General features: G+C 45.3%; 1 protein-coding gene across 1 annotated transcript; it reads left to right on the top strand.

Annotated features, from left to right (window-relative positions):
- Positions 1-57,328: 57,328 nt before the first annotated feature.
- ELK3 (ETS transcription factor ELK3) lies at positions 57,329-142,167 on the top strand. The gene is made up of 5 exons (XM_029601561.1): positions 57,329-57,796; positions 110,057-110,265; positions 122,269-123,105; positions 132,570-132,692; positions 141,392-142,167. The coding sequence occupies exons 2-5, from the start codon at positions 110,059-110,061 to the stop codon at positions 141,488-141,490; spliced, it is 1,266 nt and encodes a 421-aa protein (XP_029457421.1). The 5' UTR covers positions 57,329-57,796; positions 110,057-110,058; the 3' UTR covers positions 141,491-142,167.
- The last annotated feature ends 2,012 nt before the right edge of the window (positions 142,168-144,179 follow it).

The raw sequence follows: 144,179 nt of genomic DNA, 5'->3' as shown, positions 1-144,179 counted from the left end.
TGAAGATTAATCTGGATGCAGGCGCCTCCTGCAGGTCGTGGATTCCAGATGGCTGGCGCCTCCAGCAGGTCGAGTCAGTCCAGGAGTAGAAGCCGAAGAGTGGTCAGGAGCATTCCAAGGGTCAAAGCCAGGAGAAGAGTCGTAATCCGGTCCAGAAGCAAAACAGGAGAATGGTCCAAAGCCAGTCCAGGAGCAAGCCAGGAGAAGGGTCTGCAGCCAGTCCAGGGTCAAGCCAAGAGAAGAACGACAGCCGGTCCAAGGGTCAGATGACAAGAATCAGTCCAATGAAAGAGGAGAACAGTAGCGGGACGAAGAGCAGGAACGAGACCAGGAACCAGGAACAACGGCACTGAAACCAACCGACAAGAAGCCTCAATACCAAGGCAAGGAGCAGACCTTGCCTTAAATACAGGAACTCGAGGGAGGAGTCTCAGGAGGAGCCATGACAATTTCCTGTCATGGCTCCTTTAAATTTCCTCTTCAGCTGCATGTGCGGCCCTAAACACTCTGGAGGGGGCGGAGTCAGCCCAGCTGGAAGAAGCCATGCGTCCAGGCCTCAGCAGCAGCAATGGCCGTGAGGGGAATGCTGCGGGAGGCTGTCTGCTCCCGCAGGAACCCCAGAAGAGCTCCGATGCTGCGGGTGAGCAGTCAGCCCCGGTTGCGAACCGCCGCGACCGGCGGCCATGATAGTGGAAGCCCCGCGGGTGGTCCGACGCCCGGGCAAGAGACTGGCCCCGGTCGCGGACCGCCATGACCAGCGACCGTAACACAGAGGTAGAATTACATTCTGGGATTATGTCTAAATTACAAGCTACTTCAATATCAAACAAAAGATAATTTAATGATCCATCAAAAGTATGAAATATTAGAGAACCATATACATTCTAAAAATTTGCGGTTGTTAAATTTCCCAGTGTCTAGATTATTATCAGGAGCCAAGTTGTTTAAAAAGTCTGCTAAGGAGAATCTCCGTTTTTCAGAAGATAAAATATTCTTGTTATCCAATGTCTATTATCTTCCTGTAAAAAAGAGGGGAGGTGTTCAAGTTAATGGATCTTTTGATATATTGACCCCAATAAAGAGCCCTAATTTTTCTTCACTTTTGGAATCAGATGATATATGTACCAGAGCTACCCTGGTTGTTTCTTTTGTATTGAATTCAGATAAAGGTGTATTTTTTCAGGCAATATTTTAAGTTTAAAGATATTTTGTTTTGTGGTCAAAAAAATTCAGATCTTCCCCGATGTTTCTACAGAAACTCAGGTAAGAAGAAAGCATTTTCTTATAAGACTAGAGTTGTAGATTTAGGAACATTATTTTATGCAAAATTTCCTTGTAAATGTATAATTTCCTTTCAAGGAAATAAGTTTATATTTCTGGACCCAAGTGATCTTGAGAGGTTTTTATTTGATAAGTGTAACCAGGGGAAATAAGGGAATGGGAGGTTACCGGCAATTAAAATATTGTTTTTTCTTAAGATACCCCCAAAATGTGGGCTCTTGCATAAGAAATTTTGAGAGTTATTATGTTGTATTTTTTCTATTTCCTCATTTATGCTTTTCTGTAAATTCATATGAAAATTGAATTTTCAAATAATAAAGTGTAAATTAAAAAAAAAAGAAAGCCATGAATAAACGGAATTACCATTACAATATAGAAAGCTTTCCATACCAAAACAACCCTAACAATCTTATCTATGAAAAGGCAACACTGCATATATCACACCAGGTCCTATAACATCAATAAAATTCTTAATAGGAAACCAGGCTGCTATAGATCCCTACACAGAAATTACATGCCAGCAAAATACCTCACCTTGGTCATATGTGCAGAACACAGATAGACCCTCACCAAATACAGAATAAAGAGATCAGAAAGTATAAACAAACATGCTGAGAAGAACTGAACTGGAACCCCCAAACAAGCCAGCCTCTATATGCAGAGCAAAAATGGAAAAACAGAAACATTACCAGTCTTCATAAAAATATTAAATAATAAAATCAAGAAATATAAAACAATCATAATAGTATTTCAAACCAATTAGGGGTAGATTTTAAAAGGTGTGCACACGTGCGCCGGCGCACACATGTTATAAAATACACACAAAAGGGGGGTACAATTTTGCAAATTTGCTTGGTGACGAAATCAGGGCTCTCCCAGTTCCCTTCCAGTCCGCTCCTTGCATGCGCAGCAAGTGGCCACTGTGCCGGGAGCCTCTGACCAGGCCTCGCTCCCTCCCCACTCCTTTTTGCAAACCCCGGGGTTTACACGCATCCCAGGGCTTTACGTGTGTCGCCAGGCCTTTTGAAAATCCGGCCCAATGTGCGCAGAGCCCAGCCATGAGCGAAAGTGACGATTTTTACGTGTGCGGCAGATTTAAAATCTGGCCATTAATGAATAGAATATCCAAAATTTCCCAATCACCATCTGATGAATACAAAAATCCAATAATTAAAAAATGTTCTATTCCCTCCCCCAAAATTAAATATTTCGAAAGAGCAGAATCATCAAATTATACCCAATAATTAAAACTAATAAGGACTTAAAATCTCCTGCTCTCCATATCTGTGATATTCTGATTTCCAGTCACCCTGAGATTGCCATGGATTGGAGGAGGTAGGGATGCCCAAATTTTATCTTCTCTCTTTCACACACGCACAATAACATTAATTCTTTCACACGTTCCCTCTCTCTAACATATACAGGCTCCATCTTCCTCACAGATATATTATGTGTGTGTGTGTGTGCGCCTGTGAGAGCCTGTATATGACACATGGGCTCTCACAGGCAAACAAACAAACACACAAGGTCTCACACAGACAAATTCAAAGGCAGACACAAACAAGCTCACACACATACAAACATAGCCGCTGCTGTCTTCTGGTTGTGATGGGGTGATCTTCACCACAGCCCCACGAGCCTCCTGATGTCTTCGGCCATGGGGAGATGAGCTCCACCATGGCCCACTGACCTTCCTGACTGCGGGGGAGTGGAAGCTGTGCCAGTGAGCTAAGCACCGTCAGCCTGCAGCTTTCTCCTTCCTCAGCCGCCAGCAGGTTGAGCACCAGCAGCCTATCTCCTTCTTTGGCTGCTGGTGGGTTAGGCTCTGCTGGCGGCCCAGCAGCATCTCCTGTTGCTGGCCTACTGCCCCCCTGGTGTGCCGCCCCATGCAAATGCACGGTATGCACACCTGGTTGCCCCGGGACTGAGGACAGATGTTAACGAAAGAAAGAAAAAGCAAGGGAAGATGGCATCCTGTCTTACCACTTTGGTTGGTTTTTTTTGATCCATCAGCCACCAGTAGATCACGGCTGTAGTTATGTTTGTAATCCCTATTCTTTGTCAAATCAGGATTTTTCACTTGCTCATAGTGTAACAATTCAATTTTTGATAAAATTTCTGAAATTCCAGATCATTTATTGGTATGGAAAAGATCAAAATAATATAAAATTATTCAACTTGAAAATTTTGTAAACAATTACTTTGCATGCCATATAGCTAGAAAATCATAATTCTCCACACTGTAAAATGTTTACTCTAAGATGAATCTTTTGGTAGTATTTTTTGTTGTTTTCAAAAAGGTTGGTTTTAAAAATTGCTCTCTGCATAACTGAAAAAAATAATAAAATATATATATATATATATATATATATATATTTAGTTAGTTAGTTAGTTAGTTGTTTTATATACCATTGTGCGTTCAGGTACAGTTTCACCATGGAGACCAGAATAATGTTGCTTCAGGCACAGTATCACCATGGAGATCACGCCTCTAAGCTGATATCAATGGTGATAGTGTGCTTGACACACCACTGAGCTGAGCTCCATGGTGATACTGTGCCGGACACACCACCGAGCTGAGCTCCATGGTGATACTGTGCCGGACACACCACCGAGCTGAGCTCCATGGTGATACTGTGCAGGACACACCACCGAGCTGAGCGCTATGGTGATACTGTGCCTGAAACAGCAGTGTGCTGATCTCCATGGTGATAGTGTGCTGGACACACCACCGAGCTGATCTCCATGGTGATAGTGTGCCAGACACACCACCGAGCTGAGCTCCATGGTGATACTGTGCAGGACACACCACCGAGCTGAGCGCTATGGTGATACTGTGCCTGAAACAGCAGTGTGCTGATCTCCATGGTGATAGTGTGCTGGACACACCACCGAGCTGATCTCCATGGTGATAGTGTGCCAGACACACCACCGAGCTGAGCTCCATGGTGATACTGTGCCGGACACACCACCAGCAGATTTCTATGGTGATACTGTGCCTGAAACAGCAATGTGCTGACCTCCATGGTGACAGTGTGCTGGACATACCATCGAGCTGAGCTCCATGGTGATGCAGTGCTGAACACATCACCAAGTTGATCTCTATGGTGATACTGTGCCAGACACACCACCGAGCTGAGCTCCATGGTGATACTTTGCCGGATACACCACTATGGAGATCAGTATGCCGGTGTTGCAGGAACAGTATGGCAGTGGAGATCAACAAATTGGTTAGTAGAGTCTTTTAATTTTTGGGTCCTTTTACACACTCGAGGTTTGGAAGGTGAGATTAAGGTATATTTGGGTTTGGACCAGAATAAATAACGCAGTTTCTGGATCTGACGGCTATTAAAACAAAGAATCACATTCTAAAATTCTTTTTTGTTTGTACCTTGAACTCTGCGTTTCCTGCGCCTCGTGCGTGTGTGTATAAATATTCGCCTGCCTGTGTGAGACCGTTGAAGAGTGTGTGTACGGTAGCTCAGGAAGCGTTACCAGAGGATAGGGTGCCCCTCCTTTCGGATGCTGTGACAGAAGATTAGCCTTTATTCGCTTCCTCTTCCTGTACAACCTTTAGGTCACCCGGGGTTTGGAAAGTCCTTCTCCACCCCATGAGCAGATGCGATGATGACCGTAGCACATCCTCCAAGCCTCTCCTTCCCACAGCATAACACAGCCACTGCCACGGAGCAGCTTGGAAACAGCTCTACTATCTGGAAGCCGGCAGCTGTATAAGAGGGAAGAGGGTGTGGGAACATTTAACAAAGTTTTGCTGCAGTGCAAAAATTGCTCCAATTGTTCTCTATTTTTGGGGGGGTGGGGGGGGGAGGGGTTTTTCCTCCTACTCTTTTGGGCCTTCAGCTCAATCAGAACCAGTCTCTACTGGGCCCCAGTGCCATAAGCATTCATTCACAACTACCTGGGAATTTTTCCCTGATTTCATATCCCCTTCCAATTCACTTAGGGGCTGATGTATTAAAAGAATGCAAAGGTATGAGCACAAAAAATGTAGTAACTGCATAAAAATGAGGTTTAATACTGTTGTACTAAGCTAATGGTATGCATAGGACCGGATTTTAAGAATTATGCGCAGGTGTAGATTTGGGCACTCAACCCGGCGCGCACAAATCTATGCCCGATTTTATAACATGCGCGCACAGCCGCGCGCATGTTATAAAATCCAGGATCGGCGCCCGCAAGGGGGTGCACACTTGTGCACCAAGCCCTAGAGGAAAGCCACGATGGCTTTTCCCGTTTCCTCCGAAATCAGAGTGGCCTCGGAGGGAACTTTCCTTCCGCCCCCCCCCTCCACCTTCCCCTCCCTTCCCCTATCTAACCTGCCCCCCAGCCCTACCTAAATCCGCCACCTACCTGCACAGGCGTAACCTGCACAGAGCAGCAGTTATTACCCTTAATGGAACATATGGGGGTACCTGAACAGAGAAGCAGTTGCTACCCTTAACAGAACACCTGGGGGTAACCTGCAAAGAGCAGCAGTTGTTACCCTTAATGGAACACCTGGGGTAACCTGCACTGAGCAGCAGTTATTACCCTTAACAGAACACCTGGGGGTAACTTGCACGGAGCAGCAGTTGCTACCCTTAACAGAATACCTGGGGGTAACCTGCACAGAGCAGCAGTTATTACCCTTAATGGAACACCTGGGGTAACCTGCACAGAGCAGCAGTTGTTACCCTTAATGGAACACCTGGGGTAACCTGCACTGAGCAACAGTTATTACCCTTAACAGAACACCTGGGGGTAACTTGCACGGAGCAGCAGTTGCTACCCTTAACAGAACACCTGGGGGTAACCTGCACAGAGCAGCAGTTATTACCCTTAATGGAACACCTGGGGTAACCTGCACAGAGCAGCAGTTGTTACCCTTAATGGAACACCTGGGGTAACCTGCACTGAGCAGCAGTTATTACCCTTAACAGAACACCTGGGGGTAACTTGCACGGAGCAGCAGTTGCTACCCTTAACAGAACACCTGGGGGTAACCTGCACAGAGCAGCAGTTACTACCCTTAATGGAACACCTGGGGAACCTGCACTGAGCAGCAGTTACTACCCTTAATAGAACACATGGGGGTAACCTGCACAGAGCAGCAGTTACTACCCTTAATGGAACACCTGGGGGAACCTGCACTGAGCAGCAGTTACTACCCTTAATAGAACACATGGGGGTAACCTGCACAGAGCAGCAGTTACTACCCTTAATAGAACACATGGGGGTAACCTGCATGGAGCAGCAGTTACTACTCTTAATAGAACACGTGGGGTAACCTGCACGGAGCAGCAGTTACTACCCTTAACGGAACACCTGGGGGTAACTTGCATGGAGCAGCAGTTGCTACCCTTAATGGAACACATGGGGGTAACTTGCACGGAGCAGCAGTTGCTACCCTTAATAGAACACATGGGGGTAACCTGCACAGAGCAGCAGTTACTACCCTTAATAGAACACATGGGGGTAACCTGCACAGAGCAGCAGTTACTACCCTTAAAAGAACACATGGGAGGTAACCTGCATGGAGCAGCAGTTGCTACCCTTAATAGAACACATGGGGGTAACCTGCACGGAGCAGCAGTTACTACCCTTAATATAACACATGGGGTAACCTGCACGGAGCAGCAGTTAGTTACTACCCTTAATAGAACACATGGAAGTAACCTGCACGGAGCAGCAGTTACTACCCTTAATAGAATACATGGGGGTAACCTGCACGGAGCAGCAATTGCTACCCTTAATAGAATACATGGGGGTAAACTTGCACGGAGCAGCAGTTACTACCATAAACAGAACACATGGAGGTAACCTGCACGGAGCAGCAGTTACTACCCTTAATAGAACACATGGGGGTAACCTGCACAGAGCAGCAGTTACTACCCTTAATAGAACACATGGGGGTAACCTGCACAGAGCAGCAGTTACTACCCTTAATAGAACACATGGGGGTAACCTGCACGGAGCAGCAGTTACTACCCTTAATAGAACACATGGGGGTAACCTGCACAGAGCAGCAGTTACTACCCTTAATAGAACACATGGGGGTAACCTGCACAGAGCAGCAGTTACTACCCTTAATAGAACACATGGAGGTAACCTGCACAGAGCAGCAGTTACTACCCTTAATAGAACACATGGGGGTAACCTGCACAGAGCAGCAGTTACTATCATAAACAGAACACATGGAGGTAACCTGCACGGAGCAGCAGTTACTACCCTTAATAGAACACATGGGGGTAACCTGCACAGAGCAGCAGTTACTACCCTTAATAGAACACATGGAGGTAACCTGCACAGAGCAGCAGTTACTACCCTTAATAGAACACATGGGGGTAACCTGCACAGAGCAGCAGTTACTACCCTTAATAGAACACATGGAGGTAACCTGCACGGAGCAGCAGTTACTACCCTTAATAGAACACATGGAGGTAACCTGCACGGAGCAGCAGTTACTACCCTTAATAGAACACATGGAGGTAACCTGCACGGAGCAGCAGTTACTACCCTTAATAGAACACATGGAGGTAACCTGCACGGAGCAGCAGTTACTATCATAAGCAAACTTGTCCTCAGGCACCCCCAGCCAGTTGAGATTTCAGGATATCCACAATGAATATGCATGAGATACATTTGCATATACTAAGTCTCTAATGTATGTAGTTAGATTTCATGCATGGCCATTGTGGATATCCTGAAAGCCCGACCAGCTGGGGGCCCCAAGGATAGATTTTGGAACCAGTGACTTAAAATAACAAGAATAAAAATGCGAATTTGACTCATATCCTTTTTTTCCTTTGGAGAAATAAAATCTGGCTGCATCCAAAGGCAAGTGAAACTCCTCCGTGTCTTTTAAAATCATCTTCAGCAAAGAAAAAGTAATATTTGCAAAACAGAAATCACATAGATTGTAAGCTGGTGGGGAAAGCATTTTTTTTTTTTAATTCTGAACATTAGATTGCCAAGTGATTGGAACACAACCTGAAGTATCCCTTTAACAGGAACACGACATGCTTCCAGTTTTTCTGCCTGCGGAGGATATCCCTGCAGGAAGGAGAAAGGTGGAGCAGTACCCAGAGAACATTTGTGCTTCTCTATTGTACAAAGCGTGGTTGGGACACAGGAAACGGATGGGGAAGTTTCTACAGGAAAAAGGAGGAAAGTTCAAACAAACAGCATCCCGAGCATTTACCAACACTGCTTGTTAGATTTCCTCTCTGCCCTTAAAGTGGTTCAGACCAGTACCACCAGTATACTTTTTCATCCGTGCACGTATGCACTTGCTACAGCGTCTACACTATACACATCATGCAGAGATGAATTGCTCTGCAGCCGAGTTGTCTCATTGTAAATTGTAAATATGAATTCATCCAGTTTGAGGCTGCACGGTTTCTTTCTGCTGTCATTTATTATGTTACTGTGTTTATTACAGTGGTGGGGGGAGAAGCTGACATGCTGTAGCAAGCTGCAGAGGCCAAGGAACTGCAGGTATCAAGAACAGGATGTGTCCAGATGGCAACTTACACCTGCTACCATCAACATATCCTTCACAGAACGTAGAAAAGGACCAAATGATCCACCCAGTCTGCCCAGCAAGCTTGTGCCAGTATCCGCTGCACTGTGCAGGTTACCCCCCTGCTTATCAGTTTCCCAGACCGTAAAAGTCAGGGCCCTCGGACGCTGTTTGAATGCCCCTTTGAATTCCTTTCACTGTTTTCATCCTCACCAACTCTTCTGGAAGGGCACTCCAGGCATTCCCCACCCTCTCCGTGAAGAAATATTTCCTGACATTGGTCCTGAGTCGTCCTCCCTGGAGTTTCATTTCTGTGAGGAAATGGGGATTTAGCCCTGTTTTAACTTGATAATCTTTTAAAGAGATTTGGGCTGGGGAGGTGGGAGAGCGGGGAAAAAAAATCATAGGCTTGTCTGCTCGGGGTCTTGTTTCTATTCAGTAAGCCGGTGAGCGGCAGCGTTGCTCAGATAACTTTATTCAGGTAAGTCCAGTGGAGTATATTCAGCAGGAAACTCGTCCTACTGAATATTCTGTCTAAACTTAACCCAAGTTAACTTTAACCACCATTCACCGGCCTACTGAATATGGACTTAATGTATCACATGGGGAGGGAAACACTATGCACTCGGTTGCCGCCCCGTTCCGCCCCAATAAACACTCAACAACCTGTTGGCTTTAAAATAGGCCGCAGTTTATTAACCAACTAACCCGAGCCCTTACAATAACAAACTATACAACAACCCCTCCCCCAACGTCCCCCTTTCCCCCACCCTTTACCTTGGTTCTCCACCACCTTGACCCCAATGGTGGAGCTGCCCCTCCCCCCTTTCCCACTTGCTCTGCCTCGAACCAGCGAGAGCAAGCTCTACCGTGAACCTTAAGCCCCACGATTCTCCGGTCATCCCGTTTAGCAGCCCCCCCCCCCCCTCCACCAACCAACTCTCCCCTTCCAACATTCAAACATAACATGGGCTCGGGTTTTCCGCCACTAACAAACCAACGCTGTCGGCTTGTTCCCCCACTGCGGCCTTATTACCACTTCCTAATCTCCATTTCCAGTCCCTCCTGCAGCGCGTTATTAAACAAATCCATCCCCACTTCTGAAAGACGGATCCCGTCCCCGCAGAACAGTCCGGCCTCTACCTCCCAAGACCATGAATGTCTTACCCAGAAACCCCCTTCCCATCAAATCCACTTTCCCGTTTGCATATTTAATTTTTTGACCCCCGAGTTCCAAATAACTTCGTCCTTGTTCCTTAACCGGACTATGATGTCCGACCACCCAACCCGCACCCGAGGCCACCTAATCATAACCTGCGCTAAATCCTTTTTAATACACGTGAGAACAGCTCGGCATGTTTTTGAACCGATATCATTGCCCCCCAGGTGGATGAGCAAAATGTTCGGTGTTCCCCACATGTCGATTCTCTCCTGAAGGAATGACAGCAGATCGTCCCACTGCATACCCCTCCGACTGAACCATGCCAGCTGCCATCCCATCCGTTCCAGTTCCAAATTCTCCCCGTAAGGGCGTTTTAAAGCACTTCTTTGGGCTCTGTGGATAGATGAATGGCCCACGATCCAGGCACATCCGGTCCCACGTTTCCTCCCCATAATCTCTGAAAACAGAAAGCACACCAGTTAGTACAGTTCATCCTGATTGCACTGCCCCCCCCACCCCCTTTGCCTGACCCTCCCCCGACTTCGATGCCCTAATTGTCCGCGTTTTCAGCCCTGATGTATTCGCGGAACGCCTTAGATTTCCACCTGCCTATACTTTGAATTCCCGCCGCTGGTAAACCAGCTTCCGCTGCTGATGTCGCCGCTCCAATCCTAAAGGAATGTGAACTATATTGGCGCGCATCCCTACCGTCCTTGATGACTATTCCTGGATTTGGTGACCAACTCACTAATGCGCATGGCCCCGAAGAAAACCCACGAAAACGCCACTCGAAATAACGCCACTTCAAACCCTGACCAACATACTCTTACCAACTGCGTAGAAAACCTTATCAGGTCCTCATATCAAATAGGTAATCTTTTGTCCCTGTGTGGTCCTGAACCTTTTTTCCAACTGCCTAGTACTCGCCTCAGCCTAAAACTACTTGAAGGGTTTCCCCAACCTTTCAACTTTTGGAAAAATGCAAAACTGGACAATTGCGCTCTAAGGGGTAGATTTTCAAAAAGCGTGCCTTAGCGTTCTTTTGTTGGCGCACCAGGCGCAAACAAAAGTACGCTGGATTTTAGTAGATACGCGCGTAGCCGCGCGTATCTGCTAAAATCTTGGATCGGCGCGCGCAAGGTTACCAATTTCGTGTAGCCGGCGCGCGCCGAGCCGCGCAGCCTACCTCCGTTCCCTCCGAGGCCGCTCCGAAATCGGAGCGGCCTCGGAGGGAATTCGCTATCGCCCTCCCCTCACCTTCCCCTCCCTTCCTCTACCTAACCCACCCCCCCCAGCCCTGTCTAAACCACCCCCTACCTTTGTTGGGGGATTTACGCCTCCCGGAGGGAGAAGTAAATCCCCGCGCGCCAGCAGGCTGCTGGTGCGCCTAGACGCGACCCGGGGGCGGTTCCGGAGGGCGCGGCCACGCCCCCGGACCGCCCCTGGCCGAAACCACACACCCCGGGCCCGCCCCCAAAACGCTGCATCCCGCCCCCAAAACGCCGCGCCGATCGGCCCCGCCCCTGACACGCCCCCCTCGGAAAACCCCGGGACTTACGCGAGTCCCGGGGCTCTGCGCGCGCCGGCAGGCCTATGTAAAATAGGCGCACCGGCGAGCAGGGCTCTTAAAATCCGCCCCTAACAGTTGCCATCGAGTATCCGGCATGTTTTGCCCACACCACAAAGCGAACCAAAAATTAATCTGGAACGTGCCCCCTGTTCCACCCCCATTGCTGTAAATAATCCGTCACTGCCGCGCTTCCTTTTAAATAAGCCGACCACGTATTAGGGACTACCGAGCTCTGAATCAGTGCCCACTCCTCTTCATCGTTTGTCTCCCGTAAGTGTCCATCATCATTCCCAAACCTTGTACTCCTCCAACCTTGTATAAAAAGGAAGTCATCAACCTCTTTATTCCTAACTACACTCTGCTATCCTCTTATCACCCTCACTCCCTCTCGAAGAACCCTTAGGTTATTCTCTCTCCTATGATGCCCCCCCCTTTTTTTTTTTGGATTAAGCTACTCCCATGGGTACTTCCCTCACATTCTCCTCCCCCATTCTTAATATCCCTCCCTGGCCCAAACCCAAGCTTACCCACTTATCTACAAAAGACCCTATTGCGGTACCCCAAAGTTTACGTATCCTTGTCCCTCCCCAACGCCCCCGTCCTAAACCACCCGGATCCCCTCTCTGCCCTGGCTTACCTCCCCGCCCCTCGTTACCTGATCCCCTTTTGTGCTCTCTATGGCTTACCACCCACGACTATCCAACGTTTTTTCCTCCTTTTAATGGCACCTTGGCATTAGCCTGGATGCATTTAGAACTGGGGTGCGCGCCATTGCATGTCGAGCAAGCATGTCTAAACTTGCACTCGGGGAAAAGGCATGTGGCTCTGTTGAATCTCCAGCACACATCATTATTTACCCCCACACTTTTATGTTCCCGATTCTCCTGGATGCCCCACTCCCGTCCCCTTGTCTGCTCTTGTGCTGCTGCCCACACCCCCTGATCCTCCCACGAACCCCCCCCTGCCCCCACTCCTACTTTTCCTTGCCTCGCACTCTTGTTGGTCATCTGAATCAACCATAAACCAGGACATGAACCTATTACCCGCCATCTTCTCCCTGAACTTCTCGTCGTAGTTGAGACAAGCCCAACCTTCATAATCTTTGAAAGCTCCGAGTATACTGTCACAATACGCCAAGAGCGCCCCATGTTGTCCTGGCTGGTAATGCCCCACAATGCTAGCTAGGCGTAAGAAACCGCACATCAGTATAGGATATTCTGGTGACCTTTGTCCCAGCCTCTCTCTTGCTCCTCTTCTTGTTTCCCTTCCTCCGCTTTCTCTTGCTTCCCCTCCTACCCTCCAATAATTGGAAAATGTTAACATATCTTCGCCTCTAGATTCTGCTGCGCAATTTACTGGGTACATCTTCCCACAACTCTGTTAAAGAAGCTAGGGCTGGGTGACCCGTGTTCTGACTCAGCCCTAACTCGCTGTTCCTCGCCACCCTGTCCCTGTCACTAGGGTCCGTGGAAGACTCCGTCGATGAACTGCTATCCGTGACTGAGCTAGACGAAGTACCCCTACTTCTTTTTGGTCCTTTTCTTCCGCCCTTTGGTGGTGGTACCCTCCCTCACATTACCTGCTTCCTGGTGGTTAGCCTGCTCATTGCGGCTCCTCTGCCTCCTCCATCCCGAACCCTTCTCGCTGCGACTCCCGTTCTGGAACGAACTCCGGCTGTCTCTCCCGCCACGCTTCACTCCTTGAGGTACCGGAAAAATTCTGCTCCTCTGTGCCTGAACTGACAAAAAGACTGGCCGCAGTACCCCTTCCATGGTGCCTGGATTGTTCCGCTCCACTTCGCGTACTAGCATAAGCCCGACTGTTCTCATAATCACCGGACGCCTTGCCCTCTGCCCCGACCGCTGGCACCTCTTGCCTCAGCCAAGCAGGTAATTGTCCCTCACCCTGACCCAACGACCATTCAGGCCATCCCCCGAAACCCTGCCCCCCAACCTTGTACACTGATGATAACCCTTGAGCCCCATGGCTTATGTGCCTCGTGTGTCCTCTGATCTTTCCCCAGACCGCCTCCCGCACTCACCACACGCCGAAATGCTCATCTCTCCTGCAGGATTCTCTTCCGTTGCTCACACGCGTGCGTTCGCCATGTGAACCTCGGTGCCGGCCCCATCTTTCTGCACCTCTCTCTGGGCTCTCCTCTTCGCCTCTGATCCATTCTCGACGCCTCCACTGCTTGCGCTGGGCCCCTTCCGTCCCGATCGTCTGGTTCCCTGTCGCTCCATCCGCCTTCTGACTTCCTCTCCCCTCAGATCCGCCATTGTGGTCCTTCTCGGCAATGCTCCCTTGACTGGCGCCTCTTATACTCGCACGCGGGCCTCCTCCGTTCCCTTACTACCCTCTCCTGCGCAGGGCCGTCCCTTCACCGTGTCCGGCCTGCACGGTGTGTCCAGGTCCGAGCCGGATGCATGTATGGACAAGTCAATCGGGAAAACTGACTCTTCGCTTGCCTCGCCCTGCTACTCTGGTATCCCTAGGCTCTGCTTCTGGGCCACTTTCGCCCGAGCTGGCGGCATGCCTTAGATCCGGCATCGCTGAAGGGGCAGTGGGGGGTGCCAGCCCTCACCGCCGCCGGTCTGGAGATTCTCGCCGCTACTACACCCCGACGTCCTCGTTTCTTTATAGCCCCCCCTACTGGGTCCCATCCTACCTCCTCTCTCTCCACTTCGCCGCATCTTGTGGAAATTATGTACTATGTCGCTGAAAAGGCAGCGGAACAGCAATTCGCACGCTCCCTTCCTGTCTCGCTGCCTTCAGGCTCTGTTGACTGCCTATCCTCACGTCACGGGCTTTAGGCCAATCACGGTGTAAAGATTCAAAATCACACCAGCAACTGCCTAATTCTTTTTCCCCTCCTCCCGATTCTCCTATCTTCTTTCCCGCCTATCTCCCTGCCCCCTCCCCCTTCCCGCACTCACATCTCGCGTGCTTTCCCCCATGTTCTGGCCGTGGCTTAGGATGAATCCTTGTCACTTGTCTTTTGTGGAACAAGTCTAGTGATGGGTCCCCAGGCCGAAATGTCACTGCATGTCATAGCAGGCAACTTTTCTAAAACATTTGGGGGGTGCTAAACTCAACACAGTGAAGGAGCTTGCTCATTACTGTGGGGGAGGGAGGAGAGGGGGTTCGAGCAGCCTCTGAGCTGCTTCCCGGGCTGCCTGTATGTGGTAGAGGTGTGAGACTGAAGCTGAGGGCGATGCATGAATGCTGGGCGGGACGTGTGTGCTTAGTGAGTGCACTGGGACCATGGCCAGATACTCAGGCACTGTAAAAGCTGCTTTTCCACAGATAAGTGCTGTGGCAATCGAACACTGTCTCCTTGAAAGCAGAGAGGAAAGGCTGCAAAATGAGACTTCTTTCATCCATCTCTTTCCTAATGCTTTTTTTTTTTTTGTTTAAATTCCATTCCAAAGGACTGAGAGAAAGTAAAAGAAATGAGGTGGGGAAAAAAAAAAAGAAAAATTAAATTTTAGGTCCCATAGGAAGACTATGTGGGCAAAAGTGAGCCTTCTAGGTCTGACTTGTACTCCAAGCAGAAGTAACTATGGGATAGCGTCCTCAGGGAGCCCGATAAAAACTATGCAGCTAACAGTGTCTTCAAGGGACTCACCGAATCCCCTGCCCTCGAAGACCTTTTTTTTTTTCTTGTCAGCCACGTGTTTGGAGGCTGTGGCCAGTTAGGAACTGCACTCCTACAAGTGCACAAAGCGGGAGGGCTCAGGCCAGTAATAACTGTCAGGCCAATACAGTAAAGTGCGGCCGCGGTTACCCTGCTTCTAACCCGCTTTCTACTCACAATTTGGCCGCGTTAGTCCAACCCGCGATTCACTATCCCTTTTAACCCATCCTTACCGCCTCTTTAAATCAACGGGTAACCCTTTCCGCCCGCGGCATGTATATGAGATGTAAACGATCGGATGACTATTCCCTCCCATACAGTAACGCGCGGCCCGATTATCGCTTTTCAAACCTGCAGTTTTGCCGCGCGTTTAACCTGCTAATTTACCGCCTACCCCTACCCCTGCGTTAGTGTGGAGCGTCAGGCAAGCCGAGATGAAATTTCGCGGGCCACGGAGCAGCCCCAGCCAGCCCCACTTCACTGCCTGACCCCCTAACTCCCCGGGACAAGACCGAGCAAACTTTCCGCCAGCCCCCGCTCACCTGCCCTGGCCGCGTCCATCTCCCGCGCTGACAGCTCCGGAGCAGCCCCAGCCAGCCCCGCTTCACTGCCTGACCCCCTAACTCCCCGGGACAAGACCGAGCAAACTTTCCGCCAGCCCCCGCTCACCTGCCCTGGCCGCGTCCATCTCCCGCACTGACAGCTCCGGAGCAGCCCCAGTCCTCTCTCCCCTTCTCCAGGGGGCAGCCGGCGGCGGCGAGAGCGGCTTCGGCAACCCGGGGCGGATCGGGTGCTCCCCATGGCTCCCTATTCTCTAAAAGGTAATGAGCGCACGCCGTGACCTCGGACGTCCAGCCTGGCACTCAGGCCACGGCGTGCGCTCATTACCTTTTAGAGAATAGGGAGCCATGGGGAGCGCCCGATCCGCCCCGGGCTGCCGAAGCTGCTCTCGCCGCCGCCGGCTGCCCCTGGGAGGAGGGGAGAGAGGACTGGGGCTGCTCCGGAGCTGTCAGCGCGGGAGATGGACGCGGCCAGGGCAGGTGAGTGGGGGCTGGCGGAAAGTTTGGGGGGAGTTAGGGGGGGAGTCAGGGGGTGGCTGGGGCTCAGGGGGAGGATGGCCTGGCCTGTTGAGAGGAAGGAGTCCTGGAGGGGGAGGAGTTAGGGGGTCAGTTAGGGGGTCAGTCAGCCCTTCTCCTGTATCCACTTCCTGGTACCTGTCATTTCAAATGTCATTTGAAATGACAGGTACCAGCGCACCCAGGATACTGTATAGGTGCTGTATAAGCGCCTATACAGTAAAATGTATTGCGCTTCATGGACGCGCGTTAGACGCGGCTAGTATTTGCATGCAATTGTAATACAGTATCAAGCGGTAGGTGATCCGGACTGTGCATGCGGCAAACGCGGGTGCGCCCGGCACTAACGCATCTCCTCCTACCGCTCCTTACTGTATCGGCCTGTAAGGTGGCAGAGCGCTGGAGCGTGCAGGTAGTGGTGATCCTCAGAGCAATGGGGGCCATGCGACAGTTCAGGCCCTGTTTACAGAGCAGCACAGCACGAGGCGGAAGGTGGGACCTGGTCCGAAGCAAGATCCCGCCTTCTATCCTATGCGAAAAGCAAAGGGCGCTTGCATGTATCGAGTGTAAGACTTGGGACCAGGCGGGACGTTGATTTCGCGTGCAACTCTTGAGCCAGCTCAGGCTATGCTTGTGGCCTCCTGCGGATCTGCGAACAGGAAGAGGTAGAATATTAGTGGCTGTTAAGTGTTAAACGTATTGAGAGGTAGGAGGAAAAGATCGTGCAACTGTTTCTTAGGATTGCAAGGATCGAGACTGCAGGGGGCTGGGAAGGGAGGAGGGGGGCTGGGGAGGAAGGCTTCTGGGAGTAGCAAGGGGCGAGGGGGGTTAAGGGACTGGACGGGTTGGGAAGGCATGAGCTGAAGCTGCTCTTCTGTTTCTCTGAGATAGAAAGTGGGAAGAATTTGGTTTTCTGTCATTGTTGAGAAATGTGCATCCGTGAATATTTCTGTTGTGTACATACAGGAAAAACGTATTTGTGTTTTTATTTCTCTGGTGTTACACTGCTGGCAGAGTCTGGCTTTTTCGGTTTTCACAGTTCAGCTTACTGGTTCTGTTTCTAATGTGTGGTCAGTTCTGTACTTGGTGAGGGTTTTGTCTGCGTTTTGCATATGGGACCAAGGTGAGGTATCTCCTAGCAGGTAGTTTCTGTGTCAGGATCTGTAGCAGTCCAACTTTTTCTGTTTTATGTTCTAGAGCAGAAAGCTGAACCTGAGAGAGAGCATGTGTGTGAGGAGCATGCCTGTGAACCTGAGAGAGAGCATGTGTGTGAGGAACATGCCTGTGAACCTGAGAGAGAGCATGTGTGTGAGGAGCATGCCTGTGAACCTGAGAGAGAGCATGTGTGTGAGGAACATGCCTGTGAACCTGAGAGAGTGCATTTCTATGAGAATGAACATGACTGAGAAGGGAAGGGCCACGTGAGATCCCCGATCGGGAGACCCGCCTCCCCGACGTCACTGATGACAGCGCCGGACCGTTAAACGGCACCAGACCACCGGGCGCCCGCGCACAGGGAGGCCACCCACCACCGGGCACCCTGCAACACCCACAGCCATGAGAAACGAAAAAGAAAAAACAAGAAAAGAATTCACCTGGAACTGAGACGGGAAGGGCCACGCAAGATCCCCGATCAGGAGACCCGCCTCTCCGACATCACTGATGACAGCGCTGGACCGTTAAATGGCGCCAGACCACCAGGAGTCGCGCACCAAAGGGGTGCACCAAAGGGGCACCCCCCTTTGTACACCCCTTCGTGCAATCCGTAGTGCTAACATTCATATTAACATGTTTGTAACCTGCTTATGTTTGTAAACCGTTACGATGGCTTTTATAAGGAAGCCGAATGACGGTATATAAAACCTGATAAATAAATAAATGACAGAGAGTGTGTGGGGTTTTTTAAAATACTTTTATGATCTTTTTATTCTGTATTTGATGAGGGTCTCTATTTTGTATGCGAGACTGAGGTGAGGCATTCTGCAAGTGTGGAGTTTCTGTGTAGGGATCTATATCAGTCTGGCTTGTTCTGTTATCCTAAGAGGAGGTGTACTGGAGATATAGGGCCTGGTGTAATATTTGCAGGGTTGCTTTTTCATCGGTAGGTTTGAGTGCTGGCAGTTAGTGCTGTTTTGGTATGGGAGGTTTACTACACTGTAATTGTAATTCAGTTTATTCATGGCATACCCAACATGTCACAATAGGCTTAATACTATATGGGCTCCAGGTGTCTTTTCTACTTTCTTGCAAGGTTTTCTGGTTGATACCACAGCAGTACATGTAAGTATAATATACGTTGTTGTAAATGATATTTTTACTTCAGAAGGCGGTACCGTGAATGTTGTTTTTCATGTAAAATTTATTAGGAAAAGGCCTAGGATGGAACTGGGGGGAGGATCTAGGATGGTGTTGTGAAAGGGGGGGGGGTGTTTGTGTCAAATTAAATTACAATAAATGAAATTAAAAAGCTAAATATTTTGTGTTGCTTCTTTCATTTGAAAAATATCATACTAAATCTTTCCAGATTTCCAGTACAGACACACCATCACATACATCTCACTCTTTGGCCTTCAGTCTCACTTAATGGGATGTTTAACTTTACTCTTTTGGGATGAAAAGGTGAGAGGAACAGGGAAAGTTAGGCGATTATGTCCGAAAGGGGTGGGGAGGAGGGAAAATTAGGCCATTATGCGGGGGGGGGGGGGGGGGGGGGAAGAAGGGAAGGGGATATTTTGCATTTGCTGAAACCCCTGCTTAGAATGTCACTGCACACCACTGGCAGTAGGGGGGTGATTTATGCCTTTGGGGGTGGAGCCGGAGGCAGGGCTGCCTGAGGCGGGCTCCTCCTCTGCACTCTGAATAACTTTATTGGATCTTTCCAAACAACTTCGGCAGTGTTTCCAACAGTAGATAGTCAGGAAAACCTCCTCCCAGAGCTCCAGTGGTGAATCGTGTACTGGTTTTCAAATCTATAAGTAATGCAATATGCTAGGCTTTCTAAAACTGCAAACTCTATTTAACATTTCAGATGAGTCTTCCTTTTAGTGTGTTTGAGGTGAATTGTAATATAACCGGAGATCAAGGGGGTTTGCTATCCTGCACAGTCTTGTATTTACAGCATTCTTGTAAATAGTGATTGATCAGTTGGTGTTGTGGACAGCGAATGAAAGCACCTTTTCTTCCTCATCAATCACATTCCTTTTCTTCCCTTTAGGCCGACTCCACTGGCATATTCTCTCCATTATCCCTACAGTTAGTCATCATCTATCAGGCCCTGATAAGTCCCTGCCTCCTTCCTCATTATCTACAACTCCTGGCTTTCATTTGACCTTGAATCCTCTTCCTCTTCCCTTATTCTTGGGGACTTTTAACTTCCATGCTGAGGACCCTTCTGACTCTAATGCCTCAAAGTTCATAAGAACATAAGATAAGATCTGTCATTCTGGGTCAGACAAAAGTCCATCCTCTCTCCAACAGTCGCCAAACCAGGTCATTAGGAGTACCTGGCAGAAGGTAGAAATCAATCAGCAGATCCAATTTTTTTGTTGCTCGTTTCTAAGGAGAAGCTCTTGGATTCCCCAACTCTGCCTGGCTAATAATTTTTTTTATGACTTTTCCTCCTGGAACTTGTCTAAACCCCTTTTAAATCCAGCTATGCTAATGCCTTGACCACATCCTCCTCCAACTCATTCCACAGCCTGGGTGCTAAGTGAAAAAATACTTTTCTTCAATTTGTTTTAAACCTGCTTCCCCCTAGTCCTATTACTATTTGAAAGGGTATATAACCATTATCTATATACCTGGACCATTCCACTCATGAATTTATAAATCTCCATCATATCTCCTCTCATCATTTCTTCTGCAGACTAAAGAGCCCTAAACCGTTTAACATTTCTTCATAAGGGAGTCATTCCATTGCCTTTTATCATTTTTGTTGCCTTTTCTAGTTTATCTATAGCAGTGGTTCCCAAACCTGTCCTGGAGGACCCCCAAGCCAGTCGGGATTTCAGGATATCCACAATGAATATGCATGAGCTAAATTTGCATGCACTGCCTTCATAGCATGCAAAGGACCAGATGAATCCAAGGGGAACTGGATTCGTACAGTAACCAATGAGGGCCCCAACTTTTATGGCCTAGGGAAATAAGTATGGGGGTAACTCACTGATGGCAGCAGTTACTACCCTTAACCAAGAAGACTGATATTTTGATGCAACTCAAACATTGTTCTCTGCTTCAACGGCAAGGCATAATAGGGAATTGAATTCAAACTGCAACCAATGAGGACCCTGACTTTTATGGTGGGGGGAAACTGATAAGCATGGGGGAACCTACATAGCACAGCAGATACTACCATAAGCTTACTGGTCAGACTGGATGGACCATTTGAGCCTTTTCTGCAGTTATTTCTATGTTTCTATGATAAGCTTTCTTTGCATCCAAAGAAAGTGACAGAAATTCAGAGATAATATTCTTAAATAATTCAGTCAAGTTCACAGTACACTGAATGTTATCCGATCTCTGCCAGCCTTTTATGAAACCAGTTTGGTCCCTATGAATCAATATTGTTAACATCACCTCTAATCTACTTGCCAAAACTTTGGTGAAAATTTTAATATTGTAATTTGAAAGAGAAATTGGTCTGTAAGAGCTGCATTTTTTTGGGATCTCTGCTATTTTTTGGTATTATTGAGATAAATGTTGACAGTATAGAGTTGGGAAGAAGCAATGTCTTACTGTGTATTTGAAACAGGTTAAAAGATCGTAAACAAAGAGTAGAACTAAATGATCCATTTTCCCAATGGAGAAAGGTCAGTAGTGGTGGGCCCCAGGGATCTGTCCTGGAACCGGTGCTGTTTAACTTATTTATTTATTTATTTATTTATTTAATATACCGCGGCACGTGAAGCACATCACCTCGGTTTACAGCAAACAGTAATTCAGCCAAAGGCTTTACAATAAACATATTAAATAGAGCAAAACACATAGCATGTTTACCAGTTAACTTGAAAAATAAATATCATAAACGTAATAGTAACAAGGATAACCAATAAATTAATCTACATAAAGAAGTATCCAGTAGGGAGCTTTTCTAGGGGAAGGGAGGGGTAAAGGGGGAGGGAATCAGGAAGGAGGTTGCACAGCGACGTATGCGGCTTGAATGTGTCTCAGTCGGTCAATTCATAAATGATCTGGAAAAGGGAGAAGTGAATGAAGTGATCAAATTTTCAGATGACACCAAAATATTCAAAGTAATCAAAATACAAGAAGACTGTAAGGAACTGCAGAAGGACCTTGCAGGACTGGGAAACTGGACATCTAAATGACAGATAACATTTAATATGGACAAATGTAAGAGTGATGCACATAGGGAAAAATAACTATAGCTACACAATGTCTGTAGTAAGAGTATCCTCCCAGGAAAAGGACCTTGGGGTCATTGTGAACATTACGTTGAAATTGTCAGCCCAGGGTGTGGCAGTGGTCAAAAAAAAAAAAAAAAGCAGTCCCAGAGAAAAAAAAAAAAGACTTAACCTCACATCACTACTTCCCATGAAATACAAAGAGAAATAACATGAAAATATATTGAAATTGTGAAAGTCACTAGAGTCCCATTTAGATCTTGCACAGTAAAGGATATGTTGCAATAAGACCTTAGGGGCAATTCAAGTATTCCTGTCAAGAAGTTTATTTTTGTAGAAAACAAACTTTACTCAAATAGTAGTTCAAGGAACAAAAAACAAATTCTGCTGGACAGGGTACAGAGAGTTTAAAATGAGCAAAAATTCTCTCTTGGAAATAACTAGATCCAGCATTTCAATACATAGCAAAGTCTATCACCCATCAGAAACGGAAAAAGTCAGTCAGTGAGTCAAAATGAAGAAAAAACTTCTCACCGCTTCCATTGTGCTTGGACAATCAAGCTCAAACTCCTTTTCAGCAATACAGTTGGCAGATAACTGAATAAATATAATATAATGCACCCCAAAATCTATATCTCGGACATGAACACCTTCATGCTGCAGTCAGGCTTTGATGATGATGATGATGATGTACAGTACCAATTCCACCTTTTCCATAAACCATCAACGTTCTCTCCAGTTTGCACAGAAACAGAAGAGCATAAAATCCTCACCAACATAGTGGATCCATTCCCCTAAGAGGATTCAGCATAGAAAGCCACCACTTTCTGTTACCAAAATTGATGCAACTCACAATCTGGCCTTCGGTAAAGGTGATAATCATGATAAAGCAAGGCATCATCTATGAACCCATTAACGCTCCAAAAAGCAGACAATCACTCAAGAGTTTGCAAAAAGCCTGTCCCTGCTTCCATTGTATCAAATATTAAAGATTTCCCTTGCATTCAAAGTTTTGCTGGGTATTATTGTAAGGTAAGGCACATTTTCTTCTTTGTCAGCTATATGCATGCAGGAGCAGAGAGTTTGTGCCTCATAGCCACCACTGCTCAGCAATTCTGAAATACTAAAATGGTTTTACCTTCATATGAGAGCCTTCCAATTTTCCGAAAGGCTCTACATAATTGCAGTTTTTTTTCTTTGCATAAAGTTTGACATTTTTTTAATTACAACTCACGGTCTGCTTGCATTGGGCATCTTCTGCCACAGCCTGTGAGCACTCTTCACCCTTAAAGGCCCGTGTTTATCAATCAACTTTAATTCTCAGGACAGTCAAGATTCCACAACCTCTCCCATCTCTGTATAAGTAATAGACTCAGGTAAGTCCAACAAACCTCTAATTATTTCCACGAGAGTGGTTTTCCACATCCTCCGTTCCAGAAATCCAGCTTACTGTAACTGTTTTTTTAATGTCAGAGTATTGGCCACCAGCTGCCTCAATCTTTTCATGGACTTTTTCAAATTTTTCTTCTAGTGCCCTAGCGAGGGCGGCTAAGACATCACTTATTCGAGGGTTGCTGTTTGCTAGTGAAAGTCCTTCCTCCGGAGCGGTGGCCATCTTGCCCTCACCGTGTCTGCTTTTTTTTCTCCGCCTTTGCCTTGCAGATTTGGTAGACAACACTCTCGACAATAGACAGGACACGACAATAGATTCCAAATCTCCAGCAATTTCCAGAATAAGGAAGGCAAAAATTTAGGATGTAATTTTCAAAAGGATTTGTATGTGTAAAAATAGCAATTTTCAAAAGCCCATTTATGTGCGTCAAATCTTTTGAAAATTACTTCCAATAAGCTTAGATTAGAAAAAAGGAGAGAGGCCCTGGAGCGAGTAAGAATCACTTCTGTTTCCTCCATGGTCAAAAAAGCAAATCACATTTTAGGAATTATTCAGAAAGAAAAGAGGAATAATACAGTGAATATCATTATGCTCATTTGGAGATCTATGATGGGCAGTTCTGGTCACCACAGGTTCTCAGCCTTTCAGGGAAACAGAGGCAAGTTCAGAACAGTTCCAGGTTCCCAGCTTGGTATGGCCTGGCAGAAAGCCCGTGCTGGTACCTGCAGGCCTGCAATCTAATTTTCTGCCTTGAAGCAGGTGCAAAAGTACAAGCGTGAAAGTTTGCACGAGGATTTCAAAATTACATCTCTGCGTGCACTTTCTGTCATCCCCAGCCCAGCCCAGCCCAGCCCAGCCCTGCTCCTCCCCGCAGATAAAAGTATGGTCTGCTGTTTGCATCACAGGCGCTTTTACCCTCAGTGGTGGTGAAGAGCAATTTTCAAAGGGCCTTTCTGCAGATTGCCCACATGAAAAGTTTTGAAACTTACTCTCCCTGAAAACTGCCCAGAGTGCTGAACAAAGGGACAATCACAATAAAACAGCAAATACCCAAGAAAAGATCAAACGTCAGGCCTCCATCAAAATATCCTGGCTCAGAATCCATAAGTTCAAAGGCTTCCGGACGTCCGGTGGTATCCGATGGTAAATTTGTCAGGGAAAAGCCATCCCAAGCACAAAGGCTTTCAGTTCTTTCGTAAATGACTTTTCACAGGTTGTTAACCTCAGCTCCATAGGTAAAGTGTTCCTTAGTTCGGGGGCAGCCACCTAAAATGAGCGTTCTCATTCTGACAGACACATACAGAAAATGCTAGTCACAACATAATTTAGATTAGAGAAAGCAAAACAGCAGCCTGCTTTTCATGTCTGTCGGTGTGGCCTACTAAATAACTTTTTTTCAATGCAGTGGCGTGCCGAGGGTCAGTGCATTTGTGCGCCTCTCCAGCTTGTACTAATGCTTAAGGTCACAGAAAATCAAGGGCGTCTCTAGACAGAAGAATTGGGGAGGGGGGGCAATACAAAATGGCATTTCCTTATATCATACCCACCTCACAGCATGGCCCCCTGCTTGAAAATTGGCTATAAATAGTCTCAATAAGAAAGTCCAAAGGGTCTTCTGTGTAATTTTAATAAAGCTGGCTAGTTTCACCCTTCTAGTAAAATTACAATTAAAATTATTTGATAACCTCATTTGACCAATTCTATATACATATGAGAGTGAAGTCTGGAATGTATACAGGAAGGGACAGAATGTCAATATAAATCCTGCACCTCCAGTTCTGTAACAAACTGCGCATCCACAGAAATTCCCCCGGCAAAGGAGCTTGGATGTTTCCCCTTACAGCTCGCCATACAAAAAAAATATTTTCAAATTCTGGTGTCACCTCAGTGACACTGCCAGATACATTGTGAAGTAACACAAAATTCAGCAAAAAAGACACATTTTATATAGCAAACCTATCATAACATAACAGCAGTAACACCAAGGACTCAAACAAGAAGAACCCTACCTGTGAAAAAGCAGCATTGCAAATATTACACTGGGTCCCAGAATACCAATACATCACCTACCAGGGAAACAAAGCAAACCCGATTGCTTTAGCTCCCTACACTCACACTTCTCACTAGCAGAATCTCTCACCTTGGTCACATGTGCAGAGCAGAAACATGTCCTCACCAGATACAGAATAAAGGATCACAAATTAAGACCAGCAATATGCAGACAAAAACTGAAATGGAAACCCCAAGGAGCCAGACTCTGTGTGTAACAATAGAAAAACAGAATCACCATGCCTCATAAAACAAACAATAAAATAAAAAAACAAGAAGCATCAATTATAATAGTAAAAACATACTAATAAAAGAATAAGTATTTCAAAACTACTGATGAATAGAACAACATCTATTAATTAGTCATATACATTTTTTTTAAATTCTCAAGCACCAATAACATATTTCAGAACAGCAGACAATCAAATAACACCCAATAATTAAAACTAATAAGGATTAGAAAAAGCCAGTCACCTTGAAACTGTCAAGGATTAGGGGGCTAGGAGAGCACATAAATGTTATCCTCTCTCTCGCTTTCACACATATATGCTGTTATACACTACACACCCACAATCTCTCTCTCTCTCAGACACAGACACACTCTCATGCATAGGCTCTAAGACCCTCATTCTCCCCCCACACACAAGCTCTTACTTCCCTGGATTCCCTCATATACACACACAGACAGACCACCTCTCAGGCTCCCATTCATTCTCACATAGCTCCCCCACCACCACCACCACCACCCAGGCATGCACACATTCATTCTCACACACACACACAAAGACCCCCAGACAGGTACCAATTCATTCTCACACACACACAGGCAGGCACCAATTCATTCTCACACACACAGACCCCCCAGGCAAGCACCAATTCATTCTCACACACACACAGACCCCCAGACAGGTACCAATTCATTCTCACACAGACACAGGCAGGCACCAATTCATTCTCACACACACAGACCCCCCAGGCAGGCATCAATTAATTCTCTCTCACAAACACACACACACCCAGGCAGACTCCCATTCATACACATGCATACACTGAAGGCAGACCTCCCTCTCTTTCTTTTGCCAGCAGCCTCGGAGCCTCTCTCGTTCCTCTGCTGTCGCTTTCACTGCTGCCACATGTCTATTGGGGAGGCGCTGATTGCTACTATTGGCAATGAAGCCGGTTCTGCTGCCTCCTCTGTGCAGGCTCTGCGGTATTAAAATTCACAGGTCTAGCAGCTCCTCCATGCTGATCTCGTACAGAAAGTGCTACTCTAGCAAGTTTTAATACTACGCGCCAGCACCAGTGTTCCCTTTAAGGATTAGGTTGCTGTGTGCGCAAAAGTTTTTGCTCATGAGCAAACATTTTGGTTCCATTACTCTGAGAGCACTACTTTCTGTGATGCAAAAAAATCTATCAATTTTATGCTCACAGCAATGCAATCCTTGGAGGAAACATTGGTAACAGCATACAGATAAGCTTTCTCACATACACACACGCACTTGTATTTTCACTCTCATACTGTCTCACACATACATGCTCATTCTCACAAACACATACACACATTCTCTCATAAGAACATAAGAAATTGCCATGCTGGGTCAGACCGAGGGTCCATCAAGCCCAGGATCCTGTTTCCAAAAGAGGCCAAACCAGGCCACCAGAACCTGGCAATTAACCAAACACCAAGAAGATCCCATGCTACTGATGCAATTAATAGCAGTGGCTATTCCCTAAGTAAACTTGATTAATAGCAGTTAATGGACTTCTCCTCCAAGAACATATCCAAACCTTTTTTGAACCCAGCTACACTAACTGCACTAACCACATCCTCTGGCAACAAGTTCCAGAGCTTTATTGTGCGTTGAGTGAAAAAGAATTTTCTCCGATTAGTCTTAAATGTGCTACTTGCTAACTTCATGGAAATTTTAAATTTCATCATGTTGTGATCACTATTGCCAAGTGGATCCAACATTGTTTCCTCTTGCACCAAATCCTGATGCCACTAAGGACTATTTCCAAAATAGTTTCCCCTATTGTTGGTTCTTGTATTAGATGCTCCATGAAGCAGTCGTATATTTCATCTATGAATTTTACTTCTCTAGCATGCCCTGATGTGACATTCACCTATTCGATTCTGGGGTAATTGAAATTGTCCATAATTACTAATGTTGCTCATTTTGTTAGCTTCCCTAATTTCTTTTAGCATTCCATTGTCTGTTTGTTCATTCTGGCAAGGTGGATGGTAATACACACCCACTGCTATTTTATTTCCCTTTTCAACTGGAATTTCTAGCCATAAAAATTCAACATTGCATTTTGTTTCCTGCAGAACTTTTATCCTGTTTGACTCTATGCCCTCTTTAATATATAGTGCCATACCTCCACCAATTTGATCCAAACTATTATCTACCTTATAAATGGGCCATGACCGACGGCCCGCAAATGCGCAGTAGAGCACAGCTCTACTGCGCATGTGCGGGCAAGGACGTCGGTCTTAGCCAGCGTAAAAAAAAACAAAAAACATGGCGGCGGCGGGTGGCAGTGGCGGCGATGGCGGCGGCGGCGGGTGGCAGCGGCGGCGGTGGGTGGCAGCGACGGCAGCGAACGACGACGAGAAGCAGCGGCGGCCAGTAGCGAGGGAGGGAGGAGAGAGAGAGAGGGAGGGAGGGGCTGAGTGAGAGGGAGGGACTGAGTGGGAGGGAGTGGAAGGGAGTGAGGGGGAGGGAGGGACTGAGGGAGGGGGAGGGACTGAGTGAGAGGGAGGGAGGGGGAGGGAGGGACTGAGTGGGAGGGACTGAGTGAGGGGGAGGGAGGGACTGAGTGAGGGGGGAGGGACTGAGTGGGAGAGGGGGACGGAGGGAGGGGGGAGGGAGGGACTGAGGGAGGGGGAGGGAGGGGGAGGGACTGAGTGGGAGGGAGGGACTGAGTGAGAGGGAGGGAGGGGGAGAAGAGTGAGGGGAGAGGGAGAATGAGGGAGAGGTGAGAGACAGGGATGTGAGTAAGTGGAAGGGTAAGAAGTTGTGAAGCAGAGAAAAAGGGAGTGGAGGAGGGCTGAGGGAGAGGGGATGGGATTGAGACAGGGTGGGGAGTGACTGAGGGAAGGGGAGAGAGGTGGGAGTGACTGAGGGAAGGGGAGGGAGGTGAGAGTGAGGGGAAGGAGGCAGTGGGAGACAGAGAGTGAGTAAGACTGAGGGGTGGGAAGGGGGTGAGTGACTGAGGGGAAGGGGGAATGAGGGTGAAAAAGTGTAGGAGGGTGCTGTTTTCGAAAATGGACCGAAAACAAAAATGTAATGTAGCCCGTTGTGACGGGCTTAACTGCTTGTTTTGATATAATTTGAACCCTCGTTATCCTCCTTTCATCTGGTCTTTGAGATGCCAATTATATCAACCTCTTCATCTAGTGCTATGCACACTCTCTCTCCCATCTTACTTTTTAGACTTCTAGCATTTGTTTACAGACATTTCAAAGTATGATTTTTGTTTGTATTAACAATTGCTTGTCAGTTAGGGGCAAATTGGAATCTTTCTGCTCTGTCTGCTTCTTATTTAAAGATAACACTATATATTATTTTGTTTTATGGGACCATCATATAAACCCCCAACTGTTGATATCTTTTAGAGCATTAATTGTGCTACATCGATAGCTCACAGGGGTGCAGTTTTAATCACAGGTCCAATTTTTTGAGGTTTTTTTTTAAAGCATTTCAAAAAAAAAAATGTTTTAAAAGTGCACTACTTCCCTTAGTCATAGAAATAAATTCATGCCCAACATGGTACCATGTTTCGCAAAGCTGCTGCTTCAGGGGCTGGAATCAAGATGTTTCAGAGTCCACAAATATTCTCTTTGCCTTTCAGTCCCGTATTTATTTTTCTGTAACACAATAAATGCATGTTTCAATGTCTCAAAAAATAAAGCAAAAAGTAGTAATGGGAAAGCAACTTACTTGAGTAAACGCGACTGCTGATTTCTTCAAAAGCGCATTGTTACCCGTCACAAACTCGGCGTTTTCATAGGGTTGAGAAAGCCAGATTTTAAACTTGTTAGGTAATAACGTTACGTGATGACGTAAATTCTACTGCTCCAGAGGGGGAGAATTTAAGGGGCTGCCAGAGCACAATTAATGCTCTAAAAGATATCAAGAGTTGGGGTTTATATGATAGTCCCATAAAACAAGATAATATATAGTGTTATTTTTGATGAATACGTGTTCTCTCTGCAGTATATTCGTTCGTATCATCTATTAAGGCTTTTTTCTATATCATTATATGCTCCTTATTTAAAGGCATCCGGGATACTTTAGCATTTCTTGCAACCTCTCTTCTGGGATGCCCTAATTTCCCTGTTCTCTTAGTATCCTTCAGAGATGCATCATTCCGAACCATGAACTTAACTGTCTACTTTCCCCCTTGTTCTAGTTTAAAAGCCGCGCTATCTCCTTTATACAGGTTCGTGCCAGCAGCCTGGTTCCACTCTGGTTAAGGTAGAGCCCATCCTTCTGGAAAAGGCCCCCCCCCCCTTCCCCAAAATGATGCCCAGTTCCTAACAAACCTAAAACCTCTTCGCTGACCATCATTTCATCCATTGAAACTCTTGGAGCTCTGCCTGCCTCTTGGGTCCTGCATGTGGACTTTATTTATTTTAAATTCTTATATACCGACATTCCTGTGGAGAGTACAGATCATACGTTTACAGTACAACAGAACCGTCGCGAAGGAGCGATACAATGAAACATTTGTAAAATTAGAAAATTTGAGACACAAGTAACATGAATAACTCAAATACATGATGGGGAGCATTTCGGAGAATGCTACCCTGGATGTTCTGGATTTCAACTTTCTACCTAAAATCCGAAATTTGACTTCAAGAACTTCCCTCCTGCACTTTACTTTGTCATTGGTACCCATCTGTACTAAGAGAGCCATTTCCTCCCGAGCACCATCTAAATCTTATCTACTGTACGTGATGCGCGAGGACCACCACCTTCGCACTTGCAGGCAAGTTACCAAGCGATTCTTACATCCACAACCACCCAGCTACCTACATTCTTAATAATCACATTCCTGGGCATGTGACCCTGGAGACAGAGTCTTGGTGTGAGAGAATTCTACATCACCTTGAGGGCAGGTCCCAGCTACAGGATTGCTTTCTGCCTCACCAAGGGTATGCTCTCATTCCAGGGGTCCTTTTTCCTCCAAGGCAGTATGAGGTTGATAGGTGGGACTGCTCTACTATGTCCCTGAAGGTCCCCTCTATATACCTCTCTATCTGTCTTAGCTCCTCCAGGGCTGCCACTCTAGCCTCCAGAGATCGGACTCGTTCTCTGAGAGCCAGGAGCTCTTTGTACTTAGTGCACACATATAACCTCTTGCCAACTGGGAGATAATCATACATGTGGCACTCATTGCAAAAGACTGGATAGCCTCCCTCTCACTAAATTACTAAATGCATCTTAATTTTGTTGATTTGCTATTGAGTTAAAATTTCTAAGGGAGTAGGAATATAAAGCTAATATCAAGTACTTTTGGTCAGTTTATTCTATATTTGTCTATCAGTGACCCTCAAAATCTACAATTAACCTACTTATAACTACCTAGTTACCCACCATATTGGCTCTTATTTTGAATTACATTTCTTCTGTATCAAACCTGTAGTAATTTTATAGTAAGCAGTTTTGAAGCACACGTTTTGGTCATTTTCTGCTGCAAGAAATGCGGGGCCTCTGGAAGCTGGGGCTGTGGAGACTGAAGCCTGGATAGCTTGCGGCAACCCCTGGAGTCCTCTCCTAGGGCTGCTGGGTAAGGTATGCAGAGTTGCAGACAAGCCTTCTGGTCTTTTTCTGCTGTAAGGGACGTGTGGCCTCTGGAAGCTGAGGCTGTGGAGACTGAAGCCTGGATAGCTCGCGGCGACTTCTCCCAGGGCTGCTGGGTAAGGTATACAGATGAGCCTTCTGCTCTTCTTCTGCTGTAAGGGACGCGGGGCCTCTGGAAGCTGGGGCTGTGGAGACTGAAGCCTGGATAGCTCGCGGCGACCTCTGGAGTCCTTTCCTAGGGCTGCTGGGTAAGATATGCAGATGAGCCTTCTGGTCTTCTTCTCCTGCCTGCTGGGCTGACTGCGCCACACTGCAGCCAGGATAATGGTGTGGTAAACCATTTTTTTTGGGAGGGAGGGGCAATGTACTTACTTCCTCCTTCCCTTTCATAGCTGGAGTCAGGCAGCATCTTCTGGTTCCTTGACGCCACTCACTGGATTTATGTGAACGCCCCTCCCCGGGTGTACCGCCCTATGTAACTGCGCAGTTTATACACCCATTAGTGCTGGGCCTGCACACCCCTAGGAATTTTATTTTTTTTTAAATCCAGCTAAAAAGCTGGTGCATACTTTTAGCTGCTATGAGGGGGATTATTCTCACCCAGGGCAATCTAGCCAGGTAACTCCATTATTAACGAACTAAATTGCTCTGAAAATTGCCCTCCCATTTCAAGCATCTCCTACTCACCTTCAGGTGTTTTCACTCTGCAGCACCTCATTAAGCCTCCTTTCTTATTTCCCCCTGCTTGCCTACTCGTGACCTCTGTTCTGATCCGTACCCTTATCCTCCACTGCCAACTTCCAACCCTGTGCTTTCCATCTTGCCACACTGCATGCCTGGAATAACTTTCCTGAGTTAGTATGTCATGCTCCCACACTGGCCACATGTATGTAAAAACACACCTTGTTGAGGTTGCTTTTAAATCTTAAACCCTAGCTGTCCCTGGTCATAGCTTTGTTGATTTTGACCATGTTTTTGACAATAAATTTCCTGAAGTCTTTTATTTCTCTTCTCTGTGTGTTGTCACTAGATTGTAAGTTCCACCAGAGCAGGGATGGTCTCTTATGTGTATCTGTACAGCACTATATATATATATATATATATATATATATATATATATATATATATATATATATATATATATATATATGTAAATAAATGTAAATGTTCGTTTGTTCAAAATCTTAAATCTCCAAAAGTTCTTCACCGATTGCTTTGAAATTTTGACACAACGTTGCATTTGAATACACGTGTGTTTTTATATTCCTATATTATATAGATGTCACATCTGTGACAGGTAAAAACATGCTTTTTTGGAAAAACAGAGCCATCTGTTGGACGTAAAAGCAACACAATATAAATGGGCTCTGACCGATGGACCACAAATGCGCAGTGCAGACCACAGAGCTCTGCGCTACGTGCTGGGTGTCACAGAGGGGAGGAGGAAAGGGCAGACGAGTCGCCGCTCCGAGAAACGGCTCAGCCCGTTCCTCCGACGCTGGGAAAGGGAGTAGGGAGTAGGGACTGCCGGACAGTTACACACAGGAGGAGGAAAGGGTAGAAGAGTCGCCGAGAAAGTCCGTCCACCACCGGGGAGGGAGTTGGGACGGCTGGAGCAGAGCAAATGCAGTAGAAAGCAGCTGTGAAGAGATCACAAGCAGCTGCAGCCAAAGCAGCCAAAGCACAAAGAGCTGAACAGAGAACAGCTCGCCCTCCTCCCCTGCCCCCTGAGTCCCGCAGATAAGGAGAAACCAAGTTAATATCCCGCAACTCCGGGGGGGGGGGGGGAGGGGGAAGACACTGCTGTCAAGCCGCCCGTGGGTCTCAGCCACCACGGGAAGAGTTTACATGGGCATCGCTCCACCGCCACTCCCAGCAAAGCACCGTCACGAAAGTGAAAGCCAGAGCCCTGCTCCCTCCTCCCTCTCAAGCCCCCGATCGGATTTCTTAAAGGCACAGGTCTCCCAGAAAGAGCAAAGTAAGTTAGGCAACGTGTCCCAAATCTGTTGCAGTGCCTGCCGCCTGCCCTTTGCGAGGGAGGGGGGGACGGAGTGTTTTCCTCACTCTCCAAGACACAACAGGCGTGGGAACTTTGCAAGCTCTTGTGAGTGCAGAGCAAAGGCTTAGGTGGAGAGGGGACAAAAATATCGCCCGTTTTAATTGTGTGAGGGTGAAGTGTGCTAATGTGCGCTGAAGTCAAGTGTGAGTGCCAGAGCGAGAGGGAGACTACGTGAGGGATTGTGTATGTGTGTGAGAGGGATTGGGCGTGCATGTGTGAGGGACAGAGAGAGAGAGAGAGAGAGAGGAAGCCTATGTAGGGGGCTGTATGAGAGAGAGAGTCTCTAACCCCCCCCAACTCTCCACTTATAGGTTAGAGTGGAAGGGGTTGAGTGTAGAGGGGAATGGGAGAGCAAAGGAGTTGGGGCCTGTAAGGATAGAGTGAAAGGGTCACCGGGGAAGGGGGGAGGGAGTTGGGATGGCAGGACCATTACGTCTCGCGAGATCCCCCTCAGCCACCACTGCAGCTCCTACCACCGCCGCCGCCGCCTCTGGCCCTTCGTGGTGCTGGGGGGGGGGGTGGGGAGGAATGGAGCAGAGCAAAGACATAGGAGGAGAGGGGACAAAAATCTCGCCCGTTTTAACGGGCTTAACGGCTTGTACTAAATATTTTACGATTCCATTTCAATGTTTCCAATTGCATTGTTAAATTGAATTTTCATAGATTTCGATTTATTTTCATTTTGATTTAATTATTTCATGAGACATTGCATTGGAATTGAGCTGTGTCGTTTACCATTCCGTTCATTTACTGAGTATAGTTTATTTTTTTTCTTTTTTCATTCTTTCAATTCTAGAATTATGCAGTTTACATCTAGACACGGATTGCTTCTCACATGGACAATTATATGTTGCGTGTTCTAGAGTCGGCAAACCAGACAATCTCTATATCTGCACAGACAATGGAACAACAAAAATATTGTATACCCACATGCATTGTGAAATTAAACATATTAGAAATGTGCGCTTTCTCTTTTCTTTCTTTTCCATTTAACCAGACTAAGCCACAGCAACGCGTGGCCGGGTACAGCTAGTATATATATATATATATATATATATATATATATATACTAGAGGTGGCCCTCCACGCGTTGCAGTGGCAGAGTCTGGACGGAGCGCACTGTTAACCTGCCATTGGACGCGCATTTTCCCTTACCCCTTATTCAGTAAGGGGCGGAAAACGCGCGTCCAACCCGCCGAACCTAATAGCGCCCTCAACATGCAAATGCATGTTGATGGCCCTATTAGGTATTCGCGCACAATTCAGAAAGTAAAATGTGCAGCCAAGCTGCACATTTTACTTTCAGAAATTAGCGCCTACCCAAAGGTAGGCGCTAATTTCTTCCAGCACCGGGAAAGTGCACAGAAAAGCAGTAAAAACTGCTTTTCTGTACACCCTCCGACTTAATATCATGGCGATATTAGGTAGGAGGTCCCGAAGAGTAAAAAAAGTAAAAAAAAAAAAAATTGGAAGTCAGCCGGCAGCTGTCGGGTCGAAAACCGGACGCTCAATTTTGCTGGCGTCCGGTTTCCGAGCCCATGGCTGTCAGCGGGCTCGAGAACAGACGCCGGCAAAATTGAGCGTCGGCTGTCAAACCCACTGACAGCCGCCGCTCCTTTTGCCCATTTCTACCACCGGGCCTCATTTGAATACTGTATCGCGCGCACAGGCGAGTGGCTCTCCCGTGGACTTTACTGAATCGGCCTGTATGTGATGTGCTATTTTAAGCTGTTCAGTTTCTCCCTTTATACTTTATTCAAATAATCATTGTTAGCCGTTTGTATTTATTATTTAAACAACCACTATGCTAGCAGTTTGTATTTATTACCCCGATCCCAGTTTGATGTTACCCCTGTTCTATGTAATGGTTTTCCAAATAAGTTGTTTCACTGTAAACCGATGTGATATGTATTTTACATGAATGTCGGTATAAAAAAGTTCTAAATAAAATAAATAAATGTTTCAAAACAGCAGATGAAGAAAATAACATCTAACAATTAAAAGCAATTAAAAACTGGAGAATTTTTAATAATTTTTAACACACCAATAAAATATTTCAAAACAGCAGACACATCACATAATACCCAATAATAAAAACGGCAGTCAATCAAGAAAAATGAACTTAAAAAGCCATCTTTACTTACCCTCTCCAGCAGTTCTCCTACTCCTTTCCCTGGCAGGCCACACCAGAAGTAGCAGTAGCTGCTGAAGCTGTCCACACGGTTCCCTTCCTTAGGGACCACAACCAGTTTCTTCTGTCTCACACACACACCAGTTACACCCTCAGGACCAGTTTCTGTCTCTCACACACCAATCATCTCCCCGACCACTGTCTCTCTCTCTTTCACACACACAAACACGTCACCTCCCTGATCAGTCTCTCACACACATACACACGTCGCCTCTCCGGTCTTCGGCGGCAGCCAGTGGCATCAGTCTTCGGCCCCGCCGGCTGCAGGTAGCATGTGACACACCTGCCAGTGCTTGGCAACACACTGGTTGAGAATCGCTGCTCTAGGATATACATATTTAGATCTTTAAGTCTATCCCTATATGCTTTAGAACAAAGACCATTGTCCATTTTAGTAGGTACCTTCTGGACTGACTCCATCCTGTTTATAATCTTCTGAAGGTGCGGTCTCCAGAATTGTGCACAGTATTCCAAGTGAGGTCTCACCAGGGATCTATACAGCGGCAATATCCCCTCCCTTTTTCTGCTGACCATTCCTCTTCCTATGCAGCTAAGCATCTTTCTGGCTTTTACCATTGCTTTATCCACTTGTTTGGCCACCTTAAGATAATCAGATACAATTACCCCTGGAACACGCTCTTCCTTTGAGCTTAGAAGAATTTCACCTCCAATCCTGTACCTTTCCTAAATGCATTACTCTGTATATTTTAGCAATAAATCTTAGCTGCCAGACCCTAGACCACTCCTCGACCTTCGTTAGATCCCTCCAAATGTTTTCCACTCTTTCATGGCTGTCCACCCTGTTACAGATTTTGGTATCATAGGCAATAAGACAAACCTTGCCCGACAACACTTCCATTATGTCACTCACAAAAATGTTGAAAAGACCCGGTCCAAGGACCGATCCCTGAGTCATATTGCTAGTATCAAACCCCTCCTCAGAGAAAACTCCATTTACCACTATGCTTTGTCACCTCCCACTCAGCCAGTTTATAACTCAGTCAGTCACTCTAGGATCCATACCAAGAGCGCACAATTTATTTTGTAAGTCTTCTGTGCAGATCTGTGTCAAAGGCCTTGCTGAAAGCCAAGCACACTATGCCTAGCGCTCTCCCTAGATCCAGCTCTCTGGGGACCCATCAAAGAAATCAATCAGGTTTGTCTGACAAGATTTACCTCTAGTAAAACCATGTTGCCTTGGATCTTGCAATTCATTGGATTCCAAAAATTGCACAATCCTCTTTTAGCAACTATTCTATTAATTTGCTCACCACAGAGGTCAGCCTCCTTCTTACTTCCACTTGTATGAATAGGAACCACATCTGCCCTTTTCCAGTCCTCTGGGACTAGTCCAGACTCTAAAGAAGCATTGAAAAGCTCAGCCAGAGGAACTGCCAGAACATCTCTAAGTTCCCTTAGTACCCTTGGTTATATCCCATCCGGCCCTATCGCCTTATCTACTTGAAGTTTAGTTAGCTCTTCACGAACACACGGTTCTGAAAATCAGTTGATATTTGCCTCCCTTTCAGTCTTATTTGTGTTTGTTTTATGTGGTCCTGCTCTAGGCCCTTCCACACTGAACACCGAACAGAAATATTTGTTAGGCAATTTTGCTTTTTCCTCATCAGCCTCTACATATTTCTCCCTTTCACCTTTGAGTCTCAGAATGCCCCTTTTGTATTTCCTTCTATCACTAACATATCTAAAAAAAAGCTTTGTCCTCCCATTTTACCGTATTTGCTATTTTTTCCTCTATTTTAATTTTCGCATTCCTGAATACTTTGCCAGTTTCTCTTAATTTTTCAGACATTGTCCCCTGTCTTCCTCTTTCTGCGATCTCTTGTAGTTTATGAATGCTAACCTTCACCTTTTCAGCTACTTCTTTAGAAAGCCATATCGGTCTCTTTTTCCTTTTCCTTTTATTTACTCCTACACTTGGTTTATGGTTTATTTATCTATTTATCTATATGCCTCCAATGCACGAGGCCCTAGGTAGCTAACAATAAAACTTACATAATTAAAATACAATCTATATAAATAAAAATGTTAAATAGTTTGGACAAAATTGCTAATCTCAGAAACCACTGAACCGATTGCTTTCAAATTTGGACACAACCTTCATTTCGCATACAGGAAGGTTCTTCTGTACTTACATTTCAGATATGTCACACCTGTGACAGGTAAAATAGGTTTAAAAATTTTTCGAGAAAACAGCGACATCTGCTGGACGTAAGCGCCATCTGTTACATCTTACACTAACACACACTACACTAATCATTTCGCCAGTCCAGGTCCACGTTTCACTTCCATTTTAACACATTTGCGCACTTTTTTCGCCGGAAGATAACTATTTCCTTTACAGATAAAATACACCCACCACCCTCCTCACACCCCCCACACACATGCCAAATTGATTTACTTCCCACAGCCTCCCAACACACACAAAACCACCCCCCTCACACCCCCCACACACATGCCAAATTGATTTACTTCCCACAGCCTCCCAACACACACAAAACCTGACAGAAGTCCGGGAAGCTCCAGCGGGGGGCCAGGACTGGTCCGGGACACATCTCCTGCACTACGGCCGTCGGTTGCCAGCAATCAACATGGCGCCGACGGCCCTTTCCCTTACTATGCTACTCGGGGACACCAATGACGGCAGTAGCCCATGTGACATAGTAAGGGCGAGGACCCCTCTGTGCCATTTTCAGGACTGGCAGCCGGCGGACCTTTGCCCTTACTATGTCAGAGGACCTACCGCTGCCATTGCTCCACCCCACTGACATAGTAAGGGCAAAGGGCCATCGGAACCCGTTTCAGTGCTCGCAGCCGACGGCTCCCGGACCGCTCCTGAACGCCTGCTCCACCAACTGACATTTTTATCAGGTCTCGGGGGGGTCTTGAGGGTGGGGGGTGGTAATGAATTTATTGCGAACATCTTGGGGAGGGGTAGGTTTCATTCATTCAGCAACTCTAGGGGGGGCAGGGGAGTGGGCTACTGTTTTTTGCGGGGCTGGGGAGGGGGGGCAGGAGAGTGTGGGGTGGTTAGTTTAAGAGAACTTTTCTCATAGGGTTGTTTTTTGGGGGGAAGGGGGAGGTTCACACACAAATGCATACACTAAACTTGCACGATCTCAGAAACGCACCAAAATAGCCCTCCCCAGACCACAAAACAAATTTGGAAGTGCAAATTTGGTTAGGCACTCCCTTATTTGGCTACATAACGCGCACAGACGCCCAGGGACAGACCACATGTAGCACCAACAATTTTAATTTCCCAGGTCTTGGGAGGGGGCAGGAGGGTGGGGGGTTAATTATTTGATTTAAAAGGTTGGGATTGGGGGGGGGTTGGGGTGGGGGGGTTCCCACAGAAATAGAAAGACAAAGGTTTTCTGATCTGAAGGGTAGGCAGTAGGCGGGGGAGGTGACAGTGAGGGGAGGGAGAATGAGGGGGGAGGTGAGTGTCAGGGGAGAGAGTTGGAGTGGGGACAGGGGAGGGAAGGGGGGGGGTGAGTGACCAAGGGGGAGGAGGATGAGTGACTGAGGTAAATGAGCAAGGGGAAGGGGAAGGGAGGGTAAAGAACCTGACTCTGCCACTGCAACGCGTGGCCGGGTACCACTAGTAAAATAATAAAAACATAAAAATGGAAAATCATTGAAAAACATAAGAAGGCATCGAACAGTAAACCTAAAAAAAAAAGGTATTGAAGTCAATATATTATACTAATAAGCTTGTTCAAATACAGCAGTTTTCAACAGTTTTTTTTTAAGTTTTAGTGCATTGTAAAGCTCTTAAATCTTGAGGTAATTGGTTCCAAAGGTCAGAGGCCACTACAGAAAAAGTTGACTTGCGAATCCCAGATAGGCGAATTGGATGAAAGGAGGGAACCTCAATTAATGCCATTTTTTAAGAGTGCAGTGCTCTAGTAGACAATACAGTTTCAACAATGACGTAATCCAAAGAGCAGTTGATAACTTTAATAGGTTATGGCCTAGCAGAGATGTTTTGTACATAATTCGAGCCTGAATTGTTAGCCAATGAAGGCTTGACAGAACATGGGTAATTTTTTTTTTTAACAATCCACCATGATTAACCCTTCTACGAACTAACCCCATCCACCCTCACCCAACATCCAAAATAGCTACTCAAGCCCCACAACCCCCAGTCTGCTGATCGCTCCTGAAGGCTCATCCCTGTGGGAGCAACCTAAGAGCGACTTACAGTACCCCCGCAGAGGAGTTGCCTAAAAGGCTTCCTGGGATGACATCAGTGGGAAGGGGGCATGGCCAGCAGAACACCTGGAGCCACTGCTCAGACCCAGGGCTTGGAAACAGCTTCTCCCGTCAGCTAGGCCAAGACACTAAGTGGCAAACATTGCACCCATAAGTAATATAAGCAGGACAAGCTTTTGTTTTTATTTCTTTGACATGGCAATTTCCTCCTGCTCCTTTGGGCTTCCAGCTGAGATAGAACCAGGTTTGGGAGCTAGTGCCATAAGGCACATCTCACACCCCCAAGGAGTTTAAAAAACTGGGACCTTCAGGAGAGAGCACCAGAGAAGAGAAAATGTCTCTTCTACTTCAATTAACTGGCTGATGGGATCTCCGCTTCTCTCCCCTTACATCTCCCCATCTCTTCCTGCCCCCCAGCCACCAACAATTAGCTGCTTTTGAAGCAACCAGAACTGATTTCTGCAACAAATGTGCTTTTCCAGTTCTTCCTTTTTCCATAGCTTCGTAGAATCCGTCCTCATTATGTATCCTCACATTTTAATTCTGCAGCACATACGAGGCACTCGTGCCTGAAAAGTAATGCTAAAGTGGTTTTCTGCAAAGTTGTAATCTCAGAATGCTGAATCTGGCAAGCACAGAGCATTTCACATTGTGCATTCAAGTGGGAGCTGGAATGCAGATAACCTGAAATATGCATCTGAACGACTGGCCCTTGCAAAGTTATTTTCAAAGGGTGCAGTGATGCGTCAGTAGCAAGCTACACGCCATGTAACAAGAACCAGTATTTTAGAAACACTCCTGGCCATATCTGTGCATGAGCTTTCAGAAATGTGGAAGTGAAATGAGTTTTGTAATCATCTTGGGGAATTCCTTGACCATTTTCCCCTCCTTTATTTCCTGGTTCAAGGAAAAGCAAAAAAGTGTAAAATCTTACAGTATACAGGTGAACATGTACTCAGTCAGGTGATATAATGAAGCATGTCCCATCCTCCTTCCTTGGACTTCTATTCCACAAACTTCTTGAGCCATGTAAATAGCAGAATACCTGACTGATTTGGGGGATATTTGGCAGTGGCCAACCTTATCCCTAAGAATATAAGAAGTTGGGTCAGAATGAGGGTCCATCAAGCCCAGCATCCTGACTCCAACAGTGGCCAATCCAGGCTACAAGTACCTGGCAAGTACCCAAACATTAAATAGATCCCATGTTATTAACGTGAGTAATAAGCAGTGGCTATTTCCTAAGTCAACTTGATTAATAGCAGTTTATGGACTTCTCCAGGAACTTAATTCAAATTTTTTTCAATCCAGCTACACTAACTGCCCTAACCACATCCACTGGCAATGAATTCCAGAGCTTAATTTTGTATCGAGTGCTACTTGCTAACTTCATGGAGAGCCCCCTAGTCCTTCTATTATCTGAAAGAGTAAATAACTGATTCACATTTACCCATTCTAGTCCTCTCATGATTTTGTAGACCTCTATCATATCCCCTCTGAGCTCTCTCTTCTCCAAGCTGGCAGGAATCCAACCCGCGGCCCAGGATGATGACATCACCGGGCCCTGCTATTTAAGGCAGGGCCCGCCACTAATTCCTTGCCTTGGCGACAGGTCTCCACGCTTGTCATGTGCTCGTTGCTTGTTCCTAACTTCGTTCCCGGTTCCTGTTCCCTTCCTAGCCTTGTTTGGACTGACCTCTGGCTTTGACCCTTGCTTTGCTTCGGACCACGCTCAGGACTGACTGGCTTCGACCCTCGCTCTGTTGACCCCAGTACCTCGCCTAACTTACTGCCTGCCCTGACGTCAGCCTGTCCTCCATTTGTCTCCTCGTATCTTCCTGGCCTTTTCAGGTTCCGGCCTACTACTACCTGGGTGCCACCAATTCTCGTTCCTGGCCCTCTTTTATTGCAGTCTTCCTATTACCTCTGCTAGTCCCTGGCTATCTACCACTTCTCCAACTGGGAGTCATCTGACGGAGGCCCACCTTAGACCAGCCGGCCCCGGTTCCCAAGGGCTCAAACCTGCGGGGAACGAGGGTTGGTATTGGCAAAGCTCCAGTCGGCCTCCGTCTCCCAACCAGCTCCACCTCCCGACTGTGGGGACCCATAGGGCTTGCCCTGCGGGTAGCGTCAACTCCACCTCGGGCCAAGGGTCTATCTCCAACGCAACACCTTCACTCTTTTCTGTCTTTTAACCAGTTTGTAATCCACGAAAGGTCATCAACTCCTATCCCATGACTTTTTAGTTTTCTTAGAAGCCTCTCATGAGGGACTTTGTCAAATGCCTTGTGTGTATGGTTTTGTTTTTTGTTCACCGCTGAATTTCTCCAAATAGCAGCCTTCCCTAAAACTTTGGCAGCCACCTCCAATCAGGAGTGGGTGAGGAGTCCTAAGGCTTAGCAACCTTGATTGCTGAATACTGTTCTGGGATACCTCCAGCACCGTAGAATTTAAAGGTACCTAGGGTGCAAAATATTGGGAGGAGGAGGAAAGAGTACAGATGAGCTGGAGGGAAGACACAATCCAGCTAGTACTGGAATGCCTATATATATTTTGCTGGTCACTCTTGTCAGTCATGTTCCAAAAACCATAGTTCCACTGACATTTTTGAATATTTTTATACCTATGTTCTTTGCAGGTAATTTTTCAAGTAATTTTTTTTCGAGTAAAACAATGTATGTAGTTTTGATTACACAAAACTATATGCATTATTTGATTCCTTGCCATCCTTGAACAGCGCTTCTTATCCAGCTAAAACAGATGGCTGGATAAGTAGTGCTTTAAGACTTAGCCAGATAAATCAGATCTTATCCTGATAAGTGCCGCTAGTTAGCCAGATAACTGAATATATCCAGATAAGTACAGTAAAGTTATTGCTTAGCCGGATAAATCAGAATTTAACCGGATAATTGTGCGCAACTGGAATATCCAGGTCCATATTTAGGAATAAGCAACTGCCTAGGGTGTCAGATTTTGAGGGCACAAAATATCCAGGCCAACCTGCTTCTGCTTTCTTTAGGACCATGTCTTGGCATAGCCTCAAAGGGGCACTGCTGTGGTACTCTGCCTATGAGTGCCAAAGTGTTAGATTTGGCCCTGGGTATACTGCTGTATTTTTACTTCTGATTTTAACATTGGGGGGGGGGGGGGCGGGGGACTTCAGGCTGAAGAGTCAAGAGGGTTTCAACGACCTGCAGATTAGACTGGGCAAACTGGTACATTAATTGGTAAAACTGGTTATTTCATTGCCGTGCGCATGTTAGAAAACCCCCTGACTTACATCTGTAAAAGCCAACTTTCCGGGGGGGGGGGGGGGGGAGCAGGGGTAAATGCGTCTGATTTACACATTTCACCCAGATCCTCCACCCAGTCAGTATTTCACTTTTAAGAAGTTTATGATCACTTACTCCAGATATTCGTATTTGAAGACCATTCGTAAAATATTTAATCTGTAGTAAGGGACCTAGGTATAATCCTGGAATGAGATCCGTGAAAGAGCAGGTAAAAACAGTTGCCAGATGTGCATTTAACAAATTACGGTTATGATGCCCTCTGAAGCCTTACTTAACTGAATCTGATGTGCACACTGCTGTGCCACCATTAGTTATTTCAAACTGGACTATTGCAACTTCCTTTACGATTGGGCTACCTGGCTATATGTTGAGATGTCTCCAGGTGGTCCAAAAAAGCAGTGGGGCGGCTTGATACCGGATATTTAACCAATCACATCACCCCTGTTTTAAAGGTGCTGCATTGGTTACCGATACAATGGTGAATATATTTTAAAATAGTAAGGATTGAACATTGTGCATTCTGTTAAAAATATACACACCTCACAGGACACTGTGATTGGCAGGTCGAAATTTGCTTGTGATACCATCTGTACGACAGGCATGACTAGAAGAGACCCGGAAATGAACTTCCAGATGAGATTTTAAAAATTCAATGTTATCTAACATTTCGAAAACAGGTGAAAGTGCACATGTTTAAGCAGGCCTTTGATCACATCAGAAAGTGATCAGACTTTTTAATCAAAGCTCTGTAGGTTGAGCACTGATTATTATTTTTTTTAAACTTTTTTTGCAGTCATTTATGTATTTTATGTTTTATTTGTTTTTATCATTATTATCCCATTTTATTTATTATTCCTGATCATGTTTTCAATTTTTTTATTTTTATTTTTTTTATTGTAAATGTCTTTTGTAACCTGCCAAGAAAATGGGATTGTGCAGGATGGAAATCTACTAAATAAATATCGAGCAGGAATAAAATATATATGTGTAAGCCGCCAAATTTACATGTGTACATTGCTTATAAAATAGCAACTTACACGCATTAATGGTGTCCCCATCCTGTAATGCCCCTAGCCCGCCCCTTTTTTTATTCATGTGCAAATTTACTTGCAGACACTGATTTACACGTGCATGTTGAGGTTTCTAAAATAGCATATACTCGCCGATCAGAATGCTGCGTGTTCTGCTTTTAATTGGCTCCAGCAAATCTCACAACCTGCACACCCCATGATAGTAACTTTAAAACAAGTGCACGGGCGCCCAAACACGTGTTTATGGGAGCACGAGTGAACGTATGCTGAAATCTCAAATCATGTACGCAGTTACGTGCATATGATTTAAAATACGCCTGGTGCACGAATGTGTGCTCCTAATTTTAAGCCATTACTCGTGTAAACATACTATGCGTATCTTCCTTAGGACTTTGTCAGCTTTAACACGTGCAGATAACTGCAATATTGCTCCCCGCTTAGATGGCAGGGGGAAAATAGGAATTGGATTCAGATGACAATCGAAGGCCCCGACTTCCATGGACTGGGATACTGATATGCAGACGTAAGAAGAAAAAGCACAGGACTGCTTCTACAGCCAGGTCCTAAAGGAAAGGGGGAAAGCGTGCATGGGAGTACCTTGCTGGTGTGGCGGTTACTAACCTTAACCAATGAGCCTTGATAATTTTGATGCAACTTCAACATTGCTCTCTACTTCAACAGCAGGGAAAAGGGAATTGGATTTAGATAGCAACCAACAAGGGCCCTGACTTTTACAGTCTGGGGAACTGATGAACATGGGGGTAACCTGCACAGAGCAGCAGGTTACCCCCTTAAGAGAAGGCATGAGATTACTACCCTTAACCAATAAGTCTTGTTGCTTTTGATGCAACTGCAACATCATTCTCTGCTTCAAAGGAGGGGAGTGGGGGGTGGAAGGAAAGAGGGATTTGGATTCAGAGACAACCAACACGAGCCATGACTTTTTAACAGTCTGGAGTACGGATGGGCAGACATTAAGGAAAAAATACACAGGACTGCTTCTACGGCCAAGTCCATAAGCAAAGCACGTCAAGCAGCATTGACAGACACAGGGGGGGTAACCTGCACGGTGCGGCAGATATTACCATGGGAAGCTTGCTGGGCAGACTGGATGGACCATTGGTTCTTTTCTGCTGCCATTTCTATGTTTGCAGATTTTACAACATGCTCACATGAAGGACATTGCCAGTTCCCCCAGTTGGTCCATCAGTTTGCCCAGTCTCTCTCAAGGTTCTTCAGACAGCACTGGTTCCTCAGCCTGCACTCCCCCCAGCTGACCCGGACCCCTCACCCTGTCGTGTTGGGCCTATAAAGCAATTTCTGCAGACTTATACTTCATCAGGAGCAGCAGGAAATATACGTGGCTAACAAGTCGCCCAGTGCTATGGCTGCTGGATTTAAAATACGGATTTATGCGCATAACTGGAACACCCCGACACACTCCAGTTCTGCCTTTTTTTTTTTTTTTTACTTGCACGCACATACATATGTGCGTAATTTCCGGCTTTTAAAATACGTGTTGCTTGCGCGTGGCCCAGATAATGCGCATGTATGGGCTTTTTAGCACGAGCAACGCTTTTAAAATTGACCCTCGTAGGTAGTACAAAACTTTCCATAAGTATCCTCAAGCATGACCTACAAGTTAGCCTTTGTGGTTTTTCCTTGCACTATTTAGGGTTACAGCCTGGGCTGGGAACCTTGGATCTCTAGGCCCTAGTAAATTATACTCATCTCCCCCCCCCCCCCCCCAATGCTTGGACCCCGAGCTAGTCCACAGGATTTGGAGAAAGCGAGGAAAACATGGTACTCTTGAGGGGAATGGGAGAATAAGCAGGGATTTGGGAATGGGAGAAAAGCTAGAAGACACACTGTCAGGCCAATACAGAAAAACGCGCGGGAGAGCGGGTGAGCGCCCGCTCTCCCGGCACGCGCACAGGCCACTCTCCTGGGTGCGCGATTCAGGAGGTTGGCCTATGCAAATTAGGGCCCGCGGTAAAAGGAGGCGCTAGGGACACTAGCGCATCCCTAGCGCCTTCTTTTTGACAGGAGCAGTGGCTGTCAGCGGGTTTGACAGCCGATGCTCAATTTTGCCGGTGTCGGTTCTCAAACCCGCTGACAGCCACGGGTTCGGAAAACGGATGCTGGCAAAATTTAGCATCCGTCTTCCGACCCGCAGGCCGCTTTTTAATTTAATTTTTTTTAATTTTTACTTTTTTTTTTTTTTTTTCTTTTGGGGCCTCAGACTTAATATCGCCATGATATTAAGTCGGAGGGTGCACAGAAAAGCAGTTTTTACTGCTTTTCTGTGCACTTCCCTGCGCCGGCAGAAATTAACGCCAGCCTTTGCGTAGGTGTTAATTTCTGAAAGTAAAATGTGCGGCTTGGCTGCACATTTTACTTTCTGTATCGCGCGGGAATAACTAATAGGGCCATCAACATGCCTTTGCATGTTGCAGGCGCTATCAGTTTCGGGGGGTTTGGACGCGCGTTTTCGACGCGCTATTACCCCTTAGTAATAGCGCGTCGAAAACGCGCGTCCAAACCTGGGCTAACAGTGCGCTCCACCAGAGAGACAGGACAGGGTTAAAAAAAAAAAAAAAGGAGACGGCCTTAGGTAAAAGGAAAAAGAGTGAGAGAAAAAATGAAAAGCAGCGATGGGAAACATTGTGGCCTTGCCTAAATGGGAAGCCACTCTCTCGGGGGGGGGGGGGGGGGGGTGTGAAGGATCCACCTGGAAGCAGTAGTTAAGAAGTTGGGGGGGGGGGGGGGGTGGAGTTACCCCTCAAGATAGCGGGCATGGGGAAGGAGGCCTACTTTCCAGCCTGGCCTGCAACAGTAACGTCACTCATGCCAGCCTGCAGATGTCACTTCCTCCTGCAGGCTGGATGCCCAGAAGCCAAACGTGACCTTTCAGCCTTAATTTTCCCACCCCTGACGCAGAGAGAGCTATTAGGCAACCAGTAGAAAGTTGGACTCAATGGACCCTCTAGTTTTCTTGCAACTTAAACCAAATATGAACTATATTAAACCCATCCATTGGAATGGTTTCATGCCTGTGGATTGTCAGGTTATTTATTTATTTATTTAAAATTTTTATATACCGACGTTCATCCGGGATATCACATCGGTTTACAGTGTAACTGAAACAGGCGCCTGGGATGGCGGTTTACATCGAACAGATATAACAAATTTAACATAAGAACAAATGAGGAGGGGGAAAAGAGGAGGGAAATAATTAAACAAAACTTATGAGCAAAATTTACAAATATATATATAGAGTATCACTATGTACAAAGTATTCATAAATACAGCAATGCCATGGAAATACAATTGTGTAGAGTTATACGGGAGGAGGGGGGGGGGGGGGGGGGGGGGGGGGGTGTAGGAGGGGAGGAGGGGTGGATGGGGTAAAAGGAGAAGGCGAGCTGAGAAATCAGGAGAAGGTAAGAGGACTGAACAGGAAGGGGGCGAAGGAGGAATTTAGAGGTGGGAGTGAGGAATGGGGGAGAGGGAAGGAGAGTATGGGTGTGAGTGTGAAAGTGGGGGAATTAGGTGTATGCTTTGGTGAAGAGCCAGGTCTTTAGCTTACGTTTGAATGTTTTTGTGCATTCTTCTTGTCGTAGTTCGACAGGCATTGCGTTCCAAAGGGTGGGCCCGGCGATAGAGAGCGCTCGGGCTCTCGTGGAGGTAAGTTTGTAATGTTTGGGAGAAGGTGTAGGCATGGAGGCGAGGTGTTGGTGTCTGATGGGCCTGTTGGATTGGTGTAGGCGGAAGGATTCGTTGAACCAGTTCATTTCAGGGTTGTATAAAGCCTTGTGGACAAGGGAGAGAGTCTTATATTGGATGCGTGATGCAATTGGGAGCCAGGTGTAGGTCTTTTAATACCGGTGTGATATGGTCATTTCTGCGTGAGTTAGTCAGGATCCGGGCTGTTGTGTTTTGTAATATTTGAATGGGTTGAATGGCATTGTTCGGTAGGCCAAGGAGAAGAGCATTACAATAGTCGGTTTTGGCAAAGATGGTGGTTTGAAGAACTGTGCGGAAGTTGGGGGGATGTAGTAGGGGTTTTAGTTTTTTTAGGGAGTGTAGTTTAAAAAAGCCCTCTTTTAGTATATTGCTGATGAATTTCTTAAGCGTGAGATGGTCGTCAAGGATGACACCCAGATCACGGACTTGCTGGGCGAATGGTGTATGAATAGGAGGGGGGTTAGGATGATTTTGGGGTGAGATGAGCATGATTTCAGTTTTAGTAGTGTTAAGAGCTAAATGGATGGAAGCTAAAAGCTTGTTTATGGATTGGAGCGTATCATTCCAGATATCCATAGCTTTTGGTAGGGAGTCAGTGATGGGTATGAGCAGCTGAACATCATCAGCGTAGACAAAGTGAGGCAGCTTGAGACTAGAGAGGAGGTCACAGAGGGGTAGCATGTAAATATTGAAGAGAGTTGAGGACAGAGCTGAGCCTTGTGGTACACCCTGATTGAGGTGGATAGTTTTGGATTCGTGATTTCCTAGTTGGATTTTGAAGTTTCTGTTACTGAGGTAGGAATTGAACCAGTTATGGGCAATACCTGTGACGCCAATTTCAGTTAAGCGTTGTAGGAGAATTGAGTGGCTGATGGTATCAAAAGCGGAGGAGATGTCAAGGAAGGCGAGAATAAAGGATTGCCCTTTGTCAAATCCTTTAAGAATATGGTCTGACAGGGAAAGTAGAAGTGTCTCAGTGCTGTGGGATTTCCGGAAACCGTATTGAGCAGGTGCAAGGATACGGTTAACTTCGAGGTATTCTGAGAGTTGTTTGTTGACAGTTTTTTCGAGGAGTTTGGAGATGAAGGGGAGATTAGAGATGGGGCGGTAGTTGGAGAGGTCAGAGGGGTCAAGTTTAGGTTTTTTTAGGATAGGTTTGACGATTGCCTGTTTAAGGGGAACAGGTACTTGCCCCGAGTTGATGGACAGATTAATGATGTTTGTTAAGGGTTTAGCGATAAGGTTAGGCATGGAAAGTAGATGTTTGGTAGGGATTGTGTCCGAGGGATGGGAAGAGGGCTTGGCTTTCTTGATGAATGATTCTATTTCAAGTACTGAGGTGCAGTCTAATGAGGAGAGAAGTTTAGTGTTGTTACTAGTGATGGTGTGGTTGAGGTTATGATTGGAGAGGCTGAGGGGAGTGGTAGGTGTAGTATAGAAGGTGGACAGCAATTTGTCTATTTTGGTTTGGAAGAACGTGGCAAGTTCTTCACATTTGGATGTGGCTACTTCATCTGGAATGTCGGGAGCTGCTGGCTTGGTGAGTGAAGCTACGTAATCAAAAAGTACTCTAGGGTTGAATTGGAATTGATGTATTTTATTAGCGAAAAAGTCGCGTTTTGTCTTGTTGATTTTTTCGCTGTACAGATGTAAGGAGGACTTAAATTGGGCAAGGTGTGTAGGAGAGGGATCGTTACGCCAGATCTTTCAGATTTTCGAAGGCATTGTTTTAGGTTCTTTAATTCTTGGGAATACCAAGGTTTCCTTTTTTCATTGTGTAGAGGAGAGATGAGTTTTGATTGCAAGGGGCAGATAGTGTTGGCTATATTAAGGAAGGCGGTACGGGCTTGTCCCGGCCCGACGCAGATAACATGGGCTTGAGCAGCTGTGAGTAAGGGATAGGATTAGCAAAGGCAGGTGGGGGTGGGGGAAAAAAGGGGAGTTAGGTAACCAATAGCAGCATCAGCAATTTGAATGCTGTTATGCTATTGGTCAGTAGTTAAACAATAGGCTGGAGCAGAGCTCAGAACGGCAGTTGGGAATTCAACAGCAAGCAGAGGGCAGGTTTTTGCTTTGCTGCGCTGGGGATTTTCCAACTGTCATTTGTGCGGTTTCGCTGTCTTTTAGTTAGTTATTTAGCAAAATGAAGAGAGCCAAAAACAAACCGGAGGTGGCTGCAGTGGGTGGAATTTCATCCCGTTCCTCAGCGAGGTCGTCAGGGGTTGGCAGGTGACGGTCTCTACAGATCTGCAGGCCTCATTTGGTGAGTGGCTTCGTCTTCACTAACTGACGTTCCCCCCCCCCCCCCCCTAATTCCCCTTTGCCCTGCTGCCCCGCCTCCCCCACTGATTCAGGTGTAAGCGGCCCAGAACCTGCTGTTCCCCCCCCCCCCCCCCCCCGGCAAAGCCCTGCCCTTAGGAGACAGCCTCGTGTCAGAGTTCCTGCTGCTTACGGTTTCCACAACCTTGTACTTGTTTTTTCTCCTCAGCCAGCTCGTGCAACATTTTGTGAGAGAGGCAGTCAGCGCTGAGGTCACTGGGAAAGAATTATTGGTTTCGGGTTACAGAGTGATTTACATTTAAATGTGAATCCGATAAAGGCTAAGAAACATAAGGAGCGTGCCTGCTCTAGTGGCAGTGGAGCCCCCTTTCTCTAGCCAGTGACTGCCTGCTATGTCTCCTGTTATGATGGGATATTCTTTTAAGGGCAGTGTTTTACGGGAGCTGCTGGAACGGGCAAGCAGTGGAGTAAGGGGCGAGTTAGTGGATTCTTCCCAGAGCAAGTTCCCAGCAGGGGATGGTGAATGTGGTGGCAGACTTCCCAGTCGGCCAGTTGCCCCTTCGGTGCCCGTCGGTGCTAGGCCAAGGCTACAGCTGCATTTATTGTCAATATTTTAGGTCTCATGGCTAAAGCAGGATTTGTTAATTTTCAGCAGGTGTGGTGGGTGAGGGGAAAGGTGCAGAAGGTATAGGAGGTTGGCCCTCAGATTTAGGAGCATCTTTAGGCAATCAGATTTATCCTCAGGATGTTGGAATAAAAGGGCGGCCCCTTGTGGGCAAGCAAAACGGGGCCCCTTTACAAAAGATCCCTTTACATTCAGGGGCGCTAAAGGGGGATTTGGTGGCGGGGGAGGGGGAGGATTGTTGCGGATACAGGTGGTTTTGCAGATGAAGCCGATGATTCGGTGCCTGGACCTTCCAGTCGTGAGGCCTGGAGGGAGTTGGATACGGCAGCGCATGCCTTTACTGCTCAGGGCGATCAGGAAGGACTGAAGAGGAATGTTGCGGACGACAGGAGTGGCTTGGCATCGGGAACACACGGCAGCAGTGTTTGGGAGCTGAGCAAGGTAAGACTTCCAAAGGTAGTGCTCGGGAGGGTAAGAAAGATAATAAGAGGAGAAAGAGGGCTCATTCTAGTAGTAGTTTAAGCTCTTCTTCGTTTTCCTCGAGTACTAGCGACACGGGGCCAGGTCAGCATACGGCTTTATCTGTAGGGCCATAGTATGATACGGGTCCTCCGGCTTTAGCTTCTTTAATGGAGCTTTGGGAGGAGGTCCTATCCGGTTAGTTACAAGGCTTAAAAAAAAAAAAAAAAATTCTGTTAATATTTTGATTGTAGAGGGAAGAAAAGGGGGAGGAAAACATCCATAAGTCTAACAGGCAGAATAAGAAAGGTAGTGCGGGCCCAAAAATGTCTAAGAATATAGTCTATTGGGTAAAGGGGTTTTTTGCGTTTAGTAAGTGTTGGTAGTCATTTTGATCCTACTCAGTACGGAGCACGTCTGTCCTCCGCTGATAGTATTCTAGGAGCCTTTAAGGATTATGAGGGTTGGGCATGGCCCAATTATGCTGAAAAGTTCTGGGATAAAATGGCTGGGAACAAATTTGTCATGGGGTTCTCAGGACATTCATTTATGGTTAACTCAGATGACCAACAATGGAACCAATTTAGTAAAGTGGGACAGGGAGTGCTGGCTTTAGTGCTAGTTCCGGTACTTTATCCTCCAGTATTGGTACGAATACTTCCTTTTGTGGTCCTGGAACTGTTCGCAAAATCGAGTCTGGTACGAACAGTAAGGGACGCGAATCTGACATCTGTTGGAGGTTTAATAAGCTCACTTGCCTGTTCCCCGAAGGTAACTCCAGGTACGCATGTGCCACTTGCGGGGGGGTGGGGCGCATTCGGCTGTCAAAGGTTAGCAAGGTCAAGGTGCTAATGTTATCAAAAGCGCTAAGTGAATCTCCATGGTAGAGCAAGGCTGACTCTCCCATAGTTTATTGCAGCTTTAGTGGAAGGTTCGAAATCGTATCCCAACAGAGATGCTGTTGCTATGTTGTCTGGGGCTTTAGATGCGACTTCCATATCCGTTAAGAAGGTCCCGGGGTAGGGAGAGGGCTGAGAATTCTAAATCTGTTTATCGGATGGCTGAGGGCGCACGAGATAAAATACAGGTGGAACTTCAGTGTGGAAGAGTAGCCGGGTCATTTCCTTGTAAACATTTTGAGCATAGGCTTCTCACCATTAGCAGTGATTAAAAAAAAAAAAAAAAAATGCCGGGAAAATTTAAGTTAATTTTTAATTTGTCACACCCTGAGAGATCTTCAGTTAATGATTTCATCCCTAAACAAGTGAGTCGCAGTCAAGTATGCATCATTCGATTAAGCCATAGACTTGGTCCGTAAGGCGGGTCCTGGGGGTCTTGGTTAGCCAAAGCTGATATTGAATCAGCTTTTCGGTTATTATTAATTGGTGTGTATTTTAGGGGCAAGCGGTGTGCAGCGCAGTGGCCAGGGCTATGGGTTTCAGATGTTTTAGTATTGAATATAACTTTCTTGGAGCTTTTTCCTATCCTCGTTGCCTTAACTATATGGGGCAAGGAGTGGTCTAACAAGAAAGTAGTTTGGTGGTGTGACAATATGTGCGTGGTCCAAGTGGTTCATAAGCAAGCAGCAAAGTGTCTGAGAGTTTTGCTTTGTTGGGAGTAATGATATATTATGTTTAAAATTGCATGTAACATATGGCAGGACATGTCCCGGGGAATTTGAATATGATTGCTGATGCTCTTTCGCGTTTTAAATGGGATGTCTTTGGGCCGAAGCTCCTCATGCCAGTGGGTTGGGAGAGAGCATGCCGGAACACCTTTGGCATCTTTGCACGTAGTAACGCGGAATTTGATCAGACAATCCCTGGCTCCTGCTATATGGAGCTCTTACTTAGCAATGGGGGAGAAGATGAAAGAGCGGTGGTGTTGTTAAAGCGTATGGTTATATGTATTTGTTGCATTGGTGGCGGTAAGCCCGAGCCCAAATATTGTTGATTTATTGTATTGTTAAAAGGTATGCAAAAGGAGGGGGGGTGAGTCTTGTGCAGTGCGGGGGGGCTGCTGCACGGGATGGCCAATGAGCAAAAAGGGGGCCGATGCTCAGAGGCGATATCCCTGACCCACGCTCGGACGAGGTGGGGTTATAGGTCTAGAGGATACAGGTGGAGCTCTACCACTGGGATGCGGTGGGGGGCCAGTTAAGAAGGATGTTACAAGGCGGGGGGGGTCATGTTTTAGCTTGTTATAAAGTTATGGGGCTCGGGTCTGGTGTAAATAAACTGCGGCCTTTATTTGACCAAATAAAGGTGTTTGTCTTTTTTCAGTGAAGCAAGGAAAAAGGGGAATGTGTTTGGGGAGGGGGGGGGGGGTAAAAGGAAAGCGAATCTTGCCTCTACCAGTTATTGGTTTGGGGTTGGAAGTGGGGCACTATTCGGCACCTTCATTTAGGAGGGGCACAGCAACTACAGCCGCGGAATTGGGGTGGTCGGCCCGGAGAATTCAAGCGCTGGGACAATGGAAGTCGGAGGTTTATCGTAGTTATGTAAGAAAATAGCTTTTCTTGGAAGATGAGAAGACGATGTTCTGCATGAAAATAATTGAAAAAATTTGTTTTGCAGACATAAAAAGGGGGAGTGGATCCGTGAATGAGCTTGGTCGTGGGCCATTCTTTTGCATCGGGCTCTGCGAAGGGCGGAGGAGAGGCCTTATGGTGAACACCCGGATCTGAATCATACAGAATGGATTGTTCGCTGGTTTGGCAATGGGGGAATGCGTCGGGGGAATCTGCTTATCTTTCTCCAGAATAGAATGCTAAGATGGGGAATCCCGGAGATTGTTATCGATTATCTGGGGGGGTAATGATTTTGGTAACGTAACACGTCGCGAATTAGCAGCGATCATACGCAAAGATTTGGCTACCATACTGAATTACCTGCATAATACTAAAATTGGCGGGTCTAATATTATAGTTCGTATCACACACTACACGGAGCCTTTATGGCGAAAGGGTTTTGGAAAATGAATTGAATAGGCAAGTTGGTAAATGGGTAGTTCAACACGGTGGTTTTTTGGGTTCGCCACACAGGGTCATGGGTAACCTTAGGTGGTTTTTTCTTGGGAGATGGGGTGCATCTTTCTGACGTGGGCATTGATTTATTTAATAATGCTTTGGAGAAAGTTTTCAAGCAGCAGCTTTTAGGTTAAGTGGCCGCAGTGGGGGAACAAAGGCAAATATTTTGCCTTTGTTTGTGGCGGAAAAACCCGAGCCATATGTTTAATGTATTATTTGGAATTGTAAAGGACATTGGAGGGGGGGGGGAAATGCTCGTGTAGTTTGGGGCTGCTACACGGGAAGGCCTAAAGAGCAAGAGGGGGCCGATGCTCAGGCCGCATGCTTACCCTCGCTGGTGCCATGGCGGGGTGAGTGATGGGGGGGTGCCTAAAGGCGGCGGGGGGGGGGGGAAATGCTCGTGTAGTTTGGGGCTGCTACACGGGAAGGCCTAAAGAGCAAGAGGGGGCCGATGCTCAGGCCGCAGGCTTACCCTCGCTGGTGCCATGGCGGGGTGAGTGATGGGGGGGGTACCTAAAGTCGGCTTACCATTGAGACGCGGTGGTAAGCGAAAGAGGGGCATGGGGGCGGTGGAGGTTTGGGGGAATTAACTTTGGAATTTTGTATAATTTGCTGGCTCGGGTTATGTTTTAATAAACTGCGGCCATTATTTAATGCCACATTGTTGTTATGTGCATTTTGTTCAGGGAGAGAGGGGCAAGTATGTGTATGTATGCACGAACAGCTAGTATCAAGTCCCTATGTTAAGGAAGGCGGTACGGGCTTGTCCCGGCCCGACGCAGATAACATGGGCTTGAGCAGCTGTGAGTAAGGGATAGGATTAGCAAAGGCAGGTGGGGGTGGGGGAAAAAAGGGGAGTTAGGTAACCAATAGCAGCATCAGCAATTTGAATGCTGTTATGCTATTGGTCAGTAGTTAAACAATAGGCTGGAGCAGAGCTCAGAACGGCAGTTGGGAATTCAACAGCAAGCAGAGGGCAGGTTTTTGCTTCCCTCCCTCCCTCCCGAAATTTTATATTGCTGTTAATCATCTTATGAGTGTTTGTATTATATATGTCGCAGTGGAGGCGGAAAAACCCGAGCCATATGTTTAATGTATTATTTGGAATTGTAAAGGACATTGGAGGGGGGGGGGAAATGCTCGTGTAGTTTGGGGCTGCTACACGGGAAGGCCTAAAGAGCAAGAGGGGGCCGATGCTCAGGCCGCATGCTTACCCTCGCTGGTGCCATGGCGGGGTGAGTGATGGGGGGGTGCCTAAAGTCGGCGGGGGGGGGGGAAATGCTCGTGTAGTTTGGGGCTGCTACACGGGAAGGCCTAAAGAGCAAGAGGGGGCCGATGCTCAGGCCGCAGGCTTACCCTCGCTGGTGCCATGGCGGGGTGAGTGATGGGGGGGGGTACCTAAAGTCGGCTTACCATTGAGACGCGGTGGTAAGCGAAAGAGGGGCATGGGGGCGGTGGAGGTTTGGGGGAATTAACTTTGGAATTTTGTATAATTTGCTGGCTCGGGTTATGTTTTAATAAACTGCGGCCATTATTTAATGCCACATTGTTGTTATGTGCATTTTGTTCAGGGAGAGAGGGGCAAGTATGTGTATGTATGCACGAACAGCTAGTATCAAGTCCCTATGTTATTGGTAATATCGTGCCAGGAAGCGAGTGCTGTGTCTGCATTGGTGAGATCTAGTTGGTCGAGTTTGTTAGAGATAGCTGAGATGAGGTCATCTCTAGTGCAGTTTTTCCTGTAGTGGATAGTTTTGTTAGTGTTATTATGTCGGGAGGGTGTCTTGTATGAGAGAGAGGCTTCGATGAGGTAGTGGTCTGACCAGGGAATAGGTGTGTGGGAGGGGGGGTCAACCTGAATGAGAGCATTAGTGAAGAGGAGGTCAAGGGTGTGACCCGCCTTGTGAGTGGGGAAGTGGATGGTCTGTCTGTATCCTAGTGCGTTCAGTGAATCTAGGAATGCGTCACAAGTGGGGGAACGGGGAGAAATGTCGACGTGGAGATTAAAATCTCCTAGAATGATTGCTGGTGTGTCAATGGATAAGTTCTTTGCAATGTATTCTATGAGGGTTGAAGGGTTACTGTGGAGGGTTCCTGGGGGGGGCATAGATAAGACATATTTGCAGAGTGGGAGATTTGAAAAGGCCTATTTCAATTTTTGGGGGGGAGGGGATAGGGTAGAGAATCATGTTAAATTTTTTCTTTATGGCTAAGAGTAAACCTCCTCCTTTCTTTTTTGGTCTGGGGATAGTGAAGATATCATATGTTTTGGATGGTAACTGGTTTATGAGCACGGAATCGGAATCCTTAAGCCAGGTCTCTGTTATAGCACAGATGTCTGGGTCTTGGTCTGTAAGGAGGTCAGTGAGTAGAGGGATTTTTTTGTTTAATGATTGTGCATTAAGGCACAATCATTAAACAAAAAAGCAAGGTTACTTATGCGGTAGGTGCTTGTCATTTTTTCGGGAAGTGTTTTAGAATAGGTTATCCCAAATTAGAGTAGAAATGCCATCAGTTTAGGAATTCTGATAGTTTTGTATCTCTTTTTATATGACTTTTTGAGATGATGTAAGCATATCCTTTTGTTTCTACCTTCACTCAAACCGTTTACTTATGATAAAGTAATTTACACTAAGCAGGATGTCTACAAGAGCAATTTCATTCCATTTTTTTTTGAAGCATGCATCTGTTATAAACAAAAATTGTGACTACATTAATCTATGCACAGCATTGGTTTCTATTTATGGTTCTCTTTGATGGTAGAGCCGCATCGTATGTGCAGTTGGCGAAGAGACTTGATGAGGATGCTGAGAGTGTGGACAAAGGAACACATCTCCAAAATGCTTGGAGGATCAGGTGTGTGCAGGTAAGTATGCTTCTTGCGGTGCCACGGATTTTATTCCCGTAAATTAAGATAGCAAGATTAGCAGCGCTTTGTGGCCATGGAATGAGTGCAGGGAAGGAGCAGCAGTGAGGCTGAGGAGTTCCTCTAGTACTACATACTAACAGCAGGTTCTCCTGGGTTGCACCAAAAGCTTGTAGTGAGTATTCTCTGGGCAGAGAGCTGGAAGGGACCCAAGTTCTGGAGAGAGATTGTCGTCCAGTCCTGGGTTTTGTACATTCATTATTATTATTTTCTTTTTATTAGATTTATAAATTGCATATACAATGTAAGTTCCATGCTCTGTCCCACTGCGTTCTGTTTTTTTCTGAGTGCTCCCACTTGTAATCAGCATGGTAGTTGCTAATACCAGGGGTGTAAAAAATGCCAGGACTGCCTGAAGTTTCCCCTCCTGAAACTGGGTCACTTGGCGAGGCTGCATGGATCACAATAGTGATTCATATTTGCTCTTTGGGGCTTGCAGTTCTTGAAAGAGCAACTTTGGATTTTGGGAGGGGTAGTAAACCAATGCCACACTACAGGCAGAGGCGAAAGGCACCACAGGGTGAGTGCAATTGGCTGTGGCCAACACAGCCACCTCGAGCTGTTATGTGAAAGCTGTTGTTGGGCCGAGAGGGGGTCTGAGCTCCTCCCCACAGGAAGAGGTGCAGAGCAGACAGATGAAGCTGCTGGGGCTCCTTCGGAGTGTATGTGTGCATGGTTACGGATTCCATTTTACTATGTGTGTGTGTGTCTTATATTACAAGCCATCAGCGGCCAGAGAGAGCGAGCAGGAGGAAAAGCCTGTTTACACAGACTGCAAACCGCCTGGGGAATAATGCAGGAAAGGAAGTGAGCCGGCTTTCTGTCTGACTGCTCCAACTTCCTGCTCTCACACACACCACCAGCAAAAAAAAAAAAAAAAAAAAAAGAAAGAAAGAAAGAAAAAAAAAGAAAAAAATCAGGATCTCATTACAAGAGAAACAGAAACGTTTGCAGACGGCTGTCAGCATGGAAAACGAGGGGATTTTACCTGTTTAATTTCTAGCATTCACAAAGAAGAAGAAACTTTGGTTTTAAAAAAGAGTGCATCAGACGCCTGGGTATGTAGAAGGTGTATCGTCTGTATTTCAAAGCGACTGAGTTTTGTGTTCTGTTGGCAAAGGGCAGGCTTGTGAATTCTGTTGTGTTCAGTGCTGGAGCGGGTGATCTCTGAGGCTACGGGGCAAGGTGGGGGTTGGGGTGGGGGGTTCCCTGTATATTTTCAGGGGACGGGATTTTATATCATAAGGGTTAAGAAAGGATACATTATTATTATTTTTTTTTAAAGGGCTGCATGTCCCGATTTGGGAGCTAAGACTAAAAGTTTTGACATTCCGAATATGCCAAGTTCGCTAGAGACAGGGCTAAGAAAAAGAGCATTAAAATACCTTCGCATGGGAGCGTGGCGTGTCAGCTAGGGGACTAACTGCAAAAGCCATGCGAGCGGATCATTAGCATCTCTCTCTCTCGGAAGCTTTTAACACTTTATCTCCAGGCCGATCTGGGGGGTTTTGTTGTATTTTATGGTCTTTCAGCGGCCTTGAAGTTGCACCGTACTTACGGTAGCTTAGATGGGAGCACTCAGCCAACAATCCCGTTTTAAAAACCACGATTAGTAGATGTGATGTTTTTATTTTTATTTTAAATGTCTTGTTATCAGAACAGAAAACATAGGATGAACATTTGTTTAGTTAAGAAAAAAAAACCCCTATTAAGTATATATAAAAAAAACTTTCCAAGTTGCACAGGATCTTTGTATTCTTTTCTTTTTTTTTTTGTATTTTTGAAGCACTGTTTGCAGACTTTCTAGCTCGTCTGGAAACAGCAGGACTAATTGCCATGCGCTTCCGGTTTGAAACTGGCAGCAGACAACATCTTGAATATGAGTCATTGGAGCAACACAAAGAGAGTCTGTGGTTTCCTCCTTCTCAGGTTTATGTATGTGTGCCTGTACCGTTTCCCCTTTGTAGTCTTCGGATTTTTATTATTTTTTTTTTGTAATTCTGATTTCTGTTTTTTTCCCAGGCCATTTATTTTACAGTAGCAGCCAGAAAAATAAAAACAAGGAAAATGGAGAGTTGTTTTTTTTGGATCTAGGGTGTTTTATTTTTAAAGCTTCTAAAGTATCTGTTGCTGCAGGGGGAAAAAGTTCCCCAAATTTTCCACTGACTGCAGGAAGAGAGCGCGTTTAGTCATGGCTAAGTAATGTCTGCACACACCAAGTAATCTCATTAGGCGTTTCCGTTCCCTTAGCACAGGAGAGTTTTGTGCAGCTCTTAGAGCCGAAGTTGAAAGGGAAATGACTTTATGCCTTTATTTACTTATATTTTCTATATCTGCTGCTCCTGCACTGTACCGGTAGTATGAGATCTTCGCATGATGATTCCCCTCCCCCCCCCTACCTTGCTCATCTCAACTTGCTCCTTTCTTTTAAATCTCTGACCCTGTCCGCAACCGGAAATAAACATCAACTTTAGATTCTTGGAAACAAAGATTAAGGAAAAAGTGCAGTGGCAGGGAATAGTTGAAGACTTCCATGGTGGAGTAGTTTATGTCAATCTAGTTTTTTGGGTTTTTTTTTTTTTAATGTGAACTTCATTAAAGTTACAAGGATCTCACACTCTAGGGTCAACAACCAGATTGATTTCTTTTCTTTTTCAGAATCACCAAATTATTTACATTAACCATAAAATCTGAGCCAATGTTTATGAGTAGGTCTCATCTATACTCATTATGGATGGCGTGGAAGTCAGACCTGCTTGACCCCCATGAAAGTTCTCACTTCTGTAGATGAGGTTAATTAAGTTCACAGTAAAAGCTGGAATGTCTTATAGTGCTATTCAATAGGAAACATAAAATATTCCCTCCTGTTTTTGTGTCTATGGGGAAAAATTGTTTAGTAGAACTGCCATGTATTCAGCAGTGCTCTCTTCTTCCTCCATCTCAGTTTTTTGGTCAGAATAGGTTGTATAGGTTTGAGCTTAAAACATCATGTTCCATTCCATAAAACTTGTTTTGTACTATTTGCTTTCCAACTCCAGGCTCAAGGCAAATTACAAATTTATGTATTGTTGGTGAATCCCACAATAATGACAGCAGAAAAGGACCAAATGGTTCATCCCGTTTCCCCAGCAAGCTTCTTATGGTAGTAGTATCAGCTATGCCATGCTGGTTACGCCCATGTTTCTCTCAAGGATAGTCCCTGCCCAAGAGAACCTATAATCTTAGGTGCCTATTTACTAAGCATTTTTCTCATAGACACAAAATAGGAGAAAACCTTTAGTAAATTAACCTCTAAATTTATACCTGAGGCACTAGAGAGTAGAGTGACTTGTCCAAGGCTGCAAAGAGCATTAGTGGTAGAAGTGGGATTTGAACCTTGCATTCCCCGATTCTCAGCCCATTGCGCCTACCCCCTGGGCTACTCTTCCATACCTTCCCATACACTTTCAGACGAGGATACTAAACTAAAAATTGTGTAAGGAATGAGAAAGGCTGACTGCGAGGGCAAATGTAGGAAAAATATGTTGTGCTTGACCCTGCTGACAATATGATGGACAGAAAACAAGTTATTCAGTATATGGGAGACTCTAGTATGAGTTCCCATAAAAGCAAAAAGACATGGACTGCAGTCATGGGAGAGCAATGGAATTCTTTTATTTCATCTGTCCTGATGGTTTAAGTCAGGTGTTTCCAAAGCCATGTTGCTCTCTAAGGAATTCTTTCATATGCATATTTTTGGATCATCTCACCAGAGAGGCAACCTGAGTGGTAACATCCATCATCTTCCTCCATAGCTTTTACTGTTGGCCACGCACCCACAGAAAGGCCTAGTACGTACCTGACCCCTCAGACTGTGCAGTATAGACTTGTGATGGCTCTATTTGAAATGCCACTGTATCATGTCATATTTGGTCACCAGTTTTTCCTTTCCCCCTTTTTTGTAGAGATTGCATGGGCTTTGGTGATTGAAGGCCAAGCGGCCTTTCCATGCTACAGTACTGGTCTTACCCAGCTAGCAGGGTTTACTGGCAATCAGTGGGGCTTGCACCAAACTCTCCTCTGCAGCTGCCTCACCTCTGTCTGATATGTTACTTAAAGCTGATACAGTCAACCAAAATGCTGACTGTGTTGAAATACATCCATGCTAGCAGTGTAGCACTATTTATTTATTTATTTATTTATTTAAAATATTTATATCCTGCACCCTCCAAAGCTCAGCACTAAAAAAAACAGCACTGCTCTGAGGAGAAAATAGTAAAGAGTCATGTGCTTCCAGTTTGAAACTGGCAGCAGACATCTTAAAAAAAAAAAAAAGAGTCACAGGAACACATGAGAATCCAGCACAGAAACATGTCTCGCTCTGATTGGACGTTGCTCTAGCCAACAGTGGGCATCCAATCAGAAAGCCAAAATTTACAAGCAGGTCTGTGATAGGCAGAAGTAGTGGTACATAAGAAACATCATGGCACCAGAGTTAGGCCTAAAATGCAGTTCCATAATAAGCAGTGCATAAAGCACGGTGGTAGCCATGTTAGTCCAGTTAAATATACAGAAATAAAAATCAACAAATAAAAAAAATAGATAAGGTGATATCGTTTTCTTGACTATTGTTTGAGAGGTAACACTCCCTTAGATCCAAACAGATGAGCAGGTCAGAATAAGAGATGGCACTGCTAGGATATGCCACGTGAATCATAGATTACATTACAGTGGGAGGTAACTATGGGCTGGAGGGGCCTTGATTTCTTAGACTGTTAAAAGATGACAGAAGAGCAGTAGAATTAAATGCTCCCCACCACCCCATATATCTCTATTTTTATTATTGTCATTTGTATAACACTTTACAAAGACACCTAAGCGACAGTCCTTGCTCCTCAGAGCTTACAATCTAGTCAAGACAGATAGACAGACAGAAAACAAATAGAAAGATTTGAATTATAACAGTGAAGCCATAATTGAGAAGAACTAAGCCAGGTGGGCTGTAGGCGGGTTTAATTGAAGAGGGAGCACCTTCAATTGAGTAAATCTGCAAAGGGAGAGGCCTCTTAGAGTGGGACTCAAGTCCTTCCTGAAATGTTTTATTTAATTGGTTAAAGCTTCAGGAATCGACCCTCTGTGCCACTAGCAATCTGTATAGAAAAGCAGCAGTAGGTTGGGTGAGGAGCCGGAGGGTTGGAAGCCACTAACATGCCAGAGAGTAAGGCGCCTTCTGCAGACGTTTTTGCCTATATCTTGCCTTATTAAATGCTTTCATAAGAGTCTGGGAGCATTGGCACCCAGAAATGGTTAAAGTCAAGAAGGCAATGTGAAGGAGAAGTTGAGGCTTAAATTCTAAAGGTGACCTTAAAGAGGTCAGTTCTTAGGCTGGACCTGAATCGGGCAAGATTCAAATCCAGCATGCGCTGTGCTCCCTAAGTCAGTTCTGAAGAGTTGGCTAATTTTAACTTCAAATGCCTTGCGATGTGAATTTTCCTTTTAGTATCCTGATCATAAAGTCATCGATGTAATGTTCTGGTCCTGAAAAATGTTTCCCTAAGGGGGTGTTGCCTAACTCTTTCTTGTGTCTGTGTATGTTTGTGCTTGGCTTCAGCTTATGACCTGTTTTAAGACTATAGCACCCCCTCTCTTCACATTTCCTGCATTGAATAACGTAATCTACATTAGAAGAGGAGCAGGAATAGGGTCCTCTCACGTTGAATGCCTTTCCCATGTGGGTTAACTGTGGGGGTCCTGTGATACAGCGCAGACCCCTGTAATATAAACTCTGCAAACTATGCTAGCACATATCCCAGGGAAAGGCATTCAATGTGAGAGGGACCTTATTCCTGCACCTCGTTTAATGTAGAGTACGTTATTCAATGCAGGAAATGTGATGAGGGATGCTGGGCTCGTAAAAGCGGCCAGAAGCTGAAGACGAGCATAAACCTACAGACACAATTATTCATCAGAAAAGAGAATTCAGCAAAATTCCTCCATGAGGAAGCATTTTTTCAGAACAGAGCATTGCATCATGGACCTTGTGATCAGGATAGTAAAAGGTAAATTCAGAACAATACAGGAGCTTAAGATATTTGAAGTTAACACTTCAGAACTGACTTAGAAAGGCTTAACAGAAACTTGCAATTGGCTATTTTCACCAACTTTCCATATTTAATCAGTACATGCTGTTGGAGAACAGATCAGCTTTCAGGATGATTATTATTGTTTTCCTAGCGTGTAGCAGTTGGACTCAGGACCAATGGGTATAGTGTACTCCTGCTAGCAGTTGGAGACGGATCAGATTTCAATCTGACGTCAGCCCCTAGTACATATACCCCTGCAGGAAGTGCAGCTCTTCAGTATTTTCCGTCTCCATAGCAGTTAGGGACTATCCGCATGCTCTCAAGCATTAGATCAAATTTAAAGAAGAAAACCCAAAATTGAAAGAAGAAAACCTACCTGAAGACGAGCCCTGCTCTCCTGCCGTGATACCCTCGGGTCCCTCCCCCAGTTGAGATTCCCGAGGTGATTTCCATGGTCCCTCGGAGGTGAGTCTCGGTCCGGCAGCCGAATCGCGGCAAGGACCTAGCCCCCGAACCTTCGGGCGCGGCTGAGAGGCAGCAGGTGCACCCTTGAGCGCGGTGGTGAAGGCATTTGCCCTCTCCCCCCGCAGCCGGAGACCGCCCGGGACGAAACCGGGAAGCGCCGAAGACAAGGTAAGGTAGAAATCTTCTACTCGAATCCGGTCTCGAGGGTTGAGGACAAGCACAGGTCACAGACCGGTACCAGTGCCACTGGGTTGATCCGCCCTAGCAGGGCCAGGCCCCGGCTATTCCAAGAGTCTGCCCACATGGAGACTGTCCGAGGGGGTCGCCATATTGCCTGCATGCTCGCCGTTGCCATCTGGGCCTACTCGCCGCGCCGTTCGCCTCCGAGCGCACATCTCCAAGCCAGGCGCACAAAGCACTCATGCGCATAGACTTACGCGCATATAAATCCTTGCGCGCATAACTTGCACGCACATAGCCGAGCGCATATCTACAGCACAGCCGCACGCACAACTTACACGCTCAATCTAAGCGCACCGGAGCGCATAAGATTTATGCGCTGACAACCATGGCACCCCCAGGAACAGAAATTAAAGCGCAAGGCCTCTGCCCAGCATGCCACATCAGAGCTGCACAAAGCGAGGAGGCCAACACCCTGTGCACGCAGTGCGAGGAGGCCCTGGGAGATCCAGCCCAGGGCCAGTCCCAGCTCCTCAGGGGGCACCCCGGACCTAGCCAGGGGGACCCCCCCCCCCACAGACGGGGACCCCCAAGGAACCAGCGCCCCTCGGCTTTGATCCAGCGTCCATATCATGGGTGGAGTTTTTCAAGGGGATTCACGCCTTTGTTCAAATGCAAACTGAACCTCTGGCTGTCCAGCCACATGCTCCACCGGAGGTCCCACATGCTCCAGGCCCCTCAAGACCTAGGCACAGGCTCCCATTACCCAGAAGCCCCACCTACGGGGACTCGGACACCTCTGAGGAAGAAGCCGAACCCCTAGAAGAAGGGGAGCTACCCCCGCGGACAGAGCCTCACCGAACCATGAGACGCTTCTTCACAAAGGACGAGCTCCTGGACCTGGTCAATCAATGTCTGACGGAGCTCGCTATCCCGGGCCCAGGTACTTCGGGGGAACCGAAACCGAACCCCCTGCTGGAGGGTCTTCGACAGACTTCTTGCCATTTCCCTCTGTTACAAGCAGCACAACAGCTGATTGACCTGGAATGGAATGCTCCGGAGTCCGCATTCAAAGGGGGACGAGCCTTGGCAGCCCTGTACCCCCTGGACCCAGCAACTAAAGATCTTCTTGCATGCCCAAGAGTGGATGCTATGGTCTGCGTGGTCTCTAGGCGCACCACTATCCTAGTGGAGGGAGGAGCTGCGCTCAAAGATGCACATGACCGATGTCTGGAGTCCATCCTCAAACAATCATTTGAAGTCGCCGCTATGTCTCTACAAATTGCGGCCTGCTGCACCGTGGTGACAAGTGCCTGCCTATCACAAACCAGGAACAACACCCCGGGAGAAGACATGGAACCAGCGGTATCATTCCTAATGGACGCTGCCTCTGACCTAGTGCGCACAGCGGCCAGAGGAGTGTCATCTGCGGTGGCTGCCAGGAGACAACTCTGGCTCCGAAGCTGGTCGGCCGACACATCTTCCAAAATGCGCCTCACAAGGATGGCCTTCTAAGGATCCCTCCTGTTCGGAGCGAACTAGAGAAACTGGCCGACAAATGGGGCGAGTCCCCATTGCCGCGACTGCCGGAAGATAAGACAAAGAGAAATCAGCGTCCCTTCCCCAGGTCCTCCAGGGGCAGAAGTTCGCAGCGCTTCAATCCTTACAGGAACAATTATCAAGCGCCCCGCCCTACAGGCAGGAACCAGTCCTTTCGGACCAAGCACAACAAGAGGGGAGCCAGCTCAGGTACGGGCCCCAACCGCACCACAATGAGATTCAGCCGACCCATCCAAGGGAAGAAGCCATAGGGGGAAGATTAGCCCTATTCTACCACAGATGGGTCGAGATAACCTCGGACAAGTGGGTCCTAGCCATCATTTGGGAGGGGTACTACCTGGACTTCCTACGAACCCCTCCGGACGAGTACATGGAGTTCCCTTGCCATGACCCCTCCCCAAGAGGGCGGCAGTGGAAGCTACACTGTCCAGGCTACTGGCCCTCGAGGCCATAACCCCAGTACCTCCACAGGAAATAAATACTGGCCATTATTCCATTCATTTTATCATTCCCAAGAAAGAGGGAACATTCAGGCCCATCCTGGATCTCAAGTCTGTCAACCGCCACCTCAGGATCCCTCGCTTCCACATGGAAACCCTACAATCAGTTATAAGGGTGATACAACCAGGAGAGTTTCTCATATCCCTGGATCTTTCGGAGGCCTATCTGCACATCCCCATTCATCAGGAACATCAGCGCTACCTACGGTTCAAAGTCCTGAACCGTCACTACCAGTTCCGGGTACTACCCTTCGGGTTAGCCACAGCACCCCGGACGTTCACCAAGGTAATATAGTGATGGTGGCGGCAACACTGAGGAAGGAAGGAATCCTTGTTCACCCCTACCTGGACGATTGGCTGATCAGAGCAAAGTCACTGGAGGAAAGCCGCCAAGCAACCAGCAGAGTCATAACTCTACTGGAAAGCCTAGGATGGGTAGTCAACACAAACAAGAGTTCCCTACAGCCCTCACAGTCGCTGGAATACCTAGGAGTCCAATTCGACACCAAAGAGGACAAGGTCAGCCTGACCCCCACGAGGAGATCAAAATTGTGGAACCGGCTACAAATCTTGCTGGACGATCCTCGTCCCACAGCATGGGATTACCTGCAAGTCCTCGGGCTGATGGCATCCACACTGGAAGTTGTGCCATGGGCGCGAGCCCACATGAAGCCCCTACAGCGCTCACTCCTATCACGGTGGAGCCCACGGTCCCAGAACTACACCGTACGTCTTATCACTCCCGGGCAGAGTTCGGACCCAGCTATGGTGGTGGCTGCAGGCCAACCACATGAGCCGGGGATCAAAACTATCCTCCCCAACCTGGACTCTACTCACCACAGATGCCAGTCTACGAGGATGGGGAGAACACTGCGAGGAGCTAACCGCCCAAGAGCAGTGAAACGCAGAAGAGGCGGGATGGAACATCAACCGCCTAGAAGCGCGAGCAGTCAGACTAGCCTGCCTGCGGTTCGTCCACAGACTTTGAAATAAAGCAGTCAGAGTAATGTCGGACAACGCAACGACAGTGGCCTACATCAACTGGCAGGGGGGAACCAGAAGCCAACAGGTGTCCCTAGAAATAGACCCCCTGATGGCGTGGGCGGAAGCAAACCTCCAGGAGATCTCCGCCGTCCACATTGCCGGGAAAGACAACATCACGGCAGACTTCCTCAGCAGGGAAAGTCTAGAGCCAGGAGAATGGAGTCTATCACCCACAGCCTTCAAGATAATAGTGGATCGGTGAGGGATACCGGACATGGACCTTCTAGCAAACAGATCCAACGCCCAAGTATCCAGATACTTCAGCCACAGGCGGGAACCGCAATCCCAAGGGATCGATGCCCTGGTACAGCCCTGGCCCCCGGGGACTCTACTATACGCCTTCCCGCCGTGGCCCTTACTGAGCGCAATCATTCATAGGATACACCTACACAAGGGACTAGTTCTTCTGGTGGCTCCGGACTGGCCAAGAAGACCCTGGTATGCAGACATGAGAAGACTGCTGGCAGGGAACCCCTTACCCCTGCCCCCACACAGGGACCTACTACAACAAGGTCCGATCCTCCACGAGGACCCAGCTCAATTCTCTCTTATGGTCTGGCCATTGAGAGGGCTCGCCTGAGAAAGAGTGGATACTCAGGGGCGGTAATCGACACCCTCCTCCGAGCACGCAAGCTCTCCACATCACTAACGTACATAAGGATCTGGAGAGTATTTGAAGCCTGGTGCGAAGACCACAACATCAAGCCACGCTCATTCACAGTTCCCGTGATCCTGGAATTCTTACAGAACGGACTACAGAAGGGCTTGTCCCTCAACTCCATCAAGGTTCAGGTGGCTGCCCTGTCATGCTACGGCTCCAAGAGCGAAAGCGACAGCATAGCCTCTCACCCAAACGTGTCACACTTCCTGAAAGGAGTCAAACACATTCGCCCACCACTAAAGTGGCCGGTACTGCTGTGGAATCTCAATCTCGTTTTGAATTCCTAGCAGGAACCGCCTTCAGACCCCTACGAGGCCTGTCCCTTCGCCTGTTAACCTTGAAGACGGTGTTTTTGCTGGCGGTGTGTTCGCCCGCCGCATATCGGAACTACAAGCACTGTCCTGCCATGAGCCATTCCTCAGGCTCACCCCGGGGTCCATCCAACTACTCACGGTCCCCTCCTTCCTCCCCAAAGTGGTCTCACACTTCCACGTTAACCAGACCATCTCGCTACCAACGACGGATGGCCGGAAGAATTAGGAAGAAGCCCGTAGTCTCCGCCACCTCAACATCGGCAGATTCCTATCCAGATACCTGGAAATGTCCGAGCCAGTTCTAAAAACGGACTACCTTTTCGTCCTTCACAGCGGAAAGAGAAAAGGGGAAGCAGCCTCACAGGCAACCATCGCCCGCTGGATCAAGGAAGTCATCAAGGCGGCCTACATAGAAGCTGGCAAGCCACCACCTCTACAGGTCAAGGCCCATTCTACCAGAGCCCAGGCAGTATCATGGGCAGAAACTAGAATGCTGTCACCTGCCGAGATCTGCAGGGCGGCTACATGGTCCTCTATCCATACCTTCTCCAGATCCTACCATCTGGATGTTCAGGCTCGGGAGGTCACAGCATTTGCAAGGGCAATACTAAGTGGGTCACGGGCAGCCTCCCACCCGGATCGGGAGTAGCTTTTATACATCCCATTGGTCCTGAGTCCATCTGCTACATGCTAGGAAATGGAGAAATTACTTACCTGATAATTTCGTTTTCCTTAGTGTAGACAGATGGACTCAGCATCCCACCCTTGGCTGCTGTCACGCAGGGCCTTCAAATGTTCAAGGGTAAGCCATGTTTTTCATTTACCTATGTCGAACAGGTTGAAAATCTGCTTCAGGCATTCAAATTGAAGTGCAACATGTCATTAAAGATACATTTTCTTCATTCTCACTTGGACTTCTTCCCAGACAACCTTGGCACTGTGAGTGACGAACATGGTGAAAGGTTTCAAGACATTGTCAAAATGGAGAAACGGTCTCAAGGCAAGTGGAACCCCTCCATGCTAGGTGACTATTGTTGGACTCTCATCCGCGAAGTGTCGGACAGTGATTACAAATGAAAATCTGTGGCAAAACATTTTTAGTTTTGTTTTCTGGTGCCAACATTGCCATTATAGCTTATGCTGCTACAGACACGTAACAATGCTTAATGTATATCACATTTTTCTGGCAAATGGTATGTGATACAGACATAATAAATAGAGATGCTTCGGGTTGCTTTATCGTGCCAGGCTTCATTTCGGGCCCCCCACCACGGGAATTTCGTTTTTCTCGTGGTTCGGGGTTTTTGTTTTTCAGGGGCCCCAATTTTCGGTTTAGTGCGTGCTAACTCTGCCACGTTAGTGCGCACTACCGGGAGTTAGCGTGCACTAATAAGAAAATGAATTTTTGCAGAAATTTCAGAAAAAATTAAATCGTTTTTCAGTTCTCCCGAACCATTCTGAATTAGGCAATTTGGTTGAAATTACCTAATTCGGGAAAAATGATTGCACATCCGTAATAATAAATGCATATTTGTGTTCAGCTTGTTAAAATCTACTTGTTTCACTGAAGGTTGTGGAGGAAACAAAATGTTCCCAGAAATTTGTTTACCAGTGTAATCTCTTCAGATGCTGCAGCTTCCTGTTTTCTCGGTGTTCAGTTTCCATAGTCATCTCGCTTTAGCATTCAAGTCCACACACTCAGGATGTGACGCCCAATGGTTATCTCCTATCCCGGATCGTGCGATGTTCTGAATTGGTAAAAATCTCTGCCTTATCTCCGGTGGACATTTCTTCTGTGCATTCAGGATGCAATGCCCAGTGACTATCTCCCAACCTATTTAGTGTGGCTGATGGGGTGACAGTTCCACTCACAAAAGAGGCTTCCCAAAAATGTTTATTTCCTGTGGATCCTGTACAAGGTCATCATCATCTTCCAGCTTCTCTCTTTTTGCAGGAAGGCAGGAGCTCCTGGTGTCACAACCTGTGGTTTCAACTGAACCACTTCTTCTATAAGACAGGAACATAAGAAAATGCCATACTAGGTCAGACCAAGGGTCCATCAAGCCCAGCATCCTGTTTCCAACAGTGGCCAATCCAGGCCATAAGAACCTGGCAAGTTCCCAAAAACTAAGTCTATTTCATGTTACCATTGCTAAGGGCAGTGGCTATTCTCTAAGTGAACTTAATAGCAGGTAATGGACTTCTCCTCCAAGAACTTATCCAATCCTTTTTTTAAACACAGCTATACTAACTGCACTAACCACGTCCTCTGGCAACAAATTCCAGAGTTTAATTGTGCGTTGGGTAAAAAAGAACTTTCTCCGATTAGTTTTAAATGTGCCCCATGCTAACTTCATGGAGTGCCCCTAGTCTTTCTACTATCTGAAAGAGTAAATAACCGATTCACATCTACCCGTTCTAGACCTCGCATGATTTTAAACACCTCTATCATATCCCCCCTCAGTCGTCTTGAGGAATTCCAGAAGTCGTACCACCCTCCTTACCAGTCATCTCTGTGACTACAGTGGCAAAAAGGCTCTTCAGTGGGCTGCTGGTTAAATTGAAAATTACCCCTTTAAGAAAAATTGCCATTCAAATCAGGAGCTGCTGGTTTCAGAGAGTCTCCTCTTTGTCAGTAGTGTTCCCAGCTGCAGTCAGCATGGCCCCAATGTCTCAGTCGTCTTTTTTTTTTTTAATTATTATTTTAATTTCTTTTGCTGCCTTTATTCCTGCAGCGGGAAAAGAACCAGTGGCTGGGGTCATATGCTGCAGAGGCTGTTTCCAGTACTGTGGGGTCATTTTCAGGCCTGCATCGATGCCCTTACCGCTGGGGCTTTCATGGTTTGCCGGCACACCCGCAACTCTCTCTTCCTGTCCACCCCTCCGTTTTTCCCCTCGCTGTCGCTTTCTTCGGTCCCAGACGCAGCGAGGAGCATGCTGGAGCAGAAGAGCAGTGAAGACAGCATTGGTTCCTCCCCCCTTCTGTGGCGGGCCTTGCACCAGTCTTGCAGCAGAAAAACTGCTGCCAAGGGAGAAAGACACCAGCAGCAGCTCTGTCTCCTCGGGTACCGCCCACAACGCACCAGCTCTCTCTTCCTGCCAGCCTTGCTCTTCTAAGACCCCCACAGAAGTCGCAGCAGAGACAGCTGGGCAGCTCCACTATCCGATTGGTAGCAGTAAGCTCCTCTAAACTGCTGCGGTGATCCAGCTCACTAACTGCAAAGGCAAATGAGGCAGCGGCCATGCGCTTCTCCCCACACATAGTGGTCACGTTGCATTTATTTTTTACTGGCAGTAAGTGATTCCGGCTCCGTTTCTGCGGAAGGCAGCACTGGCTGCTCCAGTGGCCCAGTTTTTCTCACTTGGATGACATCATCAGGACCTCCAGGCTCCTCCTAGGCAGACATCACTGGCTCTACCCCCTGGTGAGTAGCGCGAGGTTCCCTCCTCACTTTTCTCCTCCCACACCAGCAGGGACAGTGGACACCTTTAGCCCATTCAAGTCTATGAGATCAGTTTTTCCAAAGTTTCCAAAAATCACAGAAATTGGTATTTTGACTTAGAAACACTTGTAATCACTTTCCCCCCAACACCACTGGGTCCCTGTTCTGGCACTAAATGTATGTAACACCTGGTCTAGTGTCCCCCTTCAGGGCCCCAAAAATCACATCTCAAGTTATGGGCTTAAGTGTTAAGTTTGCTCCTGATGGCAGGCTCCGTCTGTTGGGGATTACTTCCTGGGCCCTGAGCCTTATTCTGTCGTCAATCCAGTATTACAGTCTCGTGTAAACAACAAATATAATCACACTGCAGACTGGTTTGGTTTCTAACTTAACACTTGCCGATTAAATCTGGAAAGTTGGTGAAAATAGCCAATTACAAGTGTTTGTTATCTACAGTCCTTACTACAGCTTTAGCTCTTCTAATAAATCTGTGACTTTAATCTTCCAATTTAATGTATTCTGTTACTAATGCCAGTGGATGATTCTTATTCCTGATCCATTCCAGTAAAGGTAGTTTTGGAGCTTCATTGCAGAATTAGGTAGCTAGGATAATCTTTACCCAGTTTAAGCGTGCTTAACAAAAGTCCCATTTTTTCACACCTTAGACCAGTTGTCCAGTCGTTAGCCTTCTGTTCCCAACAAGGAAAGTACGGAGATCTCCACACTGTTTCCTTCAGTATCTCAATGCGATGGTTGTGGCAAACACTGGACAGGGCCACAGATCATCTCTCCTCTCTCCTCAGGAATGAATCCAGATCCGTCCCTCTACCGGCACTTACGATGGCCCCCCCCGTGCGCTCTCTGGTCGAGAGACAGCACTCCTCTTAGCTGAACCACACCGAGGCCCTGGGGTACTCGGGGCAGGTAGTAAAAATGCACCTTGGAAACCAAAACCAGAGGAAGGAAGGGTGGAAAAGCTTCCCTCTCAGGAAATACAAAAGATCCCAAAAAGACAATTTAAGGTTAGGCAAAGGCACCCTGTCTGCTTTTCCATACCCAGCCTGCATTCTTAGAGGCCCAAAGGTTCTTTCCTAAGAAAATTAAAGAAAACAGAATAGGAGCAAGCACGGTGACTATAAGGGAGAACTGAAAAGTCCACACCCTAAAATGATGGCATGAGTTTCTAATCTATACTCTGGGAACTTTAACCCTATAATCTCCCACCTGGGGGAGCTAAAAACCAACAGGAATACTGCTTCTATTCCCCCGTGCAACGGGACATGCCTCTTTAGTAGAGATCCTTTAGGCTGTAGACATTTATTTCCGCACAATAATCAGTGACAGTGAACTTCAGGGGCAAGTAACAAGAATGAGAAACAGGGGATACAGGAGTCCATCATTTTTGAGCAGCAGAGATAAAACATTCGGGAGAAGAGGGAGGCTCTGATATTACAAATGGTTTTGCTTTTTCTGTTTTTTTTTTACATCAGGCAGTCCTTCGCAGGAGATAGTAAGAATTTCAGTAGCAAATGTCACAGTTGCTTTTCTGGGTGATTGAAGTACTTCAGACTTAAAAATTGTTCTTACCTTAGAAAAGTGCATAGTACTAATGGGGCCCGAATAGAGCACAGAGGCAAGATGGAAGTGGCATTACCACTGGTCTCCTCTGGCACTCATGGCCTCAGCAGTAGGGAGGCCTGTAGCTCCGTGTCCAGGGGAACAAGCTGAGCCAGTCCTGGTTTCATGCCTTGCGATAACACGGAGATGCAGTTCTGCTTTTCGTGATGCGTTCCCCAAGAAAAGCAGGACAAGCTCATCTTGCTCTCTTGGGCATGGAGCTTAGAGTCACCCTTACTTAGAAGGGGCCAGGTGTGCCCCAGGTGAGGAGTTATCCAAAAGTAGCCAATGCTTTGCCTGTTCTTACAGTAATTATATATATATATATATATATATATATATATATATATCTTTTTTTTTTTTTAAACTAGCCAGCTATCAGGGATGTGGTACAGTAATGGATGGGTACTAGAAGGCTCTAGAGTTCAATCCTGTCAGCATGGTTAGGTCCTTTCTCTCCCTGTGCCTGCGGTGCCCACTTAGATTGTAAGCTGTTTGTGGTAGGAATTCACTGTCCCTTGTGCCAATATGAATCCTCTCTCTTTTTATACATTCTGTATATCTAATTCAGTATAAAGATAATTAACAAGAGGTTCCATGCAGCACTATTGTGGAGCCTACTTTCCAGGACACATGCAGTAATCCACACATATACAGTACATGGATAAAAAAAAAACAAAACCCCAATCAGGATCCTCTTGAACCTTTGAGAAACGCTGAAAAATAGGATTGGCTAGGACAGCAAACACGAACATACGGGAGGGATGACACATGGTCATCTTGAGAATAATAAGGTGAGCCAGCTTAGGGAAGTCGTGAAGTTTAATTATTGGTAAGTATTGGAGATCAATATTCATTCTGTAGCCAGCCAGCCTCTTGACCAGTGATAAGAGATTTTGAAGGTGCTGGTTAAACCACACTTTCATTTGGGAACGGGATTTATTAATGCTTATTGTCCTGGGTTAGATTGGAATAGTTATGAATTATGAGGCTGTAGTTATTGGAAAGTATAGATATGTCTTTTGATACTGTATTTTCTCTAAAGGATGATAGGTGTATTTGGCAGTTTATAGATGTCATTTTATTTAGCAGGGATTTATTTGTTCCATAAATCATCTTGGGCTTCATGAGATAAAATAAAGCAGAGAGCACGAGGAGGGAGGTAGTGTGGAGCTACAGTGCAAAGGCACTTGTAGGCAAGAAGAAGGTTGAACCAAACGTGGAAGCAGATAGGGTATTCTAAAGTGCGCTATTACAGGTACATTTATTTATTTATTTATATTTGACTTTTTCAGTGCGCTATTACAGGTACATTTATTTATTTATATTTGGCTTTTCAGGCACAGATTACATTCAGGTTCTGTACATATTTCCCTATCCCCAGAGGGCTTACAGGCTAAGGGGCTCATTTGCAAAGTCGCGTTAGGCCATTTATCACACGATAAATGGACCTAATGCAGGGATAACGTGAGGAATTTGAAATAGGTTGAATTATTTCAGCCCTGACACCAGGCGTTTTATAATGAGCTAATTAATCCACCCTTTTGGACCTCCCCCTCACAAAGTCAGCCTTGGTGGTCCAGTGGGGGCCTGGACTGTTCCCTAGGCTCTAGGCCTGGTGGTGGGGATCTTGGCCTCCAGGGGCTGGATTTTTTTATTGCAGGGTAGGGGGGCAGGATTTGAACTGGTCTTTAAAAATTATTTTAATTTTAACTTTTAAAAAAATATGGCCATCTCCAGGAGTGGAGGGTGGGGGGGCGGGTGGGACCTGTGGAGACCCCGGAAGTTTTGGCTACTTTTGAGGGGGGCTGTTGGCCCCTTTAAACAGAGGTGGTCCCACTGTCCTATGACTAGCACATTGCATATTGTAAGAGGGCATTTACTACCGTGGTATTTGAACTCATGGTATTTTACCATAGGGAAAAATACCACGTGAGTCAAAAAGCAGCATGTTCTTTTACTGCAGCTCAGTGAATGAGCCCCTACATTTGTACCTGAGTGAGTGGAGGGTGAAATGTCGTGCCCGAGGTCACAGGGAGTGTCAGCAGGATTTGAAACCAGGCTTCCCTGGCTTGCTGTCCACTGCTCTAACCACTAGGCTACTCCTACTGAATGCTTTAGGTGTGCTGTACATCAGTGTTACCCAACCGTCTCCTGGACGCACACATACCCTGTCGGGTTTTCAGGATTAGCACAAAGAACATGCATGAGATATATTTGCATAGACTGGGTCCCCAATGTATGCAAATCTATCCCATTCATATTTATTACAGATATGCCAAAAACTCACCTCGTTAGGGGTGCCTCCAGGAGGGAGTTGGGGAATGCTGCTGTAAATTAATAGCCAGGTAAACTGTGCTGCACTGACAGACAGTGTTCATTTTGCCATACAAAACGGTGCCCTGCAGGCCGGTCCCATTTTCTATGGAAGAAACTAAAAATGGTGCTGGCATTGGTTCACGACGGCCATTTTTAATTGCAGTAGAGTGACTGGGGATGGCTCGTTCCCTGCAAAGAGCATCAGCATGGTGCGAGTGTTCAGGGAGCTAGAATCAAAAGAGTGGGGCCCGGGAGTGCTGGGGTTTTTTTCTTTGCCGCGTACTTATTTAAAATTAAAGGATCAAAAACGAACAAAATTTGGTTATTCTTTTGTTTCATTTAAAAAACAAATTGAAACAAACTGGGATATTTTATTAAACTTTCCCGTTTCATTTCAAATGAATGCCCATTCCTAATATTTTCAGAGAACCAAGCCTGCAAAAAAAAAAAAAAAAATCCCTTTTGCTTTTTATAGGAAATGTTAGAATGCTGACCCATGCTCCATTCTAAATGCCCCCCCCCCCCCCTACCCTCCACCCTCTGCAACCTTCCAGGACTTTGCCACAGAACAACACAGGCAGAGAGAGGCAAAGACGGGGAAAATAACTTAAAACTGGCAAAGGATGCCACAAAAAAGCACATCCAAAGTATAAACACATAAACACACCACACACACACCCCTGCTCCCAGCATACCCACACAGACATCCTCTACAAAGATGGAAAATAAATGATTCATCTTAATTCACCCCCCCCCCACCCGCTCGTACAGGAACAACTCCCCACATGCCCAACCCAGGACCCCACCTACACCCAGTCACATCTCCAAAAAAAACGCACAGTCCACAACTCCCCTTACGCACACAATTCTGCCATAATTTACCCCTCCCCCCCCAAGGATGCCTTCCCACAGACAAATCTACCCAAACACATCCATCCTCCAACGCACAACCTAATACCTACACATTCCTACTTGTACCCCCACACATGTACACATGTACCCATACCCCCCAGATAGCCCCATGCACATAACCCCTCTATACACATCTAACCTACACACACCCACAGACAACCACACACACACCCACAGACAAGCATATCCTCTACCTAAAAACACCCCATATCACCCCCCAAAAACAAACCACACACCCATTCCTCCACAAACCCCTCTCACACAGCCCTCCACCCAGAATCATGCACGCTACACATATCCTTCCCTGAGATATCCCTCAGCCACACACACCAACACTACAAAAAGTTCTGTACCTCCTGCATATACATCTCCACCACTCACATCCACCTATCCATGCACACAGCCATCCTCCCCACAGACAACCCTCATACACCCAACACTATCCGTCCCTCCCAAACACACACACACCTCTTTCACAAATCTATGTTGGAAAGCATTCTCGAAGCTATGCCACGGCTCCGTATGGAGCCTGGTGACTTGGGGTAGGAAGGAAGAAAAAAGCTGTACATGTTTTCTTTTCATATAAAACATCTTTTCTATTTCATCAAGGCAGCAAATAAAAAGCCAGCAAATAAGTTAGATGACACCGTTTTATGATTTTTCTTTGTATATCTTTGATGGATGGAACTAACTTCCTTTCCTCGCTCTTTTCCTTCGCTCTTTTCAGCGTTGTTAGAAACTTAGCGTTGTTATAATATCCTAATGGTCTTTTCTTAAGTTGAACATTAATTGTAAAGCACTGCTGCTAATTGCTACCTGTTCTAGCGCTGCTGCTAAAATATTGTTAAATGTGAACAGACATGATGTTACTAAATGAATGGCGGTATATAAAGAACCTCAAATAAATAAATAAAATAAATATATTTATATCATCAGAGAAACAGTGCTCCTTTAAGAAAAAAATGCTTAAATTGAAGCAGTGAATGAAAATACTATATAAAGGCGTTACATATGAGAAATGGTTTTCTTCACGAGTCATGTACAACTCTCACTCCCATGTGGTGGTACCATGAGTCAGCTGCTTAGTCATTCAGAAGAAAATGAAACACATAGATGCCTATAACTTGATCTTTTTCTCTTATAGTAACACTAGTAGTAAAAGCCCATCCAAGCACAGGGAAATATTGTGAAGCGGAGGACGTGCGTAATTGAGATGTATGGTAGTAGAGAGTGCATGCTGAGCTCCAGTGTACTGTGAGGCAGTAGAGAGTGGATTGACTATTCAGAGAGAGAAAGAGGGGCAGAGCTGGAGAATACAACCAGAGAGAGGAGCAGAGCTCAGTTTCCATATCTGGTAGTAGAGAGTGGATTGGACAATACAGGGAGAGAGAGAGAGGGGTAGAGCTGGAGAGTACAGGGAGAGAGAGGGGCGGAGCCCAGCTTGTATCCTGGCTAGGTTGGTGCAGGGCAGCTTTCCTCTATAGTTAGATAGTGAATGACGACAGATAAAAACCAGAATGGCCCATGCAGTCTGCTCAGGCTGAGATTCGTCCACTTTGGATGACGTGCATACAAATTCCCATATGCAAGCAACATCAACTCCCTCCCTTCCCCATGTCTTTTACCTGACCTCTCAGTTCTTTTCCTACCATCACCCTTTATATCTACCCCAATCATGCCCCAGATCTGCCTCAGTGATGACCTCCACTACTTCTGCTGGTAGGCCCTTGCCATCTTCAGCTTTACTTACTGTAGCTGGGTGGATGGTGTCTATTGTCATCACAGACTCCATTAACTAGCAGATTCTATCAAAGAAGGAACTGGTGTCTTTGACATCCCTGCAGTAAACCAACAGGCAGATAAATATTTGTGCTGTACATCACGTATCATGTTAATGTGTTTGGTTGGCTAGAAATTTGAGCTTTAAGATGACAAATGAATTAACATATTTATATTTCATATTTATTTATTTATGTACCGTCAATCTGGATTAACAATCATGGCGGTTTACAATAAAACACTGTTTAAAACATAAGATCAATTACAATCAGAAACAAAATCAATCACATTTCAGAACAATATTAATACAATAAGGGATATCATCGGTTATTTATGCGACCCAGCATATGCTAATCTGAATAGCCAGAATATGGCCAGGCAAACCCATGATTTACTGCACTGCACGGCCACTCAAGGCCATTTCATTAGAGTAACAGGAGGGGGCTAACTGTTAGGCTGCAAGAACACTGTCTAGTTCCTCCCATAATTTTCAGAAAATTAAGCAGAAGCAAAGGCCAGCAAACAAGTTGAAGGCGATACCGTTTTCATTGAATTAACTTCATCCATTTGTGACTTGATTTTGAGAAGTACAGCCCCATCGTCAGCTCAATACAACGTGAGCTCTGAAAATTGATGGAGATATTTGCAAGAAAACTGGTAAATGCATTTCTAAAGTGGGGGGGAGGGGGGGGGGCTGATATTGGCGCTACCTAACGGACGTCTTCCAGAATGCATGAGGGAGGTGGGCATTGTGAGATTGTGCAGCTGGTCATCTGTCCATAGGGGGAGCTTCCAGTTCTGACCAAAACTAGTGATGGGCACCCTCAAGAAAAACGTGCTCATAGATGGCGTCGGTCATGTACAGTGGCAGTAAGTATCTGTTGACACGTGTGTAGCGTGCAAATCATCTTTTAATTCACTTGTATTGTATCACAGTTGTCATCATTTGTAACCTCCTCCTAGCCCCTTTGCAGGAAGAGATCTTGATGCCACTCTTCATTCACTACGTGGATATAAGCAGAGTAGCACCTAGGAAGGGCCTAGTGCGGTATCGCTTGGCATTGGTTCACTGGTACATACCAGCCCCATCTGCTGTACCTATGGCAACTGATGAACCCTCTGATGTACTGAGCATTCGTTCCGTAGGCACAAAATAGGAAAAACCCTTCAGTACCGCCGGCCCCCAAGGCGAGTGCCAGTGATGGCAGCAAAGGTTTTTTTTCTTAAGGAGAAGCAGGAAGCCGAAAGCAGCACAGGCTCTGCGAGCTGGAGCCAGATGTGCTCTCCCTAGTGCAGAGTTCAGAAGCGTCATCCAAGGTTAGTCATTGCTGAAGATCTCTGCTTTTTATTTATTGCACTTACGCGGCCAGCACTTGTTTCTAATCTGAAAAGACGTTTGTGGAGGGCCTGGCAAGCTTAGCACAGTGACTTTATCCTGGAATATTTATTTTCAGTATACAGCTTATCGGGCATTCAGAGGTTCTGTCTTGTTTTATTGGCTGCCCTGGCATCTTTATAGCTGACAGGTTTGTTTTTTCTTTTTTATTGGATGTTATTAAAATTACTCTTAAAGTCAAATGCAGGGATGTCCTGGCGTTTACCAGCCCAGGCACATAACTACGGTTCCGCACAATTTTCTAGGGCCGCAGCCAGGTCCTGGACTGTGGGTCGGTGGCAGCGACCCAAAATGAAGGCATCCAACTCAGTGTTTACAGAATCACCAAAGCGCACACACACTAAAGATATCATCACTTCAGAATCATCCAGATAAAGCTGTTCAGACCTTTGCTAGGTTCAGATTCATTTCTTTGCTGTTTATTTATTATGGGAGTCATTTTAAAGAGTTACGTGGGGGGGGTTGCGTGCCAAAGTATCGTGCATGTGCTGTTTTATAAACCTCGCAGGCACCTGCACACTTACTGTGTCGCGTGCAAATTTTAGCAGGGGGCAAAAAGGGGCGGTTAGAGGCGTTTTGGCGTTGGGTTCAGAAGTACCCGTAGAAGTTGCTATTTTATAAGCAGTATTCGGATAAATTTACCAAACTTGTCCATACATTTTTGAATCTATGACTCGCAGAATTGAAATCGCACTGGGCTTATGGCTGTAGTTTGTGGATAGGAGGTCTGGGTTAAGGGGAGGGGGGAGGGGGGAGGGGGGAGGTGTCGGCGACCTGGTCCTGGGCTTGGCAGAGTGGACCCCAGGACCGCTGACTGACAGGACCAAGGCACAGTACAGGATTGTGAAGCAGAGACTTGGTCGGACAGAAAAAGTCAAGGCAGGTGGAGTCCATTCAGGATCGGGGCAGGCAGCAGACGGAAGCAAGGTCAGGAACCAGGCCGGGTCTCAGCTGGAAGTCAGAATCGGGAACAGCCGGATGCAGAGGCGCGAGGAATCGGGTCCTGTTGCTAAGGCACCTGCCCAGAGGAGTGAGCTTCCTTTTATGTTAGAGCAGTGCTGATGTCGTCAGTCCTTGCCACAGGAAATCCTGGGTCGCTGGCCCTGTAAAACCGGGGCATAGCTGTGGGCCCTTATTCGGAGCAGCAGGATGCAGCAGAGGAGCAGGACGCCGGGAGCCGAGCTGGGAGGCCCTAGCAGGTCACAGGACTCAGCACTGGGCCCAGGACCACGAGGTACAGGATGCCAACCACGGTGCAGCACCCTGTGGTCAGTGGCATGATACACGCACGCAAGAAAGCATTTTTATAAGCAGATTATGCTTATAGTTTATGACAGTGGTTCTCAACCTTTTTTCGGCCGGGACACACCTGACAGATGGTTCTCACATGCGTGACACACTGAACATGTGACCATCACGGGGCTAAATGTAAACATACACTCTGCATCCATGGGAACCCCCTTGACCCCTAACAATGGATGCAGAGCAGAACTAGGGCATTACCCATAGAACTCACCATGCAAAAAAAAGATATTCTGGTTCTGATGACAAACTCCCTTTACTACCAGGCACAATAGCCCTCCTTATGAAAAGACAGTAATTTACCAGAAATGCATATCCTATTGAGAAAACACAACAAATAAGATTGATACCAATGCCTACATGCTAGTAAAATACCTCACCTCGGTCTCACACCCAGAACTGACTTCACCAAGTACAGAAAGACCACACAATATAAATATGGAGACAAACTGGAATGGAAAAACCCAAAAAAAAGCCACTCTGCATGCAGTGCAAACCTGGAGAAATGGAAAGAGAAATATAGCACCTAACACAGTCCCAGAATCTACAATAATGCACAGAAACTAATCTGCATAAAGTTACACCTGCATTATGGAACACATAACAACCCTATCTATGAAAAGGTAACACTGCAAATATTAAATCAGGCCCTAAACACTAATACACCTCCTATTAGGAAAACAGAACAAGCCGAGCTGCTATAGATTCCCACACAGAAATAATTGTAAATCTATACTAATAAATGTTTCAAAACAGCTGATGAGCAGAATAACGTCAAACAATTAAAAACTCATAAAAATTATTAAAAATTGTCCAAATATCAATAAAATATTTCAAAACAGCAGACACATCACATAATACTCAATAATTAAAATGGCAATCAAGAAAAATAAACTTAAAATGCCACCTTTACTTACCCTCTCCAGCAGCTCTCCTACTCCTTTCCCTTGAAAGTACACACCAGGAGCAGCAGCGGCTGCTGAAGCTCTGTCCTTACAGTCCTCTTCTTTAGGGCCCACAAGTCACTCTCACACATACACACACACCAATTAAACTCTACGACCAGTCTCTGTCTCACACACAGACACCAGTCACCTCCCTAACCAGTCTCTGTCTCACACACACACCCCAGTCACCTCCCTACCCAATCGCTCTCTCACACACACCCCAGTCACCTCCCTACCCAGTCTCTGTCTCTCACACTCACCCCAGTCACCTCTCTGCCCAGTCTCTGTCTCTCACACTCACCCCAGTCACCTCCCTGCCCAGTCTCTCTCACACACACACCCCCAGTCACCTCCCTGCCCAGTCTCTGTCTCTTACACTCACCCCAGTCACCTTCCTGCCCAGTCGCTCTCTCACACACACCCCATCACCTCCCTGCCCAGTCTCTCTCACACATACCCGTCACCTCCCTGCCCAGTCTCTCTCACACACACACCCCCAGTCACCTCCCTGCCCAGTCTCTGTCTCTTACACTCACCCCAGTCACCTACCTGCCCAGTCGCTCTCTCACACATACCCGTCACCTCCCTGCCCAGTCTCTCTCACACATACCCGTCACCTCCCTGCCCAGTCTCTGTCTCTCACACACACACTTTGCTTAGAGCCCCAATGCTGTGTTTCCCCTTTAATTTCACAGTGGCAGATTTCCCAGTGCTGCTGCTGCCTTCTCAGCCGCACTGAAGCAGCAAACGTTTATTTCATAAAAATATGCCACAGCACTCAAGCCTCTCTTCTGGCTGTCGGGATATCCCTAGGCTCCCGCGGCCCCCCATCTGCTTGCTTTTACGGCCGCTGGAAGCTCCAATTGCCCCATCTGTAATCAGTATGGCTGAGTGCCACTTTTACTTTAAATGTGGTTCTGCCGCGCTCACTGTTGCATTGGGGGGGGTGGGGGGAAGAATCCCCGGAGCAACCGCCTTTTCATGCTTGCGACTCGCTGCCGCTTTGGGGACTCCCTACTCTATCGCGGTTCCTGGCGCGGCTGGCCTCTTTTCTTTGTGGCTCGCCGCTGTTTAATTTCAGCACTTCCAGCCCGTGGCGGCCACAGAGTCGGGCTTCTTCACTGCCACGGGCCTGGACACTACCACTCCTCCCAGCCCCCCTCAAACTACCCCAACCCCCGGGCTATGAGATGCCCCACCGGCCAATCAGAGGCTTCCTCCTCCCACTGGCAGGAAGAACGGAGGCGGCTTCCGATTGGCCCGCAGGGGCAGGAAGAAGGGAGGAGGCTTCCAATTGGCCCACGGGGGCAGGAAGAAGGGAGGTGGTTTCCCATTGACCCGCAGGGGCAGGAAAAAGGTAAAGGGAAGTATAACTGGGGCTGTGGGACACCGGAGCCGTGACCCACCAGCTGGTGCTTGGCGACACATTGGTGCTTGGCGACACACCGGTTGAGAGGCGCTGGTTTACGAAATGGCTGTAGGTTATTACAGACACACACATGCAAAACCTCACTCATAATTGTCACAAACATGCACACATAACATTTTCTTTATTATAGGCTCCAACACACACATGCAGCCACTACCTACTTCACACAGTCTTAGAGTCACATAGAAAACCACAACCTCCATCACACCCATGCATAACCACAGCCTGTCTCACATACCCAGCTAGCTGCACAGCCTCAGATACCCCCCATGCTTGTGCCAATATGTCATCAAAGGGATTGATTTCCACTGAGCTGCAATTGTAAAGCTGGCTGCATGGAGCAGCTGCTGAGCCAGTTTACAGGGAGAGGACAGGAGGGGAGCTTCTTCCCAGTATCCTAGCAAACAAAAAGGAGGGGTCCAAGGGGTGGGCCTTTCAAAGATAACAGCAATTTTGGATTGAGCAAGGCTGTATGCACCCCACAGGACCTCCAAACAGGAATGTAACATCGTAGGTGTCGGCAGAAAAAGAGCCAAGCGGCCCATCCAGTCTGCCAAGCAAACTTTGTTGTTGTTGTTATTGTTTTATTCTTAAGGTAATTGCTGCTCTGTGCAGGCTTCCCCAGTTAGCATTGATTGACCCTTTTTCTTTATTTCCATCCTTTAGCACTGGGATCCTCTGTGTTTATTCCATGCATCCACCAGCCTTTCTGTGAATAAAATGCTTCCTGACATTGGTCCTGACCCTACCTCTTGCAGCTGCATATTAAGTGCCCTTGCTCTACAGTTTGCTTTCTATAGAAAAAGGTTTGATACCTGTGTGCTATTAATATTAATACCTTTCAGGTATTTAAAAGCCTGCATCACATCTTCCCCCCCCTCCCCCCCCCCCACAGAATATACATATTTAAGGTCCTTCAGTCTCATCTCATAACTCTCTTGATGCAAACCCGACCTCATTTTGGTCGCTCTTTTCTGGACCGTTTCCATCCCGTCCCTATCCTTTTTGAGATCCGACCTCCAGAACTGAACTCGGACTGCACGATCCCCCTCCCTTTCCACATGCCTAGAGGAGGCAACAGAGAGCTCAGACTACAACTCAGGGTATCTGTATGAATGAATAGTGCAATAATCACTTAATCACCAGCTCAGTCCAACAAATAGATCCCCTGTGTGCCAGCCACCAAATCACACTCCAGTCTCTCATCTACATCTATTCTTTATCTATTTATGAACATTTGATATTCTAACCTTATACCCAAAAAAAAAAAAATGGCCTCAAGGTGGGTTACAATCAAATTTAAATCAGTTACAGTAACATTAATAGGTCATTTCTAGCCAGGAAAGAAAAAAAAAATGAATCAAATTGCACGTAGTTCTGCCAGGTCTGTAAGACAGAGAGAGCCTCTGTGAGGAATCTAGGTAAAGGCCTGTTCAAACAGTCATGCCTTAGCCTTTTTCCGAAAAGTGAGGGAACACAGCTCGAGGCATAAGGAAGGGATCTTGGAAGCTTGCCCCAGGGTATTGGTGCAGAGCAGCTGAGAGCACAAAGTCTTGCAGAGGTGGCGAGAAGAGCCTCATTGCTTTTAACCATTCTCTTAATAAATGAAATTCCCCCACTTGTTTTTCTGGATGAGCTTACAAGCTGAACTGAGAAGGGACTGCTTTGTATATGCTGTTGTACAGCGCTGTGTATGGGGAGTAGTGCTACGGAAGTGATAAATAGTAATAGCAAATGCCATTTGGGAGGATCAAAGTTCTCTTGTTGGAGAGTAGGAGAAAAGAAGCTGGGAGAGATGATCAGGGGTCTGCTTGCTTATGCATTCGAAGACAAAACGGAGGATTTTGAATTTAATTCTGCTTCCAACTGGGAGGCAGTGTAGTTGATATAGGATTGGGCTTATGTGGTCGGTTGCTTTTGGCCCTTACCAAAATTCTAGCGCTCATATTCTTCAGGAGTTGGAGACAGTTTAGACTGCATTGGGCAAAGCTGTTAAAAAGAGGATTGCAGTAGGCAGTCTAATTGGAGATTAATGCATGTATCACAGTGGCAAGGTTATGTTTATTGCAATAGTTACAAATTGGCGAATCTGGAGTAGGTGCATCAAGGAGGTCTTTGCAGAGAAAGATGGAAATAAGGACTCAAAATCCAAATTGTAAGAGTGGTATCAGAAAATCTTGTGCCGGGATTCAAATATACAACATTGTGCCTTTTAATGGGCTTTAGGCGGAATCCTAAAAGGCACATAGATCTAATCACGTGCCATCTTACATAATAAACTGCATTACAACATTTTATTTAAACCTCAACCTAAAACCTTCACTTTAAGATAGACATAAAAAAAACCACATTCAAAAAATCATCACCAGTGTGCTTAGAAACCTAGCAATGGTGAAACCTCAACTTATCTTTAAAAGTCAGTGCGGCAATCAGCATTTTCAAAGGAAGTCTTTAACACTTGAGATGTAGGTTTCCATGGTGAGGCTTTAAATAAGCAGAACTGAAAGGTGACCACAGGGAAACGACTGTATGGTCTATCTAGTCCATCCATCCGCCCAACTAATTTAGCTTTGCTATTCCCATCACTCCATCAGAGAGCTCTGTATTTGTCCCATGCTTTCTTGCCTTCAGATACCATTTTTATCTCTACCATCTCTATTGGGAAGCCATTCCATGCATTTACTACTCTCCCTGTAAAACTATACTTCCTAAGATTACTCCTTAGTCTACACCATTTCACCCTCATCCCATGACCCTTGTGTTCTAGGGCCTGCTTTCCTTGGAAAGAGGCTAGTCTCTTGTTCATGGAAAGCTTGGAGATATTTAAATGTCTCTGTCATATCTCCCCCTATGTCGCCTTTCCTTTAGGGTATACATGTTTAGATTTTTAAGTCTGTTCCCATATGCCTTAGAACAAAGGCCACTGACCATTGGAGGAGCCACCTGTTGGACTGACTCCAACTGATTTATACCTTTTGAAGGTTAGGACTCCATAACTGTACACAGTATTCCAAATGAGGTCTCACCAGAGACCTATATGGGGCAATATCACCTCCTTTTTTCTGCTGACCATTCCTCTCCCTGTGCAGCCAAGCATCTTTCTGGCTTTTGTCATCACTTTATCTACCTGTTTGGCCACCTTAAGATCATCAGATAAGATGACCCCCAGATCCCGCTCTTCTTTCATGCTTAGAAGAACTTCACCTCCAATACTATACCTCTCCCTTGGGTTTTTGCACCCTAAATGCATTTTGCTGCATTTTTTAACATTAAATCTTAGCTGCCAGACCTTAGACCATTTTCACGCTCTGCTAGATCATCAGATAAGGGATAAAGATAAGATAAGGGAAAAACTTTGAAGACTCAGACCGTCCGAAGGGACGCCGCGGTAATATTTGTCTGAGTCTTCAAAGTTTTTCCCTTACAAGTCTTTGTTTTTTTGAAGATGCCGGGTGCTACTGCCTAATTTAATTGACGGTTTGCTGACCGCATATGCACTTTGTACATATCCGAGAGACCCCCGGTTCTGTATGTTGATTTACTGCCGCGGTGATCCCCGGACATTCATTTTTTCGAGGTTCTCTTTACTCCTTTAAAGGGTTTACCCGGATCCCTCCTGACCCGAAGCTTTGTTGATGTACCGACGTTCCTGCCGTGCCTTGAGCCACAGCTTCAGCCTGTTCAAGACTTTTGGAATCATCCCCCTGACGCAGCCTGACGCGAAACACGGCCGTGTCGGGGCTTTGTGTAACTACTTATCCTAAATGCTAATATTTAAATTCGATGCACTATTGTTGTGTGCACCTATTAAAACTTAACAGTTTGGTTTAAAGTGGTATTGTTCAGTTTAAGTTATTGCCGCACATTATTTTCTTGTTGCGAAATTTGGATTACTCCATTGCCAGAGCTGTTAGGCAATCAGAAAAAGGTTGAACTCCATGGACCCTGTGTGTCTTCTTTCCATCCAAACCTGCCATGCAATTCTGTGGCTATGGATTCTTTGCAGGTTGGAATATATTTCATTGACTTTCAAGACCATAGTGATCTTTTGTCAGGTACTATCAGAGATAAAGGAAACTGGACATACATTCAAGATATATGACACATTTCAGGATTCAGTTGCTGAACTTGCCTGTATACACACTTTCTATGTTGATGTGCACTGAGCAGCATTTCTTGTTAACTATATCTTGATGCTTGACTGAAAACCATGATTCATTCCTAAATCATATAAATGTGACCAAAATAACTTATCCTCATTCACCCTGCAAACACACTTTCAAGAGCTTTCAGCCTTCTCTGCAGGATCAGATGATTCATTAAAAGTGCCTTGTACTCTGTGTACCGTACGCAGAATTTCAGAAGTCCACACAGTAGGCACTAATACGTGCCTTGTATTAAACACCTTACCATTAAGTCATTGTCCTGAACCCCTGGGAGCAGTCACATTTGGAGTAATGTTGCAAATTGTCTCTTATAAAAAAGAATCTGATTGATTTGTGCACTGTTAGATCTGTTCTCATTTGTGACCTGACGGAACCACGGAGCATCATGGAGTTTCTGAAGCTCTTTCTGATGTGACTGGTCTGTCTTGGGTGTTTCTTCCTCCTGTGACCGTGATATACATCTCTAACAGAGCATCCTTCTTTTGGCACTTACCAGGGTTCTCTACTGATTGTGCAGAGCACTTGATCTGACCATCACATGCCAGTTTTGTGGGAGAAGGGGCTTAAGGTTAGTACTCTGTCATCAAATGGGACTAGCAGGAAGGCATTTGAGATACGTTGTATCAGGTGCTTTAACTGGAGCCCCAAGTGGGAAGGAAACCTTGGTAGACTGGTTTGAATCAAGCCTGGATTTACACATGTGCATGCTAGGCCTCTGCCTATAGGGACAAAATTCTGGGGGTGCCAAATTTCCTGAACCTGCTGCCATCACCGCCACCTCCAATTCCGTCTGCTGCTCCCGTTCGTCATGGCATCACATGGGCTACCAGTCCTGATATCCTCCCCAACCTCAGAGCTCCGGCTCCAGTGCCTGTGCTGCTATCACAAGAAAGCAAGCAGGCAATGAAGCCTCCCCTGTCCTCCTCAGGCTTCTGTGGGAGGGGTGGGGGCTTGTGAAGGCGGAGCCATGGAATTACTCAGTCCCTGCTTGCTTTCTTGTGGTATCATTTAACACGGTCACAATTCCTGAAGACTGGAAAGTGGCCAATGTGCTGCCAATTTTTATAAAGGACTTCAGGGGTGATCTGGGAAACTATGGCTTATTGTTGGTGCTGGGCAAAATGGTAGAAGCCATTCCTACAAACAAAATCATTGGCCATGTAGAGAAACTTGGCTTCATGGAGAAGAATCAACATGGTTTTCGCAAGGGGAGGTCGTGTCTTACTAGTCTCTTAGAATTTTTTGAAGGTGTAAAAAAACATGTAGATAAGGGTGAGCTGGTTGATATAACTTATGTGGATTTTTAGAAAGCATTTGACAAAGTCCCTCCTGAGAGACTCCTCAGGAAATTACAAAGTCATGGGATAGGAGACAGTGTCCTACTGTGGATTGGTAACTGATTAAAAGGCCAGAAACAGAGGGTGGGACTGAATGGTAACATTTTCAAATGGAGAAAAGGCATTAGTAGAGTACCCCAGCGATTGGTACTGGGACCTGTGCTGTTTAACATATTCATTCTATAAATGATCTGGAAAAGGGAGCGATGAGTGAGGTGATCAGATTTGCAGATGACACAAAATTATTCAAACTGCAGAAGGATCATGTGAGAATAGGAGACTGGGCAACTGAATGGCAGATGAAATCTAATGTGGAAAAATGCAACGTGATGCACGTAGGGAAAAATAATGCCAGCTACAGATACATGACGCTGAGTTCTGTATTGGGAGTCACTACCCAAGAAAGGGACCTTGGAGTCCTTGTGGATAGTACATTTAAATCTTCAGCTCAGTGTGCAGTGATATTGGTCAAAAAAGCAAATAGAATGTGAAGAATGATCCAAAAAGGAACGGAGAATAAAATGGAAAATATATTGCCTCTGTATCGAGTATTCTGTGCAGTTCTGATTGCCCCATCTCAAGAAAGACATAGCAGAACTAGAAAAGGTGCATTGGAGTGTGACTAAAATGATAAAGGGGATGGAACATCTCTCCTATGATGAGGCTATGCAGGCTAGGACTCTTCAGCTTGGAAAAGAGACGGCTGAGAGGGGACATGATTGAAGTTTATAAAGTCATGAGCAGGGTGGAACAGATAAATAAAGGATGGTTATTTACCCTTTCGAATAATACTAAAACAAGGGAACACTCCATGAAGCTAAAACCAGCAGATTCAAAACAAATCAGTTCCTTTTCACTCAGCGCACTATCAAACTGTGGAATCTGTTGCCGGAGGATGTGATCAAGGCGACTATCATAGCGGGGTTTAAAAGATGTTTGGACAAGTTCCTGGAGGCAAAGTTCATAACGCATTATTAGCCAAGGTAGACTAAAAAAACTATTGCTGTCCCTGGCGTGAGCAAAAAGAATTAGATCTACTCTCGAGAGTATTTACCACGTACTTGTGATCTGGATTGGCCACTGTCAGAAACAAGATGCTGGATGTGATGGCCCTTGGTTTGACCCAACATGATAATTCTTATGTTCTTATAATAGCAGTGCCAGCTCATAAGCCAGAGCTCTGAGATTTGCTGCTGAAGGGTGTATTAAGGACCAGCAGGGTGAGGAGATTGTGGGTTACGGGGGAAGGGAAGAGGAGGAGGTAGGGAGGAGAGCTCTACAACCAAAGGCTGGAGGGTGGGAAGGCGGCACAGCCCTCAGCACTGAGAGTGCCTAGAAGCAGCAGAAGATCAAATCTGTCATTGGTTTGGTTCACAGCAAAAATTAGAAAGATCATTCTTTGTGATGCATGAGGACCACCTATGATGATTTCAATCACAGCCATTTTGTTTCTATGGTGGAATAGAAATTAGTTAAATAAAGTGTAAAATTTCCTTGCAATAAATCACTAGGTTGAAACGCAGTAACATAGTATTGATGGCAGAAAAAAAGACCAAATGGTACATCCACAGTCAGCCCAGCAAGTTTCTTAAGATAGAAACTGCCGCTCCGTGCAGGTTACCCCCCATGTTTCTGTTAAGGGTAGTAACTGCCGCTCCGTGCGGGTTACTCCCATGTTTCTGTTAAGGGTAGTAACTGCTGCTCCGTGCGGGTTACTCCCATGTTTCTGTTAAGGGTAGTAACTGCCGCTCCATGCGGGTTACTCCCATGTTTCTGTTAAGGGTAGTAACTGCCGCTCCGTGCGGGTTACTCCCATGTTTCTGTTAAGGGTAGTATCTGCCGCTTCGTGCGGGTTACCCCCATGTTTCTGTTAAGGGTAGTAACTGCCGCTCCGTGCGGGTTACCCCCATGTTTCTGTTAAGGGTAGTAACTGCCGCTCCGTGCGGGTTACTCCCATGTTTCTGTTAAGGGTAGTAACTGCCGCTCCGTGCGGGTTACTCCCATGTTTCTGTTAAGGGTAGTAACTGCCGCTCCGTGCGGGTTACTCCCATGTTTCTGTTAAGGGTAGTAACTGCCGCTCCGTGCGGGTTACTCCCATGTTTCTGTTAAGGGTAGTAACTGCCGCTCCGTGCGGGTTACTCCCATGTTTCTGTTAAGGGTAGTAACTGCCGCTCCGTGCGGGTTACTCCCATGTTTCTGTTAAGGGTAGTAACTGCCGCTTCGTGCGGGTTACCCCCATGTTTCTGTTAAGGGTAGTAACTGCCGCTCCGTGCGGGTTACTCCCATGTTTCTGTTAAGGGTAGTAACTGCTGCTCCGTGCGGGTTACTCCCATGTTTCTGTTAAGGGTAGTAACTGCCGCTCCGTGCGGGTTACTCCCATGTTTCTGTTAAGGGTAGTATCTGCCGCTTCGTGCGGGTTACCCCCATGTTTCTGTTAAGGGTAGTAACTGCCGCTCCGTGCGGGTTACTCCCATGTTTCTGTTAAGGGTAGTAACTGCCGCTCCGTGCGGGTTACTCCCATGTTTCTGTTAAGGGTAGTAACTGCCGCTCCGTGCGGGTTACTCCCATGTTTCTGTTAAGGGTAGTAACTGCCGCTCCGTGAGGGTTACTCCCATGTTTCTGTTAAGGGTAGTAACTGCCGCTCCGTGCGGGTTACTCCCATGTTTCTGTTAAGGGTAGTAACTGCCGCTCCATGCAGGTTACCTCCATGTTTCTGTTAAGGGTAGTAACTGCCGCTCCGTGCGGGTTACTCCCATGTTTCTGTTAAGGGTAGTAACTGCCGCTCCGTGCGGGTTACTCCCATGTTTCTGTTAAGGGCAGTAACTGCCGCTCCGTGCGGGTTACTCCCATGTTTCTGTTAAGGGTAGTAACTGCCGCTCCGTGCGGGTTACTCCCATGTTTCTGTTAAGGGTAGTATCTGCCGCTTCATGCGGGTTACCCCCAAGTCTTATATATTAACAAAGTGACATTTTTACCGGTTGAGGAGCCTTCTTGAAAATTCAGACAATGCTGTTTAACAAGTTTTGCTTTTGAACTTGGCTGTAGAAGCAGTCCTGTGCTTTTTGTTTTCTTACGTCTGCGTATTAGTACCTCAGACCATAAAAGTTGGGGCCCGAGTAGGTTGTCCTCTGAATCCAATTTCCCTCCCCTCCTCACGCCTTCAAAGCAGAGAGCAATGTCAAAGTGGAGAGCAGTTGCGTCGAAAGCATCAACGCTTATTGGTTAAGGGCAGTAACCGCCACCAAGCAGGTTACCCCCCTGCTCCCTGTTCTTCATTTCCGTCCTTCAACCTTTAGGGATCCACAGTGTTTATCCCATGCCCCTTTGAAATCTTTCACCATTTTTGTCTTCGCCACCTCCTCCGGAAGGGCATTCCAGGCACCCACCACCCTTTCCGTGAAGAAATATTTCCTGATGTTGGTTCTGACTCGTCCCCTGTCCAGTATGTTATTTTGGGCTCTTCTTTAAATTAGTCTTAAACTATCACATTTTGATGTTGACCTCTGTTACTGCGTTTTCTTTTAAGTACTAAACATCCTTCGAGTGAACATGTATCCAAATAATGACCAAGTGCAAGTTCAGTTTAGCAGCTCTTTTAGGGTCATTATTTTAGTGTGCAGATGACCCATCCCAGGGGGGGTTTATTGTAAAAATCATTGATAAGTCTCATATGAAGTTGAATGAGATTGAACACCATATGGCCAGCTTGCTGGCTCACTGGAAAGTGCTATAAGTCTGCCTTGTGAAAGTCCTGGGTTTTGACTCGTGACCATGACTTCTGCATCGCAGAGGGGTTGCGGCTGGAGACGCTATGGAGGTAGTCTTCACAGTCTCTAGGGCAGTGGTATTCATCTTTCAGTTCTCGAGGGGCAACACGTGGTTTGGGTTTCCAGGATATCCCTAATGAATATGCATGAGAGAATTGCATGCATATTCATCTCAGTTGTATGCAGATCTACCGCATGCATAGTTATTAGGGATATCCTGAAAACCTGATATATTTGCAATCCTCGAGAACAGAAAATGAATATCACTGTCCTAGGTAGGGGGAGGGGATCTTAACCATTATTCAACAATGACATCTAGTGGTCGGGGTTTAGGGTTCACATTACCTGGGTTCAGAGGGTGCTGTAATTTGTCGGAGGACTTCTAGTACGGTGGAAGGCAGAGTTGGAAAGGGGAAATATTCCACAGAGTTGCAAATGAAGGCTCATGGTGCTGTAGCCAATAGAGGCTGGCTCTGATTAAGCTGGAAGCCCACATAAACCGGAGAAAACTGCCAGCCCGAACCAACAATAAAATTGAACATTATACTTAAGCATGACCGTGGTTGAAACGCCATAGTGATGTAACAGTCCGCTTGTTGCAGAATCTGTGGTCTGATTGGTGGGATCCTGATATTTCTGTTCACCTTATAAGCAGCAATCAGGGTCCCCATGTCTTCTGCAGTTCTGTGGCCAGAGCGAGGGCTGCAGATTGGTGTGATCCCCATGGAATTGCAGGAGAACAGCGCAGGTCCGGGGAGCAGCAGTGAGCTGGGCCAACTGCGCACAGGTATGCCCCCTCCCTGCACCGGTCAGCCAACAGTAGGAGGAGAACGATGATGCCTTGGGCTGCAGCCTCCTCCTCTGCCACCCAGGGCCAAAGAGTGGCAGAGGAGGAGGCTGCCACAGGGTCCCCCCCCAAGGTTCGATTTTCAAACCACAAGTGGAGTTTCCAGCTCAGTTGGATTCGAGGCTGGGATCTGGCGCCATGAGCCTTCATTTGCGACCATCTAGGTATTTCTCCCCAGTGTAGTTTCTTTTGCCAGCTTGCTTTAATCCATCCATTGCAGCCTCAGTCCTTGGTTAGGTGCCTTGCAATTTGGGACCCTAAACCTAGCCACTAGGTGTCACCATCGCTCGATGGCTATAGGTTCCTCCACCCCCTAATCCACATCCCAGGTATTGTAAACTCTGCCTCCACGGCATCTGCACCCCTAGTCAGCCCGAGGAGCAGAAGTCTGGAGCTGGGAAGTGAATCCAGGTCCTCTGCAGAGCACTGCCACTGAGCCACTGGCCTAGCTCCATAATTTTCTAACTCTTACTGCAAAATCTTCCCCAAGCTTCTGCAGGAAATGAGGGAGACTGGGCATGTAATACATGAATAATATAGTGAAACAAACATGCTTCTTTTAAACTATTAATATCGCTCTTCATTTCACCTTGATCTTAAATTTTCTATATAAAAGAGCTTAGAGGTCTTCTTCACTGAGAACCAGATATACAAAAGTTTTTTTTTCCCCCCATGTTGTGCCTATGGGGAAAACGTGGTTTGAAACAGACTATAACTGCAGCTAACAATCATAAGTTGCATAGGTTGTAAGACGACCAGAGATCTTTTGAGTTCAACCTTATTGTGATTGCCTAACAGCTCTCTCTCGGGCCGATGCAGTAAAGTAGCGCCCGCAACATGCAAATGCATGTTGATGGGCCTATTAGTCCCGCGTGATCCAGAAAGTAAAATTTGCAGCCAAGCCATACAATTTTACTTTCTGAAATTTACGCCTGCCAAAGGCCGTTAAAATTAAGTGTCGGCTGTCAAATCCGCTGACAGCCACCGCTTCTGTCAAAAAGGAGGTGCTAGGGACGTGCTAGGTCCCTAGCGCCTCCTTTTTACCATGGGCCCTAATTTGCATACCTGGGCTTCCTGAATCGCGCGCCCAGGAGAGTGGCCTGGGCGTACGTCAGGAGAGCTGGCGCTCGCCGGCTCTCCTGCAAAGTTTTCTGTATCGGTCTGTCTATGTGGTAACCCAATGGAGGACCAATGGAGCTACCAGAAATCTGCGCTATTTTTCTCTTTGGTTAAAAAGCTACATCACTGTAGCATTTGATCAAGTGCGAGCATTGTACATGTGTTAGATGTTTCTTGGAAATATCAAAGTTTTACAGTGTCATCTTAAAATATATTGCTCAGGTCAGCTCCCTGGCTTTGTAGACCCTACAAGGGGTATTTTATCAAGAGCTGAAGTGAGCTGGAGAGGTACAGGTGTATCGAAAATTTATTTCATGTCATCTCTGGCATTAAGCTTGCTACAGTACTCAATAAACTGAACCAAAATGGATGGAACAAGTGTATAAGTCCACCCACTGCCAAAATGTTTGATCTTATATTAAAAAAAAAGTGGTAGGGCATCATAATGGGGCGACACCCATTGTGCAGAAAATATTACTGCACAACTGTCCTTTAATCTCATTATATGGTCTGTTTTATTGGTTTTTCAAAGCTTTAAATTATCATAGCCCACATCCACACACCTAATGAGAATCTTTAAACACTATATATTCACAAAGACTTATCTTGTGTTACACGGTCCCGATGTTCCAGTGGTCATCCACAGTCCCGACATGGCAGCATGTTTGAGCAAGCTCTGCATCAGTGTAGTTCAGGTTCACAAGGCTCTGCATAGACAAGAAAACACGTTTTGACAGTGGGTGGATTTGTACCCTTTGTGTCTAACCTTGTTACTCCATAACTTAAAGATCTGCTGTACTTGTCCTGTGCTTGATCCTTTCCTCTGTAAAGCCACGCGGGAAATTCCAAAACATTAATATAAAGCAGAGTAATGGTATCACTCTGGGAAGTGAAGACAATGATGGTGGTGGTAGCCAAACACGCTGTTACGCATTCTTGGCTGCTGTTGGCTCAAGATGGATGCTCCCTGTAACAGTAGGAGCCTTATATCCAAGGTGGATGAACTCAGGATACCTCTTGTCATCTGTCAGCCTAAACCAATTATTTAGGTAAGATTGCTGGAGAATGGCTTGGGCCTTCAAATTATCATGAAACTAAGCAAAACCTTTCATCTGCCTGGACAATAAAGCTTCCTGTATTTTGGCATGAAGAGTGCCTGTTACCACTGGGGTGAAAGTTGAAAAGGCCTAACCGGTGAATATCAAGAATTAGCCAGTCAAATGTTTACTTTGCAGTTTTCCCTCACTAACCGGCTGAATTTGCCAGAAAAATTTAGCCAGGCAAAAGAAAGGGGCAACTTCAGGGGCTTATAACTTAACTGATCATTGCTGATTTTCAGGCACAAACAGTGGGGTCTGTTATCAAGGTGGCTACATTTTGACCAGCTCAATTTAGGGACATTTTCAGCTAAAAACTTTCCAGGTTAACTTCGGCTGAAAAATGGACCAAAAATAACCAGATAAAATTCACCGTTATCTTCACTACTCCAGCAGTTCTTTGAAAAAACTGACCCCCTTTGTAAATCTGCATGCCTTTTTTTTATCTTTCTTGATAGGGGTTAAAATTAGGCCTGATTAGATCAAGAACGTGTGTAGGCTTGCATCTTTGTCCTCTGAGCAGAGCCCCGTGGAAGCTGCTTTCTTTTCCAACAATGACCTCTTTTTGATCGCTGCTGTGCATCTGCTAGTGCCGCCAAGGAAAGAAAAGAAAGCAGCTGCGGTCTGACTGACAAGAAAAGGAAGATTCTGAGCAGCCTGGCTCACTCCTGCCAAGAGTGACGTCAGAAGGCGCTGCCAGGTTACTCGCCAGGCTAAGGGGCTTGTTGCACCTCAGCTGTGCGCACTGCTTCCCACAGCCAAGAGTCCTGGCCCTCGCAGCTGCCAGGGCATCACTTTATTTATTTATTTTTTTGAATCTTTAATCAGTTAATGAGGAGCAATAATTTTTCCATCGATGGGAAGAGACAAATATATTGTGTGTGTCCTATAATACTGTAAGCAGCTGGCTGCAGAAGGTGCCCTGAAACTTTTTTTTAGTTTTGCAAGTTGAAAAATGACCTCTAGCTAAATCTGAACGTATTCTGACATGTCTAGAAGTCAAAATTTATAAGAGCCTGATTATTAAAGGGAAAAATCAATCTTTTTTTGTTTTTTTTTGGGGGGAGGGGGGGTAAAGAATCAATTATTTCCACCCTCTAGATTAAAAATATTTCGTTTTTACATATTTTTGGAAGTAAAATACTTCCAGGTGAAACTTAACTGATTCTATTGTTTATTTTCTGTAAACATAAATCTTTGTTTACTTGAATAAATAAAACCTCAATAATGGAAACACGATAAATACAATGTAATGCAAAAAAAATCACATAGTTTTGAAGCAGTAGACTTAAAATGCCCCTCTGCTTCATGCATAGTAAACAGAACACAATAAAGATGATGGCTCCCATTCAGATATTGGCAGCCAGGAGGAATCTCCCGTGAAGACGAGGTACATTCCGAAAAGACCAAACCAGTCAAGCCGATTGGTCGAGTTGACTTTTCCCGGGTGTGTATCTTCTCCCTCTTGCCGTAAATATTTGAATCCATGATACTTTTGTCAAAGAGGGGGGAGAAGTGGTACAGAGGATGGGAGCCTGGGGTGGGAGGGCTAGGGAAATGGAGGGAACGGAAGTGGTCTTTTCAAATGTTTCCACTGGGTGGTGCTGCAGGAATTCCTACTTCTGCCTTTCGGTCTGTTTTTCCCAGCAAGACGCCCCTAGAACATAATAGGAGGAAGTCCTGGTTTAGAAGGTTTTTTACAGTTTCAGCACAATAGCAGAACTCAGAGGATGCTCTGGCAGGAAGCATATCAGCGGCTGGATATGGAAAACTTGGCATCACTCTGTTCCCCTGAAAGACATATTCCCTGAAGTGCAGTGTGGATGGAAGTACACTTCTGTAAATCGCCAGCGAGAGAAAGGGAAAGTGAATTTTGAATCAGGCCTGGTGAAGCACACACACACGTGGGTTATTGCTTTTAGATGGAGCAAACCCAGTGGGATTGCTGGCTCCCTCTTGTTTCCAAATAACCTCTTGCTCTGAGTGAAAAAGGATCCATCATATTTGAGAGAGATACGCTAGGGTAAATGCTGTAGACCTTCAGCAGATTTTATAAAATATCCCACACACGCGAAACCTCCATCAGTCCCATTTTGTGCAGATGTTAAATTGTGAAGCGTTTATCTTACCATTTCCTCAATTTGTCTTACTTAACACCACCGGATAAAATGAATGAGACTGATTCACCCAAATTCAGGACTTAAGAGTATATCAGGGATTTCAGGATTTCCCTTGAAATTTTTTTTTTTAATTCTATTTTATCTATCACATTTAATTAGTCGCCATACCAAAATATGCCCATGGTGATCTACAATAAAGCATATAAATACAGTACAATAACTATTTAGCAATCATCAAAACAGGAAAACAATGTAAAGCAAATTAAATACATTAGCACCAAATTACAGACAATGTGAATTAATTTTAAAGAGCTCAACTTTTAAAATGGTCTGCGGTGCACCATTAGCCTATATGAGTGGGCCTATGGAGATTTATGTAGTGTTTTATAAACTATGTGGTCGCACCATGGATCGATGCAGGGGCATCATCATATACTCCATTTTATTCTCCAGTCCCTTCTGAATAATTCCTAACATTCTATTTGCTTTTTTGACTACCACACACGAAGCTGAGGAGTTCAACATATTGTCCACAATGACTCCCAGATCCTTTTCCTGGGTGGTGACTCCAAACACGGAACCCAGCATTGTGTACCTGTAGTTAGGATTATTTTTCCCTATGTGCATCACTTTGCACTTGTTCACATTAAATTCCACCTGCCATCTAGATGTTCAGTTCCCCAAAGGTGCTTCTTCAGTTCATCACAATCTGTTCATGTTTTAACAACTTTGAATAATTTTGCATCATCTGCAAATTTGATTACCTCACTCATGGTTCCCTTTTCCAGATCATTTATGAATATGTTAAATAGCCGGCCCCTGTCACATGGAAGGAGCACTGGATGGCCGGCGCCATCTTTAAAAATGGCGCGGGCCATCCAGTGGTCCTACCATGTGACAGGGGCCAGCCAATGGCACGGATACCCTGTCACATGGTAAGGGCAAAGGGCCATCGGTGCCATTTTGATTAGTGGCAGCCGACGGCCCAGGAGCGGGAGATCGCTCCCGGGACCCCCCACTGGACCACCAGGTACCTGTAAAATGTTTTTTGGGGGGGGTTGGGAGCGTGGGGGAAGCAAAGGGATTAGTTTTAAAGGGTCAGGGTGGGTTTAGGGGTTATTTTTGTGTGCCTTTTTCCCGCCCTCCCCCAAAACGATAAGAGAACCCCTACGATCAATATCGTGGGGTTTTCCTATCATTTCAGGGGAGCCCCCGATTTCTGACGATTTTGAAAATATCGACGATATTTTCAATCGTCCGAAGCCCGATTCACATCCCTACGTGGTCTCGGTACAGATCCCTGAGGCACTCCACTGTTTACCTTTCTCCACTGAGAACTTACCATGTAGTCTTACTCTTTGTTTTCTATTTTTTAACCAGTTTTCAATTCATAATAGGACATTGCCTCATTTCCCATGACTTTTTCTCAGGAGTCTCTCATGGGGAACTTTGTCAAATGCTCTTTGAAAATCCAAATACACTGTATCGACTGGCTCCCCTTTATCCACATGTTTATTAACCCCTTCAAAGAATTGTAGCAGATTACTGAGACAAGACTTCCCTTGTGTAAAGCCATGCTGGCTGTGTCCCACTATGTGTTCTGTGATTTTGTTCTTTAGAATAGTTTCTACAATTTTTCGTGGAACTGACACTCACTGGTCTACAGTTTACCGGATCACCCATGGAGCCTTTTTTAATGATCAGCTTTACCTTAGCCACCCTCCAATCCCCAGGTACACAAGATGATTTTAATGATAGGTTACAAATTACCTGGAATAGACCTGCAGTTTCATTTTTTTAGTTCTTTCAGAACTCTGGGGTCCAGGCAATTTGTTACTCTTTAGTTTGTCAACCTGCCTTATAACATCTTCTAGGTTCACCGTGATTCGTTTCACTTCTTTCAAATCATTGCCGTTAAATATGGTTTCTGACATTCATATCTCCTCAACAGTCTCTTCAGTAAACACTGAAGCAAAGAATTAATTTAGTCTTTCTGCTAGGGCCTGCTTTCTCTAAGTACCCTTGACCCCTCAAGTCATCTAATGGTTCAACCCACACAGGCTTCCTGTTTCGGATATATTTAAAAAAAAGATTTTATTATTTTTTTGCCTGCCTTATCAATATTTTACATTTAGCTTGACAATGTTTATTCTTTTTCCTATTTTCTTCAGATGGATCCTTTTTCCAATTTTTTAAAAATTTCTTTTGGCTATAATAGCCTGTTTCACCTCACCTTTTAAACATGCTGGCAGTTGTTTGGCCTTCCTCCCACCTTTTTTAATGTACAGAATACACTGGTCTAGGCTTCCAAGATAGTATTTTTTTTTTAAATGTTGATGCCTGAAGTAAACTCTTAACCTTTGTGGCTGGAGGCTGGCTGGGTAGGGGGAGGGGCTCGGAGGCTGGCTGTAGGAGATGGGTCAAAGCTGGCTAGGAAGAGGCTGACTGGCTGTAGGAGGGAGTCGGGACTGGCTAACTGATGTTTACAGGGGAAGGATGGGAATCGGGGTATACTGGTGCTGAGCTGGTGTGGAGGAAGGGACCACAAAGTCGTGGGGAAGTGTTATGTTGGGGTCACCAAGCCCCTGTTGTTCATGTGGATGGTGGGGTATTCTGTAACAGAAAGCCCCCCCTATTCTCAAGAATAATGATGGGAGCTCCACAGCTTCGACATAACGCTTCATGCTGCCCACAAGAATGACAATGGGGGCTTGGCTTAAGCATAGGAAAAAATGTGCTTCTATTTCTAGTTTTCCAGTTTTGGATTACATACAGAGTCTTGCTTATTGGGGTTTTCATTTCAGTTCTTGTCTGCATATTTATAATTTTTGGCCAACTTCTGTATGTGGTGAAGGTCTTTCTGTGTTCTTGCAAGTGTGACCAAGCCGACGTATTCTGTTAGTATTTAGAGATCTGTAGCATGTCTTGTTCCTTGTGTTTTCCCAACAGGAAGTGTATTGGTATTATAGGGCCCAGAGTAGTATTTGCAGTGCAACCTTTTTATACGTAGGGTTGTTACTGTTGGAGTCCTGCGAGTTAGTACTGCTCTGATATGGCACATTTGCTATATATGCTGAATGGGGTTTTTGTTTTATTTTTATTATTTCACAGTATGCCTGCTACTGGAGTGCTTTTGTGGTATTGTTATTTAGATAACACCAGAATTTGAATTTTGTTTGTATGGTGAGGTGTATGGGCAAATGTCCTGCTCTGTCTCCATTTTTGGAAGCGTGTGTCTCTGGGAGAGGGGAGGCAAGGCAGGAGGGTTCTATGGATATAAAACATGGGGTAGATTTTCAAAGGGATATGCGCATAACCCCTGAAAAGCTACCCCAAGCTGCCCCTGCGCACGCCGAGCCTATCTTGCATAGGCTCGGCGGCGCGTGCAAGCCCCGAAACGCGCGTATGTCCCGGGGCTTTCAGAAATGGGTGCCGGGGCGTGGCGGTGGTCCGGGGGCAGGGCCGGGGGTGTTCGAGTCCTCCAGCACTGCGGCTGTGCCGGAGGTTTGTGTGCTGGCAGCCCGCCGGCAGGCGTAACTTTTGAAACAAAGGTAGGCAGGGGGATTTAGTTAGGGCTGGGGGGGTGGGTGCGGTTGAAATGTTCCCTCCGAGGCCGCTCCGATTTCGGAGCGGCCTCGGAGGGAACGGAGGCAGCCTGTGCGGCTCGGCACGCACAAGTTGCACAATTGTGCATCCCTTTGCGTGCGCCAATCCGGCATAGATTTGTTCGCGCTGGGTTGCGCGAACAAATCTGCGCCCACATGCAGGTTTTAAAATCTGCCCCTATATGTTTACGGAACTAGAGGTATAAGATTTATAATGGGTTTGTTTTGCACATACAGTGACAAGAATGAGCCTTACTCTTAAGCCAGGGGATGATCTCACTCTCTCAAATCTACTGCTAATTCTCTTTTTAATACTTGTATTGTGCAAAACAGGTTCTTTCTGAAGCTTGTATGGTGCACTATATACAGGCAACATAGTGAGAACATAAGAACATGCCATACTGGGTCAGACCAAGGGTCCATCAAGCCCAGCATCCTGTTTCCAACAGTGGCCAATCCAGGCCATAAGAACCTGGCAAGTACCCAAAAACTAAGTCTATTCCATGCTACTGTTGCCAGTAATAGCAGTGGCTATTTTCTAAATCAACTTAATTAATAGCAGGTAATGGACTTCTCCTCCAAGAACATATCCAATCCTTTTTTAAACACAGCTATATTAACTGCACTAACCACATCTTCTGGCAACAAATTCCAGAGTTTAATTGTGCATTGAGTGAAGAAGAACTTTCTCCGATTAGTTTTCAATGTGCCCCATGCTAACATCATGGAGTGCCCCCTAGTCTTTCTATTATCTGAAAGACTAAATAACCGATTCACATCTACCCGTTCTCGACCTCTCATGATTTTAAACATCTCTATCATATCCCCCCCTCAGCCGTCTCTTCTCCAAGCTTAAAAGTCCTAACCTCTTCAGCCTTTCCTCATAGGGGAACTGTTCCATTCTCCTTATCATTTTGGTCGCCCTTCTCTGTACCTTCTCCATCGCAATTATATCTTTTTTAGATGCGGCGACCAGAATTGTACACAGTATTCAAGGTGCAGTCTCACCATGGAGCGATACAGAGGCATTATGACATTTTCTGTTTTATTCACCATTCCCTTCCTAATAATTCCCAACATATTGTTTGCTTTTTTGACTGCTGCAGCACACTGAACTGACGATTTCAATGTGTTATCCACTATGACGCCTAGATCTCTTTCTTGGGTGGTAGCACCTAATATGGAACCCAACATTGTGTAACTATAGCATGGGTTATTTTTCCCTATATGCATCACTTTGCACTTATCCACATTAAATTTCATCTGCCATTTCAATGCCCAATTTTCCGGTCTCACAAGGTCTTCCTGCAATTTATCACAATCTGCTTGTGAATTAACTACTCTGAACAATTTTTTATCATCTGCAAATTTGATTACCTCACTCGTATTTCTTTCCAGATCATTTATAAATATATTGAACAGTAAGGGTCCCAATACAGATCCCTGAGGCACTCCACTGTCCACTCCCTTCCACTGAGAAAATTGTCCATTTAATCCTACTCTCTGTTTCCCTTCTTTTAGCCAGTTTGCAATCCACGAAAGGACATCGCCACCTATCCCATGACTTTTTACTTTCCTAGAAGCCTCTCATGAGGAACTTTATCAAATGCCTTCTGAAAATCCAAGTACGCTACATCTACAGGTTCACCTTTATCCACATGGTTATTAACTTGAAAGTCCTTTTTAATCAGGCGAGTGGTGCCCAAAGAAGTGGGACTATTTCTGTATCTTTAGGCCACAGTTTCTTGGTCCTTAATGATCTTATCTCTTTCTACATGTAACCTGCTGGCTCACTAGATGGCGTACTATCTCCATAATCCACAAGGGCTTTGCTTTAAATGGCTTTATGTTTGCTGTGCAAGGTTAAATGGTTTGTACTATACTTTACAGTGGAGAACATTCTGGCCTGGGCAATGTCAGGAAAAAGGACACTTGGGGGAATGGTAAGTGTGGGGGGAGTATTTGGAAGCCCTTGTCTCCTGGGAGGGCGCATTATAGGGAGGTCAAACGTTTGTCCTGTGTGTTAACATTGGGAAAATTCTGGAGTGTGGGGCCAAGGACAGGCCCAGTAGATAGTGTCGGAGGTTATGTGCGACAAGTGTGACTCTGAGCCAGTGACATCGTACGGGTGGAGTGGTATAAAAGGGTGCGTTTCCTGTGTGGAATGGCTGGTTGTCTGAGGAAGGGGATCCGAGTGGAGTCCTGGAGGAGCATCTAATACCTTACCTTCTGGTATTATTTATTTATTTATTCATTTATTTATTTATTTAAGGGTTTCTTATATACCGAGGCACATTTGCAAAACATCACCTCGGTTCACAATGTAACATAACTTAGCAACAAGCTTTACAATAATAATAATAATAATAATAACTTAGCAACAAGCTTTACAATAATAACATTAACAGGTAGCGGTTAATAGGGCAGGGGATGATAATACGAGAAATATATACAAATGTACATGTTAGTTTTAACAATAAAGTTATATAAAGCAATCAGGATAATTAGCAGGGTGAAGTAATAGATGAAGTAATAGATGAAGTAATAGATGAATTGCTGAGAGAGTTTGGAGAGTGGTGAAGTGGAGAAGGAGAACCAGGGTTTTCCCAAAAGTCCCTGAAGAGCAGCTTTCAGTTGGAATGTGTGAAGACACAAGAGAAGAGAGTTGTGGAGAACAAATAGGTGCTGAGTGAGAAGTCTGGAGTTGAAATTTGGACACAGGAGTTGTGGTGGTGGTGGACCTGGGAAGAGAGGTACTGGACTGGTTTATTTCACTGCAGAGCTCGGGACCAGCACTTGCCAGAGCTGCTTATGGTGTGTGAGGACTGAATGTGAGCTGCTTCAGTTCTGTGAGTATAGAATCATTATTTATTTATTTATTTTTAGTTTTTATATACCGATGTTCCTGTATAATATACATATCACACCGGTTTACATGGAAATAAAACTGATGCCTCGGAGAGGCAGTTTACATCGAAACATTTTTAACATTTTTAACAGCATAACCAAAGGGGCAGGGGAAAAGGATTATGATTTCTTTGGAGGGAAGAGATATACCAGGGACTTTCCAAGGATCCCAGGAGTGGGAGAAGTGAGAGAAATTGCCCCAAGGAGAAGTTGTGGAGAGAGCCTGTGGGAAAAGTTAGCTAGAGTTGCAGAGGTTCTGGGGAATAGTGAAGAAGAGTAAAAATGTAATAGCTGGGAAAAGGAAGCTATTGGACTGTGGTGTTTTGTGATCTGACCAGGATGGCAAATAAAGTGACTATGGATATGGACTCTGATTTGAACAGGATGCTTTTCTCCACTGCTGGTTTTTTGTAAGTTTTAAAATAAATGTTTTAAGTTTTGGAGCACAAGTGACGTATGGGACATTGGGATGGTTGGACTTTAAGTGAGAGTCCCTTCAGCCCCCACCAGCTCACGATGCCCTGAGAGACTGTCATACCCCACCCTGTTTGAGCCCAATTAGTGCTGGGAAGGTGGCCCCTGGGGAAGATGGGGTCACACATATATAGTACAGAATAGTCGCTTAGTACTGACACTTCTGTTAGAAATGCTTCATTTTTTCCTGGTTTTCTAGCTGGTTGTCATTTTTTCCTGGTTGTCTTTTTTCCTGGTTTTCTAGCTGGTTGTCATTTTTTCCTGGTTTTCTAGCATCAAGCTTTTAATTGGTTGGTTTGGGAAGGAATAATTGTACTCTCTGATTTATGTGAAGACTGTATGTAAGAAGGAATGACTAACTGTAAGCTTAAAGTGAGTAGAGGGAGCTGGGAGCAGAGTTGGGAGTGGAGCTTGGTTAATTTCCGTGGCCGCCTCATAATCAAAAAGGCAATTCTACTTTCCTTGCCCGCACAAGCTACTCGGCGTGTTTTTTTTAATTTGCCATACTGGGTCAGACCAAAGGTCCCTCAGTCCCAGGATCCTGTTTCCAACATTGGCCAGTCCAGCTCACTAGTACCTAGCAGGATCCCAAAAGGTCGATAGATTCCTTCCTGCTCAACCCAGGGATAAGCAGAGGATTTTCCCAACTCTAACTTAATAATGATGAATGGACCTTTCTTCCAGGAATTTGTCTAAACCTTTTTTTTTTTTAACCCAGCTACATTAACAGCTTTTACCACATCCCAAATGACTTCCAGAGTTTAATTATGCATTCAGTAAAAAAAAAAGGTTCTTCTGTTTCATATGTGCAATTTAGTAACTTCATTGTGCGCCCCTAGGCTTTGCATATTTTGAAAGAGTACACAACCGATTGGCATTTATCCATTCTACTCCACTGTAATTTGGGGTGCTCTTCCCTACGAGCATCACTTTGAACTCCACATTAAATTTAACCTGGCATTTGGATACCCAGTCTCCCAGTCTTCTTGCTTTGTATGCACTTGATAAGATTTATCATCATTTTTTTGCCTCTACAAGCTTGTCATCAAATTCTCTCTTGGCCTCCTCATTAATGTTTTACATCTAACTTGCCAGTGCTTATTCTCTTTCCTATTTTCCTCATCTGGAACTGCTTTCCATTTCTTTTCGCTCTTATTTCCAATTAGCATCCCCATTTTGTACATTTCAGTTATCAGCCCTTTTTACTGTGTCCTCCCCAAAATTGTTTTTCTTGGCAATACCCTTCCATATCTAGCATTGCAGGACTGTAGGGTCTTCCTATCCCATCCAGTAAGATGTCACAATATCCGTTTAATAATGAAAGACCAAGAAAGAGATGCATCCCATGATGCAGTGCTTCAGCTGGACTTCCTTGATTCATACACATGCAAGCCTAGTGCCTTTGAGATCTTTAAAATGTATTCGGCCTTCTTCTTTCCTGAATCCTTGGAAGTGTCGACCTAAAAGTACACTCATTAAGATTTTATTTTCCTGGTATTTTTCTGTCCTTAGGTGTTCTTGTTGGATAGGTCTTTACCGTTCTATTTTTCAAGAGAATGTGGGACAACTAAAAGCACTTTTGTTTGGCACAGATGCTTCGTTATTCCGGGTTGTCAGCATAGTATTGTATATCTTCTCTGCTGTGCTTCCTCGAAATCAAACACTGAATGAAAGAGCAAGAAATAAAGAATAAGAGTAAAATCGAAGTGTAGTCATTGTGCTCTTGTTGTTTTCTGCGTGTTCTGCTAGTTTCTTTGAAATTCACACTGAATTTTTGCTAGATTTCCTTTATTGTATGAAATCTATATTGGAAGAAAGAGTATTTTTTTGTTTTCAAACATCTTTTATAAGATAGGGAATAAAGCTACCAGCGCCACTCCAGATTCTCAGTGGTCTTTCAGGCTGAGGATATCGTTCGCTTGGAAATGGATCAGGACCTTTGCTGCTTCCATCCAGAAATTTGCTTTTTATTCAACAAAAAGTGAAAAATATAAGTAATAAAATATATTAGGACAAGAAAGGAAGCCAAAGAATAAGAGTGAATGAGGACATATGTGGAGTCCAGAAACAACCAAGCAGCCTGCAGGAGCTCATAATGCTGCTTTTAAAGCCTAGTTTTGTAGGGAACTTCATTAATGAAGGCCATGCAGGCTGTGTTAAGGACATTATTAGAGTAATACTTTAATTTATTTTTTTTTAATGAAATACACTGCTCAGCCTTTCTTTAAGGCAGATGTTATGGAAACTGAACTGTACACCTTGTTCTTTCATTTATTTGGGAACTATAATCGTGGTAAAATATTTGGATGTAACTCGTGTATCCACCTGCCTCGTTTATTGTAGTTTGGTCCACTCATTGGCTTCAGCTCATTAAGAGGTTCACTAAAATTTAGTAGGCGCATCTCCTGAGCAGAAGTCCTGAGCAGAAGTCCTGAGCAGAAGTCCTATTTGGCAGTGATAATGTGCTGGTCAGCTAAAACTGGTCATTCAACCAGAGCCAGTTTGTCAGCATTAAAACTTTGGGCAGTCTTTTTAGATTGGAAAGTTGGCATATACATGAAAAAATTAAATAAAAATGTTTAATGAAGCAAAGAGATTGCAGTATGTGCTAGCCACACCACAGTGTAACGTACAAAAAAACTAGCAAGATTTTCTCCGTTTCAGTAGCGGGATTACCAGGGAGGAACTTAAGAGTAAAGCTTACCAGACTTGTCCTGGGAACCTCAGGGTCGGCTGGGTTTACAGGACATCCATTATGAATATGCATGAGATAAATTAGCATGGAGTGGGTTGCCAATGTATGCAAATTTAGCTCACGCATATTCATTGTGCATAACCTGAAAGCCTCACTGACTGCAGGGTCCCCTGGACAGGTTTGGGAAGCCCTGTGTTAGCTGAAGAGTTAAGATGATTTTCTTCCCTTATTTCCCCTTCCATTTCTCCCTGTCTCTCTTTCTTCTTTTCCCTACCTCTTCCTGCTTATTCGTCTGCGGCTCCCCCCATCTCTCCACTTACTTTCTTCCCTGCCCTCATTTCTCTGTTCTTCTCTCGCCTCATCTTCCTGCTTCTTCTTCTCTCTCTTTGCTACTCCCCCTCCCCCGTCACTTTCCACTCTGTCTCCCTCTTTGCCCCAATCTTCTCCCGTCTTCTTCTGTCCTTTCCTTGGTTCATCCAACCTTTCGTTAAAAAGTTCTGCTCTCCTTTTGGAGGATGTGGTGCTCACTTTGAGTCGGTGGGGTTGAATGGTCTCTGATACTTTGAAAAAAACAATGGCAACCTCTTATTTTCCACCATGCAAGTCTTTTGCTCTTCACTTTTGTCTTTGCTACGCTGCAGCCTTTTGTATTCTAATTCACTGTGAGCTGGGTCAGTTTCTTAGAATTCCACTGTGTTATGTAATTTCCCAGTATTCGTATTGATCTTTTATACTAGGCAATGCTTTCTCCTGAAGAATTAGCCTTGAAAGTGCTTGCACTCAGTACAGTAAGTGAGATTACTCTTCATTTAGTCTGAAACTAGCACTTCCGAATCACTAGCCGGGCTGTGATTCGGAAGTGAGTCAGATGTAGGCGACTCGTTTTCCTGCGTCAAATTTTCCTATATTCGGCTTGCAACCTGCAGCGATACAAGGACAGTGGTGGAAATCGAGAACTAAGATGTAGATGAGCAGAATGTAAGAGGATTGTACACAGGCAGAGGATGCATCCTTGTAAGAGATCTGCATAAGTGCAGGACATAAGAGAATTGCACAGGGGGAGCCTATGCGTCCTTACTGAGAGATCTGTATACGTGGAGGACATGAGGATTGTATACTTGCTGCTGGAAGCAATGAATTAGTGAAGACGTTAAAGACTTTCTTATCCATTTGTGTTGCTGTTTGAAATTTTTAGTGTGTGTTACTTACTCAGTGAGCCACCTAGAGCTTAGGTTTAAGCGGCATATAAAAACTTTGAAATACATAAAATTAAATAAAGTCCACAGCCTTGCTGTCAGAGATCTCTGTATGAGTCGGACATAGGAGAACTGTACGGAGATAGAGTACACATCCTTACTATTAGATCTGCACATGGGCAGGACATTCAAGGAATGTACATCAGAGAGTCTGCATCCTTACAGTGTAAGAGGGCTGTATATGTGCAGGACATGAGCATTATATATATGGGCTGAGTCTGCAGCCTTACCGTAAGAGATCTGTACCTGGGCAGAGCATAGGAGGATTGTCCATAGGCAGAGTACACATCCTCGCTGTAAGAGATCTCTGCATGTGTTGGAAAGTGAGGCTGTACTTTTTACTACAAACTGTCAGTGATATTTGATGCTTCCTGCCTCTACTAGTAACACATTCCCTCTGTAAGCTGTTAAATAGATCAGCCCCAGAACTGGTAGCCAGCCCTTCCATCTCAGAGTTAGCTACATGTATGCAACCGATGTATTACATTAATTTATAAAGCACATGAGGATCCAGTTTAAGTGAAAGGTACAATATAAATCTTGTTCCTTCATTCTCTCAGAGAGTATACCTGTATGAAGGAGGTCTGCTGAACAGCTTAGTATTCCAAGTGCTCATTTCTAACTAAAAAGAAAGCATGCCCAGGCGCAGAGTTAGAAATAACTGTGAATAAAAGTGTTTTACTCTTGCATCAAGTAACAATGCTAGAAAAGGATAGTCTGTCTCCTTGTAAGCTTGCAACAGCTTTCCAATAGCTGTAGCAATGGCAGCTAAAGAGAGACTGTGCCGACCCTCAGAGAGGATCCCATGCGCCACCTTGTGGCGGACACCGAAACGGAATGCGCAGTAGGGCCTCATTGCTGCTTTCCCTTGGAATGCGATGATGTAACTGTGAGAGAGTAAATGCTGTGCATCGCACAGGCAAGCATCCCTGACGGAGCACCACGGGAAAGGATTTCAGTGCATGCCCCAAGTACATTGTGAGGGCCAAGGCCAAAGGCCAGGTGTCTTCAGCATTAAAGGAGCACCACGGGAAAGGATTTCAGTGCATGCCCCAAGTACATTGTGAGGGCCAAGGCCAAAGGCCAGGTGTCTTCAGCATTAAAGGAGTGGGGAGAGGGGGTGTTTCAGAATCCTTGAACGCAGCTGTGCCTCAACCTGTCTTAGTGACCCTAAAGGCAGTCTGGTTTTCAAGATATCCACAATGAATACCCATGAGATGAATTTGCATATATTGGAGACCTAGTATATGCAAATTCATTGTAATTTTTACATATCACCATTGCTGATAAGTTGCTGAAATACAGTATAATATGAAAAATTCACAGCCTAGGGTGGGAGGGGAACGGGGGGAGGGAGTCCCATCTATTGTACAACAGTGACACCTACTGTCTAGACTAGGGGTGCATGCAGACCAGGGTTTGGAAGGAACAATGATCTAGCCCATGACAATACTGCCACTGCAGTGGCTGGGCTCAACAGGAGTATTAAAAATGGGGCAAATCCCCAGATAGTTGCAAATGAAGGTTTATGGTACTGTAGCCCAACAGAGGCCACTTCTGATTGTGCTGGAAGCCTAAAAATGCATGAGGAAACTGCTAGGCCCAAAAATATATATAATATGAATTCCTCCCTACCAGAGTGGAAGTCAAATAGACCCTACCGTAAGATATGACATTTCTCGGCACTCAGAGCCATGGTGATGTTTTTCTTTTACTGCTGAGTTATTTTTAACATGTACATTATACTCTCACCCATGTGTACAGCTGCTAAGTAAACACAGCTGGCTATTGGACCTTGTCTTCCAAATTCATTTTATCCCTTTATAATTCTCCTCTATAGCAGCACCTTGTCACATGCCTCAGCTTGATTGACTCCTAATAAACGGCTGTAGAAAGTGTCCGGCATGGACAACGATTGCCTGTGATTGCATCGCCGATGCCAAAACTCCTTTACCTCTGATGTCCAGTAACATCCGCTTTTTCCTTGGGCCCCTGCAGGCATGGAGAGTGCAATCACGCTCTGGCAGTTCCTGCTGCAGCTACTACTCGACCAGAAGCACGAACATCTCATCTGCTGGACGTCCAGTGACGGCGAGTTCAAACTACTCAAGGCCGAGGAGGTGGCCAAGCTCTGGGGCCTGCGGAAGAACAAGACAAACATGAACTATGACAAACTGAGCCGGGCGCTCAGATACTACTATGACAAGGTAAGTGTGGTCCCGGGCAATGAGGCCAGGATACCGAGCTGGGGCTTGAGATTCCTGACCAACGTGCAGGTTTTAGCATTGGCCACTAAACAGTAGAAACTGTCAGGCTTACCTTTACAATGCAGCTTCCAAAGCACCAAAACAGGAAAAAAGACTTTTACTTTAAAAAATATAGACTTTTTTTGTACTAGTAAATTTAAACTCTTAAGTGGGGCATTTCTTATACTAGACTGTTAAGACCTTCTGCTCGGTTTCCCTTTCAGATTTGGATAGAAAGTGCCAGCAACACTTTTATTCTTGCACCCGCAGAACTAATAGAGCAGTTCTGATTTCATGAAAGGAAGGAACCAGCAAGTTAGCATGTGAGATCGCGGTTATCAGCCATGGTTGAGCACTGCTAACAATGGACTGGGGGTAAAAGTGACTGGCTGGGGCAGTTTTCTTTGTGCTTCTGTGAGTAACCAATTGAAAAAAAAAAAACAAAACCCACCTTTGGTCTTAGGCCTATATACTACTGCTACCTAATCCATGCCAATTGTAACATGTTGCTCCAGTCCTGATTTTGCCCCTTTCCATCTATTCACTTGTAGCCCTGTGTTTATTACAGCAATTGGAGCTACAGGTTCATAGGTGTGCTGTGGCAAAACGCAGAAATGGCTAAACAGGTCAAGACTGACCAGGGTCAGTTGGAAATCCTGGTCACAAAAGCAGCAGAAATCAAGGTGGCAATTGGAAACTACTGTCAGTGGAAACTCCAGACCAGTTAGTAACTCACCCTGCAGTTATCTGTGCCCCATCACCTCCTGGTCCTATTGTTTTGCTTGCTAACAGCTATCATCGTGTAGAACAATGCAGGTTGTAGCACTCACTGTGCCACTGCTGTCACGTGAGGGAGCAGATCCAGTGTTGTTTCAAGACCACAGATGGATTGTTATGGTTGAGTGGGGTTACATACGCACGGCGATCAGACAGATATTTCATTTCTGTTTAGATATATCAACTGCATGGGGAAGGCACGAAGAATCCAGAGGACGATTATTACTTGCTAGTGTCTGACACTTTATAAACACAAACTGGGAGAAACCTTTTAGTTTTTCTGGCCCTACCTATCCCATATCAAGGGGATGGGGTCTAGTAGGTAGTACACGTGGAATCAGAAGAGGTCATACTCAACGTGAAGCTAGAAATAGGTGCAATGACATCATGCCACAGACAGTACTGTCTTGTTACATTGCTATGGATGAAACGTGCTCTGTGCCTACTTGGTAGAAAAGTTCTGGCCACTAGAAGCTGTGTCCAAGCGCACTGTAGCAAAATAGTTCTGTATCTCTAGAGTAACACAGACCCGTTTAGTGTACAATACTACCAATGAACTACAAGGTGAATTGGGCCGTTTAAAGATATCGACGTTATCTTTCTATTTCTACTACCACTACTTATCATTTCTATAGCACCGTAGAGAGCCTTTCACTTGTAGGTTCCTGTTTCAAAATTGGCTCTGGTTGCTTGTGTCAAAGTCATTGCCATCTGAAAGCTGTTTGGTGTCTTCTCGGAAATGAGTTGGAATTTGCAATCTAGTTCCTGGTGGCTACATCACAACCACTTCCACCACAGTTTGGCAATAATTAACGCCAGTGTTGACAGTCTCAGTAAAGAGGCCAATGACTGCACGGGCATGGAGACTGGATTGTCTTCGGACCCCTAGATTCATTGGCAAGGCAGAGTGAGGAATCTTATACTGTTACTGGCTATAGTTTTCTGTGAATAAATTTCACTTCCCAGTGCTGTAAATTTGACACCATTCACAAATACTAAATTCTGGAGGGAAAAAATCTACCAGATCAAAATGAGCTAACAAAAGAAAAATCATTGTATAAAAATGCTTTAGAACTGAGTAGCGCTTTCAAAAAGCACCATTCCTTGTTTTGGGAGCACAGTGAGCAAGCACATATCTACCAGAGCCCATTTAGTGATCCAACAAGAATCACTAACTATAGTAGAACAGTCCCCATGCTGAAAGCTGCTGCCGGAGGAGATGGCCTTGGCTGGCATATGAAAACAGCTCTGGGCACAGAAGCAACTCTGAAAGCTGAGTTTTACAGAATGGTCATTGGGCATCCCATGAGTAACTACTGATATGCAAAGAGACCATTTCCCACAGTGAAATGGAAACAGGGTTTTCTTTCTTTTTAATTACAATACAAATGCATATGTGACCCCTGTCTGGGTTCACTAGAAAGGTGCCATTCAGAACTTTCCAGTGGTAGGAGGTGCATAGAGTTGTGTATCGAGTGTTGAGTGATGGTTGGTGCCTTTCCCCCAAAGGGGAAGGCCTTGATCTGAGGACATAAAAAGTGTGTCCACAAGTACTGGGAGGGCGTTGTGAGATGGATCTTACAGTATATGGGAGGCTAGTCCCTGAGGCCTTCACGGTTAGTTAAGGGCTGAGGAAGTTTGCTGAAGGAACAGTAGAGAGCTCCCTCCAATATGGTTGCAGGTCAACAAGAGTAAGGACCCCAAATCCATGGGGCCCCTGGTTCTGTCTGGGGAAGCCTACAGTTGCAGAAGGGTTGTAAGAAACAAAGGTTTCCCATTTGGGTTCTTCCATGGGTCTCAAGGAAGAGAGAGAGACCTTGGTAAGGAGCTTCAGAGATAAAACTATCTAGGTAGGGGATTTTCTCCTGCAGTGATTGGGGCTAAACTGAGTAACATCTGAGAAAGTTTTTGTGATTTGACTGAGAAGCTGCCTTTTATATTAAGTGTTGGACTGTATTTCTCAATTTTTTCTCGCTTTCTGGACTTTGATCTCTAAAATAAATTCTTCTGTCTGTTTGGAACACCCTCTGATTGTGGACAGTTGTAGTTTGCACATAAGTCTCCCCTTGGGCTTCCCAGCTTTTGTTAGTCCTCAACTGATGTGAATTCTAGTTTGAGGGGCTGCAGAAAGGTCATTCACCACCTCTGCAGCCACTGGTGACCTCTGACAAAAGGGGAGGAGGGGTTACATATCTTTAAAGCAGCACTAGAGGCTGGGTTCCTCAGAAAAGCGACTGACGTCATGCCTAGCTTCTTTGAGTCTATTTCTAGGTTCTCTTTCTATTTTTGTCTGGTTCCTCCTTGTATCTTTTTTTTTTTTTTTGCAGCAAAAAGGAAAATACCACAGGCAGAGTTACCTATTCATGTGACTCATGGATTTTTCTGACATGAGGCCTGTGTGTTTATAGAAAGGATGTGGGACTTCTGGCGATGACATTAGACTGAGTGGAGGTCCCACTCCGGGCTCCTTGAGAGTCCGCAATAAAATTCATATTTTTCTGCTATTCCCCCCTCTGGAAACGGCCCCTCTCCCGGATAAGTCGAGGCGCTAAAGTCTGCTGATCGATTTGAACTTAAGTCATGGTTGGGAAAAACCCCGGGATGATGAGTCGGCTATGAAAACCTCCACCGGACAAGACCGCTGGGACTGAAGACAAGATGGCGGCGGAGACCATGCTTTCCCCTGAGGGGGTGTCGCTCACGCTGATTAGGGAAATCATCCGCGCAGTCTCCGCCGTATTGAATGACCAGCTGCAGAAATTACAGTCATCTTTAGATGAACTACATGATAAGTGGGCCAATGATCAGATTTGACTGGCTGCCATAGAAGCCCGGGTTACACGTCAAGAAGAACGGCAAGAGGAGACCAAGAATAACGTGGCGGTCCTGCGTGCAGAAAAATCAAGACCTGGAGGACAAAGTAGATGAACTCGAAAATCGAGCTCGGCGGAATAATGTACGAGTGGTGGGCCTACCAGAGTCCTTACAGTCGGATGCCCTGCACCACTGGTTCGAAAGCTGGTTACCCACTGCGCTTGAAGTCGAGGTGACGGGCAGGCCTATTCTGGTGGAAAGGGCCCACCGGTTAGGCCCACAGGCTGAGCCGAACCGGAGACCATGCCAAGCCATAGCACTATATCTACATTACATGGATAAACATAACATATTCCAAGCCTATAGGAAAAAAAAAAAAAAGAGCTGCAATATGAAGGACATAAAATTTTGATATTCCCGGATTTCTCAGCTAGGGTACTAGCGGCACGTAGGGAAATGACCCCCTACTGCACGCAATTGTTCCAGAAGGGGATTCGCTTTCCCCTACAGTTCCCTGCAAACCTGCGGGTGTTCCATCGGGGAGAAGCCAGGATTTTCAACACTAAGGAGGCGGCACGCAGTTTCGTGGACGGCCTGTAACTGGAGCAGCGAGATAAAAGTTTTCGGAGACTTCAACGGCCAGAATTTTCTAAGAGGGCGTTGACCGGAAAAAGGCCTGCAGCAACCTTTTCAATCAAGAGGAAACTGTTTCTAGGTGACAGTCACGGGACTCTCCGGAGCCCCAGAGTTCTTGGTTCATCCTGATACCCGTGGTCTTATATTACGGGTGGCAGAAACCATATAAGCGGGGTAGACCTGGGACTTTGGGTATAGAGGTTGATCTGAATATGGGAAATGGGGTTTGTATGTTGGGGTGTGAGAGTGTATGCGCGTGTGCCCAACTTGTGGGTGGGATAGAGAGGTCTTGGACCATTGACCTACAGCATGATTGTTTCTTTTTTGGATTTTTTTCCATACACAGTTGGTACAGCACTATGGGAGGGCCTCTGCTGGGAGCCCTTCCTGCTGTAAGGGGAGAACAGAGCAGCATCGGTAACTGTTGGTCCTTTTTTTTTATGGCTAATATTGTCGTGGGTACCTTAAACATAGCGGGACTTAATTCCCCCATAAAGAGAAAAAAAATGCTCCAAGAACTTAAACGAAAAGTCTACAAGAGACTTATTTAACCGATGTCGAACATCAAAAGCTGAGAAGGGAATGGGTGGGCCAGGTCTTTTATTTGTTTTTTTCTACTAGCCAACGTGGGGTGGCGGTGTTAATTGCCAAATCCCTGTCCTTCCAAGTGGAGGATACTGTGGTTGATCCAGAGGGCAGATATCTCATAGTGTGCGGACTGTTGCAGGGTCTGAAGGTCTTATTGGTCAATGTTTATGCCCCGAACCAATATTCTCATCGCTTTTTTACCTGTCTGGTCTCTAAGCTGACGGAGTGGGAGGAGTATAGTATCCTCATGGGATACATCGGCAAAAACCCCTCGTAAAAACCTGGGGGATATGGGTATTAGCTTTCTATGTAAAGATTTGCAACTAATTGACATCTGCATTTAGACAAGGCAGGATTTACGCATTTCTCCCATCCTCACAACTTGAATGCCCGTCTGGACTATTTGCTCCTCACAGAATCGCTGTATGCCAGGGTGGAGAAGAGTTCTATAGAACCCACCCCCCTCTCTGACCATGATTTGGTGGTATGTCATCTGGGCCTGAGTTCAGAGGGTAGAATTCCCCGGATTTGGAAATGCCTCCTTGGCTGTATGAAGACCCTAAATTTGCCCCCTTTTTAAAAGCTAAGTGGGAAGCATACTGTACTCTAAATGGGGGGTGAGGTGGACGATATTGTCTTCTGGAATGCAGCCAAGGCAGTTTTACGGGGGCATATTTTAGCATATCAGGTTAGTCAAAGGAAAAAACTCAATTCCAAATTGCTGGCGTTAACCAAGAAGTTGATTGCCCTGAAGCGTTCCCATACCCAAATCCTGGATGACATTACAAAAAGAGAGCTAATGTTAACCCGCAAGGAATTTAATGCTCAAATTTACCCTTAAGGCCCAGCGTAATCTTTTATTTTATAAATTTAGACTACCAGTGGGGGAAAAAACCAGGGACATTATTGGCCAAGCTGATCAAGGGTAATAGAGGCCCTCGGGGAGTGGGGGGGGGAGGGTGTCATTAAGTGTTTAAGGGGTGACTGGCACGGGTACCGGAACCGCAGATACTTTACAGGCTTTCACCCATACACGCCCGAATTCAGTACAAATGTTTGACTCTCATAATGGCTGAACGCATCTCTTCATATTCACACTCCTTCACATAATTTAAGGTCTTTGGGCAAGGCATTACTCACAGTTCCATCACCAAAATCAGCACACTTAAATGCAGTCAGGAAAAGGGCTCTCTCTTTGGCTGGGCCAAATCTCTGGTACCCTCTTCCACTCAACATTCGATTAGGGAGGCTAGTATACAACCATTTAAGAAACAGCTAAAAACATGGTTGTTTGAGCAGGCCTACAACAAGCCGGACTAACTTTCTTTTACTGACTCTCCCATGGAATTTTGATTTAAATAAATTCTTCTAAGAAATTTATTAAATTTAGTTTTTAAATTATATTAACACTAGTGATGGTATTTTAATAGCAGCAATGTATTTTATTATTTTGTAATGCATAATATAGAACTTTAATGAGATTTCAGTAATTCCAATGGGCACTATCTAGTGTAATTTAAATTTTTAAACTTTTAATTTTAATTTAATTTAATTTTTATTTATAAAAATGACTGTTTTTTTTTACTTTACATCAGTTATGTTTTTGGGACAAAGTAAGAATGTTTTGCCCCCAACATATCTGTAAACCGACGTGAAGTGTAAACAATATGTTCGGTATATAAAAAAATGTTTAAATAAATATACACGGCCCAACCTTTTTCTTTGGAGCGTAGAGAGGCTTTTTTTCAGGACATGGTAATCCCCCAAATTTCTGACAGCGCAAAACAAAAACTAGAAGTGCCTATTCAGCCTGAGGAGGTGATGCTGGTCATAAAACAACTGACCCTTGCCAAAACTCCCAGTCAGGATGGACTCGGCCCTGAATTTTATCGTATCCTGGGACCGCAGGTAGTGGCCCCAATGGTGGCAATGTACCGGGCTGCACGACATAGGGGTTATTTGGACATGGACCAGAATATCGCCACTATGGTACTGCTCCCCAAGCCTGGCAAGGCCCATGACAGCTCAGAAGGGTACAGGCCTACCTCCTTACTTAACCAAGACGTTAAAATCCTAGCCGCCGTCTTGGCTGCCCGCTTGAGCGGGGTGCTCCGTGACATAGTGCATAGAGATCAGACAGGCTTAGTTAAGGGGCGCCTACCTACCTTGAATATCTTAAAGGCCATAATGGCGTTGCAATCCCCCCTCAGCTGGAATCCGAATGCGTCCTTATAAGCCTGGATGCAGCCAAGGCTTTAGACTGTGTGGAGTGGCCGAATTTTCTGTGGTCCCTGGGGAAGTTCGGGCTGGGTGGGGACTTCATCATTTGGGTACAGCTATTGTATACCGGCCTGCATACCCAAGTAATGGTTAATGGGGTTCTTTATCAGCCATTTTCCCTGGGGAGGGGGACCCATCAGGGCTGCCCCCTGTCCCACTTACTTTTTGTACTGGCCTTAGAACCATTGGCGATCAAGCTTCGCATGTCACCCAGGTACCAAGGTATACAAGTTAAATTGGGTTTATATGCAGATGATATGATGCTATTTGGATGGAACCCGAGAGAGATTTTGGAGGGTATTCTGTAGTCCATAGACCATTTTGGCTCCTTTGCAGGCCTCCGCCTTAATTTGGACAAATCTGAGGTTTTGCCACTGGACGCGGCTCTGCCACAGCGCTGGGTCGATTTATTCTCGCTAAGTTGGGCGAACGTATCCATAAAATATGTGGGGCTCCACCTTGATGCGCAGAATAAGAAAGTGTATGAGGCTAACCTCCTCCCAATCCTGGAAAAAACTAAATGTCCACCGGTGGCATGACCTTCCATTGTCTCTCCTGGGAAGGTGTGCCGTCGTTAAAATGGCAATTTTACCCAAATTTTTATATTGTCTTCAAATGTTGTCTCTGTGGGTAAGAGAAAAAGATCTGTGTAGCTTTAAATCTATGATAGGGAGTTCTGTTTGGGGTGGGAGGGATGCCCCTATTAAATATGACATTCTGTGTTTGGACAAGGGACTGGGAGGCACTGCCTTACCGGACTTGCGCCTCTATAATGTTGCCTGCCTACTATGCCACATACAGGATTGGGACCCAGAGGAGTTGCTAGCAGAATGGACTGCGCCTCTTTCCCCGCTTAACCTTCTACACATACCGAGCCTCAAAGTTGACACTCTGATCTCGTCCTCCTTCTGGATGAAGGCACACCGCAAGGCCTGGAAGTGGTGGCGGATGTCTATTCATCGCAGCTGTCATGTTTCCCCCTTTTTATCTCTGGTGGGAAACAGCAACTTTCTCCCGGGCCAAGGAGGGAGTATTTTTACACAATGGGCCTCCAGGGGCTTTCGTTTGCTTCGGCAATGTGTGGATGAGGACAACTTCACTATTTACTCGTTTCAACAGTTGCAAACACGGTGGGCAATCCCCTCAACACAGTCTTTTGCTTATCTTCAAGCTCGCCATTATTGTTTTCAAATATGCAAGGGAGATTGGAGCCAACTAATATTATCTAATGAGGAAGATTCTTTGTTTGATACGCCCTCTGCATTTCAACAAAATCAAGGTGTGGATGTTTCAGTTGAAAGCCGCTTTACCCACCACCCATCTACCCTACTTGGCGACTAAATGGCAGGAGGATCTGGGGGAGTCCATAACAGTGGACATTCTGAAAAGAGCCTTCTCCGGCATAGGGAGGCAACTGCCCTCTGCGGCGCTTCGGGAGACTCCGTTCAAGCTCCTACACCACACATTTCTCTCAAGAGCAAGGGGAGCCTCCAGACGTCTATGGCCTTCTGAGCTATGTCTTAAATATGGCAAAGATTTCCCACCTGTGTGCCACATGTTCTCTGGATGCACAAAACCGGGACATTTCTGGTCACAAGTCAAGGGATTGATGGAGAAAGTCCTAGGGTGTGTGGTCGGGGACATTGTTCTACTTACACCTGTTGAAGGAAAAAGAAGTACTCCCCAGAGAGGGATTAAAATATGTATGCATTGCCCTGGTACTGGCGAAAAAAACAAGTTTTACTGACCTGTCACCCACCCCACAAGCATGAAAGAGTTCAATGCAACAAACGGCACGAATGGAACTCTTGCAGAAAAATTCTATTTCCCACCCAAAAACTCTCATTGCTTTACGTAGTTACTTTTGGTTGTGGGAACGTACACTTCATTTTCTATAAGACATGCAGGTTTCGCTCCTGCGGGTTTGGGCACCTGGGTGTGTGATGTATGAATGTGTGCGTGAGTGCATGTTATGCGTTTGCTGGGAGGGGAGGGAGGGCGTTGCTACAAAAATGTGAAAATTGGATCTTTAGGAAAACCTTTGTCTACTGTTATACCGACAATTTTGGTAATATTGTAATCTTTATGTCAGCTGGTTGGCTATATATTTTGCCCATGTTTGTTCTTCCTTTGATCCTAATAAAAGATATCATTTAAAAAAAAAAAAAAAAAAGAAAGGATGTGGAATTTATTTCAATTGATAGGTTTGTCCATTTGGAGCCTATGAAGACTGATATGGCACCTCCAAACATGCATTTTGAGAAAAGATTTACAGAGCCCTATTCAGACTCCTTATTCAGCAGGCTTGTTTCAGTGTTCCCAGGGGGAGCAGGAGTAGTGACATCGAGAGTTGTACCTTCCCCCATATGGTTGAGTCCGCAGAGGAAATATAAACCCTTGCCACCATCTTAGAGTGTGGACTTTTTAGTGTCCCTGGAAGGGACAAAATATCACTATGCCGTCTCCTGTTTGTTCACTTTATTTAGGGAAGGCTGAAGCTTTGGTAAAGAAATGTGAAAAAGGAACCTTTAGCTAGTCTTAAGATGATTCCTTGGAAACCTTTTGCTTTTGGAGGAGGAAGTTATTCTACCTTTCCTTTCTCTATATTTGGTGTCCCTGCCTGAATACCCCCAGGGTCTAGGGGCTCGGAATATGCCATCTAGAGGAGCGGGGTCTCTCAACCAGAGAGCACGGGTGGGCTATAACTAGTCCTAGTAGAGGAATAGATCCGGGTCTATTCCTGGGGGAGAGAAGGAAACAGAGATGATCTGTGGCACCCCTCCAGTGTCAACCACATCTGCATCTCTAAGATGTTGAAGAGAGGAGCAAGGAGGTCATATCCAGGTACAAACAGGGAAGTAAGGAGAAAGACTGAACAACTGGACTAAGGTATGAAAAATGAGACTACACTTAAATTGGGAAAAGATTATCCTACCCACCAAATTCTGGGAGGAAGCTCCAAACTACCCCATTGATTGAATTGAATCAGAAATAAGACAGATCAAGAAATATCCAGTGACATCAGTAAAGAATGCATTAAATGGAAGCTGAAAGTCACAAATTTGTTAGATCTGAAGGTGTGAAATGGATTGTAAACAACAAGAATTTAAAACTGAACTTTGTCATCAGTTTCCATCCTTAATCAGTAAATGCTAAGATGGAAAACACTAAATGCTTCCACTGTGATTATCACTGCTGTTTACAACAAACTGATTATTAGTGCTGTAATCAAGAGACTTTAGTAGTGGATTTGACTATTGAATAACGCTAAGGGCCCCCACGTCCCGACAGGGAGTTTCTGGACTTTTTAGAGAGTGTATGAACGTAAAGCACTTTTACCAGTTTGACCTTTGTTTGAGGTGTGGTCTTTGGAGTCCTGAGCTGGGACATTAGCCCAGGGGTTACACACAGAAGAGCTGTGGCAGGGGGGGAGGAAAGGGAGACCTGCAGAAGGAGAGTGTGGGAAGGACTCACCGACAGCAGGACCAAGGAACCTTGAAACCGGGAGGATTTCTCTTGCTGCCAGACCAAGGGGAGCCTTCAAAAGGGAAACAGTTGTGTCATTTTTGGGTTAGAGCTTGAGACCTGCAGCCAAAGGATAGTGATGTGGGAGCCAGTCTACCAGGAAGAAGAGCCCAAAGGCACTGAATCTGAAAGGCTCTTTGTGAGGTGGCAGGAGGGACACCTCATTACAGTTAGCAAACATGGCAGAGTAAGGGGCCTGAAAAAGGGATCACCAGCAGAGAAAAAGAGCTGATAATACCTCTTCTGGTACAGATAACTGGTAATACCAGATCTTGAGCGCTGTATGTCAGTCAGACAGAACAGAGGCAGTAAAAGAGGAGAGCTACGAAAATGGTGCCAAGTCTGTACTGCAGGTCCTATGAGGGGAGACCCAAGGGCCTGAAGAAAATATGATACAGACATTCCCCACTGCCTCATCGCGCATTTTACAAAGGAAAGGATCCCTGAAAATAAGGGATCATCATGCGGTAAAGGCTGGAGGGAGGAGGATTCAGAAACCAAACAAGAAAGCATTTCTGCCTGAAATGGGTGGCGTGGGCATGGAGCAGACTCTCAGGGCCGATAACGGAGGCCAAAAAGTGCTCTGGCATGCACAGAAATGCCTGGGATAAGCCTAGAGGGGGAGTTAAGGGTGGAGCATGAGAGGATGTGTTATGGCAGTCGGAAGGGGAACTGAGCAGGCGATCATCATTTACTGCCACAGGGAGCAGAGAGTGAAAAGGTTCTGCCTAGCAGCTCCCTCTACAGAATACATTGTAAATCACCGTGAGGGAGGTGATTCAGCAGGCAGCCGCTCTCTGATGTGCTTCAGCGATTATTGCTTGATGTCACTGCCGTACCTGGCTGCCTCGCTCTTCTAATGGCTGAAATGGGATTGCCAGCAGAACATCGCAAGATTAGGTGAACTTGGGATGCTGTGGCACGGGGATAGAAGGAAAAGCTTTTTTCTAACTCAGATCTGAAAAACTACCAACTATTTCATGTTTTGTTGTATAATTGTGTACACTGCCTCCTTTGAGTCGCCCAAAGCGATTTTCAACAAAGTATAAAAATCATCATCACAAAATACATGTAAGATAAATAGAAATCTACTCAGGAATACACACGATTCTCTTTTGTTAGCCCAGATCGGAACGTTTTACAGACCTGTGGTTCTCAGCGGCTTTCTCACATTTACCTTATGGAGGTGGTGCAGTTTGAAAGGAGGCCCAGAGGAGGTTTTCACTCAGTTGCATTTGAGGATGGGAGAGGGGCTGTGAAATTTATTTTTACTGTAAAATAATGAAATACTGTAGGCCAAACGACTGTATCTTATTTCATAACTTGTATTCTCATTTTCCACAGAACATTATCAAAAAAGTGATTGGCCAAAAGTTTGTGTACAAGTTTGTCTCCTTTCCCGAGATTCTAAAAATGGATCCTCATGCCTTGGAGATGAGCAGGGAGAGCCTTTTGCTGCAGGACAGCAGCGACTCTAAGACGTCTTCAGAGGGCAGGGAGCAGCGCAAGCATGCCCTGTCTACTCTCCGAAGTGTTAATCGCAACGACTATATCCACTCTGGCTTGTATTCGGCCTTCACCATTAATTCTCTGCAGAATCAGCCTGATACCTTAAAGTCTATTAAGACAGAAAAAGTAGAGGAGGAGGAGGAGGAGGAGGAGGAAGAGGAGGAGGAGGAAAAGCCAGAGGAAAGCATCCCACCTGAAGCAGTCAGGACTGTTATAAGATTTGTGACCAACAAAACAGACAAGCGAGGGCTGAGGCCTACAGTGTCTCTGCCCTCCACTTCAGAGTCTGCGGCTGGGTCAACTTTTCTGACGACATCTGCTTTGACTAAGGTTCCTGCTCTCGTGTCCCCCAGCGGAGGCAGCATTTCCTCCTCTTCGCCATCGTCTTCATCGCGACCTCCATCTCTCTCGCCCAGCTCCTCGTTCCCTTCGGAGGCGAGGAGCCTCTTCCTTGAATACGGCTGTCAGGACTCGGATTCGGTGGAGCCCTTGAACCTCTCTTCGGGTTCTAAGGCCAAATTTCTCTCCTTCCCCCCTAAGGCTAAGAAACCCAAGTGCCTGGAAATCTCAGCGCCCCCCCTGCTTCTCTCCACCAGCGACATAGGCTCCATCGCCCTCAACAGCCCAGCCCTTCCTTCTGGATCCCTGACTCCAGCTTTCTTCACTGCACAGGTGAGAGGAGCCCTGGGTTGTAAATGCCGTATATTCTTATTTGATTTTAGGGGTCAAAGGTTGTGTGACATGAGCCATACACAGGGGTGTTAAGCACGTTGGAGGGCAATACAGCAAAAGTACTCAGTAAAATAAGAGAAGTGTTGAGGCTATGCAGCAGTACAGGGAAAACTAAACATGCTTCATGCAGCAGTATGATCTGGCTCACTGTAAGACTCATACTGCAAAGCTTTCCTGGCCCGTCATCATGTCTTACTTGACGGAATCCTTAGAGCTTGATAAAGGTTGATTGAAGTAGCATTGCGCACATGGCAGGGGCTTCCCAAATCTGTCCTATGGCCTCCACCATAGCCAGTCAGGCTTTCAGGATATCCCACAACGAATATGCAAGAGATCAAGTTTCATAAATTGGAGACCTGGTTTGTGCAAATTGATCGCATGCATCTTCATTGTACTTTCTAGAAAACCCAACTAGCTGTGTCAAAAATCTGAATCTTGTAGAGAGCCGTTCTTCACCTACCATGCAACCTCAGTGGTGCACACTGAGGTTGAAAATTTGAAAGGGAAAGAATATATTTATTGTAAATATTTTGTCCCAAGAGGGTACACTGAGGCACCAAACTAGTTTTGATGGGTGCCCTGATTTAATAAAAAGGCAGTGAAGCAGCACCCACAGAGGTGAGAAACAGCCTTGAACAGTCAACTATGATAAGACTCAATGCTTCTGACTGAAGAGGAGATTATGTAAGGCAAAGGCTTCCAGATCTGAGAATTATAAAGTTCAGTTCTATTATGGAGATATTATTATGCTTTGTGTCTAATGCTGGAGCTGTCGCTGCAGTCTAAGTAATCAAGATGAATTATTATGTACAGTTCCATAGATATACCCTATGGAACTATGTTTGTTTCTCTTGTAGAGTGGTCTCTTTCTTTGACTAAAGGCAGATGGGAGTTACAGGGCTGCAGGATAAGTGGAAGCTAGGGATAGGGACTGGGCAGGGTTAGTGCAAGGCTATTAAGCACCTTAGGAGAGCCTTCAGCCTTATTCAGCCTTCAGCCTTATTCCCCCACCTCCACTCTTTCCCCCCACCCTGCCAAGATTTGGAAAATTAAACTCAACAATCATGACGACCCACCACCACCCCTCCTAGAAAAATCTTGAAAAAACAAATCATTGGACAATTGGACATCATGATTTTAAATATTACAATTTATATATGCTTTGTGTGTGTTTCAGAAATCATGTCACCTTGAATGCTGAGCGCAATTCTAGTCGCCATATCTAAAAAAAAAAAATATATATTTATATATAGGGTTTCCCTGTGCAAATATATATATATATATATATTTTTTAGATACAGCGACTAGAAGGGGTGGTGGTGGGGTCGTCACGATTGAGTTTAATTTTCCAAATATATAGTTGCACAGGAGAAAGTACAGAGAAAGGCAACCAAAAGGATAAAGGGCACGGAAGGGTTCCCCCATGAGGAAAGGCTCAAGAGGTTAGCGCAGTTTCAGCTTGGAGAAGAAATGCTGAGGGGGGATATGATAGAGGTCTATAAAATCATGAAAGATCTTTGACAGGTAAATGTGAATCATTTATTTACTCTTTTGAATAATACAAAAACTAGGGGGCACTCCATGAAGTTAGCAAGTAGGACATTTAAAACAAATCAGAGAAAATTCTTTTTCGCTCAATGCATAATTAAGCTCTAGAGTTCAGAGGATGTGGTTAAGGCAGTTAGTGTAGCTGGGTTTTAGAAAAGGTTTGGATAAGTTCCTGAAGGAAAAGTCCATAAACTGCTATTATTCAATAGGGAATAGTCACTACTTGTTGCTGGCATTAGTAGCATGGGATCTATTTAATGTTTGGATACTTGCCAGGTACTTGTGATTTGGATTGGCCACTGTTGGAAACAGGATACTGGACTTGATGGACCCTTGGTCTGACCCAGTGTGGCATATCTTATGTTCTTATGTTATCATCTGTGATTTTGGTGGGGCTAGACTGCTTAAAAAAATAAAAAATATCAAGCAATACATAAATTTATAAATGTAATACAATTCAGACTGCATTGCCTGAAGGTAGTGTCTGAAAAGGCTAGCAAGGCTGAACTTGGATATTCCTCCTTACTATATCTAAAAAAAAATTAAATTCTGTTGTCATCTTAGTAACAATAACACAGACATTCCATTAACAGGCACTTTATGAAGTAAAATAAGACACTGCAAAGAAGTAACTAAGAACCTTTTCAGCAAACTTTCCATACCAAAACAGCACTAACTCCCGGAACTTAAGTCTCTGAAAAGGCAGCACCGCAAATATTCCACCAGGCCCTAACACACCCTTTTAACCCCAAGGGCACACAAACTTATTTATCTATCTTCAGGGCTGCTCTGGCTAGCAAATTCTGGGCTCTTAATCCCTGGGGTAAGGATCCTGTTTATGGCCCAGATGATGTGTATACTGTAGGTGCTTCCCATGAGGTGAGAGGCTGTAATGAATAGTCAGGACCAGGCTCTGAGTGTTAAATAAACGTTTACTGATTGGAAATCATTACATTAAAGTCCATTGCCCAGAAGTGTGAATTTACATCTGACAGTTGGTACAAGTGTATTTTCCTGTGTAGGTAGGTGTCCTTTAATCAGACCCCTGGGTAGAGCTCCCATGGTGATTTTAATTGTACAAAACCCACCCAGTGGCTCTCCGGGAATCCTATTGGAGGGGTCCCCAACTTCACAACAAAAAAATCCTCCCTTGCTCCATCTCCTTTCTGGACACCCAGCCCATCCTGGTCCCTTGGGTGGAGATCCGAACGGGGTCTCCTGATCTTATTCTGCCTTCCTTAGTTATTTCAGGGGGACTTCTTGTGGGGAAAAGTCAAATGGGATCAGGCTACCTCTGCAGTGGGGAGGATGGGATCCAAAAACCTCTCCAGCTTGCTCAGGTCCAAAAAATACTTCTGAGGTTTAAACTGGATACATCTTCTGCCTTCACTATCTCTCTCAGCAGGATCCAACACTGGTGCTTGTCCACCTAGGGTTTAGAGGAGGCTCACAGGTCTTTGGTCCTCTGATGAGAGCCCTTTCGTCCCAAAAGGACATCAGGCTTAAAATCTCTCTCTGTAAATTAGGAGCAGGACCCTTTGGCAGGGAGTGCACAATGAGGTGTCACGTCTAACAGAAACTCCATCTGGGTGAACCTGGGAGGCCTCACCAGATTGTAAAACTTAAACATCCTCACTGTTCCAAGGCTTCCTAAAACTGATCCCAAAGAGTCCTAGAATGGCTGGGCCTCATAGAATTGAGACATCCAGGTTGGGGGGGCTGTGAGGGACAGTAACATCTAGTGGCCAGCCCATGGGGGGTTGCCACACTACTACTATGTCAAATTTATATAGCACTACAAAGTGTGGGTTGTGCTGTACAAATGCACAGAGGAGAATGTAAGAGCCTTCAAGCAGAAACTATTTAATCCAGACAGACAGGACAAGCAAGTGTTCGTGTAGAATGAGGGAAAACATTTAAAAGTCTCAAAGATAGGTTAATAGGTGCAGTTTAATTAAAGACAAAGATCATTTTATTTCTTTACCAGACAATGTAAAACACCAAACCCTGAAAAAAAAAACAAACACACTCATCGCATATGTAGCACACCTCCTATTGGGGAAAAAAACAGCGAGACTGCTGTAGATTCTCACACAGAAACTGCACATTTGAAGAATGACTCACCTGAGTCACATATCCAGAAAACAGATCCTATGAAATAAGAACTGCCATATTAGGTCAGACCAAGGGTCTATCAAGCCCAGTATCCTTTTCCAACAGTAGCCAATCCAGGTCATAAGTGCCTGGCAGGATCCCAAATAATAGATAGATCCCATGCTAACACCCAGGGGTAAGCAGTGGCTTTCCCCAAATCTTAATAACAATTTATGGACTATTCCTCCAGGAACTTGTCCAAACCTTTTTAAACCCAACTATGTTAACTGCCTTTACCACATCCTCAGGCAATGAATTCCAGAGTTTTAATTGTACATTGAGTGAAAAAATGTTTCTGTCAAAGATGCACATGACTTAGTAACTTCATGGCATATCCTCTAGTCTTTTCATTTTTTGAAAGAGTAAACAACTGATTTGCATCTACCCGTTCCATTCCACTCCACTCATGATTTTATAGATATCTATCATTTCTCCCCTTAGCCATCTCTTCTCCAAGATGAAGAGCCCTAACCTCTTAAGCCTTTCCTCACAGGGGAATCGTTCCATTCCCTTTATCATTTTGGTCACCCTTCTCTGAATCTTTTCCAGTTCCACTGAAGCTATTTTGATGTGTGGAGACCAGAACTGCACACACCATGGAATGAAACAGGTATTAATGACACTCTTCCCCATTATATTCTCCATTCCTTTTCTAATCCTTCTTAACATTCTGTTTGCTTTTTTGACCTCTGCTGCATTCTGAGCTAAGGATTTCAACATATTGTCCACGATGATGCCTAGATCCTTTTCCTGGATGGTGACTTCCAGTATGGAACCTACCATTGTGTAACTACAGTTTTAATTACTTTTCCCTGTGCAAATCATTTTGCACTTGTCCATCTTAAATTTCATCTGCCATTTGGATGCCCCCTTTCTCCTAGTCTCAGATGTTCCTCCTGCAATTTCTTACAATCCGTTTGTGATTTAACAACTCGAATAATTTGGTGTCATCCACTAAATTTGATCACCTCCCTCATTGATTTCCTTTCCAAATCATTTATAAATATATTAAAAAGCACCAGTCCCAGTAAAGAACCCTGGCACTCCGCTATTTACCTTCTTTTCTATTGAGAAAAACAATTTAGTCCTACTTTTTGTTTCCCATCTTTTAACCAGTTCATTAAAAGTGGGTGGGGGGCAACTGTTCTGCCCGTAACTCCATACGCGGCAGCTTGTTAGCTGTGTAATTTTACTGCTGCTCCTGATGAGGAGCAAAAGTCTGCAGACCTTGCCTTTTAGGGCTTACACAACAGGATAAGTGGGCCGATCAACGGGGGCATGCGGGATGAAGAACCAGAGGGGTCTGGATGAACTCATTATTGATTGGGCAAACTGGTGGACTAATTGGAAAAACTGGGAATGTCCCTCGCGCGAGCATTTTTCAAAATCCGCTTGCATACACGCGTTAAAGCTGGAAAAGGCCCAGGGAAGATGCATGAAGTAGCTTTGCTCGCGTATCCTCTTAAAATTAGCATACTTATGTGCAGTTGGCGTATATTAAATTGTGTGCGCGCATGATTTATAAGTCAGTTGTATCTTTGCTCATATGCTGTTAGGCGTGCATATGAATGCTCATTTTTAAATTAGCTCGTTAGTCTTTCTGCTGTGACCTTGTCTTCCCCTTAGCACCCCCTTCGACACCTCGATCATTTAATGGTCCAGTTGACTCCCTCATAGGCTTCTTGCTTCAGAAGTATTTGAATACATTTTTATTAAGGTTTTTGCTTCTGCAGCCAGCTTCTTTTCCAATTCTCTTTTTTGCATGGTCATGAAAGGGAAAAAAAAAATAAAAAAAAGCCCACAACAAAAACCCCCTTCCCACAAATGAAAGAGATCCGTCTTCCCCTACCCCATCCTCCCCTATGCCCCTTATCTCCCCTCCCCCCTACCTACTCCATCACCCACAAAGTAGGTTAGAGGTCAAAAGGATGTGTGTAGGGAACCACCACCCCAAAAGCAGGTAGAGGTCTCTGCTACTAACACTAAATACAGAAACAAATGGACATTAACCATAAATGGGCAAATAAGCACCCCACATATCAATAGTAATATGAACTAATAAAACAAAAAACTGTAATCCATAATAGAATAAAAAGAGAAAAATAAAACCGGTTTGCTTCATCTCCCCCCAGGAAGATATTCAGCACACTACATTATGGGCAGAATTACCCATCTCCCACAACTTAAAAAACAAAAGCTTCACATTCCAGTAATAACTATAAGTCCTGAAGAGGATCTTCAACATCGTCCAGGAAAGCAGATCTACCGAGCTTCTCCCCGCATAGCAAATAGCAGGGCGGGCCTTCATTCAGGAATAGCAAGCAAGAATGGCTGGCTCGGAGAAAGATGAAAACAAGGAACACTGTTCTACTACATTGGGAAAAAAAACTCCAAAATCTAAAGTTACCAAGAGCTGCAGGAACAGGTAGTTCAATTGAGGGTGTAGCTAAGTTCCAAAGGGATCCAAAAAAAAAAAAAAAAGAGTTGTACTTTAATCTCGCCATAGCAAGGGATAAACAGGCCCACCAAGTAATTCAAAAGGGTAGCCGTGCAAACGCAGACCACTGAAAGTCCCAGGTGCCATTCAATAAAGAAAGGTGGGGCATCACTTAGGAAGATCATGCCACAAAAAAAGGAGAGATAAAGCAGTGAAAAAAAAAAAGACAACTCAGGTTGAGACAGTCAGCAAAGGTGGTTAGAAATTTTGTTCACATCCTCGACATCCGTAAAATCCATACATTTCCCTTGATACCACACCCGTAAATGCACCGGGTACTGCGATGCGAACCGAATGTCGCACTGCACCAGACTAATGCAGACCAGGGAAAATGCATGCCGCAGCAACATAACACGATTAGAAAAGTCCTGAAAAATAAGAACCTTCTGGTTCCGACAGTGCAGAGTTTTCTTCTTATAAAATGCCTGCAAAATCAATCCCTTATATATAAAATTGGATAATTTAACAATGACAGTTCTGGGCTGTCAATGTTGGGCCCAAGCAGATGCACACGTTCAAAAATAATTTTTCCCTGGAGATGGGAGAGGTCCAGTTCCGGCGGTAACCACTCCTCCAAGGTCTAGATCGGCTTCCTCAGTGATCCCCACAAAGCGGAGATTCGCGTGATGAGCCCAATTCTCGAGATCGTTTATTTTAGCTTCCTGTGCGGCCAGAGACTTTTCAAGCGTGTGCACATGGCCTTCCAGCTTTAGGGTGTCATCCTTCACCTGCGATATCTACCCTTACGCATGGTCTAAACGTGGGCCAAGTTCGGATAAGGAGGATTTAACCTCCTCAATTTGAGCTGAGGGATGGGTAAATGGAGCAGCCAGAGCTTTTACAACTGCATCTGTTAGCTTAAGCACCAGCGTTGAGTCTAAGTCTTCCACTGCCTCAGACGCATGTGCCTCCTCCATTTTAGGGGACACTGACTTAGCTTTGCCCTTCACCTTTGCTGGCGCACGGACAGACATACTGTGCCCAGATGTCGCAACTTGCAGAGTTGATTCACTCCTCTCTTGCTCACGCACTGAGTTGGACCAAAACTCACCACCAGAACGCAGGTAAAAGCAAAATACAAAGGAAGAAAGGGAGGTGGTCCCTGGAGCTCTAAGCAATGGGACTGCTCGGGCCCACCCCATCACGTGACCTCTGGAAGATCTTAGGACAGGGACAACGCACTATGTCCAAAATGAGTTTCATCTTTCTAGTAGGCGTACACTAATCTGGTTAACATTCCTACAAGAAACACACGTGGATGCCCCAACTTAGCTGAAATGATTTCTAAGATCATTTATGGGCCTACTCGCTCTTCAGTCTAGTTTAAGCCATCAGAACACAAACAAATATTGAATTTCAACGGGAAAACTGTGTCTGCTGTTTGAAGCTTGTTCTTTTCCTCTCTTTCAAACATTAAAAAAAAATATATCAAAGACAGACCCTGTTTAGATCAGCTGGTATGGTTTGTGTTTAAATTAAAGTCCTGCTTTATGAAATGGCTTCTTAATTTCTAGCACATAGCAGAGTTCATGACTGCCTAAAGGGAAATCTCCTGCTTCTAGAAGCTGTTTACCCTGATTAGTGCCTCTTGGGATAACAGTTATTGACATATCTGTTTCCCTATTGGTGCTGGAGACAGGCACTTTTTCTTTTGAGGCCATCAGATCCCCTAATTGTCTGGACGCTGCCTGATGGTATTCCTGATACGATGAAATATTAACAAGACCTGTGCTGCGTAGGACGCAGCCTGACTCCAGATGAACATTTAATGAGAAGTATGCTGATAGTCAGACAGCATGGGGATAGCAGTGTGGAGCTGGCAGACGCCTTGAGCTATTGATTGGCCCCGGTTGTAAGTGGAGCTTGGTTTCAGAGCCCTTCAGGCATCTTCAGGCCCTAGGTGTCCTTTGTTAGGCTGAGAAATGTGGCCTGTCTGCATCCAAGAGCATCAAAAACAAATGTCTTGTTTCCATGAATAGCGATGGTATTCTGAGAATGCTTTTGCTGAAAGTTGAAATTAAAAAAAAAAAATGTTATATTGCAGCTTTCAGCAGCTACCGCAGGACAATAGGAATGTATGTTTTTATGTGTTTCAGAAAATAGTGCAGAGTTTTCCAAAACAAATAAAAATTAAATTAAACAGCCCCACCAAAATGAAATTCAGGCCAAAAAATGCCTGAGAATTAAAGAAATGAACTGAAACAAAAATTTCAGCCACACACATTCCTACAAAACACACTTCTGAATAAGGAACCTTTAATTACATTTTGCAGTATTTGTCTATGCCATTATTTTTTTTTAATTTCTAATTTTCTCAGTTTGAGCTCAGTAGTTTCCTCATACCCCTTTGTACTCCGTTTTAATCTGGGCTGGAATCTGCCATCACGAGTTGTCATTTGCAAATAGCTAGGATATTTATTCCCTATTTTATATCCCACTCCCCAGGGATCATGCACACAACCACTCTTCTTTCGGGGCATGTAATTGTGGCTCCTGAGTGTATCCACTAGCTGACAGGTACTTCCCAACAGGAGCGCCAGCTGCTGCCTTTAAAGCAACCTTAGTCCTGGCAGCATGTAGTGCTAGCACTGAGCTGCAGGGCTTACCATGGTTTCTTTTAATGGAGCGAGAAACCATTGCAGACGTGTTCTGCATATATTTCCCCTTCTTTCTGTGTCTCAGAAGTTGTGTGATTGAGAGATAGCTTATTTTGTACCTGTTTCAGCAGAAAAATATACTTCTTTATTCGCAACTGCTAAACAGTCTGAGGATTAGACCCGTCTGAGCCAGTTACCTTGTGTTCGGTTACAGAGAGTAGAAAAGTAACTGCATCAATGCCTTTCACAAGTGCCTAAAAAGTGTCAGTAAAACAACAGGACATTGTCCTAGCACTACGGAAAACATAAATGCCATACTGGGTCAGAGCCAAGGTTCCTGAAGTCCCACATTTTGCCTTCAACAAGTGATCATCAGTTCGGGTTACAAGAAGTACCTGGCAGGATCGCAAAGAACAGGTTCAGTCCTTCTTATTCATAACCAAGGAATAAGCGGTGGCTGTCCCGTTCACTTGGTTTCGCTGTAAGAGGAGGGATGGCGCACAGTATGAGGAAACCACAGGTTTTGTAATAGCTTGCTGCATGTGACAGCGCACTTGTTGCTGCCTCAGAATTATTAAAATAAAATAACTGGTAATTTTGGCTTCCAGACACCGAGCGGATTGCTGTTAACCCCAAGCCCACTGCTGTCCAGCATTCACTTCTGGAGCAGTCTTAGCCCTGTCGCTCCTCTGAGTCCTGCCAGGCTGCAAGGACCAAACACCTTATTCCAGGTGAGTTTCCCTTGCAAAATCAGCTAGCACACAGAGTGCACAAGTCTTCTGATGTCATTTTATGGATGCATTTTTGGAAACAAGCAAGCAAACATTTCATTCTGGGAGGTGAGCGTGGCAGGTTTTCTTCTAAAATTTTATTAACTCCATTCTCAACTGGCAAAAAATGTGCCCAGGTACCCGGATCTGGATATCTGAGCTGTGGATAGAAACACGGCCAGTCAGTGTGTCAGATACAGCTAGGGTATGCTTTGTAATGAAATCAAACTTTTGTATCCCAAACTGTTACACTTGACTACTTGTTATTAGTTTCCAAAACTAAGTAGTGAAATGTGTGCAATGAATTGTTATCAAGTGCTTCCCCCAAGAGAAATCTCTCATGCACTAGCCGTAAATAATCTGAACTGTAGAACAGACTTCAATTTCTATACTATCTTTCCCCAAAAAATGAAGGGATGTGCAGACAAAAAAAGTGTGCTTTGTTTTTTTGTTTCGTGGAAGGGGTTGGATTTATTCCATTTTAAATTGTTTCAATGTTTATTTTGGTTTGTTTCATTTATTGAACCAGAATAAACATTACTTCCAACCAAAAACGACAAAAAAAAACCAACACACAACAATGGGCCTCCCCACTCTTCCACTGCTTCCTGGGGTCTCCTCTCCTGTCTGTCTCAGCCCCCACCAATAGGTTGGGGCCCTGGACTACATATTTGAGCCGAGCCAAGTCCAGCTGGGGCCTCCCTACGCCCTCCTGCCCCTACCCAGAGATGACCTGGGCTGGGAATCTCCTTGGTTCCCACTTACACCTTGCAGGGGGTCTCTTGCAGGAAGCCCTCTCCATTTGCTCCAGCAGTCTTCTTCAAACAGCCTGGAAATTGTCGGGCCGATACAGTACAGTTAGCCCGGGTTTGGACACGCGTTTGACGCGCTAGCTTTACCCCTTATACAGTAAGGGCTAATAGCGTGTCGAAAACGCGCGTCCAACCCCCCGGAAACGAATAGCGCCCGCAACATGCAAATGCATGTTGCGGGTGCTATTAGTTATTCCTGCGCGATACAGAAAATAAAATGTGAAGCCAAGCCACACATTTTACTTTCAGAAATTAACGCCAGCCAAAGGCTGGCGTTAATTTCAGCCAGCACCAGGGAAGTGTACAGAAAAGCAGAAAAAACTGCTTTTCTGTACACCCTCCGACTTAATATTATAGCGATATTAAGTCGGAGGCCCCAAAATTGAAAAAAAAAAAAAAAAATTTAAATCAGCCGGCGGGTCGGAAGACGGATGCTCAATTTAGCCGGCATCCGTTTTCCAAACCCGGAACTGTCAGCGGGCTCGAGAACAGACGCCTGACCGCCGCTCCTGTCAGAAAGGAGGCTCTAGGGACGCGCTAGTGTCCCTAGCACCTCTTTTTATCGTGGGCCCTAATTTGCATGTTCTTCCCCCCTGAATCGTGCGCACAGGAGAGTGGCCTGGGCACTCACCCACTCTCCTGCGACTTTTACTGAATCGGCCTGTGTCTTAAAGTGACATCAAAATGGCGCTAGTCTCATGGCCAACTGGTGCCATTTTTGAATATACACATCAGGGCAGAAGTGAATGGGGATCTCTCCCGCCCTTTTTCTTCCAGCAAGACCCCACGGAAGGGGCAAATGGGGCCTGGAGAGGTCATATTGGGAACTAGGGGGGGGAGGCAGAGTGGCACGAGGAGGCCCTGGCTGGGCAGCTCTGTTTATTGGTGGGAGTGGAGTAGGACACTTAAAAAAAAACCAAACAACTTTTTTTTTTAAACGAGCCTAAACATTTTTGAGTATTTTCAGGCAAGGCTATTTTTGGTTCATTCTATTTGGAATGAAATGAAAAGGGCCTTTTTCTGTTTGGATGTGTCATTCATTATAAATTAATGCTCATCCTTCAACTACTGGCTGTATTCTGCATGCTTTGGCCCTTTGGGAAGACTTATTCATCACAGTTTGGAATTTTCTTAGTTTTTCTTCACAGTCAGATAGTTCCTTAGAACATTAAGGGGTCAATATTCAAAAGGATGGAGGTGGCTAACTAAGGAAATAGCCAGCCAGATTCTGTGGGATGAATATTCCTCCTCCGATGACAGAGTGGTTCATTCAAGCTGCCTGGTTTATTTTGGCTGCTTAAATTGGGTTTTCCCGGGTTAAGGGAAGAGCTTAGTTGGCTAGCGATTTTCAGCAGTAGCTGGCTAAAGTTAACCAGCAAATGCTAAATGCCAACATTGAAGGCATTATTCTAGCTGCCTATGTGTTAGCCAGCTAGAATTAATCTGAATGGTGTGGGCTGGAAGATTTCCATTTCTACAAATTCCTCTCATAAAATTCATTAGTAACAAGGAATAGATGCCAATGCATTATTAGCTTTCAATTTGTTTCAGTAAAACATTTAGACCACATTAAGTGCCTTTATGGATTTCTCCATCCCCTGCCTGCCCCCCAATCAAATATTTCAGTTCAGCTATTTGAAATTCATATGGTGTTTTTGTTAAGCCAAATAATTAGGAGGCCAAGAACCATGGCAGTTCAGATCTCAAGTCTATTTAGAGTATCAGGAAAATTGGAATAGTAACATTTTCTGTGACAAATTTTAATGCAAATTGTATGCAAATGAGAAAACATTTTGCATGAGAATTTTTCCATACAACTCACCTCTCTGGTTAAGTTGAACATCATCCGCAAACTAGCAGGTTAGGTTGTGGCTGAAACTGAGACTAAGATGGCTAAAACACAGCCAACTATGCTCTGCTGTAGGCAGAATATTGGCAGCTCAGTTTATTACATAAACTGTGTTAGAAAGGAGAATTCTTTACGTAGAACAGCCAGCGTCTTTAATCTCCCTCTGGAACTAAAGCTAGGTTAGCAAATACCTATTTTGCAGAAAATACAGATTTTAATTATACATCCCTCAAACTGGTTTTACTTTTTATAATCAAATTCACAGATATAGGATTTTAATAATGACCTGGCCGCAGTAAGTAGCCAAATTCATGCATTCCTACTGACTGTGATTGGTTAGAAAAAGTAGTGAGGATTGTCTTGCCATCTTGAGTCAATATACCATCATAAAATATGCATTAGGTAAATTATATGTTTGCCAGCATCCTATATACAATTTTAGTGCTTGGTGAAGGCTACAGTTGCATGTCAGATATGACAGCTGCCTTAAAGGTTCCTAGTAAATGAAGTATGTTTCTTCCCAGATGCCAGTGAGGCAAACCCATATGAAATGAGCTTTTGCAGAATCACTAACATTTTGCATTAGTGACAAGCTAGCAGATGCTGCTGCTGCTGCTCTAGTAAATACAGCCTTGGTGTAATCCTGGTTTTATTTCTCGCCTTGTGCTTATGATACTGTCAGCATGTTGGCGTGTGCGTTGTAGCACCTGTGTTCTGTAGGCCCTCTGCTGAAATTGCACTGAGGTTTTATGGCAAAACTGGCTAGGTTTTTTTTGCCAATAAATGAGTTAACCATACCAAGGGGAGTTTCCCTGCCCACTTTATGACTAGAGGTGAAGAGGAGCACCATGCTGCACTGTATAAAGGAAAGAAATTGATTGTCCCAGTAGTACCTACACATAGATAATTACTTGCACAGAAGATACACATTCTGAGCTGAAGGCACTGTTGGTGGAACAGGTGCTGAAAGAGAATTAAATTTCTCACTAAAATGACCTAGTCAAGCTGCAGTTATTCATTGAACAGCGATTTATGCAATGAAATGTAAAGGAAAAAAATCATAGCCTCAAATGTATTTACACTTTTAGGAAACTGTGTCTAATATTGTTCCAGTGTATTTTGGGGGAGGGGATACAGACATTGGCATTGCTTCTCATATTTAGTCTCCTGGATGGAAAGGCAACGATCAGCATAATGCTGGACTGTTCACCTGGGTAGACTGGATATCATGAATTGGAAAGGGGTTCCTCTTTATTCACTTTTGACAAGAATTCTAGTAAAGCAAGGTTGCTTACCTGTAACTGGAGTTCTCCATGGACAGCCAGGATTAAGAGTCCCAACTGAACATAAGAAATTTCCGTAATGGAGGGTTCATCAAGCCCAGCAACCTGTTTCCAACAGTGGCCAATCCAGGTTACAAGTACTTGGCAATTACCCAAACATTAAGTGGCTATTCCCTAAGTCAGCTTGATTAATAGCAGGTAATGGACTATTCCTCCAAGAACTTATCCAAACCTTTTTTGAACCCAGCTACACTAACTGCACTAACCACATCCTCTGGCAACAAATTCCAGAGCTTAATTGTGCATTGAGCGAAAAAGAATTTTCTCCGATTAGTTTTAAAATGTGCTACTTGCTAACTTCATGGAGTGACCCCTAGTCCTATTTTCCAAAAGAGTAAATAATTGATCCTCATTTACCTATTCTAGACCTCTATCATATCCCCCCCCCCCCCAGCCGTTTCTTCTCCAAGTTGAACAGTCCTAACCTAAAGTAACAGTCTGACTCATAACCCTTGAAAACCATCTCCGGAACCGGTATCTCTCCAACATCCTCATTAATTAACACGGAAGCAAAGAATTAATTTAGTCTTTCCGCGATGGCCTTATCTTCCCTAAGAGCCCCTTTAACCCCTTGGTCATCTAACGGTCCAACAGACTCCCTTGCAGGTTTCCTGCTTTGGATATATTTAAAAAGTTTTTATTATGAGTTTTTGCCTCTATGGCCATTTCAAATTCTCTTAGTTTGTCTCATCAGTGTTTTACACTTAATTTGATAATGCTTATGCGTTTTACTATTTTCTTCAGATGGATCCTTCTTCCAACTTTTTTAACGATTTTTTTTTGGCCAAAATAACCTCTTTCACCTTTTAACCAGGCCGGTAAATGTTTGGCTTTCCTTCTACCTGTCTTAATGTGTGGAATACATCTGGACTGTGCATCTAAAATGGCATTTTTAAACAATGTCCACGCCTGTTGTACACTGTTAACTTTTGCAGCTGGACCTAAAATAGCTCCATTTCTTGTTGGTTCCTGAACAAATTGCTCTGTAAAGCAGCCATTTATTCCATCCAGGAACTGTATGTCTCTAGCATGTCCTGATATTACATTTTCCCAGTCAATATTGGGGTAATTGAAATCTCACAAAACGCTGGTGCAGGATAAATGTTAAATCACCATTTAGTGATGTACTTTAATAGATTCCAAAATCACAAAGTGAGAATGTTTATATCGGCAACTCCACAGCTTCAAAATCAAACCATGTAAAAGAGGTCCCCCGACACGGACCCGTGTTTCGCCAGGCTGCGTCGGGGGGGACCAAGGGTACAGTCAAATCTAAATGTAAAAACAAATCTATATTAGAATGGTGATAATGGTGGCTACATAGTAACAAACGTAACAAACATGTACATACCTTTAAACAGATACCCGGAGCGCGCAGGCTCTCACAGGTGTTAGCTATTTAAACATAGAAAACGGCGCGAATGCAGCGACTCACGCGAGAACTGTGAAAGGTAACAGGTGTTAGCGGATCCGTCCCGTTAATGTCCCCATGGAAACCTAGTAAAACAGGTTCCATTCAATCTCCTTGTTCAGACCTTGCGGAGCCACTGTATTTAGTGTAAAAATCCACTTCTGCTCACGGCGCCCGAGGAACATAGAGAAGTCACCACCCCGAGCCGGGCGTGAAACCACCTCAATAACCGTGAAGCTGAAATCAGAAATAGAGTGGCCGCAATCGATCCAATGGGAGACCAGGGGTTCATCTACTCTATGTAGGCGGATGTTCGAACAATGTTCAATCATGCGGGTTTTTAACATCCGTGTTGTTTTACCTACATAGAGTAGAGGGCAAGGACATTTAACAATATATACCACGCCTTTGGTGAGACAGTCAGAAGTAGAACGGAGTTTAAACAGTTGCCCAGTAGTGGGATGCGTAAACCCGACCATTTGTTCAGTATGTCTGCACATAGTACAATGCCCACATGGGCCATGTCCCCCGGTCTTTCGGGTAGAGCGTCATATGAGTAGGAATGCACTAGTCTATCCCTTAAGTTCCGACCACGCTTATATGTGAAGCGCAGGGAACTATGTAAAAGTTCTGTCAGTGCTAAGGCAGACCAATGTCGTCTCATCATGGACGCAATAGCGCTCCCCATAATCGAGAAAGGAAGTATGCAGTTGTTAGACTCATCTGTAGAGCTGGCCCCTGGGCTGAATAACCAATCACGGTTGGTGTACAGAGCCCTTTTGTAGGTTTTGTATGGTTGCTGCTTCTTTTTTTGCATCTGTAATTGAAATCTCCCATTATTACTACAGTGCCAAATTGGTTAGCTTCCCTGATTTCTCTTAGCATTTTATGGGCCGTTTCATCATTTTGGCCAGGTTGACAGTAGTATACTCTTACCCAACACCCATGGGATTTCTACCCAAATAGATATTTTACAGTTCATAGGAGTAGATTTTAAAAGATGCATGCGCACATAGACGTGCTGACTTTATAACATGTGCGTGCCGGTGCCAGATTTTACAATCCACACGCGCATGTGCAGATGGCACACGCAAGGGGGGTGGGTGAATTTTTGCAAAGTACGTGCGGCGTCGCAATCGGGCCTTCCCAGTTCCCTCCCAGTCCGCTCCAATTAAGGAGCGGACTAGGAGGGAACTTCCCTAACCCCCTGCCTAACCTTCCTTCCGCTTCCCCTCTCCACCCCACCCCCTAAATTTAACCTTCCTTTCCTAAATTTCTTTAAATTTTATTACTTACCGTTCGTCGGGAGCAGAAGTAATTTACGTGCGCACGCTTCCTCGGGATAGCGGCTAATGACCGCTGACTCAGCCGGCCTCCATCCCACCCCTCCCCACTCAGACCATGCCCCCCGGCCTGCCCCTTTTTCAGGGCCTGGCGCTTGCATGAGCATCAGTACTTAGGCGTGTGGCTGGTCCCTGCGCGGGCCATGTGCATTTTCAAAAGGGCCCTGCTACATGCGTAAGTACTGATTTTTGCACGCGTCGAGCTTTTAAAATTCAGCCAACAGTCTCTTGTATGATCTTTAACCTGTTGGACTCTATGTGGGGGCGACCTCATTATATGGCATCATATATGAAGAGTGTCAGCTCATTTGCTAGAAGCCTAGAAATTTTTACAACATGTGCAATAGGCACTGCACCAAGCAGCCCTCAGTGAAGTCCCTTCAGTTCATGTCAAAGCTAACATGTTGAGTAAAGACACGATCAAACTCTCTGGGGACTTAGGCAAGAATGTGGAACTATTTATCCTACTATCCATGGAGAACGCCAGTCACAGGTAAGCAGCTTAGCTTTCTTCATGGAAAAGCAGAATGAACAGTCCCGTATGTGGGGATTCCCAAGATAAGGGTTGTCTTGATATCCCCTTCCAACTACCCCTCCACAAGACAACCTCCATTTGGAGGTGTTTTAATCACCTATATTTTAATTCGATTTTTTTAGAACTGACTGATCAAATTTGCTGACAGGAGTTAGCTCTAGACAGTAGTGTGCACTGAATTCCATGTGGCAGCCTTACAAATTACTTGGAGAAAGGTTGATGCAGAGTGTATACTGTGGAAGTAGCTATTGCAATGAGAGGCCCACTTTTTGATAGTAGGTGGATATACACTCAGAGAGCCACCTATTCTGGCAGTGTATATGGTTTAGAAAAGAAGGTGGACAAGCTACTTTCCTGATTTAAATGAAAATTTGACACTACCTCCATACAAGCCTTTGGACACATACACAAGACTACTCTGTAGGGCAGGGCTTCCTAAACCTGTCCTGGGGACCCCATAGCCAGTCAGGATTTCAGGATATCCACAATGAATATGCATGAGATACATATGCATACCATGGATACTCAGTATATACAAATTTATCTCATGCAAATTCATTGTGGATATCCTGAAAACCCGACTGGCTCTGGGGTAGGTTTGAGCAGCCCTGCTGTAGGGAAAGAAACTTATGTATGGAAGATTAGTGAACTGGATTCCTGCCATCTGGAAGAACTACTTCTGAGTTTGTTTTTAGGCCAGAATTTGATAAGTAAATCGTTTAGTTGGACTGTACAAGAGAAGGTAGGTGACCCCTACCTTCAAAGCTTTTAGGCAACAAACTGACACTTGGTCTTGTACAATGCGAGACTGTTCATCCTTTTTGTCCATGGAGAATGAGCAGTTTCATAACACCTCAGCTATTGCAATTTTCCTGCTTGCCACAGTAATACAGTTCTGCGTTTTGTTCAGCCTGTTTTCTGAAGACACAAGAATACTGCAGAGGATTTACCCAAGACCAGTCCCTTTAGATAATAACACTTAGCTAACATACAGTAGAACAAAAAAAAAAAAAAAAAGACAGGCACAGGATTGGGTGCCTCATTAATGAAGTAGTAACTTATTATTCACTCTCTAGGCCCACTTCCACTTTAATTAAATCCAAATAATTACTTGTGGCAAGCATTTAACTCTGAAAGGATCAGCATGGTTAATTTTTTTTAACAAAATTAAACCCTCTACTACGTAAAGTTTAGTGTTCTGTATTTGTAAATGTAGTGTATTTTTCCCCCAGCAAATTAGCATGGAGTTGACTGAATTTGCCCGCTTGTCAGTGTAAACTTATTTTTGCCTGAAAAGCACAGCTTTCATAATGTGCTAAAACAAACGGTGAAAAATCACAGCCATTACTTTTATTTCTTACTTGCAGTTTCCGAGTCTGCTGAATGGGCACCTACCGCTGCCGATTCCCAGTCTGGACAGAGCTGCCTCTCCTGTTTTGTTCTCTTCAAGCACACAGAAGTCCTGATGAAGGGACTCGCTCGCTGGTCTAAGAATCCATCACCAGGTGCTGGCGTTTCCTGTGTCCGGAGATGACTGCTGAGGACACCCTGTTATTTCAGGCTGCACTTTCCATTCCATGAATATACTAGTTTCATCATGTTATCTTTTTTTATTATTAAAAACTGTTTATATCCATCTATCTATCAAGATAGATATGGATATGTGTATACGTACATACACCCCCCCCTCCTTCCTCCCAAAATTAGTTTTGTAATAAATGAGTTTTAACTCCCTGCCCCTCCCCATGTTCTTAGGTTTCAGTGTTGAACACTGTGGATGGTCTTGTACTTTTTCTTATTGAACTCTTGCAATGTACCTGATTAGGGATGTGAAGCTTCCCCTTTTTAAACATTTCTCTTCCCTGTATCTTTTGCACTTATGCTTAAGATAAACTATAACCGGCTGTGCCTTGTATTTGCAGAATGTTTTATAAATTACATGTATTTCTAGTATTAGGTCAATGCTAGAGTCCACCAGCTCTGTTAGCATTGCCGTCTCGCCCCCCCCCACACAAGCACTTATGCCTACACTGTATTCAGGCAGCTTTGTATTTAGTAACTTCAACTTGTATTGAAAAACGCTTATAATCCCTCTTTGTTAAGCTGAAAGATGAGCAATAAATGTTGTGGGATTTTTTTTTTGTCCCCAGAATTTTAACTTTTTTGGGAGAGCAATTGATAAATTCCATATCAAAATTCAGTGCTATCTATTCGGGGAAAAGAAAGGACTCGCACTCTAGGTGTTAATCAGAATGTCTGGAGAGAAAAGAGGTTGTCCCTGCTTGGATGAATTAGCCTGCAATATAGCTCACGTCCAGGAATGAGATGCGTTTTCAGTACATCTCTTGGGTACCCATGCACATTCAGTTTTATACACAACATGCTAAGCTGGGGTTCAAAGCAGAAATCAGATGATGTTCTGCTCAATAAAATATGAATTCTCTGCCTCACCAAACAAAATTCTTTGATAGTGATGATTCTAAACAACTAAAACAGATCTCTCTGACAATGGAAGAATCAATAGATCAAATTAAGAAAGTGAAGAGTCACAAATGATCAGAACTGGATGGTATTCACTCCAAAATTCTGAAAGAACAAACAAGAAATGGAAACCTTTTTGTAGTCATCTGTAACTTATTTAACAGTCAATTCCTGTAGACTGCAGGGTAGCTAATGTAACATCAGTTTTTAAGAGCTCTAGGGTTGATCAGGACAACTAAAGACTGGTGAGTCTAATGTCAGTGCCAAGGAAAATGATAGAAACTATTCTTAAAAACAAAATTACTGGCCATATAGCTAGGCATGGCTTATTGGGGAACAGTCAACAAGGTTTTAGCAAAAGGAAGTCTTGCTTTACAAAGCATTTAGATTTTTTTTGAAGGTGCAAAATGTATATAAAGGTGAGTCAGACTCTCCAGGAAATTAAAAAGTCATGGGATATTAGGCAGTGTTCTGTTTATCTGTACCTGGTTAAAAGACAGGAAACAGAATAGGACTACATGGTCAACTTTCCAAATGGAGAAGGGTCATTAGTGGAGTATTTATTTATAGACATTTGATATTCCTCCTTTTTCCACCAGTGGACTCAAGGCAGATTACAAAATAAGTTTCCTAGCGTGTAGACAGATGGACTCAGGACCAGTAGATTATGCTTCCCTGCCAGCAGATGGAGACAGAGCAAGCTGATGTCACCGTCTATATACTCCTGCAGTAAACCCCAGCCTGCCAGTATTCTCAGTCACCAGCAGATGGTGGACACATATCTCCCTATGGGGATTGCTTCAGATTTTGGAAGGAGAATTTTAAATTACATGAGGAAAAACCTCGCTCTCCTGCAGTGATATCAAGTGGACCATTCCCCAGTTGAGAATTCCTGAGCTGATTTCCATGGTCCCTCAGATGCAAGCCTTAGTCCGGTAGCTGGGTTTCCTGGTGTGGACTTAGCTGATTGTACAGCTGAAAGGCAGCAGGTGCCAGAGGCCGAGTGATGGCAGATGCCCTTTCCCCCTGCAGCCGGAGACAGTCTCTGTACTCCGCTGATAAAGCGCTGAGCTCCGGTAAGTTTAGAAAGAAAAAAAAAAGTGGAAGAAGTTTTTATCTTCCGAAAGAGACGGAGGTGTTTTAAGGCTCCCTCTGGTCTCCGTGCTCGGTGCACCATTCCGACATTGCTCCCACTCCCGTTGGGGTTAGGGGTACTGGACAGCCTGGTGGGCCTGGTGGGTTGAGCAGCCACCAGTGGGCTAGGCCCCGCAGTTAGGATTCTTGCCTGTGCACCACATGGTAGGCCGCAGCATTTTTTGCATGCTTCTGGGCATGTTTTCTGCCCTCTACAGGTCATCTGTGTGCACAATATGTTGGCTCTGTGCATGCACTGTGTGCTCGGTTTTGGGCATACTTTTGCGCTCACATTTTTAACTGGTGATACGCACAAGCCTTTGCACACAAATTGTGCGTGTGGATTGAGCAGCGCTTATTTTTTGGGGTGCCTAATTTTTGTGAGCATAAATGTTTGAGCGTGAGCTATTTGGATGCACATTCACTGCCTCTATGGTGCTGGTAAAGCAGAAGCCTAAGTGCCTTTCTTTCTGTGTTGCCTGTCATATCTAGGCTTCTTAGCCTAACATGGCTTCTAACCTGTACCAGTGCTGTTTGGAC

This window comes from Rhinatrema bivittatum, chromosome 4 (assembly GCF_901001135.1).
Source record: "Rhinatrema bivittatum chromosome 4, aRhiBiv1.1, whole genome shotgun sequence".
Lineage (NCBI taxonomy): Eukaryota > Metazoa > Chordata > Amphibia > Gymnophiona > Rhinatrematidae > Rhinatrema > Rhinatrema bivittatum.
This window is presented reverse-complemented; position numbering and strand designations above follow the sequence as displayed.

Excerpts from the sequence above, each read along its gene's own strand:
- ELK3 (XM_029601561.1), top strand. The coding sequence starts at position 110,059 with ATGGAGAGTGCAATCACGCTCTGGCAGTTCCTGCTGCAGCTACTACTC. Across the intron at positions 123,106-132,569 it reads CAGCTTTCTTCACTGCACAG|ACACCGAGCGGATTGCTGTT; the intron begins GTGAGAGGAGCC and ends TTTGGCTTCCAG. Across the intron at positions 132,693-141,391 it reads GACCAAACACCTTATTCCAG|TTTCCGAGTCTGCTGAATGG; the intron begins GTGAGTTTCCCT and ends TCTTACTTGCAG.